The 144,179-nt window shown below is 41.5% G+C and overlaps 1 protein-coding gene across 1 annotated transcript; it reads left to right on the top strand.

The window, feature by feature from the left end:
- The first annotated feature begins 46,908 nt into the window (after window positions 1-46,908).
- On the top strand, window positions 46,909-100,534 carry LOC126092765 (odorant receptor Or2-like). Its single transcript, XM_049908493.1, has 6 exons — window positions 46,909-47,244; window positions 68,160-68,608; window positions 79,654-79,753; window positions 88,168-88,272; window positions 93,243-93,404; window positions 100,374-100,534. Exons 1-6 carry the CDS (start codon window positions 46,909-46,911, stop codon window positions 100,434-100,436), a joined length of 1,215 nt encoding a protein of 404 aa, XP_049764450.1. The 3' UTR covers window positions 100,437-100,534.
- The last annotated feature ends 43,645 nt before the right edge of the window (window positions 100,535-144,179 follow it).

Genomic DNA, 144,179 nt, shown 5'->3' with positions numbered 1-144,179 from the left:
TTCAAATTGACAAACCTTTCCTGCACTTTTCTTTTGCTTAGCCATCTGCCAGCAGTATGTAGGAGAACATCATTGTAACAAGCATCCAATTCCTGCAGAAGTTCTTTACATTTTCGGTGATTAAGTTCACGGGCACGAATGAAATTTATAATGCTTATAACCGTTTGCATAACATTCTTCGATTTGGTATTTGATATTTGACATGCCAAACTTTCTTGATGCAGTAAGCAGTGAATGGGGAGTAAATCTGACAAATTCCATTCCTTCTTAATAAGTGCTATCTAACCATTGTTGACACCTGTCATTGACGGACAACCATTTGTACATAATGATATTATTTTGCTAATAGATAAGTCATTTTCTTTACAAATTTATTAATTGCATCAACAAAATCATATCCTTTTGTGTGACTCTTCATGGTTATAATTGCTAAAAAGTCTTCCTCTGTTATCCCGTCATGTGTACAGTAATGCACAAATAATGAAAACTGAATCGTCGAAGCTAAATCTGTACTGGAATCACATGCAACACTAAAGTATTTCCGTAGTCTGACTTTATTAATTTCTGCCTCAAACATATATTTTAAAATATCTTGTATACGACGTCGACAGGTAGATTCTGAAAGTTCAAAAATGGCTCTAAGGACTATGGGACTTAACATCTGAGGTCTCAGTCCCCTAGACTTAGACCTTCTTAAACCTAACTAACCTAAGGGTATCACACACATTCATGCCCGTTGCAGGATTCGAACCTGCGACCGTACCAGCAGCGCGGTTCGGACTGAAGGGCCTAGAGCCGCTAGGCCACAGCGGCCGGCTAGATTCTGAAAGTGTGAGCTTATTTATTTTACCTGATTTTTGTTTACTGTTGGAAAAATTTTGAAACAAAGTTTCAGAAACAGTCATCACACATTGCTTCACTAATTCAGCATCGGTGAAAGCTTTCAGATTTTTTGCCAGAATGTTACACACTTGTTATGATGCTCTTGTGACAGCCTCATTTTGCCCAACTGCTGCTAACATAACGTTTTGCTGACGACGAATGGTAGGTTTTAGATTAGCAATTTTTTTCCTTTTATTCCTTGAATTCAAAGGAAAAGCTACTGTAAATGAATTGTGCTTACTTGTGTATTAGGGAAATAAATTGTATCTCTTCAGTCCCACTATCGTATCCTAGCATATTAAGCAAGTAGCAGTACCTTCTTTGTGTCCACTTATAAAGCAAAACCCTTCTTCCCATATTTCTTGGCAATTTCTTTTCTCTTCACATATTTTCCTCTTAGTCACTGTTCTTGAGGGTACGTGAGACATTAAACTAAAGGCATAATTTTAGCAAAGAATCTGTGAGAATGTATGTATGGAGCAAAACGTCACATTAAGGTAAACCATGGTCTACAAGAAAATCCAAATGAAAGAGAATAGTCTAGTTTCAGATATCTTGTTAAAGAAGAATGTTGAAAATTAAGAAGACTTATAACAAATGTGGATGATGGTGTATTTTTTGGACAAGAAATATGTGAAAAACATGTAGTAGAATACTGATCAAGAGTGACAGAACAGGTACTAAGACTTCAAGGAATAGCTCTCATGAAGAAAGCCAGATGACTAAACACAACAACCAGTCAAAAAAATACCTGTCATTGGAATGACATCTTGTTGAGTGGGTGAGAATTTTTTCCCTCTCATTTCTTTCTTCTTTCGTTTCACCCTCTTTGGGGTACGCTGGATCAATCATTTCTTTGTGCGTTGTTCCTTTCTTAGGGCCCAGTATTTCTTCATTCTTTCTGATCTTCTTCTCCTCTCTTCTTCCGAGATGAAGGATTTGGACTTTTGTGTGGATTTGTCTTGGAACCTTATATTTTCATCTTTAGTAATTAATTTAGCAGTTCGATCAATAAGTGAAATTTCTGAAATATTTAATTCCACTAGATCTTTCTCAGTTTCTTTAAACCAGTTGGGCTTCGTTTTTCGGTTACAGAAGAAGTCAAAGATTTGTTTAGTTAATCTGTTGGAATTCATTCTGAGAAGATGACCATAAAAATTTATTCTCCTTTTTCGCATAGAATCTGAAAGTTTTTCAATTTTCTTGTAGAGAGTTTCATTTTTGAGTATATAATCTTATTGTCTTGAAATTTTGGGCCAATGATTTTTCTTAAAATTTTTCTTTCCTTTACCTCAAGTTTCTCCATTTGGCCTTTGAAATTCATGTTAAGTGTTTCTGCTGCATACAGTGCTTCTGGCTTAATCACTGTCTTGTAATGTGTAATTTTGGACCCCCATGAAAGGGATTTTTTGTTGTATGTATTTTTTGTTAGTTGGAAGGCCAATTCAAGTTTATTTTTTCTGGATTCCATTGCTTTGCTTTCCCCAGCATTCCAAGTAATCCATTCTCCGAGATATTTGAATTCTTTTACTATTTCAATCTTCTGTTCTTGAACTTTGAGGTATTTACATGAGTGCTTGATGTTTGTCAATATCTTAGTTTTTTCAGAGGAGATGTGAAGACCAATTTTAGCTGCTAGTTTCTTTAGCTCAAGGATTTGCTCCCGTGCTTCTTCCATTGTTTCAGCAAATAGGGCCATATCATCTGCAAAAGCAATGCAATTTACTTTAAGGTTCTTCTTTTTGCAACCCAGTCTTATACCACTCTTAATATTTGTGTTCCATTCCCTGACTACTTTCTCAAGCGCACAATTGAACAGCAACGGTGAGAGCCCATCGCCCTGTCGCACTCCCGTTTTTATTTCAAAGGGTTCCAATAGTTCGCCCATAAATTTAACTTTCGAAAATGTATTTGTAAGGGTCGCTTTTATAATATTAGTTGTTTTCTTATCCAAACCCATTTCTTCCAGAACTGATAACAGAGATTCTCTATCAATCGAATCATATGCTTTTTTGAAATCAATGAAGGAGATTACGTATGTCTTTGCCCTTGATTTTTGGTATGCCATAATGTTTTTGAGATTTAGTATTTGTTCCGAACATGATCTATCCTTTCTAAAACCTCCCTGGTATTCCCCGATTTGAGGATCCAATTGCGGCTCTGCCCTGTTCAAAAGGACTTTAGAAAGAATCTTGTACGTTATATCCAGCAGTGATATTCCTCTGTAATTGTTGCGGTCTGTCTTCAAACCTTTCTTGTGGATAGGGTGGATGAGAGCTGTTCTCCATTCTGCGGGGATCTCTTCTTCTTTCCAGATTTGATCGAAAACACACTTTAGAGATGTAACTGCATTTTTGTCAGCCTTTTTCCATAGTTCGGCCACTATTTGATTTTCTCCGGACGCCTTGTTGTTTTTAAGTTCTGAAATGACCTTCTGTAGTTCTTCAGTCGTCGGTGGTTCTGAATCCGGCTTCTCACGGTTGTTTGGAGTGGATTCAAATTTTTCAAGGATGGGTTCACAATTCAAGAGTTTCTCAAAGTAGCCTGCTAGTATTTTGCAGTTTTCCGCGTTGTTGTGAGCGATTGTCCCATTTACATCTCGAAATTGGAGGGTGGGTGGTTTGTATCTTGATAACCTTTGTTTGAAAGTTCTGTAAAAGCTCCTTGTGTTGTTTTTTGCAAATTCTTCATCAATTTGGAGGAGAGTTTTGTTTTCGTGTGTCTTCTTAATCCTTTTTATATCTTTATCTACCAGTTTTCTAACTGTAATGAAATTCAGTCTACTTTCTTCTGTTTTCTGTGATTGCCAATTTGCCATGCCTGTTTTCTTGTTTCAATGAGGGCATCACATTCCAGCGACCACCAGGCATGTTTTTTACTTTTTTTGTTAGGTGCTATCCGTTCAGCTGTAGTAATGAGGTTTTCCTTGATATCCCCCCAGCTTTGTGTTTGAATGGTTTCTGTTGCTTTTGTGAATTCATCTGATTTTAATATCTTTTCTGTGCTATACTTCCGACCCTTAATTTGTTTCATGCTGCGTTTCCTGTTTGGGATGACTTTGAACTTAATTTTAGAAAGGTAATGGTCTGAATCCAAGTTTGCACCCCTGAGTACCCTAACGTTCATGATTTCTTTGCTAGAAGTCTTCTTGATTGCCACATGATCAAGTTGAAATTCCCCAAGGCTAGGATTTGGGGATACCCATGTCTTTTGTCTTCGCGGTAGTTTCTTGAAAGCTGTGGATTTAAGAATTAAATTGTGTGCTTGGCAAAGTTCTATTAGTCTCACACCATTTCTGTTTGTTCTCTTGTGTGCAGGATAGTTTCCAACTATTTTCTTGTATCTTTTTTCTTTACCAATCTGTGCATTAAAATCTCCAAGAAGAATGATGATGTTTTTATCTGGAATTTTCTGAATAATGTCATCTAGATGATTCCAAAAGGCCTCCACTTTTTCTTTGTTTTTCCTGTTATCCTCGTTTATAGGGGCATGTGCATTGATAATTGTGTAGATTTTGTTTGTGCTTGTGAATGTAAGACTTGAGATTCTTTCTGATTGGGAATCAAAGCCAACTATTGAGTTCAAGATTTGTTTGTTGATTATAAAGGCTGTCCCAAGATGTGGTACATTTTTCATTACTCTTGGTCCCACTTTCCCTTTGTATATCCTAAAACCTTCGGAATCGAAGGTATCTGTATCCATGTATCGTGTTTCTTGAATGGCTGTTATGAGTATGTTGTGGTTCTTTAGCGTATCTGTTAGATGTTGTAGTTTTCCGGTTTTCAACAATGAGTTTGCATTGAAAGTTGCTAGGTACGTTGATTGCCTATACTGAAATTTGGATGAGATTCCAAGACACTCCGACTTGTCTTTGTGCAATGTTTCAGACTCCCCAGAATCCGAATGTCTGCTGACGTACTGGCGTACGGTGAATCGTCCACCTGGGGTAAAATAGTTTACATCACACACTTCCATGATTGATGAAAGTTATTTTGGGTGTGGCCCAAAGGCCACAAAATGTACAACCAAGATTGTGAGTCCTGGAGGTAGTTCTTCCGCTCTCTCTGCCGTTGGGAATCTGAACTTCCTCTTCCGCCTTTGAGACCGTTGACCAGGTTTCACCTAGTAACCCTAGGCAGGGGCCCTTACAGGGTGCTACCATCCGGAACCAGATGGACCCAGGTTTTTTTTAACGAGGTGTTACTCCTCCCCCTCCTCCTTCCTCATCACTTGCGAAATGAGGCCCCGGACTTGGGACCGGCAGTGGTGGAGTTCCCTCTCATTTCATTGTACATAAATAATATTTTTTTCTTTGATAAGTAAAAGGCGAGAGAAAGTCTAGGCCACTTTCCTTTTCTTTTGCTTATGCCTTTATCCTGTGGGTCGCAGGGTCAGCATTGTTAGGTACGGATTTCGCAAGGTTAATGTTAAGGGGTGGCCAGATGCCCTTCCTGCCACCACCCCATACCGCCAGGACAGAATGAATGTACCCCAGTTGTCATCTAGTGTAATCCATGCAATAGTATCAATGTGTTCAGATGTCTACCAGTCGTGTAACTGAGGTGGAGCGTGGTGACCAGCCTGGTATTCATCTAGGGAGATGTGGAAAACCGCCTAAAAAACACATCCAAACTGGCCGGCACACTGGCCCTCGTCGTTGATCAACCGGGCGGATTTTATCCGGGGTCGGCGCGCCTACCCGTGTCCAGGAAGCAGTGCATTAGCGCTCTTGGCTAACCTGGCGGGTCAGAATGTCTAGGCCACTGTTGGATCGTTATTACGGTGTCCTGTTGTCAATGTTAGACTGTTCTCCGCTGATCACTTCTGTAGGAATTGATATTTGTTAATCTTCTTGGAATGTTACTTGTTACGTATTAAGAACGATGAATTACAAAATTTTGAGGAGAATACGTACAATATACGCAGTTCATTATGTCTCGCTGTATTTGTCAAGTCATGGACTGGAAAAGTAATCTCAAGTTAAGATTTACCAGCTCAACACCACATGTGTTGTGGAAATCTCCATCCTCCTCTCCCCATAAACACACATACAATCAACAACAGAAGTCAGAAGAGTTTCTTGCTCCACATAAACTGACAATTTTACTATTTCTTTAGTGTAATGAAACGCATTTCTTTTCCAGTATGGAGAAAATGTATTTCGCCATAGAGAAAGATTATAATCAGTATTTATTTATAATACGAATCAACCTAACAATTCTCTCGGATGTAAAGATACTTATATAGGTCATTTTTAATTAAGTTTCATTATTTGGGAGAAAAGGTGGTTTCGGGAGTAGCGGTAATGCAAAGTATGCCAATATTATTGAAGAGTCGTTTGCGTTAGGCACAGATGACGTGTGTATAAATTACATGAACGTCGATACGACATCTGTATTATCCATTAATACTGCTTGTCATTGCGTTGTGTTGCATCCAAATTGTAGCAGTTGGTGAAAGTAAAAAAAATTAAACTTTCGGGTAAGGATATTAATTTGCTGATTGCGGATTGCGCTCGAATGTTCTAAAGAATACAGTGTAACCCTCGCCCTGGCTGTCAAGCGTTTAGTTTTGCTCTAAAAATTTTGGATATGCAAAGCGATATAATCATGTGGGTACAGATTCACCACGTGTTTCTTTTGCGCTGTAGTGACATCGGTAAGCTTGTGGCGCATCTTGACTAACCGTAACATGCCAACCACGAAATACGAGAATCACTGACCGGCACACTGATAGTTGTTATTAGACAGCTATTAATGGTTCAAATGGCTCTGAGCACTATGCGACTTAACTTCTGAGGTCATCAGTCGCCTAGAACTTAGAACTAATTAAACCTAACTAACCTAAGGACATCACACACATCCATGCACCGAGGCAGGATTCGAACCTGCGGCCGTAGCGGTCGCTCGGCTCCAGACTGCAGCGCCTAGAACCGCACGGCCACTCCGGCCGGCGACAGCCATTAGACACCCTGTAATTTTTCCTCCTATCTATGTAATTATGTAGTTATGTAGCTCTCCATTCGTTCGAGCAATCAGTCATTCATAACAGGAAACACAGTCATAACTCAGTCACTCAGAATGATTCAGAAATTTTACTTGTTAGAATGAAATCAGGCGATGATTCTTCTTCTCTGCAGGCTCGTGCTTTGCGGCAGTCTGCTAATCTGTACAAATAAAATGCCTCGTAATTTTGGGAGCGTTGTATAATCAGTCGGGAAACCTCAAATCAAGCGGATATTTGGCTTTGATGAAGTTTAACCTTCCGAAGAAGTAATGGAGCTCTTGGATTATTAAATGCAGGTTCGTATCCAGTCTTTCGGAAATTCCCTTCTGATTAACAACTACGCAATATATCGATGAATATCATTAATTCTCAAATGTCAAATAATGTAAATTGTTACACATCTTTTGTATGAAGGAACAATATATATTTCCCTTTTAATCGTACAATTTCGTATCAGTTATCTTTTGTCATAATCTCAATATTCCGATTACAATTCTTCAAACAATGCTCAGGCTAATCGGCACGAAGACAATCTCGAAAGCTTTTTTCTAACAACCACCTGAGAGAGTACTACAAAGAATAATTATGCGCTCACGGCATAGCTATTGTGTGAAACTACTTTGCGCATGGATTCTGCGAGTATGAAGATAGAAAATTAGTAAACGTCATTCAAGGGTAGAATTGTATTAGAATAATTCATCGAATATAAAGAGATATTACAACCCACTTTACGTCAACATCAATCATTGGACGACATGATTTCAGTTGTCGCTGACAATATGCTTTTTGCTTTATAGCGTGTCTGAAACTGGATGAACTACGCTTCGTAATGGAACGTGCAATGCTTTTTGTGTGAACGTTAATGCAACTGACGTTGCTCCTGACAACTGAGCGTAAACGTCACAACTGTGCGTTTGTTCGCTCGAGTTCTCATGCTTCAGACTGAAGGCAGCGATTTACTTATGTGATGCAATACCTGCAGAATCGTGACATTAATCCTCATCGTAAACGAACTGCCTCCGGCTGAGTTTCTGCAGTTCGATTATGTAACAGATTTCAGGCACGGAACAAATTCCGGAGTAAACATTTTGGTGTCACTGGAGGCTACAAATGAAATATTTATTGTGATTGTCTCCAAGGACTAACGGACAAAAGGAAGACAGGGACATTTTTACAAAATTAATTCAGTTGTTAATCACGGGCAAGGAGCCTCACTGAAGAGTTTTTACTTATGCAGAGGAGCAAACGCGTAGCTCTCGCTTTTTCGGAGATCACGACAAAATGCATCAAGTCGTAATACGGAAATAACAGGTGCTCAACGTCTTGTAGCCGACATAATTAAAACATGATTAAATCACAGAAGAGAAGCAAGCATTCTCACGCACCAGAGCTCTTAAAAAGCGGTTCACGAGGTTGGAGCACGGGTATCGCAGCTGCAGCGGCCAAGAAATTCTCGGCATTTTCTGTGCGTCTGAACCACACTGGTACGACCATTCCATTTTTTCATGATTCACGCCTTATTTATACCATAAAATATTATTACTTTACGTGGCGTCAAGAGTTTTTGTGTGTACACCAAGAAAAATGTTTGTGTCGTAATGGTTGTAACGATATTTTGAGCTCATTAAGAACCGGCGTCTGTAACAAAAATTGGTTTAACAAATGTTCCCGGTTTGATAGGAACGCCGTATAATGGTCATAAGCACATTCCACAAAGCAATTTAAGAGTACATGTAACATCTGTGTGCGGTATTGTATTTTCGGAGGATCATAATATCAAAGTCTAGAGCTTTTTATCTATGCTTTTGGAACTGAATTTATTTATTTCAATGCAAAAGTTTGAATATCAAGTAGACAATTCACTCTTTATCAGTTTTTAGTTCCTGTGTGTAGATCCTCATATTTATCGATCGCTATTCCTTATGCCTAAATTCATACTCTGGAAACCTCTCTACGAGAATCATGACTCTCTTTTCCAGAGTGGTGTGTGAGTGAACAGTTTCGGTTTCCCTCTGCATAACTCCCTACTCCTCTATATTTGGCGTCCTCATAGTAACACAAGTAAGTTGGAGTAAATAATAAGTTTCCTGTCTCGTACTGGACCGTGGGCTCTCTGGACAATGAGAGTAAGCCAATTTAAGCGAACGCGAAATCCCCAGGATAGGTGATCTTTTATAGAAGATTCAAATTTAGAGCGGATTTAAATGCGAGATGGTTATAATAGTTTCTACAACGAAATATTGTCTCGAATCCTGGTAGAAAATCCAAAGAGACTCCGGTCGTAGGTAAAGTGTGCGAGACGCAAGACACAATCACTATCTTCTCTGAGGGATATCAATGGAAATACTATTAATGACAGTGATACCGAAATCCATTCTCCAAACAAGACGATGTAAATATTCCAGAATTAGTATCAAAAACAGTTGTCGCCGTGAGTAACTTAGAATTAGATGGGGGCGTGAAGCACCTTAAATCACTTAATAAAAGAAAGTACTCCGGTCCAGACTGTGTACCAGTATGCTGATGCAATAGCCCATACCTAATAATCACATACAACCGCTCGCTCGGCTAAAGATGCACACCCAAAGACTGGAAAGTTCCGCAGGTCACACCAACATTCAAGAAAGGTAATAGGAATAGTCCAATAAATTGTAGGTCCGTATTACTAACGTCGACATGCAGATGGACTTCAGAACATATATTGTAATCGAACATTATGCTCCAAGAGAGCGATCTGTTGACACATAGTCAACACGAATTTACAAAACCTCGTTCTTGAGAAACAAAGTAGGTGTTCACTCACGCAAAGTGTTGGGTGCTATCGAAAAGGGATTTCACATTAATGCATATTTCTAGTGTTCCAGATGGCTCTTGACACCGTACCTCACAAGCGATCTTTAATCAAATTGCGTGCTTATGGAATATCGTCTCAGTCATGTGACTGAATTCGAGATTTCCTGTCAGAGACGTCACGGTTCGTGGTAATCGACGGAAAGTCTTCCAGTGAAACAGAAGTCAATTTTGGCATTGCCAGGTTAGTGTTATAGGCCTTCTGCTGTTCCTTATTTATAAAGTAGCCATCGTAAATTGTTTGCAGATGATGCTTTCATTTATCGACTAGTAAAGTAATCAGAAGATCAAAACCAATAGCGAAACGATCTAGGTAAGATATCTGTATGGTGCAAAAATTGGCAATTGACCCTAAATAATGAAAAGTGTGAATTGATCCACTTTAGTGTTAGAAGGAATCCGTTAAACTAGTGTTACACGATAAATCAGTCAAATGTTAATAAAGTCTGTACATTCAACTTGATACCTAGGAATTGTAATTACGAACTTAAATGGGAAATAACATATATAAAAAGATGGCAGAACACTTAGAGGATGCCAGATATCTACTAAAGAGACTGCCCACACTACACTCGTGCGTCGTATTTTGGAATATTGCTGCGTGGTGTGGGATAGTTACCAGCTAAGATTAACGATAGAGTTCAAAGAATGGCAAAATTTTTTGTATTATCGAATGCTATGGGAGAGAGTGTCACAGACATAATACAGGATTTGGGGTGGAAATCATTAAAACAAAGACAATTTTCGTTGTGGCGGGATCTCCTCACGAAATTTTGATCGCCAAATTTCCCCTCCGAATACGAAAATATTTTATTGCCGCCGACCTAAATAGGGACAAACGATCATCATCACAAAATAAGGGAAAATAGAGTACCCATGGAAAGATATAGGTGTTCGTTTTTTCCGCGTGCTATTCGAGAGTGGACTAATAGAGAATTAGTGTGAAAGTGGTATGATGTGCAGAGTAGCCATGTAAATGTTGTTGGGAGCTGGTGCCTGTCTTGTACTGACGCTTCACCAGGAACTGCGTCGATTTTGCTGAAATTCTGCCCGCAATGGGCGACGAATTCGTACTGAAGAACTGTCATACAGTACACAAAAGTCAAGTTAGCCGCACAGACTTTTATTTACTTGTTTAGTTATTGCTTGCTGGGCACTTCTGCTCAAAATGTTCAAATGTGTGTGAATTCCTAAGGGACCAAACTGCTGATGTCATCGGTCCCTAGACTTACGCATTACTTAAACTAACCTATGCAAAGAACAACACGTACAGCCGTGTCCGAGAAAGGACTCGAACCTCCGACGGGAGTGATCGCGCTATCCGTGACGTGATGACAGCGCGGCCACTGCGCGTGGCGGCATTTCTGTAATATCCCCGCGCTGACTTTGCAAACACATGGTGATTTGTGTAGCTCGCCTGTGCATCGTACCTCTACTATCCCTCAATCCCTAACTACTACAGTTGTAATTCGGAAAACATTAGAGTTGTTGGTCGTCAAAGGTACTTTACCTGAAAGAGCAATGAGCCCATATATATATAGCTTTATTTATGCCCAGAAGCGATTGCTCTATCTTGTGTTGTACTTACACATTCATATCCTCATCATTACAGTGGTTTATGAACGAAGATGTAAACGGGTATTCTCATTAATAAAGCAATACAGTGAACGCTAGTTACTATACTTCCTCAAGTAATTCAGTCCAATAGCACGGCGCTCAAGCACGTGGATAAATTTGAGACGGAATTACTTGCCATGCTGAAATATGTATTGTTTGCTTTCTGTAACACCAATTTGTGTAACTATAAAACGAGGCGTAAATCAGTTTCTTTTCGAACAATTTTAGTTTTCGTGCATCAAGTACTCAATTACAAGCGCCTCTTCCAAATTTCCTTATATTTTATATCTTCTTAACGAGGTACTTCAGCATTTAGTACAGCGAAGTTTCTACGATACAAACGTGTAGTGTTTTAAGACACTGAAATATCTCGAAAACTACACATTGGATCAAAAAAAGTTATAATTCAAGTTTATTTGTCTCGGTGGGGGATCCAATGATACCACAATCGCCCCCCCCCCCCAAAAAAATCCCATCCTGTGGCAGGTGGCGGGGGGGCGGGCAACTTTGGGACGTTTTTTTATTACACATTACGATTCCACGGTCAAATCTATATACATTTTGTCCAAAACATTTTCTTCGTTTCGGCACATATGTCGCTATAATCGGAGGAATAGAAATGGCTACACAATCGCAATTTACCACATGTTCCTCAATGACTCTTGAATATCCATTGGCACGTGAGATTCCAACTCTATGTTGTGAGGTTACGACAGGCCAGTATTTCATAACTTGTAGTTAGAACCCCATTCACAACATGGTGTTCCACCGGCGCGATATCTCGAACAGGGGACTACCCGACGCGCCACTGCGCCCGTGGTTGGATGCGAACTCTACTCTACTTTTCCAGTTGGAGAGAGTGTTCAAACGTAGTACCGCGAACTTCAGTACACATACTGATCCGCTCTTCAAATCAGCGTACACAGGACAAGACATTATCCTCGGGAATCTCAGCGCAGGCGTTTACGATGCGGTCGGCCATCTCTTCACGGCCAGTTGGCACTTCCCTGTACGCCTTACCTTTAGGAAGAAATCCACCGACCTGACATCCGGCGACCTAGCGCGCCGATTAACAGGGCCAACCCTGCTGATCCACCGACCAGTGTAAGCACGGCCTCTGCGTTTCAATTGTATAATGCGCTCAGGAGCCATCGTGCTGTTACCGCATACTTTGTCGAACGAACAACATTCTACAGTAGTACTGTTAGTTCCTGTTCCAAAACGTTTCGATGTTTCCATCCATTAAAGGCGCCGTCGATAAAATACGGACCAATGGGTTTATTCCTCATGATGCCACACCATACGTCAACCGGCCAAGAACGTTGATGGTCAACTTGCCGTAACCAGTGGGTATTGTCCACACTCCAGTAATGTGTGTTTTGCCGGTTAACACTACCATGATTTATGAATGTAGTCTCATAGGAAAATAGTACCTCTACAAAGTACGTGGGGGTCGTCTGCATTTATTGACGTAGCCATACACAAGACACTAATGTTTATAGAAATCGGCGCCATGAAATTCTTGATACAGTGACACGTGATCCCGATTATACCTATGACGAAGCGGTATTGTGACATTACTCTCTATGGACAGTCCAAAATCGTGGTGTAATTGCCGGGCACTTATCCGTGGTTTTGGTGCACTGGCACTAGTAATACTATTTCATTAGCTTCTCCTACATTCCCCTTAGTTCAGGATCATTTTTGTTTTTGCTTCTTTGGTTGCTGCATTCATCGTCCACTTGCACATCTGTACTCTAAATGAGAAGTAGGTGTGCAGGCAAGTGATACACTATGTAGAGCCGCTATCTGTTCTACGTCTGCGGGACACTTGAGCTCCGGTCGCAGTGTATGCCTGTTTTGATACGTCATAGTTCGATATATCGGAGGAACACAAGGTTCCGAACGGGGTTCCCAATTATAATTTCTGAAATACTAACATGTCCTACCGTCGCAGCATTGACGTGGGATCACACATGCCATTGGATATTCAAGGGTCATTGGGTAGCACTTGGTAAATTACGATTGGGTGCCTGTTTCTATTCCTCCGATTACAGCACCATATGTGGCGAATTAAAATTATGCTTAAGACAAATTGTATGTTGATTTTGCCGTAGAATCGTAATCTGCAATGAAAAACAGGGGTTGCCGTTGAAGATTTCAAGGTTGCCCCTTGTCACCCATGCAGGAACGGGTGGTCCGGGAGTGCGGTATTGTTTCATGTACCCTCCGAGACAAACAAACTATGATTATAGCATTTTTGGCTCCGACAATGTACTTTTTGAGATATTGTAATGTCTCCAGTTAAAATGAATATGCTGCAAAATAAATACTCCGTTCGGACAGGTGTCGGAAGACGGAACGGTACTGACCGACTGCTGTGTCATCCTCTGCCCATAGGAGTCACTGCATGCGGTCATGCGGTCATGGAAGGGCATGCGGTTAGCACACCGCCCTCCAGGCTGTTGTCATTTTTCTTGACCTGAGCCGCTACTTTTCAATCAAGTAGCTCCGCAATTGGCTGTAGAAGGGCCAAGTGCACCCCGCTTGCCAACAGCGCTTGACAGATCGGTCGGTCACCAATCCAAGTGCTAGCCGAGCCCGATAGGTCTTAACTTCGGTGATCTGACAGAAACGGTATTATTACTGTGAGACGGCCAATGACCAACACCACTCTTAAATATATGATTTTTTCGCATGTTTTGTAAAAAGTCACCAGTAAGCAAACTGGACGATACTTACATAAGTAAGGCTGGCCAGTGTGGCCGAGCGGTTCTAGGCGCTACAGTCTGGAACCGCGCGACCGCTACGGTGACAGGTTCGAATCCTGCCTCGGGCATGGATGTGTGAAGTCCTTAGGTTAGTTAGGTTTAGGTAGTTCTAAGTTCTAGGGGACTGATGACCTCAGATGTTAAGTGCCCTAGTGCTCAGAGCCATTTGAACCATTTGAACTTACATAAGTATCTCTTACAAATAAACCATTTGCAATCCAATTACAACAATTTTGATGTTTCTGGGGCTCCATTTCTAGCCTTTTATGGACACTGACGCCTAAGATGGGCTCCTTAATTCGCTGGAATAATTCATCATCCACCACAAATTTAATTGCTATACATAAGTGAATAGTTTCACAACAAAATCAACAAATTACTAACAGCAATTAAGCTATGCATTTTACAGTCCATACTTACTAGTCATTTTGTCTTTTCGATCTGTGCCGCACCTCTGGTATTTCCCTACCCTACAAGCTCAGCACCAACATTAATGATAAATATATTCCACTGTCAAAGATATCGCTACGATTTTCGCTTATTACTTTCGAATCGGTCGTTTCTGGACAAGGGCCCCTGACCTCAGATTGATGTAATTACACTTCCCGATCATCTCTGAAGTCTGTGACATCATCAAGGAAAGATCTTATAAATATGAAACCCTTAGGACCCGAATCAGTGCACACTTTTAGGCCATGGTGGGTGCAACGTCATACTCACTCATACTACAAGGTGTTTTTAACGTAAATCGATTTTGGAACCACTGAAGTGACATCACATACCTTCACATCTGTGAAGCCCATTTAGTTTTCCCACAGTCTTCTGGGTGATCCCGTTTTTTGTCAGCCGCTGTGTAATCGACGCTTTATTTCTAAGTGATGAGGTATTCAAGACAACTTTTCCGTAAGGCATTATTGAGAAGAAAGAGGCAATCCCTGTTACGAGGCAGCAGCTGCAGGAGGAGCTAAAGCAGCTGAACTTTATTGTTTGAGCAGCTCAGTGACATATTTCTTTCACTCCAAGTTTTTATCACTAAGTAAATCCTAAATTATGACCATTCCACCCTCTTAGTTTTCTAAATTAATTTTTGTTATGACAGTTTGTTGCACAGAATTGAATATACGGTGTTTCATCACAATTTAGAGAGAGTGCACTTTCATAGAGCCATTCAATAATTCTTTGAGAGACATTGTTAACAATTTCCTATAATACTACCGTCATCTGGAAACCTATCAAGCCTACTTAATTCACACATGTAAGAAATAGATGTGGGTAAAACATTGAACCCAATCGGACTCCTTTCATAATATGCCTCAACACACTAAATTTTTCTGTTATTTCAACATCGTTTTAAATATTCAGTGCAACATTTTCTAATTTCCTTGATTGAGTATGGCTCTCGCCAGTTGATTTTAAAGCTGATAGTTCCATGAAACTTAAGTTTTTTTAAGAGAGGAACGTGATACACGTAACCATTCGCCTTGGAAAGATCACAAAAAAATGTCAACTGGTACTATGTTATTATTTAAGGAATGTTGTATATGGCTATTGAATGTAGGAGTTGCGTTCTCAGTCCAGCAGTCTTTCTCGATTCCAAAACATAATGCACTAAATAAAGTGTTTCTACTTAAATGTACGACTATTCTTAAATAAATTAATTTTGTAAAAAGCCATCAGTAAGAAAACTGGACGATACTTCGTTAAGTCTTTCTTAAAAAGAAACCATTTGCAATCCGATTACATTCTCCAATACTTCTGACATCTAGGGAGGTCGTGCAGTAGTATGACCGTGGGGGTAAAAATTTCTGCCCAGCCATTCAGAATTAATTGTTACGTCATTTCGCTGAATCGCTGATGGTTGATGCTTTATGGTTCCTTTTTTAAAACGGTTACAACCGATTTCCTCCGATTCAGGGCTTGTGCTCCATCACTAATAACCTCATGTCGATGGGACGTTAAACCTTAACTCTCTACGTTGGTTTTCACATTTCCTCGCTGAACACATCGCAATGGGTGTACCCTACGGCTCAGAATATATTGATTACCGTAACGCCCAGCCATATTCAATCGGTAAGACACTAGTTTAGCTATCGTACAACACATTCAAGTCTATTCCGTTGATGCACATTCGCTATCAGGGATGTGGACAAAGATTACTACATTCTTTGTCTGTTGGAGTTTTCTGCTCACCCTTTTATTAGGATTTAGAGCTGTTCCTGTGAAGCATTGACTTCATGTATACTCTCGTTTTGTTGATATATTTTTTTCGGAATATTTGTGGAGCTTCTCTTGCTAACTTTTAAATTGTTGAGGGTTGAATGCGTCTTTATGATGCCGTTCTTTTACGTCGTCTGACCATTTGACCTTTTTTGATATGTTTCTCAAAATATTTGTACAAGCACCATTGTTGCATTTGAAATGGTGCTGGGTTAAATATCTCTTTACGAAACCAGTTTGCCAAAAGGGCTTTCAAATACCTCATACGTTCTGCAAAAATCTGGAGCTTCTGTGGCCCCACATCTGCTTCTTCGCCCTGCACATAGCCCTTCATAGCGCATACTTTGAGCATCCAACCAAGATCTTAAGATTTGGGCGTGGCTCCGTGAAATGCGTGAATGATGGCGATGGGATTAGCAGATTTAATTTGGGCAAAAAGTTTTGAAATTGTTTGTAGTGGATTACGATTTCTTACAATAACATCGCAGCATATAGTGGTGGTGTCCCTATATTGCATGCAGTACTGCGGTCTACTCAACAGTAGTTCAGAAATAGAGTTATTTGTCGAACCGCGTGCTTTCTACTGCACATCCTCCACAGGGATTTTAACTTCTTCAGTTCCTTTTTCTACATTTTCCAGTTCTTGTTTCATCTATCATTCCGTCTGGATAGATCTGACATATCTTTTCTTTTATGGTACCTCGTTCAGATCCTACGGTTCATCGTTATAATTATAGTTGCTCTTAACTTCGCTTTCAGCCTTTATATCCTCGTATTTAATATTTGTATAATTTGGTGTCTTCTGAATGCCCTGGCAATGATTTGTTTTGAAAAATATTTGCCCTGAATTTCACACTGCTTGCTCAAATCTTGTTCTTCTTTTATCGCACTCGAATTCATTAACCTCTCCAGTTAAAGTCAGCACAGCTTCCAGAATACATTCATGCTCTCCCTTCAGTCCTGCTATCTTATCAGTTAATTATTGGACGATCTTAGCCTGTCTTTCTGAAAATGCCGTAAGTTCAGGCGCTAGGTCATACTACTTCTGTGCAGTCTCTTCAATCTTCGCTATTTCCCCAGCCATACAATAGCGCTATTTGGAACTTTCTGAAATCTCATTAGCCATGGCGTCCAACATTTAGAATGCTCTGAAATCTGATGAGCCACAGCCTTCTATTCCTTTGTTATATCAGACGCAGACAAAACCGTTGACCGATTTTTTTTTTTCAATAATTCAGTCATCGAATCGACGGATCGTAATTCTTGAATATTTGCCCCTTCTACTTCAGGTTCCGATGCGACATCATTTTCATGTTCAAAACCCATGGCGAACTGTCTGGAAATCTTCACATTACATGCATCTACCTCAAAATATTGAAATGAAAGTAAACATATTTAATATGGCAATAAATAGACTCCCACTTTCTATAACTGCGCCAATACTAGTTACGTCACCACCACGTAACAAGGAAAAATATTCTGACCATGCTCTTGGGCACTGTAGTGCTAGATGCTGATTTCACTCGCGAAATACACTAAGTTCTTACTTGTCACACAGACAATTTTTTATTCCCTACTTGAACACTGATAAGTGCACTTTGAACTATTCTAAGCGCTCAAAACCCGATGAAAGAAGGTTAATGAAAAATAAAAGAAATTTTTAGCTTCCCTTTTTGATATTCCACCAACGATCGTTTTTAGATTTCTCACTGTACCACAGTTTTCTGTATTGGTTATTTTTTTATATCGTCTCTGCACTGGCACAACATGAAATGTAAAGAGGCAAAACATTTTTGTAACATTATGTTAACATTTTTAAAACACAATTAATAAATATCCCGTTATGCTCGCCAATATAACAAGAATCTGTATTCTGATATAAGAACTGATATTACTCCTGTGTGCGCTATCTGGTGGTACACAGCTAATCAAGAGTTTAATTATTTTGAATATCATTATAATAACTGATAGTCTTTGAACTAATGTATGATTTTCATGTATTCTATAACTAGTGTTCCTTCTCCTGGCTCAGTGACGTTTCTATTTTGTAAATAAATTATTAATGCTTTGTACAAAAATATGCATGTGTGGCTCTCTTGGTACTGGAGCCTCAAGGAAAGTTATTGCAAGTAGTAAAGCTAAAGAAGCTAGCCAACGAAGGCAGACATGTTGAGCGCAAGGAGAAGTTATAGAGGTGATTGGAAAAGATGTGGGTTTGTTCCAGACAACGATGCTAAATCTTTGGGGTACGTATCGACGTTTGTACTAAATTTTTTTTCTCTGTATCCCCTGTTTTACTTCCAATAATGAGAAAAATGGCAAGCCAAGTTGCACCGTGATTCGGAGAAGGCCCTCCTCTGTCAGCTTGTCTATGTCGGTTTAGTTGTGGGAGAAAGTCAAGGACACACTCGATGACTAGTAGAGCACTGGAGTACTGAAAGAAACCTTCAGACAAAATGCAGCATTGCATTACAGCATAACGAACGAAGCAAAAAAATGCTTTGCACGCGGACAGCCTTCACCGATACACTACCGGCATGGCCCAGACCTGAACGTAACAGTAGTGCCATCACCTTCCTCCCCATGGTAACATGTGAGAGCGTTCAACGTAAGTAATCAAAGAAGAGAATGCACTTACCAAGAAGTCTTAATTTCATCTGCAAATCTTTCCTGAACTTTACCAAGGTTCTAGTACTACCGAAAACGGGTGTCTCGTTGATATAATCACGCAGTTCGTTCGTATTCGTTTTGTAACAAAATCAGTGAAAAGGTAAGGATTCAGCAGCCCCCTAAACGTTTGTGGAATGCTGATGGATGTTAGAAGCCATTTCAAAGCACTTTAGGATTAACTGTGAATAAGTTTTTCGTTAGAAGATGGAATAGTTTTCGATGCGACATACACCTACACAGTTACATAGCGCTCTGATATTGGAACATTTGAGTGCATAAAATGGTTCACCAGAAGGAAGGTTGCTGTTATCATAACACGAAAAATGCGAACACGTCCTGGGTAGAATTTCGACTTATCTTGCAGCTCCCAAGACATTTATATAAAAAATCCTGATATATTCGAGCTTTTTTGCTTGTCAGTATTAGTACCAACGTCATGTAATATGATCGAACACCCTATGACAAAACGTATCTTTAAAGTTTTGGATGCATGCATCCCCCTCTCTGGGATACTTCCTATTATAGTTAGCTGGCTGCTTTGGCAGAGCGGTTCTAGGCGCTTCAGTCTGGATGCGCGCGACCACTGCGGTCGGAGGTTCGAATCCTGCCTCGGGCATGGATGTGTGTGTTGTCCTTAGGTTAGTTAGGTTTAAGTAGTTCTAAGTTCTAGAGGACTGATGACCTCAGATGTTAAGTCCCAAAGTGCTCAGAGCCACTTGAACCTATTATAGTTGCACCCGCACCCTCAGACCCTTCCAATTGCAGATGCATCCCACTGTCTAGAAGCACAAAAATTTGTGTTTGTTCTTATGCCCCTCCCTGTAGTTGAGGGAGAGGGGGAAAAGAATCAAATCCCGATCCACTCAGAAATTAAAAAGAAAAAATTCGTTCCTGTCCTAGGACAAATTCACCCCCGGAAATTTTACCTCCTTGAAACACTCTTTTAGCTATTCCGTGTACCCTCCTCAGTCAAATGGTAGTATATATTGTTACTCCGGCTGGCGAATCTTCCAAATTTCGGGTACTGGGCCAGAGACGTAAGTCTACAGATCCAAGTGCGCCAACTCTTTGCAGTTAAGTACGCTCATTGTGAGTTGGTTAACCCGTAAAAAAGCGCAAATATATCATTATGTTTGGAGTTAAATGTCTCGGGAAGCTGCCACACAGATCGAGAAGCTAGTTACCGTCATTTACTTCCCTAATTCTGCACGCTACATACTCCCTTTCTTAGGACTGCGATAGGAACATTTTTCATTCCCTACCACAGTTTTTACGTTAGACCGCTACAGCCGATGTACATTTTTGTCCCCTTCAAACTATGTGATGCCTTACGTTTACCTGACTAGTGTGCTCGAACCTATCCAGTATAGTCTAATGTGTCCTCAGAACACGTAAGCCACACTACCATGTGAAGGTTACATACCCACGGGAGGTCTCTTGTTTAATTTTCTGATTTTTAATTTTATATGTTCATTTGTTATTCTTTTATTTTCTTTTATATTTTTAATTTTTTAAAGTTTTATTCAATATGTTTATTGCTTTTTTAAATCTTTTTATTTCATAGTTACACAAATTTTATTTATACATGCATGAACCTGTATATACAAACGTATGGGAATTAACCATAAATGCTTAATACAGTGCACAAAACAGCAACAAACAAAAATATGATACCGAACGAAGTATTAAATACTGTGTAAAGCTTAGGGTATCAATGTATGTAAGTAGTTCATATTACCTAGATAAACTTGCATTACCACAATATTACATAGAGAAACTGACAATACGAAAAACAATGTTGAATGTTTGTGCAGAAAACCACGTGGTCACATGGTTCATGTGATATAGCTGCTTCGAAACTTTGGAAATTTTGCACATCCATCCATATCCACGTACTGCTGTTAAAAAATATTACTTATTAAATAGCGACAGAGCGGCGAAAGGCTCTCTCACAGCAACGCGAAACAATTACTGTGCTTCTTATAAGTAGTTGCAAAGGAACCCACACGAACCATGTGACCCAATTACGTCATGATGTATTACGAAACAATAAACATACGAATTGGCAATTGGCCATTATAAAATCTGTATAATGAATGCCCGAAGTGCGCGAAAAAATGCGCTAGGATGTGCTGGCTCTTGAACATCTAATGACTTGACGACCAGAAGGAACACAATAACACCCAAATTAATTGATATGACTAACTGACAATTCACGTTACAATTTGACTGGATGAGGATTTAACCCGTTGATCAGTTAATTGATGGACTTATATATGTTCAACTTACTGGAAACGCTACAGAGCTGCGGTTAAATCTAACCTACCTAACATCTGAGTGAACGTATCATTACGAAGTATTAGAAAATTTTCCCAAATGATGTAAATTAAATGTTGCATCTCAAACAATATAAGAAAATAGGTGGCTCCGTAATGCACTACGTGCACGCTGATTGACTCGCAAAACAAATAATAAACTACTGGAGAGAATCTTGTTATTGTCTCTTATCTACAAATTCGTGTCATTGTCATGACCGGCTGCAGATAGTAGCACATGTCGGAACGAATGACGCCTGCCGCTTGGGTTCTGAGGCCATCCTTGGTTCCTTCCGGCGGCTGGCTGATTTGGTGAAGACAACCAGCATCGCACGCGGAGTGCAAGCTGAGCTTAATATCTGCAGCATAGTGCCCAGAGTCGATCGCGGTCCTCTGGTTTGGAGCCGTGTGGAGGGTCTAAACCAGAGGCTCAGACGACTCTGCGACTATAATGGTTGCAAATTCATATGGTTATTGTGTGGAGAACTGTAGGGCCCCCCTAGACAGGTCAGGTGTGCACTACACACCGGAAGCAGCTACTAGGGTAGCAGAGTACGTGTGGCGTGCACACGGGGGTTTTTTAGGTTAGAGGGACCCCCCCTTGGGCGAAACGATAAAATACCTGACGGCTTACCAGAGAGGACATTACCATCGTTGATAAAGAACGTCCGTCCTCAGAGACCAAAAACAGGAAAAGTTAACGTAATATTGGTAAACTGCAGGAGTATCCAAGGCAAGGTTCCTGAATTAGTATCTCTTATTGAAGGAAATAGTGCGCATATAGTATTAGGAACGGAAAGTTGGTTAAAACCGGAAGTGAACAGTAACGAAATCCTAGACACAGAATGGAATATATACCGCAAGGATAGGATAAACGCCAATGGTGGAGGAGTATTTATAGCAGTAAAGAATTCAATAATATCCAGTGAAGTTATTAGCGAATGCGAATGTGAAATAATCTGGGTTAAGCTAAGTATCAAAGGTGGGTCAGATATGATAGTCGGATGCTTCTATAGACCACCTGCATCAGCAACCGTAGTAGTTGAGCGCCTCAGAGAGAACCTGCAGAACGTCGTGAAGAAGTTTCGTGATCATACTGTTGTAATAGGGGGAGACTTCAATCTACCAGGTATAGAATGGGATAGTCACACAATCAGAACTGGAGCCAGGGACAGAGACTCTTGTGACATTATCCTGACTGCCTTGTCCGAGAATTACTTCGAGCAGATAGTTAGAGAACCAACTCGTGAAGCTAACGTTTTAGACCTCATAGCAACAAATAGACCGGAACTTTTCGACTCCGTGAATGTAGAAGAGGGTATCAGTGATCATAAGTCAGTGGTTGCATCAATGACTACAAGTGTAATAAGAAATGCCAAGAAAGGAAGGAAAATATATTTGCTTAACAAGAGTGATAGGGCACAAATCGCAGAATATCTGAGTGACCACCATCAAACGTTCATTTCTGAGGCGGAGGATGTGGAACAAAAATGGAAAAAATTCAGAAACATCGTCCAGTACGCCTTAGATAAGTTCGTACCGACTAAGGTCCAAAGCGAGGGGAAAGATCCACCGTGGTATAACAATCATGTACGAAAGGTACTACGGAAACAAAGAAAGCTTCATCATAGGTTTAAGAGTAGTCGAATCATAGCTGATAAGGAAAAGCTGAACGAAGCGAAAAAGAGCGTAAAGAGAGCAATGAGAGAAGCATTCAACGACTTCGAACATAAAACATTGGCAAACAATCTAAACAAGAACCCTAAAAAGTTTTGGTCATATGTAAAATCGGTAAGCGGATCTAAATCCCCTATTCAGTCACTCGTTGACCACGATGGCACCGAAACAGAGGACGACCGAAGAAAGGCAGAAATACTGAATTCAGTGTTCCGAAACTGTTTCACTGCGGAAAATCGTGACACGGTCCCTGACTTCAGCCGTCGCACGGACGCCAAAATGGAAAATATTGAAATAAACGATATCGGAATTGAAAAACAACTGCTATCACTTAGTAGCGGAAAAGCATCCGGACCAGACGAGATACCCTTAAGATTCTACAGTGATTATGCTAAAGAACTTGCCCCCTTTCTATCAGCAATTTATCGTAGATCGCTGGAAGAACGTAAAGTACCTAGCGACTGGAAGAAAGCGCAGGTCGTTCCCATTTTCAAGAAGGGTCATAAATCAGATGCGAATAATTATAGGCCTATTTCGCTTACGTCAATCTGTTGTAGAATAATGGAACATGTTTTGTGTTCTCGTATTATGACGTTCTTAGATAATACAAATCTCCTTCATCATAACCAGCATGGATTCCGCAAACAGAGATCATGTGAAACTCAGCTCGCCCTATTTGCCCAAGAAATTCACAGTGCCGTAGACACTGGCGAGCAGATTGATGCCGTATTCCTGGACTTCAGGAAGGCATTTGATACGGTTCCGCACTTACGTTTAGTGAAAAAAATACGAGCTTACGGAATATCGGACCAGGTTTGTGATTGGATTCAGGATTTCCTAGAAGAAAGAACACAACATGTCATTCTTAACGGTTCAAAATCTGCAGATGTAGAGGTAATTTCGGGAGTGCCGCAAGGAAGCGTGATGGGACCTTTATTGTTTACAATATACATAAATGACTTAGTTGACAACATCGGTATCTCCGTGAGGCTATTTGCAGATGACACGGTTGTCTACAAGAAAGTAGCAACATCAGAAGACTCGTACGTACTCCAGGAAGACCTGCAGAGGATTAATGCATGGTGCGACAGCTGGCAGCTTTCCCTAAACGTAGATAAATGTAATATAATGCGCATACATAGGGGCAGAAATCCATTCCAGTACGATTATGCCATAGGTGGTAAATCATTGGAATCGGTAACGACCGTAAAATACTTAGGAGTTACTATCCGGAGCGATCTGAAGTGGTATGATCACATAAAACAAATAGTGGGAAAAGCAGGCGCCAGGTTGAGATTCATAGGAAGAATTCTAAGAAAATGTGACTCATCGACGAAAGAAGTAGCTTACAAAACGCTTGTTCGTCCGATTCTTGAGTATTGCTCATCAGTATGGGACCCTTACCAGGTTGGATTAATAGAAGAGATAGACATGATCCAGCGAAAAGCAGCGCGATTCGTCATGGGGACATTTAGTCAGCGCGAGAGCGTTACGGAGATGCTGAACAAGCTCCAGTGGCGGACACTTCAAGAAAGGCGTTACGCAATACGGAGAGGTTTATTATCGAAATTACGAGAGAGCACATTCCGGGAAGAGATGGGCAACATATTACTACCGCCCACATATATCTCGCGTAATGATCACAACGAAAAGATCCGAGAAATTAGAGCAAATACGGAGACTTACAAGCAGTCGTTCTTCCCACGCACAATTCGTGAATGGAACAGGGAAGGGGGGATCAGATAGTGGTACAATAAGTACCCTCCGCCACACACCGTAAGGTGGCTCGCGGAGTATAGATGTAGATGTAGATCGTTTATGTAAAGCATGCAGTAATAAAAATAGAAAATTTACAGAACCCACTACAGGAACTCAAGTGAGTAATTTTGGCACGAAATGTTGCAACAACAGTTCCGAGTTAAGTAGGATTGTTATTGGCCGAAACAAGCAGAAGAACTGCGAAAAAATAATTTTCCGCAAGTACACCAAATCCTTTCATCCACACATGTATTTTTTCATCATTACTGACTTTTCTACAAGAGTGTGTACACAATGTAAATGACATGTTACTATACACGTATCTAGATCTACTTTGAGTCTTCGGGTCAATTCCACAGTGTCATATCTTGTAGGCGATGACATCTCTGTCGGCGAAAGATTCAAGTTCAGGAAGGGAGGCGTTTTCACAACGAACGATGTGTCCTTGCAGAAAATGTAACTGTAACTGGAGACATTACTTTCTACTATAATTATTAATCAAGAGTGATCCGTGACCTCTATAACCGGGGAGCGTAAATCGCGAACCGGGGGCTCAAGGATGCAACAGTTTGAAAAAATTCGAAAACATAGTGCCACGACGTCCGCTGAGCGCCTAGAGAGTCGTTGACGCAACCCGCCCGACTTCGCTCTGCGCCAGGCGCTGGTTCGGCGCACCAGGGACGCGTGCTGCTAGTACGACTACAGCAAGCGTACAGGATAACTCCTCGCTCAGCGCGCCCGCCAAGTCTAAGGCCGTTATCAGCCCGTTATGTAACCGAGGTCACACGTTCTTTCTATGAACACAAATTCATGTGTTTCTAGAAACAACCCCCATGGCTAAGCCATGTCTCCGCAATATCCTTTCTTCCAGGAGTGCTAGTTCTGCAAGGTTTGCAGGAGAGCTTCTGTGAAGTTTTGAAGGTAGGAGACGAGGTACTGGCGAAATTAAGGCTGTGAGGACGGGACGTGAGTCGTGTTTGGGTAGCTCAGTTGGCAGAGCACTTGCCCGCGAAAGGCAAAGGTCCCGAGTTCGAGTCTCGGTCCGGCACACAGTTTTAATCTGCCAGGAAGTTTCATACGGTAGAATGGTTACACAAATCGCTGCTGGTCCTGGATGAACGAAAACCGTTTTTCTCAGTTTCATCATTTCGTTGACAGTGAACAGCAACTTTATTTATTAATGGTTTTGCCAACATCTGCAGTATTTATTAAGTCATTAGTTTCGAACCTTGCAGGTTCATTCTCAAGCCTGACCTATTGAGGCTGCACTGTTTGCACAATGAATGCCACAATCCACACATGTCTGTTACCAAATACTACAACTGTTGACAGAACCATTAAAAAAGCCTTAAGAAAAGCCATTTGACCACATGTTCCTACACCAAATACAAACGGAGAAGCAAGCCCCCTCCCCCCCCCCCCTGAACCACGATTTTCATGCAAGGTTATTGCAACACAGTGCAACTTTTTTATCTAATAAATGTCAAGAGAGGACTGGAAGACTATTTTCCACTTTATGCACCAACAGAAGCAATTTTATCAATGCGTTACCCACGACTTAAAAGCAAATAGTTCATCTGTATTACTGTCTGCGACCAAGGAAGACTTTAAAGGCACTACTATGGGACGGAGGGTTTTTCTTAACAACAATAATAATAATAATATGTCAGTAACAAGTAGCAGATAACGTAAGTTGGAAGCTGGAAATACTGGAATATTGTTGTAAATATTGGAGTATTGTTCGTCGTCTTTTACGAGAGCCTGGAAACTATTTCTGTGGTCAATCAGAAAGCGATGGAGATCATACTGACCATGGTTCCCAGTCTTCAAGTGCACATTCTTGTCCAGCCCACCGAATGAAATGTTTCTATCCTCTATTAGCTCAGCGGGATCAGGACTATGACTATAAATGAAGATTTTTGTCTTCTAATTGATACATACATTTGGTAAAGTTCCACATGCACAGTATTCCAATATTCATTATGTTCATACTGAGAGTAAATATCTCTACCTAAACAGGACTATGAGCAGTTCAGAGGTTACTATTAAATGTCTTTCACCCTGACTTCTACTAATCAAAATAATCGATCACCACAAAAGTGGAAAATAAGTATCACCACATGCCACGCGGATTTGTTAACCTTACAGGCGGCACCCTAACAGTTATTTCTGCGAAATCTAAGCGATCCAGGACAGTGTGCATTCCTCTATTATTACGGAAAATATGCAATCGTAACAGCCTGTCTCTGACGTCATCCGAGGCAGCACGCATTCCGGCGTTTGACTGACGCGGATCGTACAGTGTCCGGGTGCAAAGTGAAGCCTAGTCTTGCCTCTCGGGCTGTATTTATACTATATATGTGTCGCAGCGGACGGCCAAGTGAGCACTTGGTGTCATCCATCCTATGTACACGGTAGCAGCCTCTAAATGGCAGCTTTCTGGGACACATATTTTATAACACTGTTGTGTATTAATTTAGAATATTCGTAATTTTTGTATGCATGTAGATAAGTTGGTTAAAATCACAGGAAAAGTTGTAGCTTGCTTGCATTTAAACTTTGCCGTCTAGAATTTTCAGAACAGAACTGACAGTAGAACCTCACTACAACTTTAAGAGACCCTGTATTTGTTATTTGCATCCAGGCCTTTAAACCTATTGTAGCGATACTATTAATTGGTTTCATCATGTCCTGTAACCAAAACTTTCAGGCATTAATATGACAGATACTTAATCTACTACAAATAAGGATGTTTTAGTTCCGAATTTAGTTTCCTGCAAATTACTTGAAAACTATTAGAGGTAGCTCAATGGGGTTCATAATTAATGTTTTTATGTTGAACTGAAGCTTCATACAGATTTTCATATTTCTATGTCTAATATTTAGCACCTCCAAATTTTCTTAAAAATGCGGATTCTGGCCAAAATATTTCTTTAATCTCGTCGAGACTTGTACCAGTTAATTTTGACATACATTTGCATATTATGACCTATTTTTGGGTCTCTAGCTTTATTATTTAGCGTCAATAGTAATTTTTCTTAAAACGATGTATTTAGGGAAAAATACTGACCTGATCATTCTGAGATTTGACAGTTTACAAATTAATATACTAAAGCACATGCCAACAAAGTTCGGAAAAGCAACTTTAACTTTTAATTCCATTCTTAAATCAGGGTGCAATATTTGTGTGCTAGGAACATATGCGTTGTGGTGACGTGGTGCTACTAGCATATCGCCACAGTGTAGTCTGGTAATTTGACGATAGTCAGCGCTAGTCGCAAACACAGCGAGCTCAGGTGAGGAGCAAGCTTTCTGTGTGTTGGAGGTCGACAAAAACAAGAGTGCTACAGGTGTTCAACGGATGTTTAGAACCAAGTTCGGTAAGGAGCCACCAACAAGGAAGGCCGTTTACCTCTGGCACAACAAATTCGTTACGACGGGTTGCTTGTGGCCGGCAAAGAGAAGTAGACATCCCAGTGTGAGTGAAGAAATCGGTGCGTCGTGCATCCCGTGAACTCGAAATGGCTCCAATGACAGTGTGGAAAGCTCTTCGACAGAAACCATTCAAGCTATAGCTAGTGCAGAAGCTCAATGACGACGACAAAGTGAAGCGTTTTGAGCTGTGCTGCAGAAGGGGACAGCTGTTTCATGAAATGACCTCCCCGATCACCAGATCTCACTCAGTGTGACTTTTTTCTGTGGGGACACTTTAAAGATCTGGTGTATGTACCGCCTCTACCACGTGATGCAGCAAAGCTCCGTGGGAGAAAAAGGGAAGCGACTGCCACAGTCGACGATGCCTTGGTGAGACGGGTACGGCAAGAATTCGATTACCGTACTGACGTTTGCCGGGTCACTCATGGTTCGCATATCGAATATTTGTAAGAAAAGTTTCTCTTCAAATGCAATATCTATGACATCTGTACAATGTTTAGGTCTTGTGCACTAAATAATTGAAAGCGTTCCCGGACTTTATGTATACCCTGTATTATTTAAATCAACAAGTACATTTATTTAACAAATAGCAAAATAATGGAGCAATAACTGTCTAGTTGTGGATAAGCGAGTGACATTCGCGTGGCCTCCAGAAAGTGCTCACTCAGATGAGTTACTGCATTGGTCGTCCTGGGCAACTTCTGCCAAGGTACATCAACTGAATTCGCACTCTCTCTCTGGCAGACTGTTGCTGCAGGCGTACTACTCAGATGAGCCATGTACCTGCAGGAATCCAGTGGGTATCTTCTATATTCAGACAAGATTAAGAGCAACAGCCTTGGTCTTGTCCTTTCCCTGCACTTCTTACTCCGTTTTGGCTACGAAATAATGTCCACCTCCATAGCGTAGTAATAAGCGTGCCTGGTAGCCATGCGTAGGACCTAGGTTCGATTCTAAGTACTGCCAGCGATTATTCCTTTCGGGGACGACCGGACCGCGGTGTTCTCAGACTCACGACGCGTATTAATGGGCTGCTTGTGTGAGAATGCCGTCAATGGCCGAGAGTGTGGTGTGGTCGCCCCTTGACCGTCCATTAGCATCCGCATTACACCATGGGCTAGGAAATGGTCAGTTAATGGTCAGTTAATTCCAATTGGTCTATCAGGGCCAGATGCTGAGCTTTGCTAGGAACTGATAAATATTGAAACTGAGGGCGATGCTTGCGTCTCTTGAATTTCGGCACAGATTCTATAGAGTACTACCTTTTGCCCAGTAAACAAAACTTTTAGGTCTATGACACCACACACAATGACGCTTTTTTCCGTTTAAGGCATTTAGGGGACACGCTGAGAGGTTGAAAGACATTTTTGAAAGCCTTCTTTGCAGCACAAAGATACTGCAATTTTTCTCTGTTACCGCCTGCCTTCTCTTCCTCTGTCCAACCATTCTTCTGCTTCTGCGCATCATGAGTAGTACAACTATATCAATTCTGACACAAAGGGCGCCATACGCCCCCTTACAAAGTCGTTCCTGCATAATTCAGCTGCTTGTATGTTCCAGAGAGCAGCGTGGATAAAACCCATTTCCTATACATCCGATTGTATACGAGGGAGTGCTCCATGAAATTCTCAAATGGACAGAAATGGGTAGATGTGCCTTTAGTCAGGCAGGAATACTTGATATTGGCAGTGCCTGATCAAATATTTCTCTAGTAGCATGGAATTAAATAATGTTGCAGCCTCCATATTTGCAAAGGGATTCGTGCAACTATTGAGCTCCATGTCAGAGTACATCCCGCTAGACATTGGTTCAAAAGCATGTGTACAGTTGATATGTTTACTAACAGCATTACATGATTGTGACTTATCATATATAGCTTATGCATTACTCTGCACACTTCAAGTTATACCTGACTAGATGAATGATCTTGTTCAGACGTAATTTCGTTTCTTAATCTGACTTCTTGAAGCTTGGTATCGATTGTTTCTTTTATTTCATCGTCCGTTCTGGACAACCAAGAAGCGAAATGGTCAGCAAATTTCTTTCGTTGTAGTTCTAATTATTCCTAGAAAGATATCCCTTGCTTGACAGCTATTTTTTACACTTTCAGATAGCTGCTGAACAATTTCAGGTAATGTACTTTGTGCTTGCTTATCTCGATTACTTCGTTAGTCAGATCTTGCAACGCAGTTACAGATCTGTCTAGGCTGTCTTCAATTCTAAAATTTCTAGCAGAATGTTCTCTTGGTAAAGTGTTTTACCTCGCAGAAATGGGCCACACTCCTGGAAATGGAAAAAAGAACACATTGACACCGGTGTGTCAGACCCACCATACTTGCTCCGGACACTGCGAGAGGGCTGTACAAGCAATGATCACACGCACGGCACAGCGGACACACCAGGAACCGCGGTGTTGGCCGTCGAATGGCGCTAGCTGCGCAGCATTTGTGCACCGCCGCCGTCAGTGTCAACCAGTTTGCCGTGGCATACGGAGCTCCATCGCAGTCTTTAACACTGGTAGCATGCCGCGACAGCGTGGACGTGAACCGTATGTGCTGTTGACGGACTTTGAGCGAGGGCGTATAGTGGGTATGCGGGAGGCCGGGTGGACGTACCGCCGAATTGCTCAACACGTGGGGCGTGAGATCTCCACAGTACATCGATGTTGTCGCCAGTGGTTGGCGGAAGGTGCACGTGCCCGTCGACCCGGGACCGGACCGCAGCGACGCACGGATGCACGCCAAGATCGTAGGATCCTACGCAGTGCCGTAGGGGACCGCACCGCCACTTCCCAGCAAATTAGGGACACTGTTGCTCCTGGGGTATCGGCGAGGACCATTCGCAACCGTCTCCATGAAGCTGGGCTACGGTCTCGCACACCGTTAGGCCGTCTTCCGCTCACGCCCCAACATCGTGCAGCCCGCCTCCAGTGGTGTCGCGACAGGCGTGAATGGAGGGACGAATGGAGACGTGTCGTCTTCAGCGATGAGAGTCGCTTCTGCCTTGGTGCCAATGATGGTCGTATGCGTGTTTGGCGCCGTGCAGGTGAGCGCCACAATCAGGACTGCATACGACCGAGGCACACAGGGCCAACACCCGGCATCATGGTGTGGGGAGCGATCTCCTACACTGGCCGTACACCACTGGTGATCGTCGAGGGGACACTGAATAGTGCACGGTACATCCAAACCGTCATCGAACCCATCGTTCTACCATTCCTAGACCGGCAAGGGAACTTGCTGTTCCAACAGGACAATGCACGTCCGCATGTATCCCGTGCCACCCAACGTGCTCTAGAAGGTGTAAGTCAACTACCCTGGCCAGCAAGATCTCCGGATCTGTCCCCCATTGAGCATGTTTGGGACTGGATGAAGCGTCGTCTCACGCGGTCTGCACGTCCAGCACGAACGCTGGTCCAACTGAGGCGCCAGGTGGAAATGGCATGGCAAGCCGTTCCACAGGACTACATCCAGCATCTCTACGATCGTCTCCATGGGAGAATAGCAGCCTGCATTGCTGCGAAAGGTGGATATACACTGTACTAGTGCCGACATTGTGCATGCTCTGTTGCCTGTGTCTATGTGCCTGTGGTTCTGTCAGTGTGATCATGTGATGTATCTGACCCCAGGAATGTGTCAATAAAGTTTCCCCTTCCTGGGACAATGAATTCACGGTGTTCTTATTTCAATTTCCAGGAGTGTATTTTAGTTCACCTCTATTCAAGTCCTTAATGAACGGCACACTACGTTATGTGTAGGACAACCACAGGTGAAATATTCCCCGATTTGAGTGAACAAGACCACTGACTGTTAGAATTCTTTATTTGAGAACAGGATGGTTAATCTTTTGACTTGAAGCACCTGAAGACGCAAGTTTAATTTGCGGAACCGGTCATGTTCTCCAATAAATAATTATAACAGTTGCAGCTGTCTTGCTTATTCAAATCATAATATGAAGGGCCAAGTTCCACTGTTTCATTCAGCTACACCATGCAGTACACATAACATCTTGATTTTTGTAGAACTTTCATCACCGTGTGTGTTAATAAGCGCAAAATTTCACAACAAATGACATCTGATTTAAATTTTAAATTCAGTATTTCTGAAAGCAGCTGCTAACCAGTATTATGATCTCGTTCATAACGAACAGTAATCAGAGTTTAGAAGTGTACACAGGATTCTCTAAAATTTCTCTTACCAGCTTCTAGAATTTGTAGAGGGACCGAGTAGACAATATTCTGAACTGGAACCCTTGTCCGAAAACGTCATCCAACGATGCTACATAGCGTTGATGTTATAGGCACCGGTGCCTGTTAACGTATGTATATACAGGGTGATTCCTTGGTGATGTTAGAAAACTTCAGGGATGATACATACGGATAAATGTATCAATTTGAGGCAACGGTTCCTGGTTCGGAAACGAACGAGTCGAAAGTTACAAGCGAAAATTGTTCTGATACATGTGTCAGTGCAATACATGTACCAATATTGCAGTTGATAAGAAATTTTGCGGAGGCAGCTTTCAAAACAAGGAAAAAGTTGCAAATAAACATCGACTCTAAGGCGCATACCTGAGGAGCTATGGTCTCGGAATCACCTTTTATATACATACATTTACAGGTGCCGGTGCCAACAGCTTTCTAGCGTCGTTGAATGATGTGTCCGGACGAGAATTCCAATTGGAAACGTTGTCTACACAGTCCACTCTACAAGTTCTAGAAGTCTGTAACGGGAATTTCAGAGCACCCTGTATAAATATGTTGAGCAACAAATAGCGCCTACTTTTAGGTCTACGTTTTCTTTCTTTTTCCAACACTTGGACGTAGCTTGTCATAGTTGCCCTATTTAATTGTTAATAGGATCTTAAACAGCTTCCAAGATTGTAAGACTGAGATTTACGGTAGTACACTAAATATTTTTCAAGCAAATATGGGATTAACTGAATGAAAGATTCTGTAGTCAAGATTAAAGTCTGAAATATCTGTGAGCACAAAGCAGCCCTTGGTGGGACTGACAGCCTCCAGATTTTCAGCCAATACACATAGCACATATAAACTCCCGTATGCACACAATTTTCTTCTGAGATTTCTCTGTTAGAACCACCACATCTCTACCTTCAAACATAGTTTTGACAGTAACAATTTTCTATCAGTTCAGAATAATTTTGAGGAAAATAACTGTCTGGTTAACCTGTTCATAAACTTCAGGCACTCTCTTTTGTGCACTTTTCAGTACTACAACATTATTGTTATCGAACATTCTTAATGGCAGTTTCAAATTATGCTTCTCAATCAGTGTGGGGGGGGGGGGGGGCAGGAAACATTTGAAGAAAGGGTTTTGCCGTACTTAACCAAATAGTGTTTATTTTTTCTATAATAAATGACTAAAAATGTCTGTATTATGATCATACGTTTGCAAAATGATCTTTCATATCAGGAAAATGCCAATTTTTCTTTAGATTTCGTTTTGATTTCCAGTTGTTTCTCAGGAATTTCAAAACGTGCTCATCGTCAATCACAAAAAAATAAGTAGCAGTTGAATCCAGTGGATGCTCAACAAAAAGTTCCAAAATTTTATTGACACTGATATGTTCATAGGCTTTCCTGTTGACAACAATGTTTGCTTTGAGTGTAACTACGTTGAAACCTGTTCCTAGCAAGACGAAACATTGTGGATGAGGATATCAACTGCTAACCTCTTATATTAGCAACAGAAAAGGTGGCCACTATATCAACACACACTCTAAGATCATAAAAAGAAAAGCAAATGAAGCACCACAAACGAATTTTCAGACTGGGATGAAAATCGGCAGACGTGTTATGAACATGTATAGACAAATAAATGATTACAGTTATAGAAAAAATTGTTTAATTAATCAAGAGAAATAGGTTCGCAAACAGCTGTTATTCGGTTTAGTATTGACTGATGGAGCTGTTGGATGTCCTCCTGAGCGATATCGTCCAGATTCTGCCCAACTGACGCGTTTCATCATCAGAATGCCGAAATGGTTGGAAGACCCTGCCCACAATGTTCCGAAAGTTCTCGATTCAGGATTTGGCGACTTTGGGATTTAGCACAGACAAAGACAAACAGTAGAAACTATCATCATGTTGCTCAAATGTAAGCCCTTGATGACTTTCCATGAAGAGCAACAAAGGGGGTGTAGAACATCGGTGACGAGCCGCCGTGCCGTAATGGAGCTACGGATGACGACCAGAGTGCTCCTGCTATGAAATGACGCGGCACCTGAGATCATCACTACTGTATGTCAGGCCGCTTGGAAGGCGACAGCCAAGGTAATACCCCACCGCTCTCTCTACACACGTCTTCGCTGGTCATTAGGGCTTAATTCGAAGTGGGACTCAACAGTGAAGACAATGCCAGTGACGTGTCTGGAGACGTCCCAGACAGAGGTGAAATACTAACCACACTGTCGCGCCCCTACGTCCCCGACACCCAGAAGTAAGGTTCCCATTTCATTTCAAGCAGGACTCTTTGGTTCCCACCTGCGGCACCCTTATAGCACAATGGTATGTCGACCATATTCTACGCCCATTTTAGTTACCCTTCGTGGAATGTTATCCTGCTCTTACTTTTCGCGCAAGATAATGCCCGCCCCTAAACGGCGAAAGTTTCTACTGCCTGTCTAGGTGCTTGTCAAACCATATCTTGACCAGCAACGTCACCACATCTCTCCCCAACTGAGAAACGTTCGGAGCATGTAACCAGCACGGTATCTCAACAATCTGAATTGACAATGGGACAGATTATGAGACGATTTCTCCAGAAGGACATCCAACAACTCTGTACATCACTTCGAAGCCGAATAACTGCTTCTATAAGCGGCACAGGTGGACCAACGCCTTATTTTCTAGCTCAGTTCGTGGAGTTGTTACTCTTGAATAAATCACCAATTTTTCTGAAACTGCAATCGTTTCCTTAATTATATGTACATCAAATCTAACGATTTCAATCCCGTTCGGGTAGTTCCTTCATAGTGTGTTTCCGTTGCTTTCTTAAAATGTATTTTTACAAAACTGAAGAGATTGTTTGTTCTTGGGTTGTCTTAACACATATTTCAGTATCAAATATATTTGTACCATACATTTCACCAATTAAAGTTCAACAAATACAGGGTGTTTCAAAAAAGAACTTTACAACTTTGAAAATTCATATAAATTAATTCATAATAACAACAGAGATACTGTGGTGTCAATTTACAGGGAAATACAAGTTTTGTCTCTCGTAGTTAGCTAGTGCCGAATTGCACCTTAAGCAGCGCTAGCGGCTGTTGCATTAAAGATCGCTGCCTTCACTGGAATCGAGCGTGCAAGCTGTGCGTTTTGGTTTGAAGAATCGAAGCCGGCGACAACAGTTCAGCGTAATTTCCGTAATAAGTATGCTAAAGATCCTCCTAGTCAGTGACGGATTTAAAAATTTTGCGCCACTAGGTGCAGCATATTATATTCGCTCCCCCTCCCCCCCCCCCCCCCAAAAAAAAAAAACATGTTTTAAATATTAACTACTATCCGATCACTTCACAATTGCCGTTTTGGGAGAGAGAACTATGAACTGTTTCCGTACTCTGCTATTCGTTGTTGTGAAGGAGGCGTCAGTGGTCTAGTCGCGCTAAATCAAACAAAACGAACACAAGTAAAATAACTTTTATTTTATGGGCTAAAAATTCAGCAGATTTTTCTTATATGTTCTTATACACTCCTGGAAATTGAAATAAGAACACCGTGAATTCATTGTCCCAGGAAGGGGAAACTTTATTGACACATTCCTGGGGTCAGATACATCACATGATCACACTGACAGAACCACAGGCACATAGACACAGGCAACAGAGCATGCACAATGTCGGCACTAGTACAGTGTATATCCACCTGTCGCAGCAATGCAGGCTGCTATTCTCCCATGGAGACGATCGTAGAGATGCTGGATGTAGTCCTGTGGAACGGCTTGCCTTGCCATTTCCACCTGGCGCCTCAGTTGGACCAGCGTTCGTGCTGGACGTGCAGACCGCGTGAGACGACGCTTCATCCAGTCCCAAACATGCTTAAAGGGGGACAGATCCGGAGATCTTGCTGGCCAGGGTAGTTGACTTACACCTTCTAGAGCACGTTGGGTGGCACGGGATACATGCGGACGTGCATTGTCCTGTTGGAACAGCAAGTTCCCTTGCCGGTCTAGGAATGGTAGAACGATGGGTTCGATGACGGTTTGGACGTACCGTGCACTATTCAGTGTCCCCTCGACGATCACCAGTGGTGTACGGCCAGTGTAGGAGATCGCTCCCCACACCATGATGCCGGGTGTTGGCCCTGTGTGCCTCGGTCGTATGCAGTCCTGATTGTGGCGCTCACCTGCACGGAGCCAAACACGCATACGACCATCATTGGCACCAAGGCAGAAGCGACTCTCATCGCTGAAGACGACACGTCTCCATTCGTCCCTCCATTCACGCCTGTCGCGACACCACTGGAGGCGGGCTGCACGATGTTGGGGCGTGAGCGGAAGACGGCCTAACGGTGTGCGGGACCGTAGCCCAGCTTCATGGAGACGGTTGCGAATGGTCCTCGCCGATACCCCAGGAGCAACAGTGTCCCTAATTTGCTGGGAAGTGGCGGTGCGGTCCCCTACGGCACTGCGTAGGATCCTACGGTCTTGGCGTGCATCCGTGCGTCGCTGCGGTCCGGTCCCAGGTCGACGGGCACTTGCACCTTCCGCCAACCACTGGCGACAACATCGATGTACTGTGGAGACCTCACGCCCCACGTGTTGAGCAATTCGGCGGTATGTCCACCCGGCCTCCCGCATGCCCACTATACGCCCTCGCTCAAAGTCCGTCAACTGCACATACGGTTCACGTCCACGCTGTCGCGGCATGCTACCAGTGTTAAAGACTGCGATGGTGCTCCGTATGCCACGGCAAACCGGCTGACACTGACGGCGGCGGTGCACAAATGCTGCGCAGCTAGCGCCATTCGACGGCCAACACCGCGGTTCCTGGTGTGTCCGCTGTGCCGTGCGTGTGATCATTGCTTGTACAGCCCTCTCGCAGTGTCCGGAGCAAGTATGGTGGGTCTGACACACCGGTGTCAATGTGTTCTTTTTTCCATTTCCAGGAGTGTATGTTCTTTTACACTAAACCGTTGAAAATGAAAACAAAAACGTTGTGTTACGATCGAAAAATTGAAGCGAACGTGTCATACATTAGAAAATAATACGTACTTTTACAGAGATGCGTTAAAAAAACTGTCGTTTAACGATCTAATAACTTGAATTTGTGACACATAAAAAAACACGTTCGGTATTAAAATTTGAATCTGTGGGAAAGCGTAGGAAACTAAAATGAAATAGAGATTTCGGTGAACGAACTAATAACTAAATACAGACAAACAAACACAGAACTGGATTAGGTATTACATAATTTTTCTGACTAGTGTGGGAAAATCAAATTTTTCTTATAGTGTAATAGTTGACGTGTAAAGTATTACGGTCTGTGTAGCTATATGCTGCATAATAAGTGTACACAATACCTTTAATCCATGTAAGGGCTGAACAGTTTTCTACTGCAGCTACTGCTCTCACCATAGCTCTTTCTAACGGTATTAGCAAAGCTTTTACGTATTTATTGACACAACTGAACTACGTTATTTATTAACACTTTTTCATCTGAGCGTATTCTCGGATAACGTATATTTCGGCGATAACTATACATTTCAGCAGACACCAAGAATAAGCATCAGCTATAATATACTACAGTATCAGTATGACTTGACTGTACGGCGCCGAGCGGCCTGGGTCATGCCGGTATTGGTTTTATACTGTCGGGCGCCTTCAGTTACGTCTGCGAGGTTTAGTTCCGCGTTCTGCCATCGTCAAACGTAAAATAAATAGGTAATATGTAGTTTATAAATCCAAAGAATGTGCTCTAAGTTATAATAAAATCACGTTATAATCTTAAATTTTTGAAACCAATATGAATAAATAAACAAACAATCTCACCAGTCAGCAAAGTTTGCGTCTGGTTTTGATGGCAGAAACCTCTCATTTCATAAAAAATTACTCATTTCGACTGGTATATCAATAATCTTAGAAGATTCCAAAAGTTCTGCGAAATGTGCACATTCACTAGGGAAGGAAGGCTCTAAATCTGTGTCATATGACGCTTGGAGGTTTACTGCACGTTCATCATTATCGTCAGGTGAACTGTTCTTAAGGTTACTGAGAACTGTGAAGGAGGCCAACAGTGTTCTACAGCTTTCCTTCCTCCTCACTAATCTGGCGTTCAAGTTGTCGAGTACTGGGACTCTAAACTAATCCCTTCCTGTCAGAAAACTCCACTTCATCGTCATCATGAAGTTTGCGTTTTCGTGACATTTAGTGCATTCATAGTCTATATCAGTCACAATCTCCACGGATATATGTTCATGACAGTGGAACACGCCACGAATAGCTGCAACAAATCATACTAGTGAGTCATATAATTCATGCACTATTTTAGCATCAATATTTAGACAAATAGAAATAGATGAAATGTATGACGAGATAAAAGAAATTATTCAGGTAGTGAAGGGAGACGAAAATTTAATAGTCATGGGTGACTGGAATTCGTCAGTAGGAAAAGGGAGAGAAGGAAACATAGTAGGTGAATATGGATTGGGGGGAAGGAATGAAAGAGGAAGCCGCCTTGTAGAATTTTGCACAGAGCATAACTTAATCATAGCCAACACTTGGTTCAAGAATCATAAAAGAAGGTTGTATACCTGGATGAATCCTGGAGATACTAAAAGGTATCAGATAGATTATATAAAGTTAAGACAGAGATTTAGGAACCAGGTTTTCAATTGTAAGACATTTCCTGGGGCAGATGTGGATTCTGACCACAATCTATTGGTTATGAACTGCAGATTGAAACTGAAGAAACTGCAAAAAGGTGGGAATTTAAGGAGATGGGACCTGGATAAACTGAAAGAACCAGAGGTTGTACAGAGTTTCAGGGAGAGCATAAGGGAACAATTGTCACAAATGGGGGAAAGAAATACAGTAGAAGAAGAATGGGTAGCTCTGAGGGATGAAGTAGTGAAGGCAGCAGAGGATCAAGTAGGTAAAAAGACGAGGGCTAATAGAAATCCTTGGGTAACAGAAGAAATATTGAATTTAATTGATGAAAGGAGAAAATATAGAAATGCAGTAAATGAAGCAGGCAAAAAGGAATACAAACGTCTCAAAAATGAAATCGACAGGAAGTGCAAAATGGCTAAGCAGGGATGGCTAGAGGACAAATGTAAGGATGTAGAGGCTTGTCTCACTAGGGGTAAGATAGATACTGCCTACAGGAAAATTAAAGAGACCTTTGGAGAGAAGAGAACCACTTGTATGAATATCAAGAGCTCAGATGGCAACCCAGTTCTAAGCAAAGAAGGGAAGGCAGAAAGGTGGAAGGAGTATATAGAGGGTTTATACAAGGGCGATGTACTTGAGGACAATATTATGGAAATGGAAGAGGATGTAGATGAAGACGAAATGGGAGATAAGTTACTGCATGAAGAGTTTGACAGAGCACTGAAAGACCTGAGTCGAAACAAGGCCCCGGGAGTAGACAACATTCCATTTGAACTACTGATGGCCTCGGGAGAGCCAGTCATGACAAATCTCTACCATCTGGTGAGCACGATGTATGAGACAGGCGAAATACCCTCAGACTTCAAGAAGAATATAATAATTCCAATCCCAAAGAAAGCAGGTGTTGACAGATGTGAAAATTACCGAACTATCAGTTTAATAAGTCACAGCTGCAAAATACTAACGCGAATTCTTTACAGACGAATGGAAAAACTGGTAGAAGCCGACCTCGGGGAAGATCAGTTTGGATTCCGTAGAAATGATGGAACACGTGAGGCAATACTGACCTTACGACTTATCTTAGAAGAAAGATTAAGAAAAGGCAAACCTACGCTTCTAGCATTTGTAGACTTAGAGAAAGCTTTTGACAATGTTAATTGGAATACTCTCTTTCAAATTCTGAAGGTGGCAGGGGTAAAATACAGGGAGCGAAAGGCTATTTACAGTTTGTACAGAAACCAGATGGCAGTTATAAGAGTCGAGGGGCATGAAAGGGAAGCAGTGGTTGGGAATTGAGTAAGACAGGGTTGTAGCCTCTCCCCGATGTTATTCAATCTGTATATTGAGCAAGCAGTAAAGGAAACAAAAGAAAAATTCGGAGTAGGTATTAAAATTCATGGAGAAGAAGTAAAAACTTTGAGGTTCGCCGATGACATTGTAATTCTGTCAGAGACAGCAAAGGACTTGGAAGAGCAGTTGAACGGAATGGACAGTGTCTTGAAAGGAGGATGAACATCAGCAAAAGCAAAACGAGGATAATGGAATGTAGTCAGATTAAGTCGGGTGATGCTGAGGGAATTAGATTAGGAAATGAGACACTTAAAGTAGTAAAGGAGTTTTGCTATTTAGGGAGTAAAATAACCGATGATGGTCGAAGTAGAGAGGATATAAAATGTAGACTGGCAATGGCAAGGAAAGCGTTTCTCAAGAAGAGGAATTTGTTAACATCGAGTATAGATTTAAGTGTCAGGAAGTCGTTTCTGAAAGTATTTGTATGGAGTGTAGCCATGTATGGAAGTGAAACATGGACGATAACTAGTTTGGACAAGAAGAGAATAGAAGCTTTCGAAATGTGGTGCTACAGAAGAATGCTGAAGATAAGGTGGGTAGATCACGTAACTAATGAGGAGGTATTGAATAGGATTGGGGAGAAGAGAAGTTTGTGGCACAACTTGACTAGAAGAAGGGATCGGTTGTTAGGACATGTTTTGAGGCATCAAGGGATCACAAATTTAGCTTTGGAGGGCAGTGTTGAGGGTAAAAATCGTAGAGGGAGACCAAGAGATGAATACACTAAGCAGATTCAGAAGGATGTAGGTTGCAGTAGATACTGGGAGATGAAGAAGCTTGCACAGGATAGAGTAGCATGGAGAGCTGCATCAAACCAGTCTCAGGACTGAAGACCACAACAACAACAATTTAGACAATTTCAGATTGAAGCTATTACATCTCTGCAGTATGTACTTCCAAACTGTCATCATGAATACTGTTTATGGTCTGCTGAGTTGATTCAATAAAGCTGAAGACTCATTTCGCACAAAAGGTTTTTCAAACGTATTATTGGCAATATGTATGAGGGCATTGATAACTCCCTCCCAGTTTTCATATATACTTACACACGCTTTCTCTCTTGCTGACCAACGTGTTTTTGATAAACATTTTACCGTTTTGCTTCCTGGTTTCGTGAAAGAAAGATGTTTATCCCAGCACTGTGTAGAAGCTGAGATAAATTATAAAGGTTTTGTACTACACTGAAAAATGAAAATGCTTCCCGACAACGTCTTGCAGCACTAATGCCAACTAAATTTAAAGAGTGTGCTGCACAAGACACATAATGCGCTTTCGTATTTCGTTCTTTAATGCGTGCTTGCAAACCAGTGTAGGTTTCTGACATATTGCTTCCGTTGTCATATGAGTGACCTCTACAGGCAGTAATATCAATGGAATTTGTAACCAGGACTTTTAGTACGGCCTCGGGTAAGTTTTACGATTTGTGTTACGGGTTTGGTAAAAACAGAAGGAAACGTTCTACAGGTTCACCATTCTCGTTCACTTATCTTAATATGAAAGATTATTGATCAATATGTGATATGTCCGCAGTAGAATCTACTAATAGAGAGAAAAATTTGGCCTGTTCTATTTCACTTACTATATTTTTTTTATTCGTTCAGAAAGCAGCTCTATTATTTCATTACATGATTGTTGAAGAAAGATAACTTGTATGTCGGACCCTGCCCTGAATTTCCACATCGTCCAATGTGCTCTGCAAGAAAAGACTCAAATTCGGCTATAAGTTAAAGAGACATTGTAAATTGACCATTATGGAATGAATGGAATCTTTCAACAAGTCCACGTAGGGGAAGGCCACGACTTGTTAACTTCTTCACTACTGCAAACACCCTTTTCAACACACTGCGCCAATACATATTTTCTGTCTCAACATACGACTCGAAATGGTTATCGATTGTACCAAGTGACTAAATCAGCATCCGGTCGAAGTGGCCGTGCGGTTAAAGGCGCTGTAGTCTGGAACCGCAAGACCGCTACGGTCGCAGGTTCGAATCCTGCCTCGGGCATGGATGTTTGTGATGTCCTTAGGTTAGTTAGGTTTAACTAGTTCTAAGTTCTAGGGGACTAATGACCTCAGAAGTTGAGTCCCATAGTGCTCAGAGCCATTTGAACCATGTGACTAAATCAGCTGCATTTGCAAAGACAGAAGACACAGAATTTTCAGTCAGTTCCGACCTTATTCATGGAAATTCTTTGATTTCTACTTCATCCACAATACTGTCAATTTTAATGATATTTGAGTCATCCAGATGTTTCATGCATACTCCAGGTTCCTTCGTCTTGGGACAGATCGCTGGAAAGTGACGATTCCTGTCATTATATCGACTGCCATGAATTGGCAATAAGAACAGATTCATTCTTTTAGTTCCTCGGTCGTAATTTGAACGACACCCGAAGGAACTAACAACATTCTACGTACACTCTGTTAAATGCTACAAAACAAACTTCAAAGTTACGTAGATACGTATTTAACACTTGCAGACACCTGTAGACAGTGAAAACTTAACACGTAAATGATCTATACGTCACTGTACAGTGCCTTTCAGTGCACTGTCAAACTCTTCACGCAGTATCATACGCCCATTTCATCATCATCATCTAAGTCCTCTTCCATTTCCACCATATTGCCCTCAAATATCGTTAATAACTATTTAATCATAATAAATAATTGTATGCACACCATCCGTTTGACTTAAGAGTACATCAATGTATAAACTGCAGAGACAAAAAGTCATGGCATAGCGATATGCGGATATAAAAACGGCGGTAGTATCGCTTACATGGTGTAAAACGGCAGTTCATTGGCAGGCTGTCCTTGTGATTCGTGTGAAAAAGTTTTCTGTGTAATTATGGCCGCACAAGTGCAATTAACAGATTTTGAGCGAGGAATGGCAGTTAGAGCTAGACGCATGGAACACTCCATTTCGGATATCGTTAGTAAATTCAATACTTCGAAGTCACGAGTGTCAAGTACGTGCCGGGAATACCGCTTTTGAGGCGTTACCTCTCATCAGCGACAACGCAGTAGCTAACGGTTTCTATGTCTACATCTACAACTACATACACACTCCGCAATCCACCACACGGTGCGTGGCGCAGGGTACCTCGTACCAGAACTAGCATCTTCTCTCCCTGTTCCATTCCCAAAAAGAACGTGGGAAAAATGACTGTCTATATGCCTCTGTACGAGCCCCAATCTCTCTTATCTTATCTTTGTGGTCTTTCCGCGAAATATAAGTTGGCGGCAGTAAAATGCTGGTTCTCTAAATTTCCTCAGTAGCGATTCACGAAAAGAACGCTTCCTTTCCTCCAGAGACTCCCACCCGAGTCCCTGAAGCATTTCCGTAACACTCGCGTGATGATCAAACCTACCAGTAACAAATCTAGCAACGTGCCTCTGAATTGCTTCTATGTCCTCCCTCAATCCGACCTAACAGGGATCCCAAACGCTCGAGCAGTACTCAACAATAGGTCCTATTAGTGTTTTATAAGCGGTCTCCTTTACAGATGAACCACATCTTCCCAAAATTCTACCAATGAACCGAAGACGACTATCCGCCTACCCCACAACTGCCATTACATGCTTGTCCCACTTCATATCGCTCTGCAATGTTACTCCCAAATATTTAATCGACGTGACTGTGTCAAGCGCTACACAACTAATGGAGTATTCAAACATTGCGGGATTCTTTTTGCTATTCATCTGCATTAATTTACACGTATCTATATTTAGAGTTAAATGCCATTCTTTACACCAATCACAAATCCTGTCCAAGTCATCTAGTATCCTCCTACAGCCACTCAACGACGACACCTTCCCGTACACCACAGCATCATCAGCAACCAGCCGCACATTGCTATCCACCCTATCCAAAAGACCATTTATGTAGATAGAAAACAACAGCGGACCTACCACACTTCCCTGGGGCATTCCAGATGATACCTTCACCTCCGATGAACACTCACCATCGAGGATAACGTACTGGGTTCTATTACTTACTTTCATTTAATGACCAAGAGCAGGTCGTATGCGTAGAGTTATCAGTACTAATAATAAGCAACGCTGTGTGCAATAACGGCAGAATTCTATGTTGGACGTCTGACGAACTTATCTGTTTGGACAGTGCAGCGAAATGTGGCGTTAATGTACTACAGCAGCACAGGGCCGACGCGTGGGCCTTTGCTGGCAGCACGACACTTCCTGCAGCGCCTCTCCTGGACTCGTAACTGATATGTTAGGTGGACCCTAGACGACTGGAAAACTGTGCCTGGTCGGATGAGTTCCCATTTCGGTTGGCAAGAGCTGGTGTTAGGGTTAGAGTGAGGCACACGCCCCAGTAAGCTATGGACCGAAGCAAACTGATCGTGGCTCCATATTGGAATGGACTGTTTCAGTGATCCATCTGAACCGATAATTGACTGGAAATCGTTACGTTCGGCTCCATGGAGTCCATTTTCAGCCATTCGTGGACTTCATGTTACCAAACAATTACGGACTTAATTGTCTGCGTCTGGTATGAAGAACATTCGTAACAGTTCGAGTGAATGATTTTGGCAACCAGATCACCCGACATGAATCCCATTGAAGATTTATGGGACATAACCGAGACGTCAGTTTGTCCACAAATTCCTGCTCCAGCAACCCTTTCGCAGTTATGAGAGGGTGTAGAGGAATCAAGGCTCAGTATTACTGCAGCGGACCTCCAACGACTTTTTGAGTCCGCGCCTTGACAAGTTGCTGCACTACCGACTGCAAAAGGAAGTTCGACGCGATATTAAAAGGTATTCCATGACTTTTTTCACCTCATTGTATGTTCGATATATGAAATATATCTGAACGAAGAATTCTTCACTGCACGTGCTTGAGCATTGCCCTGCAAAATGATGGTCAGGTCCTGCAGAAAATATCAACACTTCTGTCTCTATGCTGCTAATTTTTGGAACACAACCTACGACCAGCTTACAGACAGACGTGAGGACACTTTCTGCAGAACCTGACCATCATTTTGCAGGACAATGCTCAAGAACGTACAGTGCAAGCTGTCAGAGATTTTTTGACTGATGGGGCTGCTAAGTGCTATACCACCTACTGCATTCCCCTGACTTAAGCCCTCGTAAGTTCAACTCGATTTCTAAACTGAAGGAAACACTTCAAGGTATTCGATTCAGAACTACTAAACATTCTTCGGGCAACAGGCCGCGCCGCTTGAAGTGTCAACATAACTGGCACTGCTAAAAGATTCCTACTACTTCCACATCGCTGGCAACTGGCTATACACGATGCTGGTGACTACTTTGAAGGTCAGTAAAACTTTGAAACTAGTATCTGTTTTGTACTAGCTCTAAATAAATAGTTGCCATTATTAAAGTTCCAATCCTCGTATTTGCGTGAGTTTTCCTGATAGCTTGCATCGCTAAACAGCTTGCACTGAAGTGACAGAAGTCATGGGATACCTCACAATATCGTTTCGGACCTCCTTTTGCCCTATGTAGTGCAGTAACTCGATGTGGCATGGAGTCAAAAATTCTTTGGAAGTAATCTGCAGAAATATTGAGCCATGTTGCGTCTATAGCCATCCACAATTTAGAAAGTGTTAGTGGTGCAGGAATATGTACGCGAGCTGACCTCTCGATTATGTCCCATAGCTGTCCGATGGTATTCATGTCGGGCCATCTAGGTGGCTGAATCAATTCCTCGAATTGTCCGCAATGTTCTTCAAACCAATCGCGAAAAATTGTAACCCATAAAAATCCCATCGTCGTTTGGAAACATGTAGTCCATGAATGGCAGCAAATGGTCTCCAAGTAGTCGAACTGAGCCATTTCCACTCAGTGATCGGTTTCAAGTAATGTAAACACAGCTCACACCAATATGAAGCCACCACCAACTTGCACAGTCCCTTGTCGACAGTCTGAGTACATGGGTTCGTGGGGTGTGTGCCACACTCGAATCCTACCATTAGATCTTACTAACTGAAACAGGGACTAATCTGAACAGGCCACGGTTTTCTAGTCGTGTAGGGTCAAACCAACTTCGTCACAAGCCCAGGAGCTATATCGTGCTGATGGCAATGACCGACACTTCGGTAGTTTGCTGCCATAGCCTATTAACACCAAACTTCGCCGCACTGCCCTAATGGTTACGTTCACCTTATGTCCCACGTTGATTTCTGATCCTATTTTATGCAGTATTGCTTGTCAGTTAGCACCGACAATTCTACACTAACTCAGAGCCTGTTAATTCCCGTCGTGTGGTTATAATCACGTAGTAAACCTTTTGAATGACTCCCCTGAGTGCAAAAGACAGCTCCGCCATTGCACTGCCCTTTCATACCTCGTGTACGCGATACTACCACCGCCTGTATGTGTGACTATCTCTCTCACTTAATATTTGTCACCTCAGTGTAATTATTATACTGTATTAACCAAGCCTTTTTCGCTAAGAACCACAAACCAGCGAAGTCACACTACTACAGCCCTGTGTCTATGTGCAGGTAGAAACGGAATATGGTCAGCGAAGCAGCGCCTGCTGCAGTGGCGGCGGCAGCGGATGCCGCCAGCGACCTGAACCACCTGCTGCAGCCTCTGCACTGGACGGCCGTGCTGCGACACCCTCGCGGCGCCGACAGGTCACCTCTCTGCTTTCGCCTCTGCACCATCACCATGACGTCTCTCATCCTGTCGTTCTTCATCTCTGAGGTCACGGTGTTGTACCGCGAGGGCACGGAAGACCTGACCGCCTTCACGATGACGCTCGGCGTTGCTGACACAAACATCATCTGGCTCTTTCGCATGGTTCACATAACTCTGTGCGAGCGCGCCTTTCATAAGCTTGCTCTTCAGGTTAGTAAGGGAACCACATTACACTGAGTGTAGTTACTGCGGCTCCTGACGTGCTGTATCTCAAGTAACTGTGTGGATATTTCTTAGTCGGTTGCTAGTTGCGGCAACAGCTAACCTACTTAACGTATGGGAGACCAGGCTAAGTTGACGAACGAGGTTAGATGACTAAACATTTAATGTTTTGAACATGGCTTCGCTTCGACAACTGTGCATACAAGAGCTTCAATAGGTTGGAAATAAACTACTGGCCATTAAAATTGCTACACGACGAAGATGACGTGCTACAGACGCGAAATTTAATCGACTGGAAGAAGATGATGTGATATGCAAATGATTAGCTTTTCAGGGCATTCACACAAGGTTGGCGTCGGTGGCGACACCTACAACGTGCTGACATGAACCGATTTACGATTTATCATACACAAACAGCAGTTGACCGGCGTTGCCTGGTGAAACGTTGTTGTAATGCCTCATGTAAGGAGGAGAAATGCGTACCATCACGTTTCCGACTTTGATAAAGGTCGGATTGCAGCCTATCGAGATTGTGGTTTATCGTATCGCGACTTTGCTGCTCGCCTTGGTCGAGATCCAATGACTGTTAGCAGAATATGGATTCGGTGGCTTCAGGAGGGTAATACGGAACGTCGTGCTGGATCCCAACGGCCTCGTATCACTAGCAGTTGAGATGGCAGGCATCTTATCCGCATGGCTGTGACGGATCGTGCAGCCACGTCTCGATCCCTGAGTCAACATATGCGGACGTTTGCAAGACAACAACCATCTGAACGAACAGTTCGACGACGTTTGTAGCAGCATGGACTATCAGCTCGGAGACCATGGCTGCGGTTACGCTTGACGCTGCCTCAAAGACAGGAGCGCCTGCGATGGTGTACTCAACGACGAACCTGGGTCCACGAATGACAAAACGTCATTTTTTCGGATGAATCCAGCTTCTGTTTACAGCATCATGATGGTCGCATCCGTGTTTGGCGACATCGCGATGAACGCATATTGGAAGCGTGTATTCGTCATCGACATACTGGCCTATCACCCGGCGCGATGGTATGGGGTGCCATTGATTACACGTCTCGGTCACCTCTTGTTAGCATTGACGGCACATTTAACAGTGGACGTTCAATGTCAGATGTGTTACGACTTGTGGCTCTATCCTTCATTCGATCCCTGGAAACCGTACATTCCACCAGGATAATGCACGACCGCATGTTGCAGGTTCTGTACGGGCCTTTCTGGATACAAAAATTGTTCGACTGCTGCCCTGGCCAGCACATTCTCGAGATCTCTCAACAAATGGAAACGTCTGGTCAATGGTGGCCGAGCAAATGGCTCGTCACCATACGTCAGTCACTACTCTTGTGGTACCGTGTTGAAGCTGCATGGGCAGCTGTACCTGTTAGACACAATGCCCAGGCGTATCAAGGCCGTTATGACGGCCAGAGGTGGTTGTTCTGGGTACTGATATCTCAGGATCTATGCACCCAAAATGCGTGAAAATATAATCACATGTAAATTCTAGTATAATATATTTGTCCAATGAATACCCGTTTATCATCCTCATTTTTTCTTGGTGTAACAATTTTAATGGCCAGTAGCAAAATACAGGTTTGTTAAATCTTGACCGTGGTTTCGATAGTTCTTCAGAAGATATTGTACTTGTTAACAAATATTAAAACATTGTGTGTGGAACAGAGATGCTATCATTACAATAAGCAAAATTACAGGAAATACTTACGAGTAATTTAGTGAAGCATACCTACGTAGAATCTAATATCATTTATACCCGATGTCTGAGTCATTGGTTCTGTCTAGTAAATGTGCGTGTCATCCACTTACTCACCATTTAAAATACATGACTTAAAAGTATCAATTCTCAACTGTACGGTTTTGCCTGTATGCATGTAGCTGCAATGACCTGCGTGTGGGATTTCACACGTACGTATTCATTTCTAGAATGAGCTTATTAACCACAAAATTAAAAAGAAGGAGAGGGGAGGATTTTAAAAATTGTGCCTTTGAAGTCATATAGCGTATAAATAGAGGATGCCGTAATCTTACACAAAGAAGTAAAAGGGCGTAGATAAGAATTATGGAAAGACCTCGATATTTTCAAACACTTAGAGAAGAACGATGGCTACATTTTAAATGATCAGCTTCAATTTGCAAGTAGACATTTCCTGGAAGTTTATTGTTGCTGTTGGTTGATTTTAGGGGGAGGGGACCAAATAGCGAGGTCATCGGTCACATCGGCTTAGGAAAGAACGGGGCAGGAAATCGGCTGTGCCCTTTAAAAAGAACCATTTGTCTGGAACGATTTAGGGAACACGGAAAACCTAAATTAAGTCGCGGGTCGCGGGTTCGAACCGTCATCCTCCCGAATGCGAGTCCTGTGTGTTCTAACCACTGTGCCACGTCACTCGATATTCCTGGAAAGTTTTAAGCCTCTTCTTCTGGCCGAGTAGACAATTTTACCGTTCGGTGCCGGCCTCCACGCGGTGTTTGTTTTCCTCAAAATTCTACGTTCTGTAAGTCTGTTATTTCGTCATTTTACGACGCTCGCTTCCTCATCCACAATGAAGTTGCTGTTCAACGTCGTACTAATGAAACACCTAAGACACAACCCACATTTTTTCTTCTTTTTTCAAGTGTTTTATTTTGCCCATAAGATCGTGATTTCTAGGAATTATTTTACTCGATATTTTATAACACACCCTTTCTAGTACATTTATTCATACAGTATCTTTTATCAGTACTACCACTTCCTTTAGCACGATGCTTCACAGGTCAAGATGTAAACCCCATTCCTCACCTTTCCCGCCCCCCTCCGCCCACCCACCCACCAACTCTTGTCATTCCACATTTTGCATTTGTCTTTCATTATTTGCAATTTGTCCGTCACAGTGTGCCCTTTTACAGTACCCCTTCATGTCAGGAGTCAATATATATAGTATTGGATTCTTTATACAATATTTCACTGAAGTGTTTATGCTATGACACTAATGCTTCTTACAGTTCATTAGCCACGCACAAGTGCTTCTTGTTCGTTTTTACCCATATTTTAAAGAGTCTGCTATGATTACCTGAGCCTGCAGGCTCTTTATAAGCCATATGACATCAACGACACACCTTTTATCCCCCTCTCCCCCTTTCAACCTTTTAGTTGATATATTAATTCCAGTAGAGAATATGTACTTGTGAAATGACACACGCTGCTGATTGCAGCTACGCGTATACAGGGCGCGCAGGAGCCCCACCTACCAAAGGTGACCTAAGACTAGTGTCTCTTAGTCAACTCGGTGAGTGTCACTAGCAATAGCCCTGTACACATTGTTGGAACCACTCTGAAATTTGCGGTATTTTATAAAGTTTCAAGACAGAGCCCTACATTAGGGAGCTACTACTTTTAAACCAGGGTGATTAAGAGGATGACACGTACACATACTAGACTCTCTCATCGCATATAAATAATACGTGACTCTACGTGAGTATGCTTCACTAAATTATTGTAAACATTTCCTGTAATTTTGCTTATTATAATGATTCCACTCCCAATGTCGTAATATTTGTGAAAAGGTACAATAGCTTCCGAAGAAGACAGTTTTAAAACTACCTAAACCATGGTCAAGGTTTAATAAACCCGTATTTTGGAACTCGTTGGCTGTTATTTCCAACGCATTCAAGTACTAAACACATATTTTACCTTCACACATCTAGGTTTCATCTTCATACAGACGCCACTAACGACTCACAGGGTGAGTTTAGTGTGCACCAGGTAATTTTGGAGAATGTTACTTGACACAACCCTTTATATTAAAGCTGATAACATATTTTGCTATACTTTGTTTTAGATTCTCAACAAACAATATGCATTTGACAATGATTATTTACTGCTGTCATCTTCGTATTAAACCTACTCCAAAAACGAAACGTTCTTAATATAGAGAACTAAAACTATCTGACACATGCAGGGTGACGATTTCGTCACATCTATTAAGCACTCCTTACTTAACAGCTGTTAAAGTCACTATTGTAATTAACGCTTAGAAGAACGTGAGATCGTTATGTTTAATGACCATCATTCTGCTGCAGCGAGAGCCACAGACTGTGTTCTGGTTACGGGTAATGCTGAAATCGAAAGTTCTGCATCTCAGCCTCCTGCAGATAAACGCCAACCCACAGAAACTTCTAATGAATCTCGTAATGAACGTCAAGTACAGTTTAATGAAGACTATCTACAAATATCATTTCCGTTAAGCTCAAGCGCTGGTGAAGCTCTTTCGATTTTAAATCATTGCCTGTAGAAAGATCGTAGCGTTTTAATTAGCTATAAAACTGATTTGGGCTGATAAGGAAGCACACAAAGTTAAACATGAATACGTGAAACGACGAAGAAAAACTCTCAAAGAAAGTAAATAGCAGTGTCCTGCATATGATGTGGTCTACGTTGACCCTCTACTAGAATACTGCACCATTAGACACACATGGATGGTGAATAAAACATGGAAAGACATAAATCGGTGCCATTTTGTTGACGAAAGGCACTGATCTATCTGTATTAATTTTCAACACAATAACCCTTTTATTAAACACTATCGAATATAGAATGCATAACTAAACTCTCCGTCAGAACAGGCCTTTAAAAGGCCCAACGGTACCGGCCAACCATCCTCAGTTGACAGGTGTCACTGGATGCGGATATGGAGGGTTATCTGTTTCGCATACCGCTCTCCTGTTCGTTGTCAGTTTTCGTGACCGCAGCCGCTACTTCTCAATCACGTAGCTCCTCATTTGATCTCACAAGGGCTTGGAGCACCCCAGTTGTCCACAGCGCTTGGCAGAGCCGAACTTTCACCTATCCAAGTTCTAGCCAAGCCACCACTTTAGCTTCGGTGATCTGACGAGAAACGGTGTTACCACTGACACAAGGACATTGGCTTAATAAGAAATACGTGGCTATATTCAAATAACTAATACAACGTCTTTCGCCTTCCTACATTGAAAACGTGTTCAGCTGAAACCGGTATTGTCAACTGGCCCGTTGTCAGAGTCACCTTTTCCAGTAGAAGAGCGCGACAACCTTTTGCATAGTGTTTTAAAATTGGCAAAGTGACTGTGTTTAAAATAGAATGTATTAAAAATTATTCGGTTAGTTGCAACATAATAAGAGACCACATTTTGAATACGTGCAAGTTACAAGTAAAACACATTAAACACAAGCCTTCTTCAAAAATAGATCCATAAAACAAGGTTGACGCCTGTTGTGATGTGGCAATCTGTCCAGTAGCGCGTCACCTCAATACGACTGTGGAAGATTAGTATGGGAGACAAGTACACGAATAAATTATCCCAGTTACATAGCTTTATTTTTTAGAACAGTCAGACAGAACATAGAACTGTTGTATAAATGAACACAAATAACCTCCTATTGTCTTCCAATATCTAAGTCCACAACTTGACAATGCGGCTTAAGTATGGCAGTTCCTCTTACGTTTCTGTATCAACCCCACAGCATTCTGAAATGGATTCCTGAAAATTCACTGTACTAGTGATGGTACCACATATTGGTGACTTCTGCAGGACGTAACTCGATGGTTTGTTGATGTTAACTCCAGCTGTACTTGTTGTGAGCCGAGTGTAGACTGCCTGTTGAGGCCCAACGGCGTTGGTTATACTATCACACAGATGAGTAAAGTCGATCCTCGTAATTGGTTGCCGCCAGCTTGGTTACACATTGGTTGACAACGTAACACGAGGTCCTCCGGTGATAGATCGCCGTTCATGGAAGATGCGACAATGTAGTTCAATCAACTGTGGTGCCTTCGTAAGGCGGCCGTCGCTGTCAGCTTTCTCGAATGTCCACATGTGCTGATTATACAACCAGTCACACAGCACCTTACCATTGGATGTTGTCTGGCGAGTGACCGACGAAGTAATATCCCTCTCCCTCACAGAAAGAGAAACAAGCACATTCAGTGTAACGTCCGGCTGGTATGCTGTCATCAATATTGACATAGTTTGTCGCTGCGTCTAGGCAGGGGTAATGACATCTGTAATTGAGAAGTGTTCTCAGATGGGGACATATCGTAAGAACAGATGCACAGTTATATGTCAGTGTTGTAAGAGCAATCAGTGCACTCACACCACTGACAAAAATCAGAGGCCTAAATGGGGTGCTGCCCTAATGCAGTAGTGAATCCGGTAGCACACTGGAGAATCGTGAAGGCAGTGCACAGACCTAAATGGAAAGAGCAGCCTGTTGAGATTGGGAGGCTCACCTGGTGGCGACGCGACCCAAGTGAAGATAGCCTTGAAGGACAGCAGAAAAGGAAGAGGAACATTCACCAGAAGAACAACATCAGAAAGGCGCTGCATGAGGGGTGGTGACTGATGCAGGAAGCTCTCTGAATGTCTGTCCAAACGGATCCCACTCTATGAAGTGAGCATAGCATCCCGAACGATGAGGCCCAAGTATTAGTTTCTCAGTCCTTTCGGTGTAGGTCACATTAGAGCAGGACCACTGTTACATCAGAAGGATCAATGTGGAGGAGTTTATATAAACACACTTGAGCTTTATAATACCGACTGTGGCGAAAGAGGCACTGCAGGTGTCCGAAAGCACAAGGACGACTGTTGTGGTTGATAAAGCACTGCAGGCTAGATTTGATGGGTGAAAACAATTTACCAGCAGGTGGTGAGTCCTGGTCCTGTGGCATAACCGTTCTTGGCGGAGGAAGAATGGCAATGAAGTGGATTCTGGGTCCCAAAGCACAGTAAGATGCCTTTGCAATGGACAACCACTAGGAGCAGGAAGGGGGCGAACTAATCCTGAGGTGTGGCTTGGGCCTGTGTCCCAAAGCACACCACGATGCCTTTGCAGTGCACAACAGCCAGGAGCATGACGGCGGGGGGAGGCGGGGGGGGGGTCGGGGGGGGGGGGAGAGGAAGAAGCTGATCCTGAGATGTGGCCATAGGTCTAGGTGGCCTAGGTGGCCAGCACTGACGATACAACAGTGACTGTCAATAACAGCAGGATGCTGAAAAATCATCTGAAACATATCAGAACCACCATACAGAATTATCTGAACTTAGCTCTGAACCTGTTCAAAAGTATACGGCATAGAAGACAGTCATTTAACGAGCTACTGCACGGAGGTCGTTCCAAACCTCTGCATAACATGTCTCACACCCGGATATATGAGTAAGATACGGCACTGTTCGGGTTTTTACGTATAAACTAATATTCACAGGTAAAGCTTTGCAAGGAAGCGATCCATTTGCTATGTGGCTGTCCGGATCGTTTGTACACAGGAAAAAGCTCATGGGGTACCACCGCCACAGGAAAGTTTTCCAGAATATATGCGCTTAATTTTATGCGCTATGTCTGTGTAACTTAATTCACTTATTTACATATACAGAAATAGTTGTTCTACGTCACCATTAGGTCCATAAGCAGTAAGGTACTGTTCAAGCTGTTCACACACCAAGACCACCGACAACGCACTGTGTCGTGTGGAATGGGGTAAGTGCAGAGAGTGGACGCTGAATATTACATTATACTGCGATTCGTCCTCCAAGTGCTGTAGCAACCTGCCTTGAGCAGCTGCCAGCGTACCCAACGTAATCTCTAGGCACTGGAGGAGAGTAAACATCGGAACGGGGAAGTCCACACGTTCTAACATCTGGAAAATACACACACAGTGAGCTGAGGATTCTATACTACACATATTGTTGACCAAAGGGCAGAGAGAGAATAATATGCCAGGTTTCCATATTAGAGCAACAGATTTCCGGCCGCGCGGGATTAGCCGAGCGGTCTGAGGCGCTACAGTCATGGACTGTGCTGCTGGTCACGGCGGAGGTTCGAGTCCTCCCTCGGGCATGGGTGTGTGTGTTTGTCAAATGGTTCAAACGGCTCTGAGCACTATGGGACTCAACATCTTAGGTCATAAGTCCCCTAGAACTTAGAACTACTTAAACCTAACTAACCTAAGGACATCACACACACCCATGCCCGAGGCAGGATTCGAACCTGCGACCGTAGCAGTCCCGCGGTTCCGGACTGCAGCGCCAGAACCGCTAGACCACCGCGGCCGGCGTGTGTTTGTCCTTAGGATAATTTAGGTTAAGTAGTGTGTAAGCTTAGGGACTGATGACCTTAACAGTTAAGTCCCATAAGATTTCACACACACACATCTTTTTTTTTTTTGAACAGATTTCCCTGTATGGTACATTGATTCTTAGAAAATATAGTTACTAAGGCTGAAACTGACGTTACTTACGTGGTACACGCATATACATTCATCGCATCAAGCAAGGATGAGAAGTACGTTCTTTATGAGGAACATGGCCATGCTACAGAAATCACGACATTGTAGCTGAGTTTTAGTTGTAGCCCATGTTGAGATAAGAAAGTTTAACTGTATGTTTCGAAATCTTCTTTGGAGTAAGATAACCGGATGGCAGTAACTATTTCTCAACTACTGTTCCGTGACTGATTTCTCCCCTGTATCTCCGTTACCGTAACCGTACTGAAGCGATAGGAACTGGCTGGGAAGTGGCAACATGCTGGCGCCTTACAGCTCCAAACTGATCAGCATGGCGAAGCCCGAAGTCAACTTCAGAGAGGTTCGCAGATGTGTCTCGTTGTTTTCACACTTCATATATTTCAGATTACTGTACGAGCTCTTGGTGCCTCAGTAGAATGATACACACGTAGGGAGTTTATTAATTTGGTGGATTCCTCCAGTCACCACTGCAAAAGGGGAGGGCAATTTTTCACGATATGTAGTAGCCTTCTCGACATGTAGAATGTGAGACGGAGCCCCACTGATGCGTATTTCAGACTCCAATATCCCCATTAGTCAAGAAACGTGCTGCTGGGCACCCCCGCCAGATGAGGCCAATCGGCAAACAATAGTGAGATCCAGATGCAAACCAAAGCACGTAACAAGGCCAGTTTCTGAAGTCTGGGGCCTTAGAAAGACCCGTAGTAGATCAGTACCGAATGTAGGTGTGAGTGATGGTATCGCTACTGAAAATAAAAGCTTCAGTAAAAAAAGTATGTAGTTTTTCCTGATCGTCCCCACCACAAATGGGGATTGAACAATTTGACGGTTACTTCTGTCGTGGACTCTGATATTAGAAAGGAATTTAGCCGGCAGACACATCAGGAAAGAAACTAATGCAAGACTGAGGCTGCTGATGCGTGGGTTCTAAACACATCAGGATTTAAAATATGTGTTACTGGCCGAATTTTGGTCCAGGAGCGTCCAGAACCAAATGAAATTGTGTATGTTAGTAACGGAGATCTACGACGACGCAAGTTATAGGAATTCAATATTATTCTTTAGGAAATGATAAGAGGAACTATATAACTCAAAATGAATTAGACTAGGACAGGAGTAATGAGATATGAACGCAGGTGCAACAACTACTGATCAGTCATCCTTTCAACTGCAGATCGGAGGAATGGAGAGTTTGGCTGCCATTTTAACAACAACTTAGAAAAAATGGCAGACCCTGGAGAGTTCGGTGCCTCCAAGAAACTATTACGATAATGGGCTAATTTTGATCATGATGATAGTCCTCAGAATCATATCACACAAGTAGAAATTACTGAAGTGCAGACAGCCAACCTAAACAGCAACGTGCTGAAAGAAGCCAACACGGGACCTACTAGGAACTGACTGGAGACTTTGGGTACTGGGAAACATGTAAATAATGAATGAATGCTAGCATCACTATTTTGAAGAAGCACGAGAATTATTCTTAGTAGAAGAGGAAGAAGAAGAAACTGCTACCTGTCCATTACTCAGAATAATGTTCCCTAAATTTAAGCTAGTCCTACCATTCAGAAGCGAGGATAGATGCCCTTACTGATGGAGGTAAAATTTTGAAGCCCTAGTGTATGAGGTAGGAAGAGTTGTGAGAGAAATCAACGAGTCTTTTGTTACACAAATTATTTTTCGTTATTGTAATTTCATTCTCCTGCCCATATGGGGCGGGGAGGGGGGGGGGGCTGGTAGCGGCACAGTCCACAGATCTTCAGTCAATTGGCTTGACAAAAATACAGTGGGACGATTACACAAAAAAGGGGGGGATAAAAAGGGGACATAAAAAAACAGTAAATGGAGATGATGGGAGTTAAAATACACACAAAGATGGGGACATGCACTGGGGAACAGTTAAAATGTCGCCATAAAGTTAAAAGAACACTGGTGGCAATCAAAACACTGAAAACGATGGAGTACTCATGAAGAATAAAAAAACCTCTGGTAGGGAACTGCTGAGGGACTGGAGGCTAGAGAGGAGGGAAGAAGATGAGAGGAAGATGCAACGGGGAGGCTGGGGGATTGGGAGGAAGAGGAAAAAAAAGGGGGTAGGAGTCGCACCAAGGGGCAGGAGATGGCCAGGGCGGGAGATGAAGAGGGAACACAAGCCAGAAGGTAGTGCAGAGACACTGAAGAGGAGCACAAAAAGGGAGGGGGTGTAGGAGGGGGAAAGCTACTCAGAAGTAGGGAGGGGGAGGAGAGAGAGCTTTGAGGAGGAGACTGGAGGAAGGTGGGGTTAGAGTTGGTTGGAGGGATGGATGTCAGGGCGAAGTTCATCACCTGGGAGGGGTAAATGCTGTAAGTTGCGCTGGGAAAGGAGGTGGAGGGTGTGGAGATGGAGAGAAAATGGTTCAAATGGCTCTGAGCACTGTGGGACTCAACATTTGTGGTCATCAGTCCCCTGTAACTTACAAGGGAACCTCCCCATCTCACCACCCTCAGATTTAGTTATAAGTTGGCACAGTGGATAGGCCTTGAAAAACTGAACACAGATCAATCGAGAAAACAGGAAAAAGATGTGTGGAACTATGAAAAAAATAAGCAAAATATACAAACTGAGTAGTCCATGCCAAGACAGTCAACATCAAGGATAGTCTGACGTCAGCAGCGCCGTGGTCCCGTGGCTAGCGTGAGCAGCTGCGGAATGAGAGGTCCTTAGTTCAAGTCTTCCATCGAGCATAAACTTTTATTTTTTATTTCCAGACAATTATCAAAGTTCAGGCACTCACACATAATCAACTTCGCTCTCCAAAATTCCAGGAGATGTTCAGATTTGCTTGGATATATGCAGGATTTGACGGTCTACACACGGAAAAATTTGAAAACGTTAAAAACATATGTTTCGACAGAGCACAGGGAAAAGTGTGTGACTGTGAAACTGTTGGATTCATTTGTAGCAGTTTATGTGACAAACTCTTATATTTTCATCACTTTTTTGGGAGTAATTCTCACGTCCACAAGAAAACCTAAATCAGGCAATGTAGAAGAATCTTTTTACCCATTCAACAAGTGCACAAGTTAGGTGGATCGACAACATATTCCTCTCATGTGACGCACATGCCGTCACCAGTGTCGTATAGAATATATCAGACGTGTTTTCCTGTGGAGGAACCGGTTGACCTATGACCTTGCGATCAAATGTTTTCGGTTCCCATTCGAGAGGCACGTCCTTTCGTCTACTAATCGCACGTTTTTGCGGTGTGGTCGCAAAACACAGACACTAAACTTATTACAGTGAACAGAGACGTCAATGAACGAACGGACAGATCATAACTTTGTGAAAATAAAGAAAAATTTTACACTTGAGGGGAGATTTGAACCAAGGACCTTTCGTTCTGCAGCTGCTCACTCTAACCACGGGACCACGGCGCTGCGGGGTTCGGATTATCCTTGATGTTGCCTATCTTCGCATGGACTACTCAGTTTGCATATTTTGCTTATTTTTTTATAGTTCCACACAACTTCTTCCTGTTTTCTCGATTGATCTGTGCTCAGTTTTTCAAGGTCTATCCACTGTGCCAACTTATAACTAAATCTGAGGGTGGTGCGTTGGGGAGGTTCCCTTGTTAGAATTACTTAAACCTAACTAAGTTAAGGACATCACACACATCCACGCCCGAGGTAGGATTCGAACCTGCGACCGTAGCGGTCACGCGGTTCGAGACTGACGCCCCTAGAACCTCACGGCCACATCGTCCGGCAAGATGGAGAGAGGGTGGGACACAATGGTAAGGGCGTGGCAATAGGCTGGGGGTGTAGAGAAAGGGGGAGACAGGTGGTGGAGGGGGATTGAGTCAGTGGGCAATAAACAGGGTGTGGATGTGTTCAAGTAAAAGGAGAAGAAGGGGGAAGGGGTGAGGTCGTGGAGAATGAGCTTGGGGGATGGAAGGTGGATGTGGGAGGCGAGGAAGAGTGCATGGCGCTCGACGATGAGGAAGGCATTATAGAACCTGGCAGGGCGGAAATCCAAATACCGCTGGCATAACAAGGGATGGGGCGGAACAAGGATTTGTAGGTGTGAAGGATGGTGGAAGGATGCAGTCCCCATGTCCGGCCAGACAGGAGTTTCTGGAGGCGGAATCTGTTGTGGGCTTTGTGTTGGGTTACACCAACATGTGGCGGTATTGTAATATCGTGATATTAGTAACGATGCCGTTGGATATGCAGGGTGGTTCTTATTAATGGTTAAAAATCTCCGAAGCGATGTAGATGATACTGAGACTAGTAATCCAATATGAGACACATGGGGCCACAAATGTCGGAAAATATCCCAAAAGTGGATGACAAGTATTTAACCTGTGACGTTACCAAATAACATTTCTCGCTGCACGTGCAGCGATTGGGTTTGTCTTTCCTATCCTCACCGGTAGGAGATAGTGCTCCACATCGCTCCGCTAGGCTACCCTTCTTTGCGAATACCCTTTTGAAATGTGATCTGATGTAAACGTAGGTGTTACTAAATTATTGTCCTCCTTGTAACCAAGCAAAAACAGTAATCATTTTCTATTTCTTTCCTTTTCTCTCCTCTTTCTTAGCTTACAGACCTCATTTAGTAAAGAACACAGTGGTCATTTACTTGTATCGGCGCTATTCGGAAGCTTTACTTACTTAATTGTGGTGCAATACGGTAGGTTTTTGTTGCACTGTACTTTGCAGTTAACCAGCGGTGCCCACGAGACCGGTAAATAAAATAATAAATCTTACCTCGATAGAATACATAACTGTCTAAAGGACCGCAAAAAAAGACGACGCAAACCTGACCCCCACGTGCTTAAGTCGTGTACGTAGGCGCGGAGCCACACCTATATCTACATGTACAGTACATCTACATGCATACTCTGCAAATCACATTTAAGTGTCTGGCAGAGAGTTCATCGAACCACATTCACAATTCTTTATTATCCCAATCACGTATAGCACGGTGAAAGAACGAACACCTACATCTTTCCGTGAGATCTCTGATTTCCCTTATTTTATCGTAGTGATCGTTTCTCCCCTATGTATGTCGGTGTCAACAAAATATTTTCTCATTCAGAGGAGAAAGTTGGTGTTTGGAATTTCGTGAGAAGATTCCGTCGCAACGAAAAACGCTTTTCTTTATTGATGTACAGCCCAAATCCTGTATGATTTCAGTGACACTCTCTCCCATATTTCGATGTACCGTCGATCCTATCTGGTAAGGATGCCACATCGTGCAGCAGTATTCTAAAAGAGGACGGACAAGGATAGAGTAGGGAGTCAGTGGGTCTCTTACTTTTTCTAAGTGTTCTGCCGATAAAAGGCAGCCTTCCCCACAACATTTTCTATTTTTCCTCATGAACACAAATAAATCCTACCAAATTTCACACATGAAAGGACACATTAGAATACTTTACAAACAATGCTGTGTTTCAACGATGTAGAGCATTAGGCAAACAAGTATTCAGTGACTGCTGGAAATAAAAGGACACACGTTACCTAACTGCAAATCAAAAACTCTGATATAGTGGAGATCCTTGCAGGCATTGCCACGTAAAGGCTGTCCATTGTGGGGAAATCAAAGAACCTTCAAAAGGAAGCCATCATATCTAAATCTTGAACCCACATCATATACCAGATCTACCGTTTTGCCGTATGCTGTAGTCTTACTTACACCTGCTCATGGTTAATAAGCTGCGTCTCAGTATGAACTAAGACTAATGGAACGATGAGTTGTATGAATTTGTCGGGAAAGTATGGATCATTTTAGTTTAATGCAAAGTGAAATGGAATTTATGGTATTAGTTTCGCACGACTAGCAAAGAAATGAGATTTGCGAACTTCTCTAGATATCTTTCAGACAGGGGCCATCACAGCCACTGAAGTAACACAGGATGAGGGGAAATAGTCAAATGAACTTGGGGGACGGACGGGGAGGGGGAGCAAAAATGAACCACTTTCCACAGAATTTAACATTTATTATTGCAGTTTCCATGGGCAATAACATGAAGTGAAATACTCTAAGTTGAGCCATTGGTGAACCTTTGGTCGCTTATTATCTATGACTGTGGTGCTAACAGCTCAACACAACACACATGTACACACCTATCGATTCTCGTGCCCTACTACATTCGCTGCGAAATCTTACCACAAGTTGTTTCTCAGAGGAAGGCAGTAGTGGGTGACGTGATTGTTGTACCAGGTCACAGCGAAGACACCTTTTATCTCATCCAAGATTGAGACCGAGAAAACTGTCTTCAAAGATCGGAGACTGCAAACCCTTTCTCCAAAGCTGAACTCCTACCAAATGTCATTGCAAGTCTGCTCTCCATAAACCCGAGGCTAAAGTTTCCTCAACCAATTGAGGCATTTTGTTAAACGTTCCCCGATTACATCACTTATTACAAATAGTTCAGTTCCTCCCTGAAAGGAATTTTACAAGCTGGGCAAAAGCCTTTCTTCCATATCAGCAATACTCAGAAAGTGGTGTCCAGGTTTCCACTTTTTAATAAAAGCCAAAGACATCGCGTCACAATATTTTTTGAGATATGAAAGCATTGACCTCGAATGTGTTGGAAACTGAGAGTCGCAATGTCTCATTGCCCAGATTGGAAGGAATTTCCTCTGCAACTGCGTCACACTCACCGTATGAGCAAAGATTGGCATCATGTGGCTCTCCCCTCGAATTATTTCGTTTCTGGGAGGTCTCTTGTCACGGAAATATAGAGTTTACGCTACACAGTATCTTGACAGAAACAGTCCAATTTGTACGATACGCAAGATTCCACGCCGGCCCAAATATCTCGTCATGTTTCATTATCCTGGGGTTTTACCTGAAGCCGTAAATTGGAAATTTGTGGTAAGTTCTATGGGACCAAACTGCTGAGGTCTTCGGTCCCTAGGCTTACACATTACTTAATCTAAATTAAACTAACCTACGCTAAGGACAACACACCCACCGAGGGAGGACTCGAACCTCCGACGGGGGCAGCCGCACCTGGAGCCGTGCCTCACGCTGTGCCGTCCTTCACCGATGGAAGGACTTCGCGTGCCCTGCCGAGGCGACGTCGTACGGGACATTGCGTCCAATCTGCTGAATACCTGGCGTGGCGTCGGTCCGTCTCCTCGCCCTACCTTGGGACGTTTCGCCTTTAGCTGTCGGTGGCCCATTGATTCTAACGACTGGTTCTGTGGTCACCTAGCTTCTCCGTTTTGCTTTTCGCTACCGTGTCTCACCAACATGTAGCTCATGCAGCCACAAAATATGGTCACGTAAAGATTTTCATGCACAATAAAGGAATTCACACCAAAGAAAGATGGCTTGATCTTTGCAATCACTTGCCTCACTCCTAATTAGTTTATTAATCCACAGTAAAAGATGACTTAGGTGCTGATCACTCGAATTAACTGTGGTAAAAACGTGACATGTGTCAGTCCACAACAAGACTGATGCGTTGCAACTGCAGAAAATGTAAAGAGTGATTCAGCTGCCCTGCCACTAGGTTTTATGCTGCCCACAACGCTTTTAAATTCTGTATGCAAGATTTTCATATTCCATCGCTCGGTACGTGCATGCTATTAGTCCTAAAGAGAAAATGAACAGCACTTTTTCATAGGAAATTCTATCTAGTTAAAATATGTTCTGGGATACCATTTCTCTGGAGGCTAAGGCTTTCCAGTTATTGAAGAAAAACGCCTTTGAAGATCACTTTTGTACGTTTTTCTCGAATAACTGGAAAACTACAGCCTCTAACGGAAACGTATCTAAGTACAAAATTTAACTACATTAAATTTCCTACCTAGAGGTCTTGTTAATTATTTTTTGTCGGATCAGTACTTTGCGTATAGTGAGTATGAAAACTTTGCACATAGTATTTGAAGGCAATGTGGGCTGTATAAAACCCACCAGTAGGGACAGATAAATCACTCTACATAGACACCCAAGGGCGATGATCGTCAAGCTGTTCCTCCTTTTATTTATTACGCCAGCGCCAGCACCGAAATAACAGATATGAAGATAGTATAGTACAAGATGAACGCCAGCTGCTATAGGCACCTTTCACATTATGTGCTCACTCGTACCAATAAACATGTGAATTTCGGAAAGAACATGCAGGATTTATCAAAAAGTTATGGATGAAATCTCAGAAAACATTCCTAAAACATGGAAGAAAAAATTGAATTTTATGAACATGAGTTAACAAATGCATTATATCTATTTTAGATATCATTTCCTACTTCTCTTTATGATAAGATAAATCACGATAAACACACAGGAGCGGAACGTGCCAGCATTGACTGAAACTTTTATTACAAGAATTGTTCAAAATATCATCTTGCCGGTCGCGGTGGTCTAGCGGTTCTGGCACTGCAGTCCGGAGCCGCGGGACTGCTACGGTCGCAGGTTCGAATCCTGCCTCGGGCATGGGTGTGTGTGATGTCCTTAGGTTAGTTAGGTTTAAGTAGTTCTAAGCTCTAGGGGACTTATGACCTAAGATGTTGAGTCCAATGGTGCTCAGAGCCATTTGAACCATTTTTTTAAACCATCTTGGCTACGTTTCGTTCGAATGTAGGTAAAGATTAGGTTTGCCATCGGTGTTTGTTATTCCACTGGAATGACGGACAATTTCGTGCGTTAGGGGCGCTCAGCGACGTGGTTATCAGCGGACGGTAGTGTTGACATGCGATTCACTTCATGCATCGTAATGACGTGCGACTAACCTCATTGCTGTTCTAGCATCAGACACGTAGCATCGGTTGTTTACTTTTCATCACATACTGTGCAAGCACGTAGCATCAGCTGTTCATCATGGAGTTGGTTTCCAGTATAGTGCAATAAATGGCTCTAAGCACTATGGAACTTAATATCTGAGGTCATCACTCCCCTAGACTTAGAACTACTTAAACCTAAATAACCTAAGGACATCTCACACATCCATGCCCGAGGCAGGATTGGAATCTGCGACCGTTGCAGCAGCGCGGTTCCGGACTGAAGCGTCTAGAACCGCTCGGTCATAGCGGTCGGCTAGTGCAATAAATCCGGAGAAGCGGACGCCCATTTTCAGTACGTATTATCATTGCATCGGGAGAGATTTCCAGAACGACAGTGTTCTCACGGGAGGACATTTAAAGCAATTGATCTGTCTTAGGGAGCATGGAACGTTTAGGCCTACTACTTACGAAGGGGGAAGGCTTCAGTGGACTAGGAAACGGCTAATGGAGGAGCAACTCCTTAGTGTATTTGCCGACAATTCTTTTATTAGCGGAACACCATTAACTGCAAAAAGTAATATCGACCGCTTGACTCTGTGGAGAGGGCTACTTGAGAATCTGTAGCACCCGTACCATGTAAGGCATGTGCACGCACTCTAGGCAACTGATTTTCCTGCATCGGTACAAATATGCGAATGGTTCGTTCAACAATGTGTCAATCCTCGCTTTGGTGCAAATGCGCTGTTCGTAGATGAGACTTTGTTTCAACGTTATCAGACTATAAAGTTTCTCATTCTACACGAATGGGCTGTCGAGAATCCTCACTAAATTCTACAATCGCGTCTTAATCGAAGACATTTTGCTCACTTTTGGATCGGAATTGTTGGTAACTGTTTGTTAGGGTCTCACGTTCTTCCACACAGGCTCGATGGAGAAATTTACCAAGCCTTTTGAGAGAGTGTTCTGTCTGTTCTGCTAGAATATATGATTTTACGAATGCGACGAGACACGTAGTTCATCCATAAATTCTTGTTAACGAAGCGCATTTTGAACTTTTCGTTGGGGAAGTGTTTCACACTCTGTTCATACGTCCAATTTCCGTGATTAATATGATGAAGAATGTAGAAGCAGATCCCTAATACGGAAATAAAGCGTTTCTGTACCCATATTTTGTTCCTCTGTGTGCGATGAACGTTTCGTGAATGGTTGGCCATACCTGTTTGTTGCACCGTATATAGACTGTCCAGAATGAGATTTACACCCTGCAGCGGAGTATGCGCTGATATGAAACTTACTGGCAGATTAAAACTGTGTGCCGGACCGAGACTCGAAGTCGGGGCCTTCGCTTTTCGCAGGCAAGTGCTCTACCATCTGAGCTACCCAATCACGACTCACGCCCCGTCCTCAGAGCTTTACTTCGGCCGGTAACCTCGTCTCCAACTTTCTAAACTTCACAGAAGCTCTCCTGTGAAGTTTGCCCGCAAAAGGCAAAGGTCCGGAGTTCGATTCTCGGTCCGGCACACAGTTTCAATCTGCCAGGAAGTTTCGTATTTAGACTGTGTTCAGCCTGGGCTCTCACTGACTCGAGTAGAATTGTCGAAGAGTCTCGCTTCGAACTGATCGACGACGACCAGGAAAAACATGTCTGGAGACACTCCAGACAGTCGTGGGGTACTAACCTGACTGTCGCCAACCATACTGTCTCACAACCAGGTGTGATGGTATCACATCTTCTCATAGCAGCGCCATTTTGGTTGTCATCGGCGGCACTCTTATAGCACAACCACACATCGATGATATTATATGCCCCTTCATGACAAGTCATCCTGGGCTTACATTCTAGCAAGGTAATGGCCGCCCGACACGGCGAGGGTTCCTACGGCTTGCCTTTCTGCTTTAAAAACCCCACCTTGGCCATCAAGGTCGGCGGATCGTTTCGCAGTTGGGAATGTTTGGAGCAACATGAGCAGGTCCCTACACTCAACTCGGGGCTTTGACGAATTGACGCGCCAGTTGGACAGGAGGGCCTCCAACATCTTTGTCAATCAGTCCCAAGCCAAATAAGGACCAGAGGGTGACAATGCATTACTGACTTGCTCAATATGCGAATCTTTTTCTCTTGCATAAATAATCGAAATTTTCTGAAACAGTAATCATTTGTACTAGGTGATCAAAAAGTCAGTATAAATTTGAAAACTGAACAAATCACGGAGTAATGTAGATAGAGAGGTACAAATTGACACATATGCTTGGAATGACATGGGGTTTCATTAGAACCAAAAAAATACAAAAGTTCAAATAATGTCCGACAGATGGCGCTTCATCTGATCAGAATAGCAATAATTCAAAAATGGTTCAAATGGCTCTGAGCACTATGGGACTCAACATCTTAGGTCATAAGTCCCCTAGAACTTAGAACTACTTAAACCTAACTAACCTAAGAACATCACACACACCCATGCCCGAGGCAGGATTCGAACCTGCGACCGTAGCAGTCCCGCGGTTCCGGACTGCAGCGCCAGAACCGCACGGCCGCCGCGGCCGGCTAATAGCAATAATTAACATTTACAGGAAGTGCTCAATATGTCCACCATCATACCTCAACAATAGCTGTACTCGAGGAATAATGTTGTGAACAGCACTGTAAAAGATGTCTGGAGTTTTGGTGAGGCATTGGCGTCGGATGTTGTCTTTCAGCATCCCTAGAGATGTCGGTCGATCACGATACACTTGCGACTTCAGGTAACACCAAAGCCAATAATCGCACGGACTGAGGTCTGGGGACCTGGGAGGGCAAGCATGACGAAAGTGGCGGCTGAGCACACGATCATCACCAAACAACGGGCGCAAGAGATCTTTCACGCGTCTAGCAATATGTGCTGGTTCTAATAAAACCCCATGTCATTCCAAGCATATGTGTCAATTTTTACCTCTCTATCTACATTATTCCATGGTTTATTAAGTTTTCAAATTTATACTGACTTTTTGACCACCCGGTACTTGCGCCTTGTATCTACTGATTGCCGTCCCATTAAGATAATCTTTCATGGTGCCTCGTTCTATCTTTTTTTTTTGTCCTACAGTGTACATTAAGCCACCAAGACGGCTTTATTCCGTAAAATCGACAATGATAATGGATTCAGCTAGAAGGTATTGCCTGCAACGGGAGGAAACACTGCTTTAATAAAAATTTTAGGACAGTCACATGTCGCAGACAATATTTTGTCTTGAAACTTCCTGGCAGAGATTAAAACTGTGTGCCGGACCGAGACTCGAACTCTGGACCTTTGTGGCCGGCCAGACTTGCCGAGCGGTTCTAGGCGCTTCAGTCTGGAACCGCGCAACCGCTACGGTCGCAGGTTCGAATCCTGCCTCGGGCATGGATGTGTGTGATGTCCTTAGGTTAGTTAGGTTTAAGTAGTTCAAAGTTCTAGGGGACTGATGACCTCAGATGTTAAGTTCCATAGTGCTCAGAGCCATTTGAACCATTTTTTTCGGGACCTTTGCCTTTTACGGGCAAGTGCTCTACCAACTGAGCTACCCAAGCACGACTCACGCCCCGTTCTCACAACTTTACTTCTGCCAGTACCTCGCCTCCTCTCTCTGAATATTTTCTGTTGACGGTATTCGTTCGGTTTGACAGTACTATCGTCAGAAACTATGGAATATACCGTTCCCTGTAGTTGGCTCATGACATTGCCAATCAGACTGAATTCCACAGTTTCTGTTGTTGTTAAATTGAGCTGTCGAACAAACTCGATCACAGACTCATTTAGGGAATTCATTTCCTTTATTAGTAAGTTTAAGTACTTTCGGCTGAGAAGTCTTTTAATGCTATATAACGGCGGAAGCGACCAATTCCTTGAGATCGTACTCATTGACGCGTTTCTCTGCCTGCAGGTCGGTAATGACTTCGCGGAGTTCCTGACCCTGGACGACATTCCGATGCTACGCTCGCAGAGCCGCGCCGTGCGTCGCTTCACGCTGATCTACATCTGGTTCGGCATCGGCGCCGTCGTCTACTACCTCTTCTCCCCTGTGAGTGACGAGGGCCTGCCCGTCATACTGGCTGTGCCCTTTGACGCGAAGCAGCCGTTAGGCTTCGCAGTGACGTGGATCTACGTTTCTATAGTGACCATGCACGTCGTGGTGATGACCATGGTTTTCGACTCCTTCAATGTCAGCATCATCGCACAGCTGCGTATACAGCTCACGTTGCTCAATAGTAAACTTGTCAATCTCGCGAAAGAAATGTCCGAGAGACCGGTCCACTCTTCAAAAACGCCTGCCTATCGTGAACTTCATTATCGCCTGGAGAAGTGTGTCCGTCACCATCAAGCAATTATCAAGTAAGGCTAAAGGCAGCTAGTCACATTAGTACAGCTTCCTGTTTGCTGAAAACGTTTGTATGAATTCTTGTGTTTGCCCGTGAAATTGACAGTTGTGACGGGCATTTACATACAAGTATTTTTGTGAACTTTTCCTATGCTTTGGATTCCATTACCGTTTTCACATTTACACTTTATTCAACCTACCTCCTGTAATACTTACATTAAATTAATTTAATCATGAGAGGAGGTATTGTTCAGAGTGGTCAAAACACGCAGTACACTAAATTTGTTGTAGTGTGAACAGGTACTAGACGGCAGACTTCACAAAGCTCTCCCTAGCTAGAAATAGATCACTGAAGTGCTAATTGTTCCATGTGTGATAATACCGACTGACCAGATATTGGGCTATATCAGTCTCTTTCAAAGAGCATTGAAATACTTAACTGTCTTTCCTTTATGAGTACAGCCACTACTCTTGATGAACTGTAGTATCGTGTGGAAGCTGCATGGGCACCTGTACCTGTACACGCCATCCAAGCTCTGTTTGACTCAATGCCCTTTGACTCAATGCCCAGGCGTATCAAGGCTGTTATTACGGCCTGAGGTGGTTGTTCTGGATACTGATTTCTCAGGATCTATGCATCCAAAATGCGTGAAAATGTAATGACATGTCAGTTCTAGTATAATATATTTGTCCAATGAATACCCGTTTATCACATGTATTTCTTATTGGTGTAGCGATTTTAATGGCGAGTAGTGTATACTGCTCGTTGCTATGTTTCCCTTTTTTCAGAACAGTGTGCAACGTTTCTTCGACTGTCAAGGATTCTGCATGACAATGCGATTTGTGTGTCACTGAAGACGCCAATGAACGGCATATCATCATCCTACATCTACATCAGTACTCTGTAAATCAATCTCAAAGTGTGTAGCGAAGGGTACTTGCGACACCACCAACTGATCCCCCTTTCTATTTTCCAATAGCGAGCTGCGCCTGAGAAGAATGTTCGTCGGCGTCCTCGTCGCCAAGTTAAGAACTCTGCATTAAAACAAAAATATATGACAAGTAACAACTAAACAAAGATAAGCATTTCTGCTTCAAACTCTGCCTAACTATTCATGATCTAATGTTAATCCTATCACTAAACCATCAATAGCATAAAATAAACCAAGCTCATCTTAGTCTTTATTCACAGTACAGTGCATGTCTTAGCATAAAACACTCAACGGTGACATTACTAATCAAATTATCTAAGGGCAGTATTAATCCTGACTCTAACCGCTACAAAGTAAGTATAATGTGTTCATAAGGTGAGGAAGGTAAACAAATTTATACGAACAGTGTGAACGTTGCAGGGATAACTATGGCAGAGAAGATGAAGAGGGGAAATGTAATCTGTCCGTACATGGCAGCGCTTATCGTGTACACGACAGCTGTTGCAGAAACATGAAAAAGCTCTAAAGATTATTGTACGTGTATAGGCTGAATTATTGCCATAGTAACGTCTTATTCACGTACTTCGCTGCGCTCTTAATGTAACAGCACCAATCAGAGCAAGTGTGCTTCACCTGTGTCCCCAGCTTGTATCACTCACATTATCTCCTTAAGAAGTTACATTTAGCAAACATATATCTACCAATACGCTACACACAAGCAGAGTCGTTCCTCTGTAGAACCATATTTGTAGCTAACGGAAGGTATTCAAACAAAGCAGAAAGTTGTATCTACACTCCTGGAAATTGAAATAAGAACACCGTGAATTCATTGTCCCAGGAAGGGGAAACTTTATTGACACATTCCTGGGGTCAGATACATCACATGATCACACTGACAGAACCACAGGCACATAGACACAGGCAACAGAGCATGCACAATGTCGGCACTAGTACAGTGTATATCCACCTTTCGCAGCAATGCAGGCTGCTATTCTCCCATGGAGACGATCGTAGAGATGCTGGATGTAGTCCTGTGGAACGGCTTGCCATGCCATTTCCACCTGGCGCCTCAGTTGGACCAGCGTTCGTGCTGGACGTGCAGACCGCGTGAGACGACGCTTCATCCAGTCCCAAACATGCTCAATGGGGGACAGATCCGGAGATTTTGCTGGCCAGGGTAGTTGACTTACACCTTCTACAGCACGTTGGGTGGCACGGGATACATGCGGACGTGCATTGTCCTGTTGGAACAGCAAGTTCCCTTGCCGGTCTAGGAATGGTAGAACGATGGGTTCGATGACGGTTTGGATGTACCGTGCACTATTCAGTGTCCCCTCGACGATCACCAGTGGTGTACGGCCAGTGTAGGAGATCGCTCCCCACACCATGATGCCGGGTGTTGGCCCTGTGTGCCTCGGTCGTATGCAGTCCTGATTGTGGCGCTCACCTGCACGGCGCCAAACACGCATACGACCATCATTGGCACCAAGGCAGAAGCGACTCTCATCGCTGAAGACGACACGTCTCCATTCGTCCCTCCATTCACGCCTGTCGCGACACCACTGGAGGCGGGCTGCACGATGTTGTGGCGTGAGCGGAAGACGGCCTAACGGTGTGCGGGACCGTAGCCCAGCTTCATGGAGACGGTTGCGAATGGTCCTCGCCGATACCCCAGGAGCAACAGTGTCCCTAATTTGCTGGGAAGTGGCGGTGCGGTCCCCTACGGCACTGCGTAGGATCCTACGGTCTTGGCGTGCATCCGTGCGTCGCTGCGGTCCGGTCCCAGGTCGACGGGGACGTGCACCTTCCGCCGACCACTGGCGACAACATCGATGTACTGTGGAGACCTCACGCCCCACGTGTTGAGCAATTCGGCGGTACGTCCACCCGGCCTCCCGCATGCCCACTATACGCCCTCGCTCAAAGTCCGTCAACTGCACATACGGTTCACGTCCACGCTGTCGCGGCATGCTACCAGTGTTAAAGACTGCGATGGAGCTCCGTATGCCACGGCAAACTGGCTGACACTGACGGCGGCGGTGCACAAATGCTGCGCAGCTAGCGCCATTCGACGGCCAACACCGCGGTTCCTGGTGTGTCCGCTGTGCCGTGCGTGTGATCATTGCTTGTACAGCCCTCTCGCAGTGTCCGGAGCAAGTATGGTGGGTCTGACACACCGGTGTCAATGTGTTCTTTTTTCCATTTCCAGGAGTGTTATTTCTATTCACAACTACAAATATATTTAAGTTAATCTCTAGAAACAACAATGGTGCTAGTGTAATGAGATATGAAAAGTACTGAATAAATGCCCTGCTGATTAAATTACAGTTCTTAACAGGTGAAAATGAACCTATTCTTAGCCACTGTGTCATGGCATACTCAGTCAGACCACTAATCTTATAAAATTGAATTAAGTGCTATACAAGTCTCCTTTTGAAGCGTGTACAACCAAATATTTCCACTTAGAAGGTGCATCAGCCCATTTTCTAACCTTACTGAATTTATATTTAAGTTCATGTCTGAATCACCTATAAAAATTATTGTTAAGGATAATGAAAGAAAATTCTTTAACAATAGTACGACATGTTGTCGACATCTCATGATAGTTCGTCACTGGTGCAACCACAAAACAGTTATACCACTTACAGTCTTGTATGGAGACACAACGAGACAGAGCATATTGTGTGAAGTGCATAGGATCGTTGCAGCAAACTCGCACGTGGACAACATGTACTGCTGGCACTTGCCATCCGCATGCTGGTGCCATGGACCCAACAGTGACTGCTGGCTCCAACAATGGCAAGTCTCAGTGATACAGCCCAGTCTTAAACTTGGAACCTTCACTTGGCGTGGTCACAGATGAATGTGCAGCAGGCCCAGGCATATGTAGCAAGTTGCTGGGCGTTGTGTACCGGGTCACTGGTGGCAAACAGCTTCTTGGCCCGTGGGTAGCCAGTGTGGCAGCTAGACCAGCAGAGGAGGCCACGTGGTGTTACACAGAGTGACTCCAGTGGGCAGATAGCAGTTAACAGTTCAGTGGGTCTGGGTGGAGGAGGAGTCTCAACGAGCGTTTTCAGTGGTCCATGTGCTTAGCTCATCACCAGCGAGTGATGGTCATTGTCACTGATGACACCAAGCTTTGGTACACGTGGACAGCTGAGTTCCGGGTACTCACTCTGAGTACACCCATGAAAGGCGCATTGCAGCACTGCACGGTGAGGCAGACTTGTAGTTCGTCTCTCACGCTGCCTTGCTGGCAGGCAGTGTGGTGAGGGATGGGCTTTTCCCCCAGGAAGCGAAAGGATGTGCTGATGTAGTTTGTTCCAGGCAAGAGCGTCTCAGCCCTGCAGCAGCCAAGCCTATGTTGAGGTAACAGTGGAGATATTTTCTCACCACAGCAGACAGTTTAGACACAATCTTGGTTTCCAGATTTGAGACAGAGCAGAAGATGCGGCAAAAAAGGCAAGATGAAATTGAGTCTGTACTGGAAACAGCATTTCGACCTCTTTGTCAGCCTTTACAGTGTTTATTTTGACAAGGACAGCTAATCCAAAAGGAGAAGGCAGATCTAGATGAAAGAGATGACGCCAAAGCAAACTACGTATTTATGAAAGCAGAATGCAAAGCTGGAGAAGAAAAAGAAGTATATGATGATGGTGGTGATGGTGTTGAAGAAGAATTACAAAACTAAAGTGTGACAGGTGGCAGACTAACTACATCACATTTTAGTAAATCAGCAGACAGAGAGTGCGATATCTACGCAACATCATCTCTCATCCGATACTGTTAATGATTTGTAACTCACAGATAAGTCTCAAATTGAGAGAGGACAAGTTACTCTCATCTATTTTGCATAAAGATTTTGTTACAACTTTACGCAAATTGAGCGAGGCTCCAGAAAGTTAACGGCCTGAGCAGGTGTTGATGGAGCCTGGTAGGGCGCTAAAAGCATGAGGTATTTTTATGGTTGTTAGTTTGTAGAAACGGCATGTAGGAAGTTGAAAGCAAGTGCCAGCGAGCCAATCCCTCAGTAAATCTTGCCAGACAGTCCCACACCTGTACAGAGCAGACAGAGCAGCCCCTAGTCGAGACAGGCTCCAGCAGGACAATGCCACTGTACCTGCACTGGCGCCAGCCGAAAACTGGGCTGGAGGCGATGGACTGAAGGGATGGGTCTTCACATTGGAACTGAAAACCGGGATTGTGTGCAGCGCCACGCCTAATAAAAATTCAAAAGTTTTCGTGTTTGCCAATACTGCAAATAGGCCTGTGACCCATTTCCATTGGCTTTCTCAGTCGTACGAGATACTCCATCTGAGAAACGTTTAGAGATAAAATCTTTATGACACCTCATAGCTAGGATTAACACGCTTCAAGGCACAGGCAATTTAGATAAAGGTAAAAGAATGTATCTGTTCGCTTGTTGCTGTGGGAAGCGACGCGACTTCAGACAAAAATATCTTCTCCCACTGCAAAAACTTTAAAAAACCAGTAATTAGCCGTTTCTTTTTTTCCACAGATGCAGGTTTCTTAACTCTTGCGCTGGTTCGACATGAGTTTGTGCTATCTTGTAGGAGGGGAGATTTAGCGCCTCTAAAGCCCTGTGATTGGTTCAAGATGGATGAAGGCGGTGTCGTTCGTGCACTTTGCGGAAAAACAGAATTTTTTCCTATGGGAGAGGTGTGAGGCGCTTCGGTCTGGAAGCAACTTCTAGTCGAAGCTCTGGCATGTGTGGTTCGTACTTGGGACCTGTCCTAAGACTGACTTCACTTGCGAGTAGTTAGACTGGGAAGCCTGTGGTGAAGTTCTTACTATACCGACAGTGTGACTTCAAACGTCTTGGACTACTCGTTTGCTGAGAGCCCACTTATTCGTTTTGGGTTTACCAGTCTTGGCGTTTGGTATCCCTGTGTGCTCTGTCGTATATGTGAGTCAAATTGGTCCTTGGCGCGACCAGCGAACGGTTGTGTCACACATTGAAATCTACCGAGATTTCAGGGCTCTGGTAGAGAGTAAATTGCGATCCGTCTGTCTGATCGCTACACCATGAGATTTTGAATTTCTTTCGTGGACGCGATCGATTGACAGGTGCCGCCTTACGCCTCGAACCCACAGCACACATCTCGCCAGCTGCAATTTACATCGGTGCACGAAGCAAACAGGGCGACATACTGCTGCTCCGGCCTTGTCAGAGTGTACAAATCACAATCGCCACTTGTTCTCAGCTGCGCCTATATAGACTTCTGTACATTATCGATCAAAGTCTGCTCAGCGTCATATCAATTTAGATTGCGTTATTGACATGTTGAGGGCCAGAATACTTGATTCACTTTTGCCAACCAGGATCATTGTCCATTGTGGTATTAAACCACCAGTAAGTTGTTTAAGATATTCCATCATAACGTGTTTTGCATAAATTATGTCAGTCTTTGTTTTTGGGAAAATAAATGTTGTCAGTAAACTAGATTTTGCATACGTTCTCAATCATTTTTATATAGTCCCCAAACAGGTTAACTTTCATTGTGGCGTCCCATACAGGTTTACTTTCAAAATGAAATGCCTTAATACTTCACAGTACAAGATACTACGGAAAGTGACTATTATATTATACATTGTTTAAAATTAAACGCCTAAAGACGAGTTACTCAACTTAAGACTTTCAAAATTGTGGACTGTACTCGGAGCTACCAATACTCATTAACAGAGTTATCTCTTCCCCAGACAAGTAAATACTACTAGAGGCAATAAATATACCCGCACCGCTAAGCCCACATTAAATAAAAGTTGTGACTGTTTAATGAGAGATGGTGACATGCATATTGCTACGGAAAAGAACAAAAATGCACGTGAAGTTTGAGAATGAAAGATAGTCTCAAGGGGATGACAAGAACATAATAATTTGGTTTAGTGGAATAATCAGAATGAATTGGTGGATCGATTGATTTGTTCCTAGCTTTGAGAGTGGCAGGGAATAATTCACGTTATAATGTAATAATACCTACGGAGCTGCCGGAAGCGTCGAGTATTGCTTCAAGTTTATGACGGCTACCGAAGATAATAAAGTCAAGTATGCAATTTCACAAAGGGATGCTGCATGTTAGAACACTCCATCAGCTGAAAGATTCCCGCAGAAAGTGGATTTTGGTAATTTGGAAAAAGTTTACATGAAAGCTTCGTGGGATTTCACATATCAAACAGCACACATCTGATTCTGACAGCGACTGACAACGTATTATATTTGGTTGAAAATATAGCCTGAGCTATAGCAACAATATTACGAGGTCACCCTGATAGACGGCTGGCACTTAACAGAGTGGCTGAATGAGATGCAGCTCTTCTGAACACATATCTAGTCTCGCCTACTAGTGATGCTGTCATCCACCCAAAATTCTTTTAATACATAATAAGGGCCAACCCCGACTATAATGTGCTCCCACTCGTGACTAAACTGCAGCTGTTAATTTTCTTAGTGCGTAACTGTGGTTACTTCCCGTCAACGTAACCGTGCAGAACAGATGTGGCAAGAGGCAATATCTGCATTTGACTTCCTTGAGTCACGTATCTTCAAGATTTTGTTTCCTCTTCCTTGAAATGTGGAAGCCCAATATGATGACAGCATACAGGTGAAGACAGAACATTTGCATTAGAGACTGCATTGATTATGCCACAAATACCTTTGACATCGTATTTTATGTTTTTTGAAATGTGGAATTGAAATACGCTACAGATGACAAAGGGGAACGATTTGTCATGACTTGCTAACTCATGTCAACCCTTGTTGATCAGATCCTTTTTTTGCCTTTTGGAGCAAGTCGTTACAAGTCAGAACTAATTTTTAACTCAACAAGAAGGTCTTTAACAAGAGCAACCACAGCAATTAGCATATTACTGTTACTGGACGATCTATGACCTTGTTGGCTTTTTCGTTGCCACTGTTCAATGTTTTCCTCTAATTGGATACAAAATGTTATTATGGCATGCACTATGTGCTGCTTCTTTAATAATTTTCTTATTTTGGTGATCAGTTACTTGTTGTAATTAAAGAAAGCAAGGATTCGTTTGTTCGCATGTTGCGTAACTTGAATAATCTGGGTGAGGGTGGAAGCACAATATGCACTGAAAGTCTATCAGCATTCCAGAAGTTAGAGCGACGTTCAGTTCTGAGTGCAAAATGTGCCAACACCAAATTTTTAGTGGCAGTGCTGGTCTGTCTGAAGGACTGAAAAATACATTGATTATGAAGATCCTCGGCGATTGGTAATAGTGAATTTCACTTTCTAAGTAATGTCAATGTGCGCATGATATATCGTGATAGACTGTGAGCATCATGGACACATTGTGCCCGGTAGAAAATGGTGTGTATAAAAATGTCAGCTTCTCTTTATAAGGTATCACAAAGTGGAGCTATAAGAGATAATGATGTTACTCTCCAAAAGAATACTGTTGTAGCTCTTTATTTAATTCACAAGAATCTTGGTTTTGATTATGATCTAAATCTTTCTTCAGAAGTGAAAGTAAAAATAACAGTCACTCAAGAAGGACAGCTTTGCACATTCAGACCAGGTAGTTGCTTTTGGAATATATGATATTCTAAAAAGTGATTAATGTTAATTAGAATATGTATTAAATCCATATTTTTCCACATTGTATGAAAATGTGATTTATTATAAGGAAATGTAAAACGATACTTTAGAGTATTTTATTTTTGCTTTTACGACCCATTCACTCTGAAATATCATGTTGATCCATCATTAAAGTAACGATAGCAGACAATAGATAGGTAGACAGAGACAGAGAGAGGGAGAAAATTTACTGCGACATTGTTTGACATTAACATTTGTTGTAGTGTACAAAATTTACTGATTATGATAAAGCGGATTGTGTGCACACTTGAAAAATAAAATTTAATAATGAGGGAGTGCAGTATTTGATTCAAACACATTTTTAGTTGACATATTAAATATGGAGGTGATGTGCTGAAAGACACCAATTAACACAATGCAGATGAAGCTTACAAAATTTTTGGAAGTACTGTAGTACTGGAATTATTTTCTGAACATGATAACTATTTAATACAGTACCGGAAAACATTTAAGTCTTTTGGAAGTGCAATGGTATTGGCAACATCTTTTGTGAACATGGTGCCATTTTTAGGCAATTCAGGTGAAGCTTATATGATTTGGCAGCTACTGTGCGATTGACTGTTTTATTTTAGTGCCTGATAAAGTTTTAGGCTGTGACTGTCTATTTCATTTTAATCACTGTTAAAATATGATGCTAAGATTGCCTGGAGACGGGAGGGAAGGGTATAGTTTAAAAAAATACAATTTGAATTTTCGTTGGCATTGAATTTTTTAAATTTTACACCATCAGTAACTTTATATTATTAAATTTTATGCCCCAACCACCTTGTAGTTCTGTAAATGTCACATCGTCATTTTCTTGCATTTTTTAATATCACACCCTTTCCGTTTGGATTTTTGAATATCGAGCAACACTGTCTGTAGGGGGATGCTTGAACTAGGCCTGGGTAGTTTCTGGCCGTACTACATATGTTGTTGCATTCCCACACAAGACAGCATGCTTATTTTGGATTCTTTTGTGTCCCACAAAATTTGTCATGTTTTCGCAAAATTGAAACTTCTTTGTAATCCACATAGGATTCTTTTTCTTCTGCCTTTGTATTGCATCAGCACAGTGTAAGCAAGTTGATGAACAGATTTGGCATGGTTAATTTAAGGGATGTCCAGATGCTCTTGAACTATCTTCACATAGTTTTTTTGCACGTGAGGGTAAGCGAAACTTCCTCTAAATGTTTGTGAATCGTGTAACTGAGTCGGGACTCGGGTACCAACCCTTTTTTCACCCAGAGGGATGTAGGAAACTGCCTAAAAAACTTATCCAAGCTGACCGGCACACCAATATTCATCGTTAATCTGTCAAATACATGTGATCTGGGGCCACCAGTTTAACACGCTTAACTAACCGGGCAGGTTTCGTTGTATTCTTCACGATATCTCATCACTTATTGAAGTACCTACTGTAACTTCTTCTTGTTTGGGGTAGTCCATCTATATTATCAATGTTTGGTTGCCATATGGAGGACCCATGTTCTGGTATTATCAGCGATTTTTCTTAGGTGTGAGACTAGACCGGGTACACCCAGCCTCGTGATGCAAACTGAGTAGATAAATGTGTGAGAAATAGCGTCTCCAAGGTCAATAATGCCAACAATCGCTGGGAATGCGACATGCTGATCCCGCAACCCACAACTCCATCCATTGACGTCATTGCCAAGGAGACACTGCGATAACGTGGCTCTGATTGGCCAATCAGAGACAGAACGCATTCCTGTACTTTGCTTTGCTTCTTTAGGGTATACACTTGCTTACCACTCCTTCAACCCTGCTGCCATAATTTGTATTCCACCGACTAAACCAACATTAACAGTTCGATTGCACATCCCGTCACTTTCTCCGTCAGCACTGTCACTGGTTAGCTATTCTAGCGGTCCATAAATTTAAAAACGTTAACAATAAGCTTGCGAGGCTAACATCTTAAGCCATTTCCAACTACCACTCGCCATGCTTACCCTCCAGACAAGAAAGTGCACCGCCTTGAACTACAACGCGGTTGTGCATATTACTGTGTCCAAGTCAGTTCTCACTGCAGCCGGTTCCACGGTTCCCTTTGTCGAGTAATAAGCTGTACTTTGCGGTATTATAGTGTCCACTGTTACTTAGGGGATCCGTAAACAAACTACATGCAGAGAGATCCCACCAGTAACATGGCCACATCATTGAGAAGCTCTGATTCCAGGACGTAAGATCCCGCGCTGGTTTCTCAAAGTGAAACATCATTCGTGTTTTTACGTGGAGCTGAACTATGATGTAAATTTCGATTCAACTAGATGCACGGCTGCTGATGCTGAAAATTTTCAAAATCGTCCGTGTATTTTTGAAGAATGTGAAAGGAATTATAAACAATTACGAGTTATGAAAGCACTTCACTTGGGACAGTTGGAAATCGGCTTTTCGTAAAGCGGATGTCGCTTAGTATTGCCCAATTTTATTACTCTCCTTGACGGACTTCTGATAGTAAATTTCCTCTGTTGTGTGATTTAACAGGAATGCAGACTTGTTAGAGAAGAGCCTCGGAGCCATGTTGCTCGCGCAGAGCCTAGCCATCGGTGCGTGTGCCTGCTTCCAGATGTTCCAAGTTGCCACGGTGAGTGAACGCACACAGTAACACACGAACTGAGTTATGATGGTACATATTGTTTATCCTATACTATTGCCCAGGCGCTGTTGATTTGCTATTCTACATTTAACGTTAGTCATTTATTTAATTCCTCATGTAACTGGTCATCTCTTAGATTCATTTAGAATGATGTCGAACGAGTAAGTTTTCTGGTTACTTCCCTTAATCAGTGTATAGGTTTCTACGTTGGTCTTTCACAGATTCAAATGAACCCATATGGAAGACTTAAGTTAGGAGCTGAAGGGAGAATATTGGTCTCCTGTGAAGCGAATACAAACTGTGGAATATAGGAAAATCGAACGAAAAGATATATACATGTCATAGTATGAACATATTACCAGTCGTTACACTAAAATTTTTGACTGTTTGGTTCGAAAAAATTAAACTGAGAACTATCTAAGACCTTCTATTACTAAATATTTGAAACCAACGTTATTAACAGAGGAGGTGGTAGTAAAGAAGGAAGTCTGTGGCAAGATATTATCTCGTCGTATTCCACAATCAACTCCAAACCTGAACTCAGTTGATGAAGTCAGTAAGAACAACACCTAGCACTCGAAGCACGTTTATTACCGAAGACCAACAAAGAGAAGTGAACCCATGGAGCCGACCACTGTGGCCGTACACTTGTGGAGATCGGATTATCAACTGGAGGTGGACCAGGGAGAAAATTGCTCAAATAACAAGAACTTCAGCAAACAATGTACCGACTAACATTTTCTGCAGACCAGAGGAAAGTTACTACCCTCAGGCAAAAAACAACGCAGTGATCTGGTTAATGGGCAAATATACAAGTTATGTTTTTAACAATATTGGGAGCGATGAACATATTGAATACAAGATGTATATGGAAAATGAATTCGAGAAAATACTCAAATATCAGAATCACAATAAGAAATATGGTAACATGCTCCGAATTGTCTTCAACCGAATGGGTATAGGTTAGGAACTGGATTCCTAGTAGAGAGGGAATGGATTGGGGCACGTTCCCGACGCTGACCTCACCTGCAAGTCACATATGAAAAATAAATCAGTAGTACAGCAGATACAAGAATATGGCGAGAAACATCTGGTGTCTGATATAAAGGAAGATCTTGAACTCCCTATAGATGCTTTTAGAAGCCTGGAAATGACAAAAACAACAAGGCAGTGAAATATTTTGCGATGTCGCTGTTCCAGACTTCTCTTCTGTCCATGTAATTTACCCTGGAAGGAACACACATCAAGGATTTACTGAATGATTAATTTCGGTCTGGGAAATGATGATGAGGAACCGGCTGCAGAAGAAGAAAATGTGCATGCTGAACTGCCACCAGTTGAAGATGACAGTGAAGGTGCTAAACTGTGCTACTGCTAAAGACTCATTTTTTGAATGCTGTAATTTGTGACTGAAATTATCTGTCACCTTATTTATGTCATTTCATTGTAGCCATTTTTGTTACTGTTTTTGGTGAATAAAAAAAAAGCGGTTGTAGGCGCTTCAGTCCGGAACCTCGATGCTGATACGGTCACAGATTCGAATCCTGCCTCGGGTATGGATATGTGTGAGGTCCTTGGGTAAGTTAGGTTTAAGTAGTTCTAAGGGAATGATGACCTCATATGTTAGGTCCCATAGTGCTTAGAGCCATTTTTTCGAACCCATGGACGCAGCATGCAGCTGTTTATATAAACATCCAATATTAAAAAATGTAAAAACATTTCAACGATAAAAAATTTCTAGAATTTTCCAGACATTATAACTATGAATCAGCAAATAATATCTGACGGTCGCGTTTGAAATGGTGACTCGTAGCACGTGTGCCACCGACGCGAACCGCTACACCAAACTGTAAACGGTACAGCTGACCCCATTGCTCTCTCTCTCTCGCTTTGAGCAACTCACCCACTACCTATTTAAAAAGCCGGCCACAGCGCTCTGGATGTGGATCTTGTCGGAGGCCCTCTTCGTGGCAGCACTGGCGCGTCCTCGAGGATTCGTTGTCGCAACCTCTTCATTATGATAACACTGAACAACAAATTTGAAATTAAAGTGTATAAATTGCAAAATTTTGAGTTTGTTATGTTTATTTAAGTATAAAAGGTACAAAAGCATCATCTTCATAAATATTTAGCTCTAGTTTTTTAAAGAAAGGAATCTACAATTTTTTTTATAAATAACTAACTAAATATGCATTCATGTTCCAAGATTCAGCATAACAAATTTTAATTGAATAATTACTTTTATTATGTAATGTGTTATGCATTGACAAATTTCATTGCCATTCTGGAAGTACAAAAGTAAAATATTTTAAAAAATTAGGATAATATCACATGAATGATAATACTTTGTAGGTCTACTTTGTACCAGAATTATGTAAAGCACAAAAGAAAATATATAAATTAACTGGTCACAAATGTATATAAAGGATTAGAAGTTTTAAATGTCTATATGTACAGTATATAGAATTACATATTTTGTTCAAAGATAAATTCAGAAGATGACCGTTTTCGCTTGGCTTGACGTTTATACACATACTCGGGAACATCCCTTATGACAGTCCATCAGTAATCTGTAAAATAGTAGGGCTGCACTTTCGGCATACCTCTTCTCAAATGTGGCAATTTATTGATGAAATCGCTCTCCGTGTTCGTCACTTACTGAACCACAATTTTTGGGGAAGAAGTCAAAATGACTATGTAAGAATTGCATTTTCAGTGGCATGTTGCAACCAAGTTTTTCATAGGATGTCAACATGTTATCTACAATCTCCTTGTAATTTATTGCTCGTTTGCTCCCTAAGAACTACTGTATAAACAGACTGTCTTAAAACATTCCTATCCATGCTTCTCATCACCTTGTATGATTCCATAAAAAATAGTGGTCTCCAAAAAGTTCTCAAATCTGTGGGCCCACAAAGATGCCGTCCTTTACTGTGGCATCACTTAAGTAAGGGAATTTTTGCCTTAAGTACGTCACCAGCTTTGTTCTTTCCCATAACAAAGTTTTTCATGAGACTCAACTTGATGTTCAAGGGCGGGAATAGAATCTTCTTAGGGTCTACTAGAGATTCACTCTTAATGTTCTTTATACATGGTTCAAGAAATTTTTTGGTGGGCCATTCATGTTTACTGTAATAAGATGCACGAGCTCGGCTATCCCATTCACAGAGAAAGCAGCAATATTTAGTACACCCTACCTGCATACCTAATAGCAGTGCTATCACTTACAAGTCGCCACAAATCTGCTTTTGAGAGTCATTATACTTTATGGCTTCTAGTAAAATTTTCATGTTTTGGTAAGACTCTTTCATATGCACACTATGCCCAACTGGAATAGAAGGAAGCTCATCACCAATATGCTTTTAAGCTCAGCTTCGACCTATCAATAAAGAGCTTCCACTCATCATGTTGTAATTAATTCTGAGATCCTTCATTAGACCATTTATGTCTACACTTGCCACAAGACTATATTGCATGTTAAAAGAAGAGTGAATTGTTGCTCTTTTCTGCTGTAGAATGGAAGAATTGCACTGCTTTCCAGAAAATTGCGCTGCTGAAATCCTGATGCTAAAATCTCAGCATTAGCTTTAGAGAGCGCCAAATCTCTAATGAAATCACTTAACTCATTTTGAGACAATTTTTGTGGATCAACAGTTGATATATTTCGAAGAAACTCTGGATCTTTTGATGTACATGGTTCAGGACATTCAAAATCCCCATCAGTAGTAATGGCATACTTTGTCGGTGGCTCAGGTATTGGCAATCCTTCCCCATGTAGAACGGGACGTATGGCAGATGGAATGTTGGGATAGATCACTGTCCACTTCTTCTTCTTATACATTCCCTTCTTGCTAGGAGAAAGAATACAAAAGCAGCAGTCACTGACGTGGTTAGTTGGCTCACCCCAGATCATGGGCACTGCAAAGAGCATTGAACGTCATTTCCCACGCATCCAGTTTCTGAGGTTGCTGGCACAAGAGTTGCAGATCACATGTACAGCCCTGGGTTTATCCTGATCACCTATATTGCACCCAAAGTAACAACTGTAAGCTTTTCTAATCAGTGGAGTTAGTTGCTGTTTTTGTGAAGCAAATGTCACTTCTCCACACGCGTAGCAAAATGTGTCAGCACTGTTAACAGAAACTCGGGGCATTTTTGTTCACTTCAAGAGCAGTCAACTTAACAACTGGTCGTTAATCTGGAAACAAATGTGCAAAAATTATTACATGCATTAATGAAGTCACTGAAGTTGAAGAGGAGGGAGACCAAGAGATCACTAAAATTGGTATCAAAATGTTTATATCCAAAATATTACACACAAGTAAGACCAGGAACAGTAATATAATCCACTGTTAATAGTTCTAATGGCTTTGACAAATCATTATAAAATTTGATTTTAAACTTTACATAAAAATACGTATATAATCATCTCACTGTAATAAAACAGTGTAAAATAAAAACTAGACCTGATTTTAAATTGTCTTTGTGATATTCGCGATCAGCTCATTAGAACAGATAGGAACTGGCTATTTTCATACGATTTAGATTTTCATTGTTGCACAGTGTAATCAGCGAGTATATTCCATTCTTGATAGCAGAGATGATCTCTAGTTTCCTCGAACGATAAGACCCCATGGTCGGTCTCGCCTCAGGACTGCTGTATATCTTCATACAGCGGACACGGACGACCTCTTCGTGATTTTCACTTGTTAATGAAGGATCAAAATCGTCAGCTTCATATGTGACGTCTGACACACTTTCGCTGAGCGTCTAAAATGACGACTGGAACATGTCGATGGTGGCGGTGTAACAATATTTCCAACGGCAAACGACCGCTCAAAGGAATCTTAGTTATTTGTGCTTCTTGTAGTAAGTTCTTCGAACTGGAGCTCTGATCTTCCATAGTCCGTAACTGCTTGGTAAGTGTGCAAGGGGTCCCATCCAGCAATAATATTATCACTGAAGCTCGGTAAAACGGAAAATTCAAAGGACTATGTCTTGTCGTTGTTAGGTGTAGTTCCAATCTGTGTTACTGTCAGCTGGATGTATTTCCCATTTGCGAATTTCAGCACAGTTACCTTCATATCACGAAACATAGTCTCCTTAATTGGTTGATGACAAGCATCTGAAATTACAGAAAAAGAAAGCCACAAGTTGACTAAATCCTGGACAGGTTAGCCATCGATGATGATGTTGATGATGAGATTTCCCGACATCTTGATGACCGACGTACATAGATTATCTTCATCCATGGTAGTCTCAGTACTACAGACTTTCGCCTAGCTTAGTTTTCATGAATTTCGCGATCTGCCCAGCGGATGACGTCTGCACAGCAAAGGGGAACACAATGGAGTCTTAGAAAGTCCCTCGAGTAGGGTACAGTGTTTAACTTCGTCTGACATGACGAATGTCATTGTCTGCAGTTGACTGGCGTGAGAAAATCTGTTGTGACGGTTGACATCTTGCGTTGCAGTAGTTGTCGAACACTCGTCTTTTCTCTTTGAAGTAGCTCAAAACATGCTCAGGACTTCCAGAATGGAAACAAAACGGCATGTTGCTCTTTGTCCGCCATATGCTAGTTCTTCTGTGGGTGGAGGAGTAGGTTGTATTTGGTACTGGCATGCTTCTCTCGCCACCTAGTGTGTCAGAGAGGTGACATCGAGGTGGTGCACCACATATGCATTAGCAACCAAATTCTATAGCCGTTCAAGCTTCTTTCGTGCAACACTTGCTGCGTTCTCTTGATGTAGTGGTACCAGCTGATGAATTCCACGGCTTTTGTGTTGTTCTTTGCTAGACGAGCTTGTTATATGTCTGCTTTGACTCCTTTCATCAAGTGTGAGATTTTGTCGGCTACTGTCATATTCAGATTTGCAATACGGCACAGGATCAGATCATTCTGTACGTAAGACTGTGCCATTTCCACCATGACATTGGGCCCTGTTCTTACTTTTCCGCTAAGCGGACTCACTGCTAATTGACACCGAATGCCTGGAATTTGTCCCTGCTAACTCTTTTCTTTCTGGCTGTGCCGTCCAGGTAAAAGTGCACCTTTGGCAAACATATCATGTCATCCCAACTGTCATATTTCCGGTATGGTGGAATGCCTTAAGCCATTTCGTCTGGATCTGACCTGGGTCTCCGAAAACACTGATACCTAGTGTGGAGACGAATTTATGTTGTTTTGGGATAAGGTGGTTTCCTGAACATAGGGAATTGTGTATGAACCTGATGCCTCAGATGCAACAGTGGCAGAACATTTGGGGAGAAATTTGGAGAATATCTCTCGTAAACTTTCCGGTCATGTTGTAGTTTTTGTGGTGTCCTCGTCACCACTGTTGAGTCTAGTACCATAGGGACCAAGGGAGAGGATGTTGTTTGTGGCCAGTATTCTCTTGCTAAAACACAACTGCGCACATGTTTTAACAGGGTTCTTTATTTGCATTAACTGGAAGCTACTTATTTTAAGAGGGTTCATGTGTTGCGGTACAAGCTCTTCCGTAATATTCCACGTTAGTCTCATTGCTAGTGAAGCACAAGTGTAGCTAGGCGATGAATGAGAGACGTCAAACTGGTGTGCGAGTTGGTGCTACAGTGACTGAGCTAGTGACTGAGTGACTGCACTAGTGACCGATAGTGAGACTGACTGAGCCATCCAGCCCGCGCCGTTGACCAAAATACTTGTGGTCAAGAGGGCGTTGGCGGCGTATTGCTTGCGAGTCTATCTTTGGTCGCTCTCCTGATAGGCGCGCTTGATCCAGCGCCTATTATCATTCTTCTTACTGCATCTTTGCTGACCAGGGTGCTGGCGACAGCTTGTAGATGCTGATTTCAACTTATCAGTTACAGTCTGGGAGACTCAAGTGATAAGGGCTGACAAATGGGATGGAGTCATCTGAAATTGATCTAAATGGCTCAGCCGAAAATATCTTGCGCAGTAAATCGGAGACAACTGACTCGTGAAGGAGTTTATCTATTGCTGACCAACAGACCCAAACCTTTCCGACTCAGCGTAGAACAGGGAGTCGGTAGTGATCACAAGGCCATTACAACATCACTAAGTTCGTCTGTAAACAGGAATACCAAGAGTGACAAGAAACATTTTGCACATCACCTTCATGGTGAACATGAAATTTTCACGTCCACACCCGATGAACGCCAGGTTAAAGATAATTATAACGAAATGCTTTAGTCGTACAAGACGTGAGGCCTGGTAAAGACCCATTGTCGTTCGTTACTTTATAATTTATGATACTGCCCCTTTTATTCGGCTTTTTTTTTCTCCATCCAGTTGGGCAGGGGAATGTTGTCGTACTCTTTACACGAACAACAATGAGAAGAATTGCTCTGGATTACAGAAAATGCCCGTCATAATCTTGCTGATTATTGAAGCTAGCTTCGTCTCTACTCACGCCTCGCTACAGGCTTCCATCAACCTCTTTGCTCCGTTTGCGGTACGGAGTGGCACAATCTTCTGTAGTAACAAAATGGTAGGCTAAATCAACTGGATTTTTTACAATGATTCAACAGTCATTTTCGTATTTACATTTAGTCTCAATTCAACAAATGGGTTTCCATCTAATCAGACCTAGCTTGTTACTATTTTCTTAATGTATAATGTACCCTTCCCTCTTCTGATACAAAATTGAAGCCAAATATTTTTATGCATCTGCACGTCCATCATTATAGCAAGCACTTTTTGTTTTTCCATTGCTGGTTCACTTTCAAACGACCACTACGAAGACCATCAGCCTGGAAAGACATACCACTCCACTATTCAGCTGTCCATCTATTAAATTTCTAAAAAAAAAGAAGAAGTATCGCCATGTATCTTCAATATTTGTAGATGAGTCCCACTGGCTCTAAGTCACACAAAAGAAAGAATTTAGATGACGGTACAACATTCCATTACATCGGTTTCAACTAAACATGAAGAAGATAAATGCACTGATACGTCACGTAAATAACAGCAGTCATATGATCAAATTGTACCTTCATTTGCGCTGTTTAGCAATATAAAATAAATTAAAGGAAATAATTATTATAAGTGCCAAGTCAAGAAATTCTCAGTTGACTTATCTAAAGCAAACTCCTCCACCAATTTATTTACGTTCCGAACTAAGACTACATTTTTTTCATCCCTGTTGTATTTCTGATCTCCAGTGTTCACTTCTAGGAAATCTCATGTCTGTCTCACCATCAAAGTTTTTTACCCTTTTGAGTTTCTCTTTTCTATATTATCCATTGTCTTATTGATTTCCACGTATCTTTATTCCAATTTCTTCCCTTCTGCTGCATTTTACAATAATTCTTCTTTCTTTAGACTGAGCACATATTTTTTTGGTAGCGCACATAGTATTTTGAATTCTTGTGCCTAATAGCAGTTTTTTTTTTTTTTACAGAATAAAAACGGCCTGCAAGAGACAGGAAAATTTGGCTGCCATTTGACTGTAATGCTAGCAGAGCTCTTTGAATACTGCTGGTTTGGAGATGACCTCATTACAGAAGTGAGTTTATCATTGCAGAATATGTGACCTGCACTTGCACTTGGTTTTATTTCACTACCAAGATTTCTTCCAGCAGACATTTTCTTTACTCGTGAAACAGTTTAGCAAGTGAGGAACTGCAAGCTAGAAATGGTGAACCGATTTTATTCAACAAGTTGTGCAAAAAATTATTATGCTTTTCATAACAAGTTAAATTTGGCAAGCTCAGTTGACTGGTAGAAAGTCAGCAAAAGAAACATCTAGTATCTGATATCTGAGAAATTTCAGTTTCAGTGTTGAAATGATGACATTACTGAGGTTGTTCTGTTTCATAATGCGTTCAGTAAAGTTCAGTATGAATTCATGTACTACTGGAACAGACGCAACAACATTTCAGTTAACAAACTCACTGACTGGCTGATACTGCTTATCCTTTGATGGGCAGTGGTATACGAGTGAGAGCAACTTCTTGCGGAACCACGTTAAGTCGGCGCATTGGAGAGCTCACACTCCCTGTGGTGGGATGTGGTAGAGACAGTTGCCTACCTACCTGCGCAAAGAGGTCATACCATGCCATGGAGTGCATATCAAAGCACCACACTGGTTAAATAGTGACAGACACATCGTTCAATGCAAGAAAATGCAACGCAGTTTCATATGTAAAGTCGGAAAGCATTTGACTTTCAAAAAATTAAATTCACCGTTAAAAATAAGTTGTCACAAATGTGAATTTTTTTGGTTGCGGCAGATGATAAGAAAAGGAGATCTACATACATGTATCTTACAACAGACATTTATTTGCTACTGGAACAAATGCGCTAATGCGAACGTAAGTCGTGAGAATGTTGAACACTTGAATATTGAACAATGTCTAGAGAAATTAGACATTTGATAAATGCCACTCAGATGTTTCTGTAGCATGGAAGGACTGAAATAGTACATAGCTGTACATAGTTACAAAGTTAATTTTGAATTTTTAAATACTTGCTATTGATATGGATATGTAAGCATGCAAGTGAAGCAATCATCAATATGACAGTTTTTCTGAACACCACAGTGCGTCATTAGGCATGGTCCTGCTGGAGGTGGTATGTCGATGCCTTCCTCCGACCCAGCCAGTAGTTTGGGAGGCTAAGATTTAATGTGGATTCTGAACCACAGTGTAGCTCATCATTTATCACGTTACCAAATATTGCAAGAAATGATAGATATGATAAGTGACAGACAAAAAACCTAGTATTGATTGGGGATCAAACCCGAGCACTTTGGACGTGTACTCTGGCACTTTAGCACTGAGACAGTATTTATATGTTACTCCAGAGACTCATCAACTGCATCAACATAGGATTAAACAGCCAACCGGTTGCACATAAGCGATAGGTACAATGACTTAGTTTTCGACACCTACTAGAGGTGTCTTCATCGGAATGAAATGTTTGCTAAAACCTGTGTTTAACTATTTTCTTCTTGTGTCTTTGTATGTACAAGCAGTTGGCTGTTTGATCCAAAGTTGAAACTAGTATACGGTTGAAACTTCCTGGCAGATTAAAACTGTGTGCCCGACCGAGACTCGAATTCAGGACCTTTGCCTTTCGCGGGCAAGTGCTCTACCATCTGAGCTACCGAAGCACGACTCACGTCCGGTCCTCACAGCTTTACTTCTGCCAGTATCTCGTCTCCTACCTTCCAAACTTTACAGAAGCTCTCCTGGTAGCTCAGATGGTGACGGCACGGTAGCTCAGCGTGTTAGGTCAGAGAGCTGGCTGGCCTCTGTAATAAAAAAACTGAGTGAAACGATCAACAACGAACTTCAATGGATGCCATGTGACGTCCGCTACGACCAAATACAAAAAAAAACAACGAACAAAAGGAGGGGAAAAAAATTAGCTCATGGAGACGAGGTAACACTTTAAATACAAAAAAAAAGATGGTAGAGCACTTGCCCGCGAAATGCTAAGGTCCCGAGCTCGAGTCTCGGTCGGGCACACAGTTTTAATCTGCCAGAAAGTTTCATATCAGCGCACACTCCGCTGCAGAGTGAAAATCTCATTTTAGTATACGGTTGCTGTATAACAGCCATGTTCAAAACCGTAAAATAGCGTAAACAAATACTGAAAATAATACGAGTATAGATGATTTGTAACAAATTAAACTGGCACATTTGAGAAAACTTATTTTATTTGCTAATTATCGAATGCGATGTAGCTACAGGGTGTTTCAAAAATGACCGGTATATTTGAAACGGCAATAAAAACTAAACGAGCAGCGATAGAAATACACCGTTTGTTGCAATATGCTTGGGACAACAGTACATTTTCAGGCCGACAAACTTTCGAAATTACAGTAGTTACAATTTTCAACAACAGATGGCGCTGCGGTCTGGGAAACTCTATAGTACGATATTTTCCACATATCTACCATGCGTAGCAATAATATGGCGTAGTCTCTGAATGAAATTACCCGAAACCTTTGACAACGTATCTGGCGGAATGGCTTCACATGCAGATGAGATGTACTGCTTCAGCTGTTCAATTGTTTCTGGATTCTGGCGGTACACCTGGTCTTTCAAGTGTCCCCACAGAAAGAAGTCACAGGGGTTCATGTCTGGCGAATAGGAAGGCCAATCCACGCCGCCTCCTGTATGTTTCGGATAGCCCAAAGCAATCATACGATCATCGAAATATTCATTCAGGAAATTAAAGACGTCGGCCGTGCGATGTGGCCAGGCACCATCTTGCATAAACCACGAGGTGTTCGCAGTGTCGTCTAAGGCAGTTTGTACCGCCACAAATTCACGAAGAATGTCCAGATAGCGTGATGCAGTAATCGTTTCGGATCTGAAAAATGGGCCAATGATTCCTTTGGAAGAAATGGCGGCCCAGACCAGTACTTTTTGAGGATGCAGGGACGATGGGACTGCAACATGGGGCTTTTCGGTTCCCCATATGCGCCAGTTCTGTTTATTGACGAAGCCGTCCAGGTAAAAATAAGCTTCGTCAGTAAACTAAATGCTGCCCACATGCATATCGCCGTCATCAATCCTGTGCACTATATCGTTAGCGAATGTCTCTCGTGCAGCAATGGTAGCGGCGCTGAGGGGTTGCCGACTCTGGCGCATGAGACGATACGTGGACGTTGGCGTCATTTGGACCGCAGCTGCAACACGGCGAACGGAAACCCGAGGCCGCTGTTGGATCACCTGCTGCACTAGCTGCGCGTTGCCCTTTGTGGTTGCCGTACGCGGTCGCCCTACCTTTCCAGCACGTTCATCCGTCACGTTCCCAGTCCGTTGAAATTTTACAAACAGATCCTTTATTGTATCGCTTTTCGGTCCTTTGGTTACATTAAACCTCCGTTGAAAACTTCGTCTTGTTGCAACAACACTGTGTTCTAGGCGGTGGAATTCCAACACCAGAAAAATCCTCTGTTCTAAGGAATAAACCATGTTGTCTACAGCACACTTGCTCGTTGTGAACAGCACACGCTTACAGCAGAAAGACGACGTACAGAATGGCGCACCCACAGACTGCGTTGTCTTCTATATCTTTCACATCACTTGCGGCGCCATCTGTTGTTGAAAATTGTAACTACAGTAATTTCGAAAGTTTGTCCGCCTGAAAATGTACTGTTATCCCAAGCATTTTGCAACAAACTGTGTATTTCTATCGGTGCTCGTTTAGTTTTTATTGCCGTTTCAAATATAGCGGTCATTTTTGAAACACCCTGTATATTAGAATTACTGTTTACAGAGAATAAATGTTCCCTCCTGGAGCTGTATTCACCAGGATTAGAATAGATTAGTCAGCACGATTTTATCTATACAGAAATGTATTGTAAATTGTTGTTATATAAGTCGCACATGTTGCATGTTATTCACCTAAATGTTGTCAGTAATCGAAGTTGTTTAATAATTTCATAGCAATGATTACTGACATAGAAACCACAAGCAAGTTTTAATTACTTTCTTCGACTTTAGTTACTAAATCTCACTGAAAGGAAGAGTTGAACAATTTTCTACTAACGGAATAGTTATCCCACAACTTTATCACTGTAATACCAGTGACGCCAACTATTTCAGTTCATTCTCGATAATTTTCCTTATTAATTCCTTTTCCTGAGAACAACGATTCAGAGCATTTCTCAAACTCGTAGTTTTTGCGGGAAACGCTTTAACAACTTGAGTATTTAAACATGGTTCAGAGCAAGCATTCAACGCGTTACTCAACCGCTAGACGTTCCTTACCGACCCTCAACGGCAGATTGAATCCTTCAGACATTTTCTGACGATTTATTCGGCAGAGAACTCTCTGCGAGAGGGAAGGGTACTGCCTCAAGACTCGGTTCAGAATGTTGTTTCGCTCCAGAAATTTCATATCATTATACTCCCTGCTGCGCAGCAAATGCTTCATACAAAAGTACTTTTGCATCTGGAAAGAAAACTGCTTCCACAAAATTTGGCAATTAAGTCTGATTACATGTCAGGGATATACAGGCAACACAGAAAAAAAATGCTTCAAATGGCTCTGAGGACTATGGGACTTAACATCTGAGCTCATCAGTCCCCTAGAACTTAGAACTACTTAAACCTAACTAACCTAAGGACATGACACACATCCACGCCATAGGCAGGATTCGAACCTGCGACCGTAGCGGTCGCACGGTTCCAGACTGGAGCGCCTAGAACCGCTCGGCCACAGCGGCCGGCGCAACACAGAACGGAAAATGGTATCCTGCAGTATATTATTTGTAATTCACACCCTGCTACGTGTTGTAGTAACAACTCTACTGCTCGAGTCTGATGATTTGGAAAATTCCATATTTCCAAAGTTATTCTGACAACGTTAAACTGAGGATTTCACAGTCCCTTAATCTTTTATCCATAATTCGATGTACGCCACCTACTTTTATTCGCAAGATACAGTATTCTCTGTCATTTTAATGTTGTATTCATTCACAACGAGTTGCCTGCTGAAGGTGGTGGACTTTTGCAGAGCGAGAACGTTGCCCTAGCGGCGTACGACGCGGTGACGTCACTGCTGGAGTGTCCCGTGTCCATCAAACGGTCGCTGCTGCTCGTGATGCAACGCGCGCAGCGTCCTCTGTGCATCACCGCTGGTGGGTTCTTCCCACTCTCCAGGGAGTCCTTTGTCTCGGTAAGGAGATTGGTCCTGTATTCCTGATCCCTTTCTGTAATTCATGTTCCACCTGTAGTACAGCGCATCTCTCTGAAAACTCTCACTTTTATCAGCAACACTTTAGACGTTGCCCACCGTATGTATCTTCATGAACCCTTTTGCGTGAAAGATCTAATGATATATACCTGACGTGAAACTCTAAAGCCGGCCGGAGTGGCCGAGCGGTTAAAGGCGCTACAGTCTGGAACCGCACGACCGCTACGGTCGCAGGTTCGAATCCTGCCTCGGGCATGGATGTGTGTGATGTCCTTAGATTAGTTAGGTTTAAGTAGTTCTAAGTTCTAGGGGACTTATGACCACAGCAGTTGAGTCCCATAGTGCTCAGAGCCATTTGAAGCCATTTGAAACTCTAAATTTCCTTACCCCGCTCTCAAGGAAAAAAAAAAAGAAACTAATAGCAGCTACTGTTACAGAAACAGTTTGAAGTGTTGTCGAGAAGGTCCCCGAAACATTGTTACAAAATTCTAATGCACTAGAAATATTCATATTATTCCCGTCGCGAATCTTGAAGTTTTTCCTGTCTCGTCAGTCTGTAGGCTGCCACAGTAAATCAGGCTGCACTTTGCGCAGCTCGTGGTAGCTGCGCGGTCTTAGGCTCCTTGTCACGGTCCGGGTGGCTCCCCCGTCGGAGGTTCGAATCCTCCCTCGGGCATGGATATGTGTGTTGTCCTTAGCGTAAGTTAGTGGAAGTTAGATTAAGTAGTGCGTAAACTTAGGGACCGATGACCTCAGCTGTTTGGTCCCATAAGACGTTACCACAAGTTTCCAAATGAATTTCCTTCAGGTTGAGTGCTACACGAGTTGTTGTTTGTCTGTATAATACATGGATTCCGATTATTACACAAATTGTACGGTAATGGTTAAACTAAATGCTGAAACAGATAAAAGCTACGAAATTTATCTACTATTTACAATGGAAGATCATATTTTCGACTCTGGAGTACACAAAGATTTAAGCTCTCTAAACAAAACAAGATTGGACTGTTATGTACTTCTGCATCTAACAACTGATTTTTCTAGAGCCAAGAATTTTGCCAGCAACATCTGCTGTTTGTGACAAAATAAGATCAGAAAGCTCCAGCGGTGCGCAGCCCGTCTAGGAAACTTTTGCCCACTGAATCAGAAGAACCTCTCTTTCATTTTCCTGGAACCCATATGTTTCAAATTCTATGGTAGATACTATTTGCTAAAGCAGGTGGTCGTCATCTGTCGAAGTTCTCGAAGAATTTTATCAGCTCTGGTGGCGATGTGGTGATCGTACTGTTTTCGTATTCAGGAAGATCCAGGCCGAGATCCATATCTTATAGATCTCTTCAGGTTTTCCTTACGATTCATAAAAATCACAATGATTTCTAAAATAGCTCCATCCTTGTTTCGGGCTATGTGTTATCAATTTCTTATGACGTCGATATCGACAGGACTTAAGATATTTTCGCTTTCACTGAAGCGCTATCACGTCCTTCTGAATGTCATGGTAGTATATTTTCGTGAGTAAGAAATAAAAACTTTATGTACGTATTTAATATCTGTCATTTACTTCGCAGTTTTTGTTTTTTCCAGGGAAAATGTTGTGCTGTCTGAAAACTGTGAAATGAGCAATAACTAAAATGCATTTCCGAGCGGTACGCTTACACCTTTATCGATAGTGATTAAGAGCAAGCTGAAATCTCGCTTTCTATAATTCTCTGTTCTAGACAGTGCTAGGTTTATTCATTATAAAACTGCTGTTTATAAAAATGAGCCTAGAGTAGTAGAGAGTTCCCTTTATAAAAATTTCTGAGCACGGTGTGTTGGACATATTATTGCTAAAACGTAACTTTAAAAATAAAAAATCACTAAGTAGGTCTTTACGTATTAGGGATTCTAAAATTAAGCGACACTACGATAAAAAAGTAGAAAAACCGTTAAAATATAAATATACGTCAAATTAGTTTAGACAAACTGTTTTAACTGCAGTTTGAAATATCAACCTGAAAATTAACTCTGATATTATTTGTGTTCAGTGTACATCTATATTTATCACAAATAATTCAAGAATTAAATCAAACATATAGACATTTTACTGTCGCAATTTGTACACTAATACCGTTGAATTCATTAGTGATTGCCCCATATAGTCAGTCAAGAGTGATTTATGCGAACAAGTTTATGGTTCATGCTTAAAATGAATATTCACACCTCAAGGTTTAGTTCAACTGGCTCTGAGCACTATGGGACTTAACATCTGAGGTCATCAGTCCACCAGAACTTAGAATTACTTAAACCTAACTATCCTAAGGCCATCACACATATCTATGCCCGAGGCAGGATTCGAACCTGCGACCGAAGCGGTCGCGCGGTTCCAGACTGAAGCGCCTAGAACCGCTCGGCTATGGTTTAGTAAATTTATTTATACCAGTGCAGCTGAGGAGTAGGTAATGCTCTTTTCAATAATGACTCCCCAGTACAAAATTGGTATTAAGTCTTTCCGTGGACTACGACAGGGAAAGAAATGACGAAGTGTATTGTTGAGTTATCCGGCCCGACCTGTAACGTCGGCACTACTGTTGTTGAGCTTTCTAGGGACTGAAGGTCAACAACACTGAGAAACTAAACAATCATGCCACATGTTTGGTATTAGTAGTAGTAGTAGTTTATTCACATGTCGATCACTTTTATGAGAGTATTAAACATATCATGGTATTACAATTTAAGAACGATAAAAATTAGTAATTCGTTTACGCAGCATTTACGTACTTACAGGTCTAGTTTGACAAGGGTTGGATACGTAGTCGGTCGCGGCCATGTAGTAGTAACTAACCCGTCGTTCGCCTGAAGTAATTTAGGGAAACCACGGAAAACCTAAGTCAGAATGGCCGAATGATGATTAGCAACTCCCCCCTCTGAAATACGAGGCCAGCCTCTACAAACCACGCTACTTCGTTAGTTTCATCCACAGTGTACAGTAGAATTCTATAAATAAATCCTCTAGGCTAATAATGTAAAAGGCTAATGATACACTGTTCATTCGTTTCGAATTCCCAGTCAGTACACTCATTGTACCCACAATGTTTCACGATGGCTCACTAAACACATTATCAGCTGATGTCAGAACCATAGTGGCGCTTTCAGGTTTCTATTTTGTATACCGCAGCTTCCCAAACACTTTGCGATTCAGGAAACACATAAATCATTCTTTCTTCTGACTCAAGTAAATTAACCTCAGGAAAACCCCTAATGAAACGTAGACAATATTAAGCAAGCACACATAGGCGAGGCACTTTCATGGAGTTGTGTTTTCGAGTGGCAAAATAGGTTTTGTGGAGGCAGAGATTCAGTGCAAGACGATCCCATGGCTGGTCACCCGTCAGCAGCACATAACGATGCAAACTTGGTGCGTGTAACGCAGTTATTGTAAGAGGTATAACTATGTGTGCGGTATCAGAAGAACTTCATTTGAATCTTGATGTGTGTTATAAGGTTTTACGCGCAGATTTAGGGAAACGGAAACTTAATGCACAACTTGTACCTCACACATTAACATGCACACGGAAAGAGGAAACACGAAGAAAATCTGCTGGACTAATGGACAGAGCAACATGTGATCCCACATACACTGTGAAAGACTACGGCTGTGAATGAAAGTTGGTGCTACCATTATGACCCTAATACCAAGTATCAAAGTGCTGAATGGCGGAGTATTAGATCACCAGCCTCGAAAAATGTCAAACGACAACCTTCGAGAACAAAGACAATGTTGACTGCTTGATAGTAAAGGATTAGTTCACCATGTGTATGTTTCCTCAAGGTGAAAAAGGGAGCAATTCAACGTCGCCGTCCAGATTTGTGACTTTCTCAGGACTGGTTCTTATTGCTTTACAAAGCAAGACCCCTTAATGCTCCGCCTGTTGAGTATCTGGCCAGATATTCTGTTACTGCCATCCCACATCCGCCATATTCGCTCAACCTCTCGCCTTGTGTGTGTGTGTGTGTGTGTGTGTGTTTTTTTCTTTTCTTTTAGCAAGTAGAAAGGCGACTGAAAGCGGAAAGTTTTATCAGTATGTTACAGACATCAAACGGGATTTGACAAATGAGCCTACAAGCATAGCGGCTGAAGATTTCCCTTGTTGCTCCGTAGACCTCCAGAAAAGTTGACAAATATGTGTAGATAGCCAAGGGGACTATTTCGATAGGAGTTGTGACCATTGCTTGTTAAGTATTTCTATTTTGTTAAAAAACCTATCGTGACAAAGATAATATCGACCATGCCCTCTCTCAGCCTGATTTATTTACTTTTTTTTTTTTTTTACTTGTTTGCAGTATTAAAAAGCTCAAAGTCAAGTCTTATGAGACAGTAATAACTTTGGTGCTCCAGTAGCCACCTGAACTCATATACATGTATACACATGTATATGACAGGGTTACACATTGCAACCACAGGCGATGGCTAAGCTGGTCTCTAAAACTGGATTTTCGTATCTATTTATTTATTTATTCTTTGTATAATCCGTACAGAATCCGTAGAAGGCTGCAGTCTTTTCTGAACTAATCAGCGCACAAAAATTGATACTGCTTATTTTCGATTTCTACTCGAGCTTGTGGCATTCATATGAAGGTGAATAAAAGGAAACTTTACACAGTTCACTGCTGTTAAAGCGGTAATCTGCACAGCACAAGTCCTGCAAAAACGCAGAAATTGTATTTTTCCTTACTAAAACACAACTGTTAAATTTCAAGAATTGTTTACTGAGAGGGTTGTATGACGACGCTACACACCTTCTATAAAGGGCAAAGTAAATACTACGTAGATAATTTTAGCATAACCTCTGCACTACTTTAGCAGACATCGGTATAGAATAAGGCACTCTGCCGTGACTTTCCCAGAGACGCCCAGCGTACTGATCACTATTTTAAAGTCTCACATTTTTAGATATTTACAAGTTTACAAGTCCCTGTAAACCAATGGAGTGGACAATGAAGTAAATGTAATAATATGTTGCCAGGATCGGATAGCATTTATGAAATGTTGGTATCGGCAACAATTGGAAAACAAAAAATTGGCTTAGAAGTTTCTGAGTTCATAAGAATTTGTAATCTGGTATCAATGATTATTTCAGATTTGCCTGCATTCGAGGTCTGTTCAAAACATTCCGGAAAGTCGTCTACAAAATTTTTCTAAGCTTACCTTTTACTTTTTGTGCATAGTTTCCTTCGAAATATTCCACATCACTCCCAGCGCAGTTCCATCTTCCGGAAGCAGTCCTCGTACGCCTGTTGCTGGATCGCGCGAAGCACCGTCTGCGAATTTTCTTTTATCCCGTCTATCGTTATAAATCTTCATCCTTTCAATGGGGTTCGCAACTTGGGAAATATAAAGAAAGTCCGAATGAGCCAAGTCTGCAAGTAACGAGGGATGAGGCGAAGCAATGATTTCGTTTTTTGTGCATTAGTCACGCATCAACAGGGACGAATGAAAGGGAGCGTTATCGTGGTGCAAGAGCCATGAACTGTCTCCCTACATTTTAGCCCGTTTACACTCTCGCATTTTTTCACAGGCGTCGCAACGCGCCCCGGTAGTACCATCGATTTACAGGTTGTCCCTGTGGCACTAACTAATGATGAACTAATCCGTCAAAGTCAAAGAAAACTATCAGTATGGCTTTGACAATTTACCTGACCTGACGAGCTGTCTTGGAGAACCTTTCCTGACCACTTGTGAAGACTGAACCTTGGTTTCAACATCATAAGCCTAGACCCATACTCTTAAGCAACTTCCCTTTCTCATCTGTGCAATCCAAAAACTCTTCACACTGCGAGGTGAAAGTGTGGTGTCACCGCCAGACACCACACTTGCTAGGTGGTAGCTTTTAAATCGGCCGCGGTCCACTAGTATACGACGGACCCGCGTGTCGCCACTGTCAGTGATGGCAGACCGAGCGCCGCCACACGGCAGGTCTAGAGAGACGTACTAGCACTCGTCCCAGTTGTACAGCCGACTTTGCAAAGAACGGTTCACTGAGAATTACGCTCTCATTTGCCGAGACGATAGTTAGCATAGCCTTCAGCTACATTTGCTACGACCTAGCAAGGCGCCGTATTCAATTGATATTGAGATTCTATTAATGTATCATCAAGAGCGATGTTCTACAAATGTGGATTAAAGTTAAGTATTCCAGAAGCTACGTACTTTTCTTTATAGCATTCATTACGTATCCTGTTTCAGACCTCACGCCAGCCTGCGTGAGTTTAAGCGCGTGTCTTTCGGCTTCCTCTCATTGTGTCTAGTCTGTCTTGTCTAGACACAACAGAAAGTATTTCTGTTCTTGACTCAAGAGCCATGGGACGAACTTGGCACGGACACGATGCAATGCAAAATGCTGTGTGAGGATGTCATGACATGATCCAACTGCAATCCGTCGGGCGGTCTTCGATTGGTACGGACACTTTCGTCGACGTTCCTGATAGGAGCGTTGTCGGTGGACAACGAACGGCGTCGTGAACGAAGTTCATCTTTAACTTCCGTCCGGCCGTTTTTGAATCGGGTGAACCATTCGTAACACCGAGTACGGCTTAAGCACTCATCACCGTAGGCTTCCTACATTATTTGGTGTGTCTCTGTACAGGTTTTATATAGTTTGACACAAAATTTAATGCAGTCGTGTTGCTCCTCTAACATCTCGAAATTCTCAAACTGCGCGACACAACGTTCTACTCAATACAGCACTGAACAATAACTAACAGACATACAACGATGAAACTTACAGCAGTTACACATTAAGCACAGGCGAGTGCAGGAATTCGAACCGCATTTCACTGCAACACACCATTGGATCGAAATTACGAATGTTCCGGAATTTTTTGAACAGACCTCGAAGAACGACGAAGTAATTCCCAACAAATGCCTGAATATGTGTAGAATCTACACTCACCATTTTTCTTCTTTTACAGGTCGTCAATGTGTCTTACTCATTCTTCGCAATACTGCGAAATTTCAAGAATGAAGAGGAATAGCACGCTTCTAATTCTTTTCTCACGCTTTCTTCTGTTACACAGGAACACGACTTCAAAATTGAGCAGCAAGATTTTATTTTTCTTTGTGAAGTACGGTATATTTTCTTCATGATAGTTCCAGTTGCTTTATATAGTACCATTAATTTATATACTGGGAAAAATTATTCATTAAACAGATCTGAGAACAGCGTACACAAATATGAAAGGTAATCTGTAGCAGTAACAGCAATAAACCCGACTACACAGCAAATGTATTACTTGAATACATAACGTTGTTTTTGGACCGTGATTCTGACATACTCCAGGTAAAACATAATGACCAGCGCACACGTCAAGAATAGTAGTAGCGATTTGCTACACTACATGATTTACAACGTAGCATACCCTCCTTGGGAGAGTAGTTTCATCACATACAAAACTGCGAAACCAAGAACGGGACATGAGACTAAATTGAACATCATACCAATGACTAGGTACATGACAGTACACAAATGATCAGAACTGCACACATTTACTTGAGCCCTTACTATGGGAAGTCAGTACAAGGTGCAGTCAGCGTATAAGCATGTAGTGAAACGGAATAAACTAGGGCCCGGATATGTATACAGTTCACATAACCTGCCTCAGGACGTTCACAAGCTGTGAAAAATGGCTTTGGGATTTTCTATAAGATACTGAGTAGTGCTCTTATACCTCTCTGGCTTAGCAGTTGTATCATAAATTGCTCTCATGACGTGGATGTCTAGCTAAGTTCTACGTCTGCATTTATACTCTGCAAAGTGCTGTCAGATGCATGGCAGAGGTCGTATCCAATGGTGTAGAATCCATCGCACTGCACTGCCGACGTACATTTCACTGTACCTGATTGCCATCACTATCGGAAATCTGACACATACGTGAAGTAGAATATAACGCACTATTCGTCAAAATATATTCCGCCTCGCTGATCAGTAAGTAATCAATGATATTTTCTTACCACCTGCTGTTATTTATCTTCATCTACAATAACGTATATACCCCATAAATCACCATAACGTGCATGTCAGAGAGTAGCTTGAATTATTGATAATTATTAAATTGCTTGTCCCATTCTGAAACAGAATGATGAAAAACGAATCTCTATACGCTTAAGTAAGAGCCCTGATTTCCGTTGTCTTCGCGGTCCTTACACCAAGATGAATGTGGCAATAGCACCGTTCTACAATGTGCTGAAAATGCCGGTTCTCTATAGTTTCTCAATACTGTTTCGAAAATAGGACGTCTGGTTCGGTGTAGGATTTCCCAGTTTGTATTTAATTATTACTTGCTTTTTAATTGAACGTAGAAGTACGCCTCTTATTTGCTGTCTCCTTTTTATAGGAGATTAGCTTTCGGTTATCATCGAAGAAACCTAAGTCGACCATTCGGCTGCCATGCAACCGACATTACGTTCTCTTTCCAGTTAATGTATCTTTGCAGCGTAACGCGAAGACATTTAATCGGCATGACTGTGTGAAGCAAAACACCACTAATACAATGATCATTCCCACACGGTTTCTCCTACTTATCCCATTAACATACATTTTTCCACATTTGCAGCAAGCTGCGTCCATCACAGTAAATAAAAAAAATTTTCTAGTTATCCTACATCTTCCTACATTCACTAAAAAGCCAACATTTTCCTGTACACTAAAGTGTTACCGGCAAACAGTCATTGACTGATGGTATTGAGGTGGGTATCGAGAATGAAATCAGAGGTAATGACCTGCCTACAACTCATTGAGTCCCAGCAGATCTCGTCCAATCATCGAAAAATATGACGAACCCATTTTTCGTAAATAGATTTTTGTCCCAGTCCACTCGTGCTGACGCTGCGATCTTCAACGTCGGACAGCTCGTATTGGCATTTCATTGATTTATGGTAAACCTCCGACTTTCCCATTCACATGTGAAGAGATCCTGTAGGGGTAACGACAAAGTTACCTTTGCAATCTTAAGCACTTACGGTAGGAAGACTGTTGTACGTACTGTGGGTAAACAAAAATACAGAAAACCCAAAGACACAACACGTCGCTCCTATATTCAGACATAATTGTCGTAAGTAAGGAATGTGACCAAAATGTAAAATGTTTATTTGACACTGCAATAGTGAAGCCCCAGTCACAGTACATAAATGTTCTTCAAAGAAAATAATTTATGTAATGTGACTATGCCTTCACTCTTGTAGTGTCAAATGAACACAACACATTGTGAGTCTTGTACGATGTATGAATCCCATTGGCATTCAAAACAGCTTCTCGTCGAATGGGAATGGAGAAATACGGGTCCCGTACAGTTTCCGAGGTAATCTACGACCGTTCTTCCTACAAAATATTGGCACATTCGGGCTACGATGATAAAGCTGGATAAGTGTCATGCTCTCTTCTCTCCAAAGTAGACCACAAAGGCTCAGTAATATTGAAATCTACTGCCTGTTGAGATCAAGGGAGGAAAGCCAATATCATCCTCGTACTAACAAAACCAGTCCTGGACGATCCGAGCTGTGTGAATACGGGTCCTGTTGTCTTGAAACACAGCATCACAATCCACCAAAGTGGTCACATAATTCTAGGCAGTAACACAACCTTGCAATGTAACCATGGAGGTCCTGGAATACTGCGATACAGCTACCCAGATTATCACCGGACCCTCACAGTGTTTTGCTCGTCGGATGGAAACTCAGCCAGAAGTTGACAGCTGCAACAAAACACATGCAGACAAATGAGTACCTTCCATCGCTCCACAGTCCAAGTTATATGGCTTCGGCACCATGTTTTCCTGTTGCGAGCATTTGCATCGCGATGAGTGGTTAAGAATTCCGGCTCACCTTGCAATTTCCTGCTTAGGGAGCTGTCTTCGTGTTGTTTCGCGAGTGCGACATTCAGTTATGTAATGAGTTTTTCAACTGTCGTCTTCTTATTTTCCCCCACAGTTCACTTCAATGACCATCTGTGCGCTCATTCAACACACATTTTCATCCGCATTGTGACTTAGCAGATGATAATTTTTCACTTTCTCTGTATGCGTTATAAATCTGCCTCGTGAAAGACCAAACACGTTCGCTACTTTTGTTACCCACCACATGAGCACCAACGGTTCGTCGATGTTCAAATTCACTCGTCTCCGACAGAATACACTTTCAAGCTTCTTGGTTTTTTGCACCCCTTTTGTAAACCTTCACGAAATTTCTCTTCATAGGAATATTGGTATAGTTTCATCTGTTTCGGATTCCGCCAACAACGAGGAAAAAAGTTGTGGACTTCCGAATATATATTAAGAGGAACAGACACGGAAAGAAAATAGCACTACAAATTTCCAACGTAAAATCCTTATTCACCTACACACAGTTAAATGTTGAAACGGATTTTGAGCACTAGTTACAGAATGGCCACTGGATATATTTTCATAGTATGTAATAAGTGCAATGAACGCCCAAAGAAAATTGCACAAAAATATTTAGAAAGTAAAACTCTTATTCGTCCTCAAATAGTTAGATGTAGAAACGTGATGTGAACACTAGTTTCTGAATGAGCACTAACGTTACTTTGTAAATAAAAGGGAAAAGCGTCTGTTGACCAACATAGTTAACCTGTAAAAAAAACTTACGACGGGGAAAATAGTAATAACTGAGATATTGAAGCTGTTGTAGAAGTTGGATATGCAAACATACATATATGGAAATATGTTGTAATTGAATATGAATATATACATTCAACTTATTTGCTTCGTCATCTGTATGTAACAAGTTTGATGTGGTGCTCCACTTCATCCCGTAATAAGTATTTTGGGCAGCCATTATTCGCTGTGATACGAGCTGGCTACTGATGTATTTCTCTTATTTTAGAAGTCATGTCCCTACCACTCCATGAACATAATTAGGCGCCTGCCTCTAGATGATATAAGAACTCTATAAGTCTGTTCATTCTTCATTTATTAGTCACGCATACTCGTATTTTCCTAGTACCACGAACAATTTTTTGTATTAAATACAATTCACTTTCATGTTTACTTTGTGTCTTTCAAAATTGTAGAACCCTTCACTAACATCAAATTAGATATTCCTCGGAATTCTTCTTATAAGACCTACAAATCTTATCTTTCTTTCCCACACGATGCCACGTATCAGACCAGAAAGTTTAAAAAAGTCCTTTATTACATCTCCTTCAAAATGGCATTTCAAATTCCACTACAAGATGGAAGAGTAACCGCTGTGCTGTAATGCTTGGCTTCTATATAGCAATTTCGCTTGCAAATAGAGCGGCATTCTTTGGTAGTTTTTTCATGTGCTAATGATTTCAGTATACGTCAATTATCCCCATGCATCCTTTTAAGACCGCCAATAATCGAACTGAGAAATACAGCGACATTCAGGATCTCAAGCCGGCGTGGGTCACAATGTTCAACCACCACCCACTTACATACCCTGTATCTATCCCAAGTTATCTTTCTATCTGATGGAATTTCATTTCACTGGAGGCTTATGAATCTCAACTTTATCATTGATGTGGATAGAAGCTTAAGCAATGAATTAATATGTGTGCTATAGCCATGACTTGAACCCAGGTTTCCCGCTTACTACTACAGCATCATAGCATTGTGATGTCCGTTCTAACACAGCTTCAGCTCATTTCTCTGTACTTGGTATTGAAGTTTGTGTTACGGAGATCACTGGACTAGTGTAGTTCATGCTGGTGTCGTAGGCACCGCACTATGATGGTGTAATGGCTAGCACATCGGACGTGGATTCAAGTCCCAGATGTATTGGGTTGGTTGATTTTGGAACCAAACAGTGAGGTCATCGGTCCCGTCGGATTAGATAGGAATGGGGAAGGAAATCGGCACTGCTGTTTCAGAGGAATCACCCCTCTTATTTCCCTGAAGTGGTTTAGAACAATCGAGGAAAACCTAAGTCAGGATGGCCAGACGCAGATTTGAACTGTCCTTCTTCAGCATGCGAGTCCTGTCTGCTAACCACGGCGCCACCTCGTTCGGTTCCCGGCTGTTTAACAAATTTTAACTCACTGCCTCTGCTTCTGTTCTTATCCCATTTCTGTTAACAAAGCTTCATAGAACACAGCTGTGTGTACAAACAAATTGAAAACATAGATGTCTTTCTTAATACAGTGCCGTTTCATTACTGGGCAGTTTTATGTTCGTGTGTAGTCCATCGGTAATAATTACACCAGATCATAGGTGATTCATTAATACTCAATATCAGTTACTCGCATTAAACCAAAAATTCTCCTTGTTTCAGTAGGTCGACTGTACGAGGAAGAAAATTTTGTTCCGTCTAAAACCAATTGTACATTAAAATAAAGGTACTATTGACACTAACTTGCAGGATAACTTTTCAAACACATCGGTAGAACTTTCACCTCGAGAAGCACCTCTGTGTCGCAGGACATTGAACTAAAGGTGTACAATGGTGTTTTAAGGATGAATTAGTTCTTACTTGCAGTGGAGTTAACTTGTTCTTGGAGAAATGAATAGTTTCCACTTTCTGTTTCTAAGTAAGAAAATTCAGTCTGTGTGTGATTATCCGAAATGCGTTCGTTTCAGGAATAAACATGAAATAAAAAATTTCTTTATGAAAGCTGTCACATAGGGGGGGGGGGGGGTATTTCCATTACGTTCGATGTGATGCCACTGAAATTATGAAAGAACAACGTAAAATCGATTTAATTGAATGAGTTTGACCCTAAGCCTAACGATGAAGTCTTTCAACATGAAACTCATTTAATACCGTCTAACAAGACTTGCATACCCAAGTTTTGTGTTATTTCTGATTAGAGTATTTATATTACTGGGAAACATACCGAACATCATCTACTCATTGCCAATTCCTCTATCATGTGTGACTCTCAGATCAGTCAAAGCTATCCATCGGCATTACGCAATGTGTGTCTATCTTTGTGGACACGAATTACTGTAAAGTACCTTACGTTGCAGTCCTTAAGTAGTTCCATAATATAGAGCAAACTCGTTATCTAAAGTACATCATTTCAATTAAAACATTGAGATTGATATTAAACATCTAAATTGTGGTAGTAACGGAAAACCTTGCCACACTATGTTCGCATAATAATGCCGCTCTCACCAGCTCTCCGCCACTAAGTTATCTGTAATGTTTCCATTAGATGAGGTTCAACAGGCTTAAAGTACTTTATAAATTGCATCTTAACCATCAGCTGTTTATTTGTCCCATTAGTCATCTATCGGTTTCGGTTATTAGCCATCATCCACGATGTAGGATACGACATATTAGTTAAAATCATCCCACATTCCTTTGAAGCTGAACGATATCGAAATAACCCTGTATCCTGGATTATGGTTAACGACCTATACCGGTAGATGACAATGGCACAAATAAACGGATGATGGTTAAAATGCGGTTTATAAAATACTTGTTTCTAGTAGCCATCTATTTCAGAAAAGATTAACTACAGATAATCATCATACTTCAAGAATCCCAAGTGAATGTTATACAAGACCTACTTCAGTTCTCTAAATAGTTCAGAATCACTCACAAAAATTTTACAGTTTCCCTTGTGCCTGGGCTTGTGTATCTACTGCAGAGAGTCGAGAGTAAATGGCAGTAGAAGCCTCTTATTATTTGTCTGAGTGAACTTTAAATGACGGTATCTGAACTAATATAAGTTTAAGCTTAATAGGAAGGACAAGTAAACGACTAAACAAGCGCCTACAGTTTCTCCTCGTAAGTTTGTATCAACTGGCATGACGTAAAATGAACATAACATGACAGTGATGACACACAAACGAAATATGCCGTCAGTGCGTTGCAATAGGTTCGAATACCAACTGCAGAAATGAAGTTTTTGTATGTAAGTTTTTCATACGCTTCGCAAGTATCCTCACTAGATTCGTATCCGAAAAAAATGGAAATTTTTCATAATGTTGATCGAAACAGGTTTGTAATACCATGGTTTTCGAAACCTCGTGTGAATGGAGTGGTGCTAATGTCTCCCAATTCCTGTTAAGTATCAACTGACTGATACTAGAAAGCCACTTGATTTATGCTGTGTCCAAAATGTCATTTGATCTATGTAAGAAACAAAAATCAGCTTGTGCAACCTGCACAAAGTCTCAATACTGTTAAGTATCTCCCTAAGCCACACATTAGGTCTCCAATATAAGGGCTTAACGTCATTTGTTCTACCGACCACTCTCACCTGTGCTTAACCTGAGACGCAATCTCTGCACTGATTAATATTTTAAAAACAGATGTTTTATCACATTTTTTTAAAAATTGTTAACCCATCTACCTTCAGTTACTAATAATAAATTACTTAAATTATATTAAGTTATTTCTTTGTGCCACAAAATAAATGACATTCACCTCAAGTCAGGCAAGCTTTACCTCAGTTTACCGAAGCATATTTAAAGGTCTCAGATATTCACACATTTCCAGCACAATGCAGTACTTTCAACTACATACTGTACAGTTATGTTTACAAACTGCAGTCAGTTCTGGCTGGGGGCTTCCTCCTTATTTACATTGTGTGTCGGTGTCGTGCTGTGTCACTGCTGTTCTACTGTAAACCTGTTTATTTGGCTCCACCATCAATAATATTTGTCAGCTCAGCAGATGCCCCAAACACCATGTTATTATGTTTCATTTTCTGTAGCATTGTCAGCAAGTAACTAATCATTTGATGTCTATTGTCAATAGTTTGTGTGTGTATGTGTTTTATATCTATTTCGCGTATTTAGTCAATTTTAGTCGTCTGTAATGGTTACACCAGCTTGGCCATTTGTCAATTGTTTGTCTCTCTGCCGTGGGTTTTGTGGACATGACAGCGCCCTTGCGTTTCGACGAGAGATATCTCATGCTTATTTGTTCTGGTAACTTTCACATCTTCCTCTATAGTTGTGGGCTGATAAGTACATCAATTAAACACGCGTTAACAACAATTCACATTTAAATCTAGCCAAAGCAAGAAATATATATCATTCCCTCTCTCTCTGTCTCTGTTTGTCTGAGGAGGCATACAGAATACTTGCTCGACTGTAAATAATGAAACGTAAACGTTGAGTCCAAACCCTTCAGAAAAACCTACTTTATAGCGTATCAGTGCACAGGTGAAACGCTATACAGCAACTATACCATAAAGCATCGATTCAAAAAGTGCTTGTTGGTTTTCCAGAGGTATGTGGCACCAGAATTCTAACGATAGATTGCATAATTCCTCCCAATTTGGGGGAGATGGGTGTTGACGCTGAACTGGCGTCAGATAGTTTCCAAGAGGTGTTCTTATCAAGTTCAGGTTTGACACATTTGATGGACATCATAATAATTTCGTTATTATGGCGCTCATACTCCTGTAGCACGACAATCATGAATGGCGCAAGACGGTCAACAATAATATTCAGGTACGTAACACCTACCATGTTCCCATTAATTACTACCACTGTTCCATGGAAGCCCACGTGAATGTTCGCCGTAGCAAGACACTGCCTGTATTACCCTACGACAGCAGCAGGCGGTGCATCTTTCAAGCAGCTCTTCACCTGGTTGACGTCACAGGACCTGGTGTAAGATGGAACGTGATTCATCCGACAAGACGACATGTTTTCACTGAACCACGGTGCAATGACGATGATCCTGTTTCCACCGTATCTGTAATTGACAACGTCGTTCAGTCTGCATGGGAATACACTGAGTTGCTTTGCATGTGCCTCATTGTGCGCTGAACGGTTTACTCCAAAGGAGTTGTATCTCTACCAGCACATCGCTCTGCCGTTATATCTGCCATAGGTTAGATAGCGGGCAAGCCTCCGACTTGCACGTTGTGTGGTGAGGCGTGGACGCCTACGTGTAGTTTCATCGTCCTTTAGCCACCCTCCATAGATGCTCATGAGACTAAATCCCAGGACGGCCTATCAGTTTCGCCGTTTCCCAGATGCTTGTTCCCAGGCTCGAGACGCTAACAATATGCCCTTTGGGAACGTCATTTATGTCAGTGTATTTATTCACCTGGGCCCGTTTCGTCACTAGAACGTTTCTTCATTTGTTTAATGCTTCGTTACCGTGTCACATCCCAACAGAGACATCAGGCGATATTCAAAGTCGTGTGGGCAGTGGTCCTATCGTTTTGGCTCATCAGCGTTTACATTAAGCAAGACATTGTTAGGATCAATATTGTCTTTAAATTTGAAGTATAATGGCGCAATATGCAAGTTCAAAATGCTGCGATTAAGGGAAAGAGTGTACGTACGCATCTAAGACTGCATAAGAGGTTCCAGTAAATTGAGACGGAACACGTACTGAAAAATATTCTTACCACTTTTAAATGTAATTTTTGCCAGCTGTTGATGCTGTTTCGAAACGAGCCGTAACAGAATAAACAATTATTTGGTGTCAGATATTTCTGGAATACAATACATCTTTTATACAACAACTGAAACACCGTTAACTGGTGCAAACGGCTGATGACCTCAACTAAGCAATACTCCTTCCAATAAAATTGGTCTACAAATTTGCTTAGCTGTAAAGTGGACATGTCTGGTGGACTTGAATGTCGAGCTCCGTCTGTGAACCGACTTGACTTGATCTTTGGAAGTGAGTTGCAGCATGAGCGCATTATTTACAACTCTCTAGCGATAAGTAGCAGGAGTATACCAATAATGGTCTTAGAAAATGCTTTTCACTTTCTATAATTCCAAAGATAGCCTGCGTTGAAGGCTAACAATAGGCATGTTACAGATATTGCTTGTTCACGAAGCAATGATGTTGGCTACTCAGTGTTAATGACCGGCCAAAATTTTAGACTTCATCGATGAACCAATAATTCTCTGCAGCTTCCTGCTCTGAGCTAATCCAACCAAATGTGATACATCACTTGGCTTTAAATGCTTACTATGAACCTTTTTAGATTATGAGCTACCAAGATCACAAAAGGTCAAAAAGTCTCCATTGTTACTCACAGCTTCCCATACATGTTGACAAAATATATACATATATCAAGATCTAAACATGATTCGCGTGCATATGAGATCACAGAGCCTGCACGTTGTGGTGGAGACACACTTCTTTATTATGAAATTCTGGACCACTCACTAAATTGACCTTGAACATACGCTAATGACAAATTAGGTTACAACTGAGTTATAGTTAATGTACCTAATATTACTTATATCTTGCTTGTCGATCAAACAAAAACGTAGCGAGGCCCAAGTTAAAAGAAACTGGTTTAGCTGAAAGAGGGAAGTGATAGGCATTTAATGAGAGATATTACGTGTGCCACCCAAGTTATTTCTCTAGCCGTCATGGTGGTTCACTAAATGCTTTTTTTTTTAAATTAGCAACACTGAGTTTTGCCCGTTTATATTAGAAAATCAATGTTACTCTGGTATTTTAATGGAATACACAATGTCTGCAAACCATGTCATTTATATTACTCGGCTACGGACCATATAACTTGAAATGATGCTGCAGAGCTGCACCTCTAGAACAGACGATGAGGAGAAATACTTAATAGGTAAGTACCGTACGACACTCGTGAAACGGGGCTCGAAAGACTTCCCAGTAATCAATAAATGTTTGGCAGATCAGAATATTCCTATGAATGCCTGTCGGATGATGACATGATACAGTTATCGAAGATGAATCACTAGCTCTGAGCAGTCGCAACTGCTCCATGCATAGTGGTGCACAGGCACACATACGTCACACAGAAATGCAGCACTTGACACTTCAGTAGTCACTACGATGACTTGCCTGAGGTAGACCAGTAAATTACGCACCCATTTCAAAACAGCCTCCTAGACTCTCCAGATGTTCGGTACAGAACCGTTACATTCACCTATCACTGTCGTTACAATGGATGTTACGTGGTGAGTCACTACTCTGTAGCAAAACGAGTAGCTTATTCCACAGTGCGCCAACTCAGTTTTAATTCCAAATCTAGAGACTAGAAAGTGTTCTCCACAATCATCTACGTCTGATATGTTGTGGAACCACGGGTCATCCACCTGGCAGACGCTCCAACCCAAAACATATCTTTACGTCGAAGGCAAGGATATGTCCTGGTCCTTCAAACCTCAAATCCTTGGCTCAGTGCCTGCTCAGTAGCTTCAAAATGTATATACTAATGGGTCCATCAACAAGTCCAGCCAAATAATCAGAAATGATGCGAACACTTTCAATATAACAGCAAGATTCATCACTCCAGAGTTAGGACGCTGATTTAAACATGAAGAACAGTAACGAATGCTCAGACATCAATGTAAGCAGAATGTATCAACTTGCTGTACTACAGATCAACAATATACTTGTTTGTCTAGAGGCGTTTGTGTGAGTGTGTGTGTGTGTGTGTGTGTGTGTGTGTGTGTGTGTGTGTGTGTGGGTATGTTTTGTGTTTCTGGACAAAATTTAAGCACTGTACACCTTTGAATTATCACAGTCACACTGGAACTGCTGCTTACTTCATTAATGTATTCCACATAGAAAAAAAGCCACTGCACTATGCTTAGACTGTTATAAGTTGCAGTAACTCTTATCGTAGCAGAGAACTAATGGAGCACGTTGCAGTAAATCCAGAACTTCAAATGTTTGCTACTTGTGTGACAACCACTGCTAAGTATGGCGATCCAGGTGTGAATGGAGCATTACAGTGCAGACGTGCTGGAGTGGCGGGATGTGGATGCGGAAGTGCTGGTCGGGGGTTGTTAAGGAGACTGCGCTGCTACATGCAACATATTTCATTCGTCTTGGATTACAACTTCTGAGCGCTGTGGCAGCCCTGTACATGCCTGCCCTCTGCTGGTGCGAAGTGCGTGGTCCATGGGCGACGCCGATGACGTCGGAAAGCCGCTGCTGTGTGATAGTCGATTGGCATCCACATGGTGCTTTGCTGACACTTTTTACCTTATTCAGCAGTGCGTGCGACAGTCAACACTACGCGAGCCTGAGTGAGAGGTACCAGCAATATGTACATCTGCTGGATTCTCGTAGGGGGCCACAGCTTCTGACTTAGGAGCTCGTTCTGCTGTGGACGGATGGCGGCAGTACCGCTGTGACTGGGACCACTGCCCTCAATGCAGAAATTGGATTCTGCTGTGGCCCATAACGGATGTTTCTCCGCGGCGGTGGACTTGTGATCGTGAGCTGGTCTGGTGGGGCTGGCTGCTCACACTGGGATTGGCTATTGGTTGGCCCATAGCAAGCTGGAAACCGACGTGGACCCAAGTCATGGAGGGTGCTCCCGGACTGCACATAACTCTGTTAGAATTAGAATGTATTTATAGCGATTAGTAGCACTGCTTCCAAGCACGTACAGGTAAACAACGTCTTGGAGCCCCAGCGGTGTAGAAATACATCACACGCCTGGGTTTAGAATGAAATTCTCACTCTGTAGCTGAGTGTGCGCTCATATGAAACTTCCTGGCAGATTAAAACTGTGTGACGGACTGAGAGTCGAACTCGAGACGTTTGTCTTTCGCGAGGTCCCGAGTTGAACTCCCGGTCCGGCAAACGGTTCACAACACAGGCCTGTTTGTCGTTGCAAACCCTTTCTGCGATGTCACGAAGATTGCTCACCTCAATCTGGCCATCTCACGGTGTACCGACTCGCTTGTAAAATTACATACTAGTGACTCTGTACCTGTCTGCTTACCTCACACATGGCTGCCATGGCGCTGCTTCATATTACTAACGCCCAAAATTTAGCGATAGCGTAACGTAAGTTAATTTTGTTTGTCATCAAAGTACTTTTCGTCACCCTGAGTGTTTTAGAGTTTATAAATAAAACTATATAGTTGTGAAAAATGATGTCACTGAGTAATGTACATCCTCCTTTACCGCAAGAATGACTGCACAAAACTGAAAAATAAGATGATCTGCAACTATTACGCATTTTCTTTTTCTAGCATTTAACTGAGTCGTACTTCTGTCTGTTTGCCTGCGTCTTCAGTTGACTCCGCTAGTATTGCGAAATGATAGTATGGCGTTGATAACCGGGAGTCCCCACCTGGGCAGTCCGCAGCTCGTGGTCGTGCGGTAGCGTTCTCGCTTCCCACGCCCGGGTTCCCGGGTTCGATTCCCGGCGGGGTCAGGGATTTTCTCTGCCTCGTGATGACTGGGTGTTGTGTGATGTCCTTAGGTTAGTTAGGTTTAAGTAGTTCTAAGTTCTAGGGGACTGATGACCATAGATGTTAAGTCCCATAGTGCTCAGAGCCATTTGAACCCACCTGGGCAACTGCGGCCGCTGAGGTGCAAGTCTTTCCGACTGATGTCGCATTAGGAGACTTCCGTGCCAATGATGACGAAATGACGATGAGAACATCACAACACCCAGTTCCCGAGGGGAGAAAATCTCGAAGCCGGCCGGGAATCGAACCCGTGCCCACTGCATAGCAGTCAGGCGCGCTGACCATAGAACTAATGCGCCCGACCGATAAAGTAATTGCTCTATACGACGGCTGTTAACAAGATGGTCTTGCAATGCGGTGGACGGCTATGTTGGAGTGTAAATATTTTTTGTAATGGCAGAACTCAATTCATATTTAATTTTCTCCTGAAGTAATACTTATTGTCTCGATATAAAAATTATGTGGGCTATAGTGTTGTTAGGTTATAACTGATTAAACTGTGCACACTGCAGTTACTGAAATTACGTTAGCACTAAGTGATATGTGTATTCAATACAGTGTGTTTATTTACACAAGAATTTAGATCATATGACTCCCTCCAAAATACAACTGACCGGTCATACATTTTTATAGTGTTCTTCTGTCGTAGAAAGTGTTGATTCAACAGCGTCCTTGCGTAGTCGCTAGCCGCACATAATCGTTTCAATTCGCTTGGAATGTTCTGTACCGCATTTTTTTCATGGACTAGATCCTGAAACTCAAACCTAATTTCTTAAATTCCGGTTATTATAAACTGATTTTCCTTGTGAATTTTTTTTCTTACTGTCACAGATGTTACTTGTACAGCTATGGATGCAACCGTAGAACATGACTAATACCTGTGGACTGAGCCTTCAGATGGGCCAGACAGAAATCTTGTGATCAGTATACCTTACTACGAACGCTTATGTGCGTGTTCTGTGCTGTATGGTTTTTCCCCACAAGCACTGTTCAGAATACATCGCTAGTACAGATAGATATCGTTTCAAAATAACATGATTTTGCATATATGTGTCATAGGCATTCTGCTTGTTTGTGATGCCTCTGTTTTCCGTTTAAGAACAGAGGAGATAGCAAGCAATGCTCTTTCGGTATTGTCCTGTAGTGTATCACACTGACAAGTCTTTATCAACACATTAAGCACCTTTCACCGGTGTAGTAACTATAATTAGATCAAGGTTGTACTTACTGTATGAAACGTAACTTTTCCTCATCTTATGAATTTCAATTTGCATCCAGAGTAGCACCAATTGAGAATCATTACTTTTGATGGTAAAATAAAAGTATTGTTGATCTTCATCTTATATGTTCCTTTCAAGACGCTGTCCATTCCGTTCAACTGCCGTTGCAAGTACTTTCTTGTCTCTGACATAATTACAATGCCATCGGCAGATCTTCAAGTTTTTATTTCAGAACTTTAATTCCTACTCCAATTTCTTTTTAGTTTTCTGTACCGGTAGCTCATTACTCAGATTGAATAACATCGGGGACATATTACAACAATTTCTCATTTCCTTTGCTTCCCATGTGAACCCCCACGACCCTTATAACTACCATGTGATTTGTGAATTTCAACGAGAGTTAATATTGTCAAAAGCTTTCTCGAAAGTTACAAATGCTACAAATGTAGGTCTGCCTTTCCTCAGCCTATCTTCATCTACATCTACATGATAACTATTCACAATAAAGTTCCTGGCAGAGGATTGGCATTCTAAAAGAAATCATAGCGTCAGTGTTGCCTCACATGTTTCTACATTTCTCCAGACTCCAAACCGATCTTTCCCAACGTGACTTATACCAGATTTTGCATTCTTCTGTAAAGAATTTATGTTAGTGTTTATTTTATTTATTGTATGGGAATACATATACAAAATCACCAAACTACTACGTAAACATCTAAGTACAGCTCTCCAGCATAATATAACAGATATAACAACAGCTATAAATGGATATCAAGAATTTTTATGTATTTCATAACATGGAAATAAGTTTTAAAATAACGTAACTGACAATTGTCTGAAATGCATCTGTTACAATGAGAATGACATGCGATCGTGCATTTTATCTCGTCGCTTATGCCCTTTGCCCTGTACTGAACTTTTCTGACTGCGAGAATGTAAACTGCCAATACCTTCAAACCAAAAAAGTACATCACAAAAAACTGAATCTGATGCAACTCTGTTGATTTGAAATTTGCCTGGTAATAAAAGAAAACTTGATCAATTTGAAAATGATGGTCCCTGTGCTTAATGAATGCTATCCTTCAAATCATAAAATTATAACCTTTATCTGATCAATGGTAACTCTCTTCACACTGTTCTCTGTAAGTACTTTAAATTGTATAGTTGGCATACAGCCATTGTGCATGACTGTTGCTAAGGATATTATATCGAATATGACTATGATAATAACTTCTTGAGCGAAATATTTAATCAAAAACGACATGGATCTGGGAACTGGTACTGACTCGTGGTAAGTAACAATATGGCACTAACTATAAAACTTGTATTCTGACTCCTTGAAAATTAATATTGCTCATAATTAACACACAGTAAACTGTTTATACAATAACAATTAGCTTTACACAATCATTGGATGTGAGTGCTATACATTCTCTCAATCATCACTTATGAATAAGCGCATTGCATTGGTAACAAAACAACCTTCCTTACCATACCTTAAATATTTCCAGTATGGTATCTTGGAAACAAAAATATCATTACTGCCAGTAGTGAATAAGTGTATATTCAGCACACATCAGATACAATACTTATATACGTTTGTGAGTCCTCCATACACCTCTCTATCTAAAGTTACTCTAAAAAATTACTTGTAGCACGCTGTTGAGCAGCGATGCTACAACACAATCGATATTACATCTGATCATCCTGATTAAATATGAAATTTTCTTACAAAATGTTTCCTTTTGTACATACTTCTCATAACTGTGCTGCCTCCTCCTCAATAATTTGGAAGGGTTACTACGGCAATTGGCCATAATAACACAACATATTCTTAACATTACGTAAGTATAGGATGATAAAAGTTCGGAAACGTAGCATAAAGAGTTAATTAATAAAGAAACACAAATTTTTGTGAGCATCTCACTGTGTGAATAACGTAAAGGTATCATGGTTAACTGGTGAAGTATTTTCTTTAACCTTCAAACGTCTGTGGTTAGGAATGATCAATGTACAAATAGTGAGGTACGATAGTGTTCAAGTGCACCATGGAACTTTAAAATGTAGCCTTACATCTAAGAACTCGCTCTTTACAAAGTACATGGGAATTAAAACAACCTGAGTTTTATAATACAGAGTCCTAAAAAAACATTACTACGTATTCACAAATTTGGGAAGAAATGTAGTGCTTATGTGCACTAGTATGTGAAATCAAGTACCCAGCTATAACGCTCATTTTCACAGTAATCACTAACTATACACACTGTTACACAAGGCATAATGCAACTATATCATGAGTGTAAAACATAAAGAGTGAAAAAGGCGAGGATAATGTCATGTCTGAGGTAACGTTACGGTCTGGATGGTCTGCAAATCGAGGATCCATAGACAATGGTTCATATTTCTTCATCAGGGGATAATATTTTCAAGTACTGTTGTCTTGAATATTTTTTAACATATCTATATACGTCAAAGTAGTGAGATTTGGCATTGAGGAGACTCATTTGTGGCAGTGTTACATGTGTTAACCAAGGACAACTCAGCCAATTATATATTAAATGCTGATAGTACGGCATGAGCGCAGTGAATCGTGTCATTACAGCTCTCCATTTGTAGTGTATTATCGTCGACATCGGTAAGCTTGCATATATTTATGGTGTTGCAGACGAGAAAACAAATGTATGTTTCGCGAAAATCTCTGTGGATAAGACAGAGAAGGACAATATCATCAAGAGAAAATGGGATTTAAAGAGGAATTACATGATATAAGATTGTAAAGTATAACAGTGGTGGATATAAACACAAAATCCTGAAGTTATGCAGGTAACAACTGCATTATTTATGGCAGTGCCATCAATATATAACCGAGGAAATGTGTTCATAATCCAGTATTTAACAATATGGTATGTACAATAAGTCTTAGACTTGTGGTTGGGCTATTCTAGTAGTAAGTGTACTCTGGCCACAATCTATTGGTTATGAACTGTAGATTAAAACTAAGGAAACTGCAAAAAGGTGGGAATTTAAGGAGATGGGACCTGGATAAACTGACGGAACCAGAGGTTGTAGAGAGTTTCAGAGAGAGCATTAGGAAACGATTGACAAGAATGGGGGAATGAAATACAGTAAAAAAAGAATGGGTAGCCTTGAGAGATGAAATAGTGAAGGCAGCAGAGGATCAAGTAGGTAAAAAGACGAGGGCTAGTAGAAATCCTTGGGTTGTTTTTGTGCTCTTCAGTCCTGAGACTGGTTGGATGCAGCTCTCCATGCTACTCTATCCTATGCAAGCTTCTTCATTTCCTAGTACCTACTGCAGCCTACATCCTTCTGAATCTGCTTAGTGTATTCATCTCTTGGTCTCCCTCTACGATTTTTACCCTCCGCGCTGCCCTCCAATACTAAATTGGTGATCCCTCGATGTCTCAGAACATGTCCTGCCAACCGATCCCCAACCGATCCCTTCTTCCAGTCAAGTTGCGCCACAAGCTCCTCTTCTCCCCAATTCTATTCAATACCTCCTCATTAGTTATGTGATCTACCCATCTAATCTTCAGAATTCTTCTGCAGCACGACATTTCGAAAGCTTCTATTCCCTTCTTGTCCAAACTATTTATTGTCCACGTTTCACTTCCATACATGGCTACACTCTATACAAATATTTTCAGAATCGACTTCCTGACATTCAAAACTATACTCGATGTTAACAAATTTTTCTTCTTCAGAAACGCTTTCCTTGCCATTGCCAGTCTACATGTTATATACTCTCTACTTCGACCATCATCAGTTATTTTGCTCCCCAAATAGCAAAACTACTTTACTACTTTAAGTGTCTCATTTCCTAATCTACTTCCCTCAGCATCACCGGACTTAATTCGACTACATTCCATTATCCTCGTTTTGCCTTTGTTGATGTTCATCTTATATCCTCCTTTCGAGACACTGTCCATTCCGTTCAACTGCTCTTCCAAGTCCTTTGCTGTCTCTGACAGAATTACAATGTCATCGGCGAACCTCAAAATTTTTGTTTCTTCTCCATGGATTTTAATACGTACTCCGAACTTTTCTTTTGTTTCCTTTACTGCTTGCTCAATACACAGATTGAATAACATCAGGGATAGGCTACAACCCTGTCTCACTCCCTTCCCAACCACTGCTTCCCTTTCATACCCCTCAACTCTTGTAACTGCCATCTGCTTTCTGTACAAATTGTAAATAGCCTTTCGCTCCCTGTATTTTACCCCTGCCACCTTCAGAATTTGAAAGAGAGTATTCCAATCAACATTGTCAAAAGCTTTCTCTAAGTCTACAAATGCTAGAAACGTAGGTTTGCCTTTCCTTAATCTTTCTTCTAAGATAAGTCGTAGGGTCAGTATTGCCTCACGTGTTCCAACATTTCTACGGAATCCAAACTGATCTTCCCCGAGGTCGGTTTCTATCAGTTTTTCCATTCGTGTGCAAAGAATTCGCGTTAGTATTTTGCAGCTGTGGCTTATTAAACTGATAGTTCGGTAATTTTCACATCTGTATGCTTTCTTTGGGATTGGAATTATTATATTCTTCTTGAAGTCTGAAGGTATTTCGTCTGTCTCATACATCTTGCACACGAGATGGTAGAGTTTTGCAAGGACTGGCTCTCCCAAGGCTGTCAGTAGTTCTGATGGAATGGTGTCTACTCCGGGGGCCTTGTTTCGACTCAGGTCTTTCAGTGCTCTGTCAAACTCTTCACGCAGTATCATATCTCTCATTTCATCTTCATCTATCTCCTCTTCCATTTCCGTAATATTGTCTTCAAGTAAGTCGCCCTTGTATAGACCCTCTATATAATCCTTGCACCTTTCTGCTTTCCCTTCTTTGCTTAGAATTGGGTTTTCATCAAAGCTCTTGATATTCATGCAAGTGGTTCTCCTTTCTCCAAAGGTCTATTTAATTTTCCTGTAAGCAGTATCTAACTTACCCCTAGTGAGATAAGCCTCTACATCCTTACATTTGTCCTCTAGCCATCCTTGCTTAGCCATTTTGCACTTCCTGTCGATCTCATTTTCGAGACGTTTGTATTCCTTTTTGCCTGCTTCATTTACTGCATTTTTATATTTTCTCTTTTCGTCAATTAAATTCAATATTTCTTCTGTTACCCAAGGGTTTCTACTAGCCCTCGTCTTTTTACCTACTTGATCCTCTGCTGCCTTCACTATTTCATCCCTCAAAGCTACCCATTCTTCTTCTACTGTATTTCTTTCCCCCAATCCTGTCAATTGTTCCCTTATGCTCTCCCTGAAACCCTGTACAACCTCTGGTTCTTTCAGTTTATCCAGGTCCCAACTCCTTACATTCCCACCTTTTTGTAGTTTCTTCAGTTTTAATCTACAGTTCATAACCAATACATTGTGGTCAGAGTCCAAATCTGCCCCTGGATATGTCTTACAATTTAAAACCTGGTTCCAAAATCTCTGTCTTACCATTACATAATCTATCTGATACCTATTAGTATCTCCAGGGTTCTTCCATGTATACAACCTTCTTTCATGATTCTTGAACCATGTGTTGGCTATGATTAAGTTATGCTCTGCACAAAATTCTACCAGTCGGCTTCCTCTTTCATTTCTTAGCCCCAATACGTATTCACTTACTATGTTTCCTTCTCTCCCTTTTCCTACTGAGGAATTCCAGTCACCCATGACTATTAAATTTTCGTCTCCCTTCGCTACCCGAATAATTTCTTTTATCTCATCATACATTTCATCAATTTCTTCGTCATCTGCAGAGCTAGTTGGCATATAAACTTGTACTACTGTAGTAGGTGTGGGCTTCGTGTCTATCGTGGCTACAATAATGCGTTCACTATGCTGTTCGTAGTAGCTTACCCGTGCTCCTATTTTTTATTCTTTATTAAACCTACACCTGCTTTACCCCTATTTGATTTTGTATTTATAACCCTGTATTCACCTGACCAAAAGTCTTGTTCCTCCTGCCACCGAACTTCATTAATTCCCACTATATCTAACTTTAACCTATCGATTTCCCTTTTTAAATTTTCTAACCTACCTGCCCTATTAAGGGATCTGACATTCCACACTCCGATCCATAGAACGCCAGTTTTTCTTCTCCTAATAACGACGTCCTCTTGAGTAGTCCCCGCCCAGAGATCCGAATGGGGGACTATTTTACCTCCGGAATATTTTACCCAAGAGGACGCCATCATCATTTAATCATACAGTAAAGCTGCATGCCCTCGGGAAAAATTACGGCTGTAGTTTCCACTTGCTTTCAGCTGTTTGCGGTAATAGAACAGCAAGGCCATTTTGGTTAGTGTTACAGGGCCAGATCAGTCAATCATCCAGACTCATACCCCTGCAACTACTGAAAAGGCTGCTGCCCCTCTTCAGGAACCACACGTTTGTCTGGCCTCTCAACAGATACCCCTCCGTTGTGGTTGCACCTACGGTATGGCTATCTGTATCATTGAGGCACGCAAGCCTCCCCACAAACGGCAAGGTCCATGGTTCATGGGTAACAGAAGATATACTGAATTTAATTGACGAAAGGAGAAAAAATACAAAAATGCAGTAAATGAAGCAGGCAAAAAGGAATACAAACGTCTCAAAAATGAGATCATCAAGAAGTGCAAAATGGCTAAGCAGGGATGGCTAGAGGACATATTTAACGATGTAGAGGTTTAACTCTCTAGGGGCAAGATAGATACTGCCTACAGGAAAATTAAAGAGACCTTTGGAGAAATGAGAACCACTTGCATGAATATCAAGAGCTCAGATGGAAACCCAGTTCTAAACAAAGAAGGGAAAGCAGAAAGGTGGGAGATATATGTAAAGGGTCTATACAAGGGCGAAGTACTTGAGGACAATATCATGGAAATGAAAGAGGATGTAGATGAAGATGAAGTGGGAGATATGATACTGTGTGAGGAGCACTGAAGGACCTAAGTCGAAATAAGACCCGGGAGTAGACAACATTCCATTACAACTACTGATAGTCTTGGGAGAGACAGCCCTGACAAAACTCTACCATCTTGTGAGCAAGATGTCTGAGACAGGTGAGATACCCTCAGACTTCAAGAAGATTATAATAATTCCAATCCCAAAGAAAGCAGGTGTTGACAGATGTGAAAAATAGAAGCTGGTCTCTGAGAACATCAGTTTGGGTTCCGTAGAAATATTGGAACCCGTGAAGCAATACTGACCCTATGACTTATCTTAGAAAATCGATTAAGGAAAGGCAAACCTACGTTTCTAGCATTTGTAGAAAGAGAAAGTTTTTGACAATGTTCACTGGAATAATCTCTTTCAAATTCTGAAGGTGGCAGGGGTAAAATACAGGGAGCGAAAGGCCATTTACAATTTGTACAGAAAAAAGATGGCAGTTATAAGAGTCGATGGACATGAAAGGGAAGCAGGGGTTGGGAAGGGAGTGAGACAGGGTTGTAATCTATCCCTGATGTTATTCAGTCTGTATATTGAGCAAGCAGTAAAGGAAACACAATAAAAATAAGTAAAAATTAAAATACATGGAGAAAAAATTAAAATTTTGAGGTCCCACGATGACATTGTAATTCTGTCAGAGACAGCAAAGGACCTGGAAGTGCAGCTGAACGGAATGGACAGTGTCTTGAAAGGAGGATATAAGATGAACATCAACAAAAGCAAAACGAGGATAATGGAATTTAGTCGAATTAAATCGGCTGATGATAAGGGTATTAGATTAGGAAATTAGAGGCTTAAAGTAGTAAATGAGTTTGGCTATTTGGGGAGCAAAATAACTGATGATAGTCGAAGTAGAGTGAATATAATTGTATGGAGACCACGACTACAACAAATCGTGCATAGTCGTCAAATTGGTCACTCAATATAAAACATGATAAAAATGTGTGGTCATACGACTATTCTAAGCATAGACATGGTACCTGTAAAGCAGGAGGACATTATTATGCTCTAATTGTTGATGGCATAGTTAATGCCAAAAAGAGTAATATCAACACAAGTTAAGTGTTAGTGCATGTATTATGTAAAAGCATCATTAGTCCAGAAAAATGCAGTGTTTCAAGGGAAACATGCATAAATACTCTATCATTCAGAAGTAAAGATTTTCTTTATAATGCAAGGAGTAATATATCTGTGTACCAATTAATGTCATGTACTTCTACAATACTTAAAAAATTTTATTTTTACCTATGCTAATCCATAGTGGTGTTTTCATTAACTTCAAATTATCATAAAACGTTTCTCATTGTAACAGTGTGACCTATGTGTGTCACTTTTCTTTAGCTTATCATTCACATATAATCATTATTATCATTAGCAGAACATAACTGTCTGTTCTTTATTATCACTTCATAGAATATTACCATAACCAAATTGAAATTTCCATCTAGCATACAAAGAAAAATCGTTAGCACATGTAATTCTTGGTATTGCTATAAGGACTTGATTAGCGAGAGTATATAAATAAGTTTGTGGCATACATATGTTACCCTTAATATTATACTTTGTTGTTTCCTGTAAAACCTGCAAGGACAAAACTTGTTGTTATATGACGAAGGATGACCTTTGTTACACTTGTTTCGTTCATTTTGCACTAACATGTTGCATATCCTCGATGCTTCAAAATGTATATTTGTTTACTTCTTTTTATTTTACTTTACATGGCAACAACTTGTCCTGAAATAGTGAATGAGCACGTTGAGTAAATAGTAATGACAAAATACAGTAAGCAAGTGAAAGCTTGTCTCTGCCTGAATGGTACTATCTGTAAAACATAGTAGCGCATAAAATGATACTAAATTACAAGACAAATAACAAATGCATAGTACATAGTGGAAATAGTGGAAATTAAAATGTTAAAACTACAGAGAAATGCAAAAGGGATTAGTAAGTTTCGCTGTGACAGTGTAGTATCAAATATAGCCTCGATCAGGAAAAAAATGTTTTCATTCAGTAAAATGTTTTACATTACTATTATGATAGTTCCCTCGTGTCTTTCCCGCATGTGAAGTTTCTGCATGAACAACGTATCGATGCGGAAAATGTCTTATTCTGCACGGACTACTTCACAGCAACTCTAGCATGTTGCACCTATTCTTCGTTTTGTTCAAAAATGATGAGTACGTACTAGTACTTTTTCACCAATTTTAAATTCGTGCATATGATTTACCTGTCTCTGTTGTTTCTTTCTTCGTTCAACTGCACGCTTAATGTTGTTGACTGCAACATGGATGACTTCATGGTGACGTAGTCGTCGTGTAGCACGAAATGCTACTAATTGCTTAATTTTGTTCGGCAGTTCAACATTGTTTAATATCACGTATGGAGCCAACAATGCAGAATAATTTAGAATGGAGTTAATAATTTCTTGAAATGTGTAGATATATTTATCCCAATCAGAGTGTTTCTTATGACAGAATAGACGACAAAGCTTACAAATATCTTTCATAATGCGTGCAGATGGGTTTGAGGAAGCGTGGTAACTGTTTATGTATATAGGTGTAATCTTCCTAGCTTCAGAGTACGTGTTCACATAACTGATCTGAATTGTGGTCCATTATTAGAAAACTTTTAGTACATGACCAACAATCTTTAAGAAATGTTTTGTAAAAACTGCGGAAACAGTTTTGGCTATAGCTTTACGTAACGGTGTGAATGTTACAAATTTAGTAGTTAAATCTACTGCTACTAAAATGTAAGAAAGTCCTGTTTTGCTCCTGGAAATTGGTCCATAGATATCTACGGTAGCCATGTGACGTAATTAAATTGGTATAATGGGATATAATGGGCCGAGATAAGTAGTCGTCGATGATGTCTCTTGCTGACAAAGTTTGCATGTTGTTAGTACACGTCGCATACGTGTTTCCATATTTGCAGAGTAACAATTCTGTCTGAGAATGAGGAAACACATTCGTGAATCATAACGTGCACAACTTAAGTGTGTGTTCCAAATTTTTTTTTTTTTGAGTGTATCTTCAAGTATACATAAGACCCAATTGTAACTGCGTAGATGTGTACGTCGAAAGAGAGTATTGCTACGTACTAAGAGTTATGTCTGATTGTTGAATTGGTCTTGTCATGGCAAAGGTGCTTAATATTTTTCCAAATACTTTCCTTGATCTGTTCTTTGGAAATGTCTTAAAGAGATAAGGAAATAAAGTCTTCAAAAGCAACATGTATATACAAAAAAAAACTGTAATTACTTTTGCGAAAATGTGGGGCAATGTCTTGTTGCTCGGTGGTCAGTATGAACAGTGGTTTGTCTCCATACAAGAAGTGTCTAAATTTAGTAATGGCCCAAACGACAGATAAGGTTTTCAACTCTGTACTCGGATAGCTGCGTTCTGCAGTTCGCGATTCATAAATGCAATGCTTTTCATAACAATGATGGCATCATCTTCTATCTCTTGAAAAATGTATAGGCCGAGGACTGTTTTGGAACTGTCAGTGGCGATCGAAAAGTTCTTGTTGGATCAAGGTGTGATACTATCGGTGCATTTAAGAGTGCATGTTGAGGGTTGAATAATTCTTAAGGAGCTTGTTCAGCTCATTTCCAGATAGTATTTTGTTTGTGAAGTGACATAATCTCGGGATATTGAGAGAAGAATAATGGCTAAAGAGACGACAAATTTGATCGGTCCTAGGGAGCTACGAAGCTGATTTATTGAAGTAGGAATTTTACTTGAATTGATTGAGGTTTTTCTGGATCGGGTGCTATGCTGTCGGCAGGAATGACATGGCCTAGAACTCTAACAGAAGCTTTACAAAGTGGGATTTACTCACATTAACTGTGAGGTCTTGGTGAAGAAATTTATGAACTTGAAGAATATTGTTATGGTCAGTCCCAGTGGATTCCGCAATTAAAATGTCATCAGCATACATGGTTATTTTGTCTTTCAATTTAACCGGTATTACAGTGTTCATACCTTGTATGAATGCAGCAGAATATGTTATCAAGCCAAATGGTAGTTAACAAAATTGATAGCAATTGCCAAAACGGAGAAATGTTGTGTACCTTCTACATTTAGGGTGAAGTTTAATCTGCCAAAAACCCGATTTTAGATCTCGTGTTGAATAAACAGATGTACGATGAAGTTTCTGTAAAATTTCTTCTGAAGTCTGTGGTCAATCAGTTTCCGTTATTATAATATCGTTGATCTGGCATGAATCGAGAACAAAGCGTAATGATCCAACCCTTTTAATAACAATGTATAGTGTCCAACACCTTATTCTGTAATCCTTGGTCAAGCATGGCTTGAAGTTCCTGTTTGACCTGATCTCTATAAAAATGGTATGGAATAATGTTTAGGTTTGAAAGAACAGCGAAACTGAACCTTAAATTCATGTATGAAACTTCTGATAGTACCTGGAATGTTAACAAAGACTCGTGAATGCTGTAGTAAAACGTCATGTAAATCTCACCGTTCGACTTCAGTTGTTAATTGGCTTTCGCTGACCTTGTTGGTGACTGTTCAACGTCGTATTCCATATCGTCTGGTACATGAGCGTAATGAAAATAAGTGTCAGTGTAAAAGGATGTACGCAAATGCATATTTTTGGTAGCAAAAATAAGTTCAATTTTATTGACGTTTTGTTTCATAGATGATAAAGTTTGGTGAAATTCCAAAGTAACCTGGTGATCATTTTCATTTAACATGAGGTACGAGTTTTTGAAATCCAAAATAGCTTTATGTGCGATCAGAAAGCCCATACCTAACATTACGTCGGTGGTGAGTAAGAGAACAGTCCAAAAATTAGAATAAAATGTTTGACCATGTACAGAGAAAGGTAAATGTGTTTGAAGTTTTACGTCTAGGCCTTTGCTAGAAACTGCGCTTTGCTCAGTGGAAAAGTCGGACGGGCATTACCTTGTTTACATTCGTTTAATGCAGCATCACTTATGAAGTAACAGGCGAATCTTAATCTATCACAGCAATAAATTAATGTGTACCTACTTGTATTTCAATTATGGGGGTGAAGATGTCTTCTTAGTCTGATTCTTTTCTTGTAAAAGCGTTTCTCTAATGTCGGTGAAAGTGATTACATTTTTAGTTACTCTTTCGTGAGGTTCTATTTCCTGATCGTCGTTGCAGGCTAAAGCAACGGGATTGCCCTCTAGTCATGTAGTATTCGGAATTTGTTGACGCGTCGAATCTTTTTGTGACATCCAATTGTACAGTTCTGCTATTGTGGTCATTAGGATTTTGAGTTGGGTGTAAACGTACGCCAGGTTCATTCAGAATAACTGGAGGTTGTTGAAATTGTCCGCGATTTTTAAAAAAATTGTTATTGCCATAATCATGCTGAGAATTCCGAGTATGATCTTTTCGTTTGTTGTTGTAATTCGTCTGATACGGAACATTTCGGCTGAAATGCGATGTCTGGTTTCTAAACACAAAAGTATTACTATGCTGTTGCGTGTTCACGAAATTTGCGGCGAACCATTGAAGTTGTTTTATATTGCGGAGAATGTTGTTGTCCGGAATTTCCCACTTGTTCGTTTTCTTGTTGAAAATTCTGGTTATTGTTAACAACTATTGATTCTCTTGCTGGTTTTCTAAATACTGATTATTAAAGTTTTGACATCTGTGAAAATTATTCCGAAAGTTGTTGACGCTCCTAACTATCTTATTACGCCCGTCATTAAAATTTCTGGATGAGTTTTGATATCCATACGTGTCATTACTGTTGCTGTTTTGGGAGAAATTTTGATTGACAAAGGAATTGTCAGGTTGTACTTTCAAAAGTTATAAAACATGGCGAAATGCAGTAACGCTTTCTTTTTGTTATACCGTTAAAAGGGAGACTCATAATGAACGCGGTAATTTAGAGATACATAGCTGTATTAATGCTGATAGACAGAAAACAGGATGCAAATGTAATGCGTGATACGTAATTCGTTTGATAGTGTACTGAAATAATAACAGTGTGTAACAATAGCAAAACGCGATGCATATGTAAGGCGTGGTATGTAATATAGTTTTATATGGCTCGGTAAGGTCCTCATTTTGTTGAAAAATGTGTTAAAAAATTGGGTAATGGTTGGGAAGTTAAAATTGTCAAAGGAAGGCAAACTGTCTTAACTGATCTTTAATTCCTCATTCTGTAGTTTCCGATCAACAAGCTGACAAAAAGGCATTTTGTTATTCTTGTAATGAGGAGCATTATCTTGCAACGGGGCGTATCCTGGTGCCGGGCTCGGCCACCAGAAATTGCAAATGAATTCTAATTTATGGCTAATACGGCAGTTAGGTGGTAACGAGAATGAAAACTATTATACCCAGTCCAAGGGATGGAGATCTGTGTTGGTATTGCGGAATACTTTGAACTTACGTACTGACAAGGAGTGCTTGTAATCGAAACCACCTTGTTAGAATTTTTTTGTCAGTTCACTATCGTTAAAAGATGTGTTTGCGGACGTTGTTCAACTTCTAATTCTCTCACACGTCGTAGTCGCCAAGATTGCGCTCTAGTGCTGCAGTGTCAAATTGTTTTGCCTGGTTATATTGGAGGTTACCATGTACTTAATTTATGATGTCTATCTTTTAACGTGGCAATTTCATTGTGCAAACTGTTAACTTTACGATTCAGTGCATTGCTGTGTCATCAGCTCATTAATATTTCGGTTCTTAGATTGAAATTGTTCAGACTGAATGAAAGAAGAAGGAAATATGTCTTCAGATTTAGTATCGGTATTACTTTCCAAAATTCCTACCCTGTACGAGAGGTTATCAAGTGTTTCTGTAAATGATGAAATTTTAGCAGTATTGTTGGTGTCATTTTTATCGATTTGATTCTGCAGCTTCTTTGTACATTTATTAAGTTTGTGTATGTCAGATTTGACTACAGCAGAATCAGTATCAAGTTCTAATTCTACTACTAAGACTCTAAGTCTACAGGTGACAGTTTGTACGTCTTATTGGTATTTTATGTGGTGTTGACTCAAACGCGTTTCTAATTGTGTTTTATGCTCTGTAAAATCGGTTTGAGGTTCTGTGTTCGTGTCTTGTAGGCTTTCCAGATCACCGAAAACTATACTGTAGCAATTGTCTATGTATTTTCAACGTGAGCTATTACATTTTTGCCGATTTTATGTGTTAGTGAACGGAATTTTATCTGTTCGATCTTCCTGTTTTGTTGCTGAATGGTCTCATTTTGCGCTTGGAGTGGAAGAGTAACTTGCTCTTGAAATCGTTTCTACGCTTCTATGCGCTGATTAAGGCGTTTATCAAGTAACGATTCCTGTTGTTCAAAACTTCGTTAATTTGCTGTTCTGTAATGTGTGCCAGTCCTTGTTTTTGTGAGACTTTATTAACTTCGTCACTGAGTTTTTGTGTCTGTTGGTTCATCGCGCCACTAATTTGAGTGAAATGTTCCTCTTATTCCTGCAGCTACTTTTTATTGCTATCCATGATTTGTTGAAACATCATCGTAACGCTATTATCCGCTAATTGACCATCAGTGTTTCAAGTATTTTACGTAAGCTGTTAAAAAGTGTCAGCATTTGACATGTCTGTGCAGAGTGCAAATTGTGTACGCGAGAAGTATGTATACCAGCGCTTCCGCTTTTGTAGAAAGTGCCTTCTGATTAACTGCGAGATCGGTAGGTAAAGCGAATTTCAATGTAGTTTGACTGTCTGGCGTTGAAGATGCACTTTCATTGACTGTAATGTGATGCACTGTCGTCAATGCAATATTGTCGGAACTGGTATTCATTGCAATAGAGTTATTTGGCAAATGAGTATTTTTGGCATTGTACATGAGTGAGCTATTCGTAGTACTATCAATCGTTTCACGCGGCACGATACACATAAACAATTAAAGAACTAACAAGTAGACAAGACATAAAGAGAAAGTTGCCGTTGACCTGTTAGGAATAACAGACACATATCTGTAAATGCGCAGCGCAAAAATGCTAACTACACTTACTAAGTAACAGAGCAGAGCGTATGAGTGACTGTATTTTTTCAAAAGATTACAAAAAGAATTTCGATCTGCACAAAGTTATCGTCAACTGAAACATTTTATTTTTGCAATGTGATTGTAATTATGTATCTCAGTAGCCTGCAACACTTGTGTTAGAAGCGTATGTGTAAGTGTATTTTATCTCGTCGCTTATGCGCTTTGCCATGTACTGAACTTTACTGACTGCGAGAATGTAAACTGTCAATAACTTTAAACCAAACCAAAACTGCATCACAAAAAACTGAATCTGATGCAATTCTATTGAGTTGAAATGGGCCCTGGTAATAAAACAAAACTTGATCAATTTTAAAATGATGGTCATTGTGCTTAATCAATGCTATTCCTGAAATATTAGAATTTCTTGCCTTTATCTACGCTATGCTAACTCTCTTCACACTGTTCACTGTTAGTACTTTAAACTGTATAGTTTGCACTGTGCATGACTGCTGCATTGCATAAATTTTAATTATATCGAATATTACTGAGATAATAACTTCTTGAACAAAATAGTTAATCAAAAACGACATGGATCTGGGAACTGGAACTGACTTGTGGCAAGTAACAATATGGCACTAACTTTAAAAACTGTATTTTGACTATCTGAAAATTAATAACGCTCACAATTAACACACAATAAACTGATTATAAAATAATACTTAGCTTTACAAAATCATTGGATGTGAGTGATATATATTCTCTCAATCATCACTTGTGAATACGCGGATTGCATTGGTAGCAAAACAACTTTCTTTACCTTAATTTTTCCAGTATGGTATCTTGCAAATAAAAAATCATTACTGCCCGTAGTGAATAAGTTTATATTCCGCACACATGAGATACAACACGTCCTTACACTTGAGAGTGTTACTCTAATCACATTACCCATAACACCTTGACCAGCGATCGCTGTCGAGCAGCGATGCTACTACTCAACGGATACTACACTTGACCAACACTGATTCAATATAAAATTTTCTTACAAAATTTTACCCAGTGTATGTACACATCGCTTGTCGCTGCGAGGAAATTTTCGAAAGGACCCTTATGGGCACGTGCGGGACATGTCGATACAACACGATCAACTGTATGCGCATGGTCCCGTTAATTTGTACGTCTATCTTTCTTTACGTGTGGGTTATTAAGCCAGGTAGGCGCACAGTACTCTGCTGCTGAGTAAACCAAACTGAGTGCTGATATCCCGAGAGTGTCTGCTGACGTTTCCCAATGAGAGAAGCAGAGTTTAATGGAGAATATTGTTTCTGGTTTTGAGCTTGCAGATGTTCGTGACAGGTGCTCCTTATAAGAAAGTGTCCTATCTAATGTGATCCCAAGATATTTTGGCTGCATATTATGATGAAGTTTGCTTCCTTCAAAATAGAAGTCGAGGGTTCTGTGTGCCAACTACTGGACAGATGAAAACATGAAACTTCTGTAGTATTTGAATTTCGTTGTAACCTCCAATTGCGGAAATAATGGGTTAAGATATGTAGATCAGAATTTAGGATTTCTTCAGTTCTTTCAAATGTTTTATGTTGGGTAGCTATTGCCCAGTCGTCCACATAGAATGCAAATTTTTTGCAGTCAAGAATTTTTAAACTGGTAGTTCAGTAATATTCACACCTGTTAGATCTGCATTCTTTGAAATTGTAATTCTTGTATTCTTCTTGAGATCTAAGTGTATTTCGCGTGTCCCATACATCTTGTTCCCCAGATGCACGAGTTCTGTTATGGCTGGTCTTCCAAGGCTATCAGTAATTTCAACGGAATGTCGTCTACTTCCTTTTTTTGAATTACGACTTTCAGAGGCTTGTTAAATTCCTCCCGCAGCTTCATACCTTCCATCTCATCTTCATCTGTTCTGTTCCATTTTTATAACATTGCCCTCAAGTATATTTATAAAGCCTGTATATACTCCTTCCTCCTCTTAACCTTCCCTTCTTTGTATAGGACTGGTTTTCCATCTGAGTTCCTGATATTCATACAGTAGCTCTCTTTTCTCCAAAGCTCTCTTTAATTTTCCAGTACGTGGTATCTGTCTTTCCTGTGGTGCTATATGCTTCTAACTCCTTACATTTGTTCTCTAGCCACCCTTGCTTAGCCGTTTTCTGCTTTCTGTCAATCTCATTTTTAGACGTTTGTATACCCTCACATATTTTTATTTTTTTATTTTCTCCTCTCTTCATTTAAATTCAACCTATCTTCCGTTACCCAAAGATTTCTACTAGCTATCATCCGTTTACCTACTTGATCCTCAACTACCTTCACTATTTCATTTTTTAAAGTTACCCATTCTTCTTTTACTGTATTCTTTTCCCTTGTTCTTGTCAATTGTTCCCTAATGCTCCCTGTGAAACTTTCGACAAGCTCTGGTTCTTTCAGTTTATGCTGGTCTCACCTCCTTAATTTCCTACCTTTTTGCAGTCTCTCCAATTTTAATCTACAGTTCACTACCAATAAATTTTCATCAGAGTCCACATCTGCATCTGGAAATGTCTTACAATTTTAACTTCACTAATTCCTTCTATAGCCAACTTTAATCTATCCATTTTCCGTTTCAAATTTTCTAGCCCGCCTTCCCAGTTAAGGGATCTGACATTCCACACTCCCAACCGTAGAACGTCAGTTTTGTTTCTTCTGATAACGACATCCTCCTGAGTAGTCCACGCCCGGAGATCGGAATGGGGGAATATTTTATTTCCGGAAGATTTTACGCGAGAGTATACCATGATCGTCATTTAACAATACATATCTTCGGCAAAAATTACGGCTGTAGTTTCTCACACGTTCGTCTGGCCTCTCAACAGATACCCCCCTCCGTTGTGGTTGCACCTATGGTGTGGCTAACTTTATTACTGAGGTACACAAGTCCATGGTCAATGGGGGGGGGGGGGGGGGAATAGGGGAGAGGGGGGGCATGGAATATAGCACATGCACAAAGATATCAAGGAATACCATACATACCTTACTAGAGGGTGCCAAATGATTTGGGGAAGTACAGACTGAAGTATATGCGTGGCTCGCGCTTCATGCACATAATGAAACTCGTTGTATTAGTAGGAAAAGAAACAAAGTATTAGTGCTGGAAGCCGCCATTTCTTTATTTATGCCACACTATCAAATTGTAATTCTTGTGTTAAGATGAACATTAGCAGCTATTACAAGGACTCTTTCTATTGTCTTCTGGATGCTACTTTTTAACATGTTATGCAAACTTTCTTAAATTTCGGAGTTACAGATTTCTGGGAAATATGCCAGTATGCACACTCACATGGACATGAACTGGTGAAGTCTCCGAAACACCGTATTATCTCGAAATTTCTTAACCAAAATATCGTGAAAACATCAGTCCCATATACACACTTACATGAAACTGCCTGAGCAGAAAAACGTTAAATTATTCACTCAACTCAGTATAAGAAGAACAATTCTCTACTACTCATGAAATAGTTGTTAAACAATTTCTTACAATTTATGTCCGTGCCTGAAACATCAGCCAATGAAATCATCTAAAAAATGGTTCAAATTGCTCTAAGCACTGTGAGACTTAACATCTGAGGTCATCAGTCCCCTAGAACTTAGAACTACTTAAAGCTAACCAACCTAAGGACATCACACACATCCACGCACGAGGCAGGATTCGAACCGGCGACCGTAGTAGCAGCGCGGTTCCGGACTCAAGCGTCTAGAGCCGCTCGGCCACAGCAACCTTTAAGATTACATTAAATTAGCAACACTTGGCAACTATGAGTAAATTTCTTTTGATCGCTGCTCGGTTGACAACCCAGGTGCCCCAGTAACTTCAGACCCGCTACTTAGACAACCGCAGTCCGCATGCAGCTGCAAATGTCGCTGAACTAATACTACTGACAACACTCACTGCAGATCCACGAACGTTACATCAGACATTTCATCAGATAATCCGAAAACAACCATAATTAGTTATAGGAAACCAATATCATTAAGGGCACTAAGAGTAGGTATGCACAGGATTTTTATCAAGTAGCGAGAAAATTACAGTAATAGCACTGAGAGACTAGTCTTCTCGTGATATTTTTTTAAACAACATCAAAGTGATCGCATATTATAACTTAGTCAATAATATGGCACTAGAACTTCACATGAGTCTAGGATACCGCTGCACACAAAATTTGTCAAGCATCGTGTGCTAAAAGCATTAGGAAAACAACCAACCCCCCTTCTTTTACTTTGTTCTTAAATGGGATACTTAAATAGCAGTTAATTCATACATCTAGATTTGAATGTTTGTCATTGTAACGCAAATCTTTCAAACTACTCTTCTTATATCACACAAAAAATACCTCATTCCACATTCGTCTGCACAGGATGGCGTATGAGATACATATAACAAGAGCGGCTATGACGAAGTTAAAAACAGCTCTTTGTAACATATGATTTACAACTGCTTCTAAGAGAAACACTTGTATGGCGTAATCACAACTGTTAGCAATAAAATATTAGCAGAAAACTTATTTGTCATCACCAGTATACACAACAGACTGCGTAGCAATAAATGTAGGCACTAGTTTTACAGAATAAATATAAACAAACAACACACGATTATATATTCCACCTGAATCCTTTATTATCCATAGTACAAAATCCAACAATCTTCACCTCAGACCACGGTTTCACGACAGTGCATACCCGACCGTGAAGTCTCGATGGACACTGATCTCTCCCAAGGTCCACTGAGTTCCTTTATGCAGACAACTTCGCACGCAGTCCGAACTGAGCGTGCCCAAAAGGAACCAACCTCCTTCTTGTGCCATCTCACACTAACTACCGCTCTGCGCATCTAGCTCCAGTTACCAACCCAGAATGGCGCCACCTCCAAGAGTCAAAGACGCTGGCCATCACAAGTGTGACACTGCACAGCGCACTGGACAGGGCATGTTGTGACAGATGACATATGCTACTCAAGTGGCCTGCGTGGTCGCCAGCCTTAATGCAGATTTTTCTTGTTGAGTTTCAGTACTTCTATCACAGATTCTTTGAGACTTTCAGTACCAAATCGCAGCAGCTCTGTTTCCCATCTAGGTATGATAGGTCAGGTATGATCATGAGGGGACTACTCACTAGAAGCTTTCTGGGTGCAGAATGGTGGACAAATAAAACACTGATGCAGACAGTGAACGAAACTTTGAGAAATTTTCACTCACTATGTTGTTCTCTACTGTATATCTGTACCAGTTTTTTGAAACTTTTCGTTGACCTTCACTTGCAAATCACAAAGTTGCCACATATGTTAGAACATCAACAGACGTTACAAAACAACCAAGCAGTTTTCTGAACCTGAAAGTTATTTACCAGACAGTGAGTTTGCTAATGTGATGCATGTCACAAAACTGATGGATTGTAACTTAAACTACAGACTGATGTGAACTTTGCACTTTTTCAAAAACTGTGTACCTGTCATTACAACTCCCCCATGTGTGGGAGAAATGTTATCGTTATACAGTAGACATGTGAACCCTGGCCCACCCATATAATCAAATTCATTTGCGGAAGGGTGCTGCCCAGGGCATTAAAGTCTAACATCGGTGTTCCATCCAGGCTGAATGTGATTTTTAAGCAGTTTTCCACATCCAAGTGGGTAAATATGGAGCTGGTATTCACGTCCTGCCCCAGGTACATTATCCACACTTCGAAAATGTGAACGGGGGTGTTAACTCTTAGTAATTATGGGAGGCCCAACTTTCTATGCAGGTTAGATAAGGAACTTTAACCAGAATACACATCTGTATGAAATTACATGCCACTGAGTTTGTGTGAGTCGTCTTGATATTGAAATGTGTGAATATGTTCTGTGAAATAGGTCCAGTAATGACAATAATATTCTATGCCCGACGAATAAATTTCATTACCACATGAGATGAAGGGTATGTGCTTGTTGTGTTTACTACGATTACCTTCCATCAACTCAGGTAAATATTCTCAAGGAACTGAAACAAAGTAACTGTATGTGATTGCTAAAGATGAGTTATCAGTTTCATATGAAAAACTCATAATAAACTTCGATTGATTAAGTTCCCTTGAGGTAGGTTTGCTGACAAAGGACGAGGGCCAAAGCGCTATTTGATATGTTGTCGTCGCCACAGATCCGAAAGGAAGGGTCTTTCAAGGTTTCAAGGAGAAATATGTGTTAATTTAAGAACTACTTTCTAGAAATAAAATAAAATGCATTTAATCAAAACTATAGTCACATTATGAACTATTAAACAGCAATGTTAAATGAAAAAGATTATAGCTGTTACGTGATGACAACAACTCAATGCCTAACACCAAACCATATCACCAAGATCGAGATAGATCCACATTACACTCACGAAATCCAAATTCAGCGTATCAAGCAAATTTCAGTGGGTTCATCCTCGCCCAGTGGTGGTGAGGACCAGAATTCTTACTCACTGCCAACAACAGGTCAGTGAGATTGAAAGGGACTGGCACATATGTGAGTCATGATAAATTATGGGTCAACTCTCAACTACAAGGAAACAGCAACGATGATATAGCTGATGTAGACAGGTGAAACCATTTTAGTACTGCAGAGAATTTTCAAAATAGATTGAATTACTCATTCAGTCATCCAGAAGGGTTAACAGGAATGTGAAACGAAAAGGTATGACAGCGAAGTAACTAAATACATTTTTTCGCTAATCCTTTCTCCAGTAGGTTTTCACAACAGTAAAAGAGTGAGAATCAATGTCACTCAAGTATAAATAATTGGAAGTACCAAGTGACACATCCTATGAAACAAAAAACAGAATAACGTTTCATCACACCTACCATAAGGAGAAAAATGTGCCCAGACTTTCTCTCTAACGAGAAGTCATCTTCAAGCAAAGTTTCTGTTCATGTATGAGCACCCAGGGTGGGACCTTAAACTCCTGGTATTTATGTAAGACTAAACACATTTATTTACACAACAAATAGAAAAAAATATTTAAATTTGCCAAGGTTGTACATTGTAACACTACATATCAATAAGTTATATACATGAAGATTATTAATACTCATCATTTTCATTTATTAATTCTTGTTTTAAATGAAATTCTTATTCTGTACCAGTACTGTAGTGTTGAATGTTGTCACAATGGCTTCAGATGATAACAAAACGTTAAAAAACAATTTGCATCAGTTAACATTTTAATACCTAAATAATACTGTGACAACTAAACTAGAAACAAAATGTAAGTTTATTAATTAGTCATTTAAAATATTGTATCAAGTATTTTAAATGCAAAAAATAAAGACGAATTTAACGTAGTTCAAATTCTAAATTTTTTTGAATGTTTATGTATTTAAATAATTTTATAATGTGGATTTCCAGTGTCTTAGTATATAAAGAGTATGACAGCTCTGTTTGGATCGAGCTTAGTTTGTGACCCCCCTCTCACAGATTCAGTTGATGCTCACTTGCTAACATAGCTGGAAACTAGTCTCAGACATATGGATCCAAAAGACATTAAGGTTTACCCTTAACCCATTTTCAAGTGGGAGATCGTTTCAAGGTGTGGTGGACAGATAAAGATTTTTGGGGGAGTGGGGAGGGAGGGGGGCAACGAAAGGCCTCTCCAGTTAGTCTGTGGATGATAAAGATATTGAGCCAGAAGAAGCCTCTCAGGATGCAAGACGTAAGTATTCAAAAAAGGTGGAACTGCTGATAGCTGGGAGTTCCAGTGTCAAGTACATAATGCATCCTCTAAGAGATATTGTTGCCAAGAAGGGGAAGTAATCTAGTGTGGATTTTGTATGCATGCTGAAATAGTCACACCAGATGTTAAATGGGTCCTTCTGGATGCCATATAGACAGGAGACAGCCAGCTATCGGTGATGCCTCATATTTGTGCTATTAATGTGTGTCGCTTTGGATTAGACGAGACACTCTCCCATTTCTGGTGACTATCTGAAGTTGTACTGACTGCCAGTCTTGCCTGGAAGACGAAAGTGGAACTTACTATCTGTTGCAGTATCGACAGTACTGACTGTGGATTTCTAGTACAGGACCTGAAACAAGTTCTCAGGAGGTTCTGCGACTATGTGGGCTGCAGAATCCTTGATTTTAACCATAGGGTGGTGGTTTCTCCGTAACACACAGTATGTGGCAACACAGACAGCGGGTGATGTGTGGAGTCGGTTGGGCGTTTTCATAGGTTAAAGGGTCTGAGGAAAGCGCAAAAAGGGCATCAATCTCATAAACTGCAGGGCCAACCCATGACGAAGGTAGACTTAAGAATAAACGGACGTATGTCTATTGTCGTAGCTGTGTTAGGAAAGAACCAGAGCTCCAAGCGCTAATAGAAAGAACTAAATTACTCGTTATAGGTACTGAAAGTTGCGAAAGCTGAAGACAAGTCCAGCTGAAATTTTTAATAATGACCTAACAGGGTTCAGAGAGATGATACTAACTCCCTGTGAGTTAGTATAGCTAGCAATGCGCCCTCTATATATTGTCGAAAATACACGTTTAAGGTCTGCGGTATGCATGAAACATCGCTCGACGTTGTACCAAATGCTTTCTCCGGAAAGCGATCTGAGCAATTAGTTCATCAGAGAACTGGAAGTATAAATGATTGCGGAAATATACTTTACCTGTTAGCAACAAATACTCCTGATGATCCTGACCAAATTACGAACATCATAACGGATACAGGGAATAGTGACCATTAGATACTTGAAGCAAGACTGAAATCCGTAATATCCAAATCCACCTAAATGAACGCAAAATCTGAAAAAAGCAGATAAAAATTTGATCAAATCCTTCTTAACAGACAGTTTTCTCTCTTTCCAAATTATGTAATAGCAGAACAGCTGTGACTAAATTTCAGAGACATAATGTCGACGGCAAATTAATAATAAACGGAACAGATCGCACATGGTTCATTAAACAGGCCAGAGCCCTGTTGCACAATCAAAAAAAGACAGCACACCAAAATTAAACGAATGCAGTACCTCAAACACCTGCGATGTTTCACAGAACTCTAAATGTACAGCGTACTTTAATGTGAGATGGTTTTAATAGTTTTCACAAAGAAACTCTATGTTGAAATCCGGCACAAAATCAGAAAAGATTTTGGTCACATACAGGATGTTTCACATATAATTCTACAAACTATGGGAACAGGCATCTTACATCATAATAAGAACAAATTTCATATAAACATATGACCCTGTATCCTACATTTTCAAGTCATTATTGAAAGTGTACAATTTGTCTGATTGGAGCTTATGAGCACATAAACTCATAATAATTGTTCGGGAGGACGACGGTTCAATCCCGCGTCCGGCCATCCTGATTTAGGTTTTCCGTGATTTCCCTAAATCGCTCCAGGCAAATGCCGGGATGGTTCCTTTCAAAGGGCACGGCCGACTTTCTTCCCCGTCCTTCCCTAATCCGATGAGACCGATGACCTCGCTGTCTGGTCTCCTTCCCCAAAAACAACCAATAATTGTTCGAAGCTCGTTTCTTGCTTTTAAACATTCACGCACTCGTTGAATTGCGGACTGTCGCATCCTTTCAGGTACTACTTGGCACCTTCAAACGATTTCGGTGGCTTCCATCTCACGTCGATGTAAAGTTTCAGCACCAAGGTGGTCTGCTGTGTAGACCAATCTTTTAGGGTAACCCAGACGATTCAGGATAGCGGATCAGGTATTCCTTCACCTATCTATCGGTCACGATAAATACTAGCATCTCGGACGCTGGTGCGAGGAGTTCTGATACTCCATCATGCGTATGCCATATATTTCTCCCCATATGCAGAGCCACATCTTCTAGTAGACCTTGGTCGGTATTCCCAGAAAAATCTCCAGATAGTACCTGTAAGACTGGAAGAACGTGTGACCCTACCAGACAGTCAACTACTATTCCACCACACACAATGTTGAACTGACGCTGATGCCAAGCATGTGTTGTGGCTTGAGAAATCAGAGGTCCAAATGAGTTGGTTCTGGAAATTTGTTATTCCACCTCTTCCAAATGTAGCCTCGTCTGTAAACAAAACTCAGGAGACAAACAACGGACTGGCAGTTTTTACATCCCATCGTCAAAAGTACTTCGATGGTGGGTGATCACCACGTGTAATCCCCAATACATGTTTAAGGAGATACTGATACGTGAGTCACTCGTAAAGTATCATACATGATAAAATTGGAGATGTATCACATTCTAGGTCCACTTTTCTTCCTCTTATACCTGGCTCTTCTTCAACAGACTGTAGGACGTACTGTTCCATATCATAATTTGAAGCAACAAGTGGTCTTCCTCTGTCCACGGATACTGTCTCGGCAGTGCGACGATACACTCGGCAGTGCGACGATACACAGCAACAAACCTTGGATGACTCGGCTGTCTTCTACCTGGAAATGCCCTTTGATACAGCCGTGCAGCCTCCTGTGCGTTACCACTCCCGGGACCGCACATACAAGTCATATCTGGCTGCTCACGAAATGAATATCCTGCCATGTTTGAACTGAGTGGTTTCCGTCCATTCACTACTTGTAGTACACATACACAATGGACACGTTGAAGACAGACGAATGATGGATGTAAATAATTCTCCCTGTCACAACAACGTCAAAAGGACACAATGAGTCAAACGGGTGCATAGGAGAAGTTGTTGGGCTGTATCTGGAAAGCTGCTGAACGTTAACTTCCATTAATAACTACACAACGAAGCATTAGCGGACAGAAAATGTTTGTATGAACTGTTTTCATTGTTTTGGGTGAGAAACCTGTCCCAAAATGTTGTAAAAGTAGTTTTCAGACATCCTGTATCAAGTAATCCACTAGCGAGATACAATCAATACCTACAATGTGTAGAGCAGTGCTACTTTGCCGATGACAATTTCACTAGAGCGGTGTTATTAAACATAGTTTTCCGAAATTCCTTTACCAAATATAACGAAGTAAGTACTTCAGAATTTGAATCAAGAACAAGTGCCAAAATGAGCACTTTACAAGTAGATACCCTCGTTGTAGAGAAGCAACTTATAGCACGTATTTCCGATCCAGACTTTATACCACTTAGGTTCCATTCATACTATCCTGAAATAATAGCTCCGCACTTCGCAGTCATATACAACGACTCACTCTATGAAATACCCATACCTAATGCCTGGAAATATGCACATGTTACACCATTGCACAAAATAGGATATTACAAATCATATCACAGTCTTCGAATTCCAGTAGGATTTTGGAAAATATGCTGCGTTTGAGCAGTATGAATCACCTCGAACAAGAAAATCTGTTGACACAGGGCAGCTTCAAAAAATATTGCTCTTGCGAAACACAATTACCTCTTTATTCATACGAAATAATAAGTGGTACCGACAGAGGAGTTCAAGTAACTTACAAATTTTTAGATTTCCAGAAGGCGTTTGACACTGTTCCTTGCAAGCGTCTTATGATAAAACTGCTTGCCTATGGAGTATCTTCTCAGGTATGCGTCTAGGTTCGTGATTTTCTGTCACAGAGATAATTTACGGAGAATCGTCCAACAAAATAGATACATCGCGTCACCAAGGAAGTGATATGAGCCCGCTGCTTTTCCTTATATATTCAGATGATTAACGAGACAATCGAAGCAACCCTCCTACATTGTTTGCTGATTACGCTGTCAATTAGTTAAGTCATCAGAAGATCAAACTTGCAAACTGATTTAGACAAAGTATCTTTAAATAATGAAAAGTGTGTAGACCTCCACACGAATACTAGAAGGAAGCGTTTTACTGGCAGAACACTTCGAAGATGCAATAGATCTACTACAGAGATTAACTACATTGCGCTCTTCTGTCCTCTACTATAGTAATGTTGTGCAGTACAGCACAAGTACTAGAACTGACTGACGGAAAACACTGAAAAGGTTTGAAAGACGGTAGCTCATTTTGCAGCAGGCTAGAGATTCTCACTAATATGATATTAGTAGTACACTGAAGAGCCAAAGAAAATGGTATACCTGCCTAATATCGTGTAGGGCCCACGCAAGCACGCCAAAAAAAGTGCCGCAACAAGACGTGGCATGGATTCGGATAATGTCAGCAGTATGAATCCATGAATCTTGCAGGGCTGTCCATAAATCCTTAGGGAACGAGAGGCTAGAGATCTCTTCTGAATAGCACGTTGGATGGCATCCCAGATATGCTCAATAACGTTCATGTCTGGGTATTTTAATGGTCAATGGAAGTGTTTAAACTCAGAAGAGTGTTCCTGGAACCACTCTGTAGCAATTCTGGGCGTTTGGGGTGTCGCATTGTCCTGTTGGAATTGCCCAAGTCCGTCGAATGTTTTGTACGTGTCACCTTTCAGAGTCATACCTAGACGTATCAGGGGGCCCATATCACTCCAACTGCACACGCTCCACACAATTACAGAGCTTCCAACAGTTTAAACAGTCCCCTGCTGACATGTAGTGTCCGTGGATTCATGAGGTTTTCTCCAAACCCGTACACGTCCATCAGCTCGATACAATTTGATACGAGACTCGTCCGACCAGGCAACATGTTTCCATCATCAACAGTACAAGGTCTGTATTGACGGGCCCAGACGAGGTGTAAGGCTTTATGTTGTGCAGTTATCAAGGGTACACGAGTGGGACTTCAGCTGCGAAAGCCCATATTGAAATGTTTCGTTGAATGCTTCGCAGACTGACACTTGTTGGTGGCCCAGCATTGAAATCTGCAGCATTTTGCGAAAGGATTGCACTTAGGTCACGTTGAACGATTCTCTTCAGTCTTCGTTGGGCTCTTTCTTTCAGGATATTTTTCCGGCCTCAGAGGAGATTTGATGTTTTACCGGATTCCTGATATTCACGGTACAATTGTGAAGTGGTCATATGGAAAAATCCCCATTTCATCTCTGCCGCGGAGATCCTGTGTCCCATTGCTCGTGCCCTCGCTATAACACCACGGTCAAACTCACTTAAATCTCGATAACCTGCCATTGCAGCAGCAGTAACCGTTCTAACAACTGCGCCAGACACTTGTGTTGCCGACCGCAGCACCATATTCTGTCTGTTTAAACAGCTCTTCATTTGAATACGCTTACCTATACCAGTTTCTTTGACGCTTCAGTGTAGCAGTAGCAGTAGTAGTAGTGCGGCAGTAGTCTGGTAGTTTTTGTTATCCTTAGAGCTCTTTTAAATCGATATTGGTCGTTAAGTGGAGTTACAATTTACAAACAACAAAAACAAATTAAGTCAACCATAGAGGCGCTTGCACACATGTAACTCTAGTGTGACAAAGATAGAACAGTTGGTCGCCATGACCTTCCAATAGGAACCATCCACCCATACGCGAGCCGAGCAGTAATCATCTAGAGGATAAATTCAGCAACACATATCAGTTCAGATACACGGAAGGATTTAGCGAAGTGTTCCAAGACGACATCAGTTCAGGTACACATGCCGAAGTCGCAGGCGAAAGATGAACACATAGAGAAAGTATAAGAGGATTGTATTCTATTGAATTGGGGACCGACAAACGACGGAGAGGCTTCGTCCTCGCCGTAGCCTCAGTGGTAGACAACCCCACACCAGGCTACAGCAGTCCACTCACCACACCGCCGTCCCACACGAAACCCGAGATTATTGTGCGGTTTGGTCCCCAGTTGACCCCCCCCCCCCCCTCCCCCGGGAAAGTCTCACAAGAGACGAGTGTAACCCCAATGTTTGCGTGATAGAGTAATTATGGTGTACGCATACGTGGAGAAAGCATTTGCGCAGCAGTCGTCGACATAATGTAACTGAGGCGGAATATGGGGAACCAGCCCGCATTCGCCGAAGCACATGGAAAACAGCCTTAAAAACCATCCACAGCCTGGCCGGCTCACCGAACCTCGACACTAATCCGCCGTGCGGATTCGTACCGGGGACCGGAAAGCTTTCCCGCCCGGAAAACAGTGCATTAGATCACACAGCTAATCGGGCGGGCTATAAGAGGATACTGAACTGGTAATTCTGTCCGTGTAAACAGATGGGAATCTTATAGTCGTGGAGAATTGGAATGCGGTTACAGGAGAAGGAGTATACGAAAGCGTTAGAGGAGATTGATACTAGGAATAACAGAAGATAAATATTGAGTTCTGCAATAATTAAAAGATGGTAATTGTTGTGTCGGCAGATTAGCCAACACAACGTACACTAATTTTTTAGAGGAGGCCGAAATGCACGAGTCAACTCACGCAGGCTTGCTTTAGGTCTGAAACAGGATACGTAAGGAATGCTATAAAGAAAAGTACGTAGCTGCTGGAATACTTAACTTTAATCCATCATTTGTATACAGCATTCTTGATGATACAAGTGAGGCTCTCTCTAGAAATGGTTAATGGCGCCTTGCTAGGTCGTAGCCATGGACTTAGCTGAAGGCTATTCTAACTATCTCTCGGCAAATGAGAGAAAGGCTTCGTCAGTGTAGTC

Source organism: Schistocerca cancellata, chromosome 7 (assembly GCF_023864275.1).
Source record: "Schistocerca cancellata isolate TAMUIC-IGC-003103 chromosome 7, iqSchCanc2.1, whole genome shotgun sequence".
Lineage (NCBI taxonomy): Eukaryota > Metazoa > Arthropoda > Insecta > Orthoptera > Acrididae > Schistocerca > Schistocerca cancellata.
The sequence above is the reverse complement of the archived record's forward strand: the minus strand, read 5'-3'. Positions and strand labels throughout refer to the sequence as shown.

Excerpts from the sequence above, each read along its gene's own strand:
- LOC126092765 (XM_049908493.1), top strand. The coding sequence starts at position 46,909 with ATGGTCAGCGAAGCAGCGCCTGCTGCAGTGGCGGCGGCAGCGGATGCC. Across the intron at positions 88,273-93,242 it reads GAGATGACCTCATTACAGAA|AGCGAGAACGTTGCCCTAGC; the intron begins GTGAGTTTATCA and ends GGACTTTTGCAG. Across the intron at positions 93,405-100,373 it reads CCAGGGAGTCCTTTGTCTCG|GTCGTCAATGTGTCTTACTC; the intron begins GTAAGGAGATTG and ends CTTCTTTTACAG.